The sequence below is a fragment of the Phascolarctos cinereus genome, unplaced genomic scaffold (assembly GCF_003287225.1).
Source record: "Phascolarctos cinereus isolate Bilbo 61053 unplaced genomic scaffold, phaCin_HiC Scaffold_2;HRSCAF=192, whole genome shotgun sequence".
NCBI lineage: Eukaryota > Metazoa > Chordata > Mammalia > Diprotodontia > Phascolarctidae > Phascolarctos > Phascolarctos cinereus.
The window spans coordinates 392,710,802-392,841,722 of NW_027555625.1; the positions used below are offsets into that span (position 1 = coordinate 392,710,802).

At 36.8% G+C, this 130,921-nt stretch overlaps 1 protein-coding gene across 1 annotated transcript; it reads right to left on the reverse strand.

Annotated features, from left to right (window-relative positions):
- Positions 1-1,517: 1,517 nt before the first annotated feature.
- Positions 1,518-91,470, reverse strand: RNF145 (ring finger protein 145). The gene is made up of 11 exons (XM_020992362.2): positions 91,143-91,470; positions 83,450-83,664; positions 53,300-53,408; positions 44,202-44,293; positions 40,647-40,882; positions 36,897-37,072; positions 25,594-25,734; positions 24,605-24,787; positions 9,767-9,914; positions 5,256-5,612; positions 1,518-3,144 (listed from the first exon to the last, which is right to left on the reverse strand). The coding sequence occupies exons 2-11, from the start codon at positions 83,631-83,633 to the stop codon at positions 2,707-2,709; spliced, it is 2,064 nt and encodes a 687-aa protein (XP_020848021.1). The 5' UTR covers positions 83,634-83,664; positions 91,143-91,470; the 3' UTR covers positions 1,518-2,706.
- Positions 91,471-130,921: the final 39,451 nt, after the last annotated feature.

Genomic DNA, 130,921 nt, shown 5'->3' on the forward strand with positions numbered 1-130,921 from the left:
TCAGGCACTTTGTTAAGACTGTAGCTGAAATTAACTGACTCACAAAAATTCTATTTTCTTTTTAAAAGTTTTTTTGTTTATAATAGATACACCAACTGTTCACAGCTTAAGAAGTCCCCTTTTCTATCACACAAAGCCAAAATAATTCGCAACTATCAGTTAAATTCACAATCTGACTTACCTCTCCTTTGTAGAACATCATCTTTCCTGTCTTAAACAGGTATTAAAAATAAAAGTGTATCATTTAAAAGGAAATACATAGTCCCTGCTAGAGCATGACCGTTCTGGAGCAGAGCACAAGCCAATGAGCAGAGCTAATACAAGTTAAAAGAACGTACAGGAGCTTCATGTAGCAAGGGTTTTAAAATCATATACACTCATGCTAAGAAAATAAAACCCTACATGTGATTTAGATGAGCAGGGCCTGAATTTCATGTGTTGAAAAGTAACAGAATCGTGAGGTTAACTTTCATCTGTCTCAGATAAAAAATTTACGCTAAATCGCTTAGTTATAAAATTGATTATTTACTTCAAATACTTTTGAAATGCTATGATTTCATCAATGAAGACATCCCCTCCACCAATGTAGATCAAAACCTCCACACCTCCATGAGCTGATGTAGTCAAAAAACTTAATCATAGCCTGATTATGCTGATGAACTCCTCTGACAGAAGCTTACAGAGTCCTTAGATAACAGCCATACAATCAAGCTTTGGACATCTGAAAGACTTGGCAACTCAGCACGACTTGACAAAGCTTACACTCTCCTACCACAACCTTCAAGAATTAGGGTCATCATCTATGCCCTGCTGAGGCAGAGGTAAAACTTAGTGGAATCCTATGACTCACCACCAAGTAGTTAGTCAGGAATAAAGAAGGCAACATGGTTTTGAAGCTAAGGGTGTCAGGGCAGCTAGGTGGCACAGCGGATAGAGTGCTAGCCCTGGATTCAGGAGGACCTGAGTTCAAATCTGGCCTCAGACACATAACACTTATTAGCTGACTGACCCTGGGCAAGTCACTTAACCCCACTGCCTAGCCAAAAAAAAAAAAAAGGTAAGTGTGTCTAGAATGATTTGCTATTTTAACTTAAGATAAAATGAATAATCTCTAAAGAAAAGCACTGTGTAGATGCAGAAAATCAGACAGTTTGTTAAGAGTATACATTATTAGCCAGTAAACATCAACCATGCCTAATTTTCTAAGTCTAAAAGTATTGTATTAGTTAATAATGCCTCTATCCCAACATATTACAAAGTAACACTAAGATTTAAAAGGCTCAAATCATGACACAGGAATGCTCCTTTCTGGTTAATCCCAAACAAGCAAAACACTGAGATACAGGGAGAAAGGTTAGGTGAATTTTGAAGGTGATCATTACGATGAGTCAACATACAAATATTTGGAAGCAAGGGAAAGAAATAAAATCTAACCACTTTATTTCTGAGAACCAGAGAAGTTTTGAAAAACCTAACTCAATAAAATGCTTTGCAGCAATAATCACATGAGCAAAACATAAAGTCTTCAAATTTAAATTTATTAAGACATTCAGCTATGTCTGTCAGTCTACATCCAAATTTGCTACTAAAAATAAAATAATGTCACATCTCACATTAGGAATTCCAACTCTGAAAAACACTTTTTTGAGCCAAGCCTATTGTATAAATAAATGACTAATTTCTTTTCATATCAAAATTCACATAAAAAATCGCCAACCCACCCCCCCAGTTCTACCAGAAGCCATGATGAATGTAAAAATTTAAATATGACACAACCTTGTCAAAGAAAAGGTGCAAAGTCGATCAACAGCTCTAAAAGTGGCATTTGCGGCATTTGATCATACAATTAATTATGTACTCATTCCCAAAGTGCAAATATTGCCAGAATTTAACACTGTTTTGATTTCAGTTGCAAGAATTAAACATTACACAGGATTGAAAAGTACACATAGGGCCTTTATCTGTTCCCTAAAGCTCATCCCACTTTGAGCCCCTAAACTATGGAGGACTCCAAAGTGTTCATTAGTGCTTTAGTTTACTTCACACAGGCAACACAGTATACAGTATATTAACAAAAGTTTCATATACATCAAAATATTAATGACTCCATCATAAAGTTCAAGAGTCACAGATTACATGAATGCAAATTGCAATGCCCACATGCCCACCCCGCCCCCACAAACGCCTAAAGCACATAAGATGTATTAGCGTGCTTCAATTTTTCAATACAATCAACGCTTTTTACATCTTTGATTTTGCTTCGGTGCTATACAAAATTCAATAATCACCTGACTGAGTTCCATTTAACTGAGAAAAAAAAGGGGACAGGAAGAAGGGCAAATAACTCTCTGATACTCTGGGAAAAGATTAATCTTTCCCATATAAAGTAAAATGTCCATTCAGCTTCTTCTCATGCTGTCTTTATGATTTTATTTTCCTTTCCTTAGCCCTCAGAAAATACTCAAATTTCTATCTGATTTATCCTCTCAAATTCAGTTTCTCAAGTAGCTGAGGTTGATTTTCCTTGGCAAACTCCTACAAAATATCAGCATGAGACATATAGATACTTCATGCTTATTATAGATTGCCAAAACTCTCTCTCAATGCCTAGGGTTTGCAAAAGTAGGCGGTCTCTACTGAGAAAAGATTATCTTGGATTCCTGGAATGTCTCTGTTTGCTGTATAACCATCACATGTTCCTAAAATCTAGACATGACTTGTGTCTTGAATTAAATCTTCTTCTAAGACTCCAGGTTGTTCTTCTGTCTTCATATCTTCTTGGTTGACCACAATAGAGCACATCTCAACATGGGGGTTTGGAAGATGTGCCTGGGTTTCAAAAGTCCCTTCCTGGTGACCTATCACTCTGGTCACTTGCTCATCACTGTCTCTAGGGTCTTCTTTCAAACCAGCCCCTCCAGGGTGCTCTTGAACTGATGGGTCAGTCCCTTCTTGAACCACAATATTTTGCTCTGTTCCAGGGTTTGGCGGTGGAGCTGGTTCTGGTCCTAATCCTGGAGGATGGGAGGAATTCTTAAGGTGGCAGTGGCACAGAGGGCAAGTCTCTTGAACATACAACCATTTCTTAAGGCAACCCGCATGGAAGAAATGGCTGCATGGCGTTATCACGGCAGACTTCATGTCCTAAATGAGAAGGAAAGGAGAGGTCAGATAATTGCCCACAGTTTAAAAGTCTTTAGTGCTACTTCAAAGTTTCTTTGATCCCAACTTTCCCTTTCCATATCATTAAAATGAATTAGAATGTGAAGTACCAGGGCTTGGGATAGGACACTTAGGTAAGTAATCTTTTCACCACCAGAGGGCCCTCCACACCAATAAAAGAGCTGCATAGAATAATTTTAAATATATACACACACAGAAACAAAAATGAATGGAACAAAAATATTTTTAAAAGCTTTCTAAAATGAATTGTCTTAGCCTACAACGGAATGGCTAAATACTTTCTGTAGCATCACATCAACAAAATTACACTTTTAAAAATCAGAAATTTCAAAAATATCTCCATACCTCCATTACAGTACTGACGACAGACTTAAAATGATGGATTTTTCTCCATGGGGATAAAATCATCTATAAGGAATTTGCTTATAACTACAATCATAACAATACAATATTAGGAGAAAAAGTGGTGGATTTGTGGGATTTCATGAGGACTATATTATGCCATGTAATCGTTTTCAAGGCTCTGTCTCCACACAAAGCCATTTACTCTAGATTAATTAGTTTGGAAGAAAGTATTAAAGATATGAAATGAAAACCTGTGACAATCTATGTTGTTAAGTAGTTGCCAATTGGTCTTTTTTTGTAAATATAAGAGAAATAATAATAAATATTTTTTAGAAGTGCCAGAACTACTCCAAGCAATCCTCTATACCAAGAGCTGGTAACACCTGGGAGTTAACTTGCAAGCAGAGAGTCATACAATGAAAGCAGCAAATAGGAAGCTTAAGCTTTTTTTGTGTTATCAGCAGTTGATTTGAGTCTCTCAACAAAAGAAATATTAAAATGACAAGCAAGGAAAGGGGAAAACTAAACAGTTCTAATGAAATGTCAAGAACTTCTAGGGAGGACTTCTGAAGCCAAAGGACCACTTCTATTTAACACGTATTTTCCTAAATATGTGCAGAAGGGAATAATGTTTGTTGTATGATATTGCAACTTATTTCCTGTAACTAAGAAAGTTAAAAGTAGAGCTACTTATATTAAAATCTCTGATATATAACTTTTTGTACATTCCTTACCACCTTCTCCCCAACCGTAACTAGTAACACACAAGACATTTTGAAAAATACAATTTTAGAAACATATTCAAGTTCTAGGAGGCATGTTGTTTCTATCTATCATAATAAAAAACTGAATGCCCAACATACCTTAATTATATTTAAAAACAACTTTGGTGGAAAAAAAGCATATGCCATGCATTCCTGTTTCTACCTCCTCCCCTTTATGCTACTAGCAGCCTAGAAAGAGCAAAATAATTTAGAATATAAGCTGTTCTCAACCGGTGACCTCAACTATTGTCCCTAGTGCAATGTTATGTGTGTATACAGCACTCTGCTGTATGTGTGGCTAAGCTGTAAGCCCATTTTCCACTGCAAAGCTGATTTCAACATTAACTTTAATTTATCTACAGCAGGAGCCAGCAACTTACAGCACATATGCCAAAGATGGCAAACAAGCCAATTTTCACTGGCATGCAAGTTGACTGCTAGCATCATGCGCTTCCCGGAAGGGAGAAAAGTTAGGAAAAAACTTGTGAGAGTCACCAACTATCCACTAGGAGGATCAGCAGTTGGCATGTTCTCATCCGCCTCCCTCTTGTGAAATTACATATCTCCTCACCCCCCCCAGCACGCCAGAAGGAAAGGGGGGTCAGAACCTTGGCAAACACCATTTTTCCAAAGTTCCCAATCCCTGATCTATAGTATATGCACTCATGAGTGAATATAATATACATCTGACCTGTTTTTCCTTCATTTGTGGGTGCACGACAAGTATCGAAAACAATAACAACAACGTATTAGTATCACAGTGGCCAAATACTAAACTTTTAAATATTTTTAAAAAGACAAAGTATTTCCTAAAAGTTGTTTAAGGTGCTTAAAGTCATTTAGTTGCTCAGGAGATATTCATTTCTTCTTGGGAATTTAAATTAAATGGATTTTAATAAAAACCCAAAGAGTAAGTATACTACATTTCCCCAACCACTTAGATTTTTATGTTATGCTGGGTACCTGATAACAGATGGCACAAATATCATTGTGTTTCTCTAGCTGCTCTTTTGTAGCAATGGGCAACGATTTTATTTTATTCACAGCATCCCTGCGGAGAAGAAAGCTCTTCCACCCCAGCTGGGCCCGAAGCCACACATTGTAGTAGGAATGAATAAAGATGATCATGGAGCCCATCACAGTCCATTCTCCAAAGATGGTCTCTGAAACACCATATGCTACAACACAGAGTGCCACAAGAAATTCCAGCAGACGGTAAGTGCCGTTCACATAGTAGATGACATCATCCATGTTATCCACTGGCTCTTTTCTGAATTCTTCAACCATAAATAAGACATAAATAAAAAGTGTACCCAGAACCTGAAAGCACAAAATTTAAAGGCTGAAATATTTTGTTCACAAAATACAAAAAAGAAGCAACAATCATTCTTACTGTTTGTAAGGTTGCCACATTTCATCTTTGACAGGGAAAGCTAGATTACTTAAAATGAATGCTGCTCTTGATGTTAAATTATACATATTAAAATTATACAAGGAAAAATGTGTAGCTTACTAACATCTGAAACTTAATAGTGTATTATCATTTTCTCAACTGTCTTTTTGTTTCTTACTAAATACAAAGGCTTTTTGGATAGTTAGGAAAATAGTAAGATAACAGGAAAAATTGGCAGGCAAAAATTCAAACAAAAGTTTAAATTTCCACAGACCTTCAAGACAAGAAAAATAACTCCAAATCCTCTAAAGGAAGTCTTTTCAATTAATTTGAGTGATATGGGGGTTGTATCAATTAATCAACCAATTAGTATTTACTGAGTTAGTCTAATGTGTGTCTAGTATAGTAAAGAACACAGTCACAGAAAAAGGTGTGAGGGGCCAGCTACCAAAAAAACTTACTAATCCACAGCTGGGATAACAAGAAAAACAATAACACTATTAGACAACATAATGAAACATTAAAGTGCCACATTTTGCCAGAAAAACTTCAAGTAGAGCATTCTGAGATGAAGAGCAAGGAAGGCTAAATCATGAGCTTGTGATAATAGTGAAAGCCGGAAGTATGGATGAGCTCTTTAAAGTAGAGTGTAGAGAGATTACTACACAAGGACTAAACCTCAGGGAAAACACACAGGGTAGGAATGACAAAGAATCCAGTGAAAAAGATGGAGAAGTAATGTTCACAGGGTTGAGAGAAGAACCAGGTTAATGTAGTATTTACAGAAGCCCAGGGAGAAGAGAGTAGTCAATGGAATTAAAACATCACAGAGGTAAAGGAGAATGAAATGAAATAAAAGAACATTTGTTTCAACAAGAAAATAGTCACTAGTAGTAACCTTTGAGACAGGTGTTTCAGTGGAGTATTAGGGATGTAAAATCAGAGCACATATTTATCAATTTTTAAGGTTAATTTACTGTCTTAGAATGATGACTCAATCTAACCATTTTAGAAAGTAACTTGGAATTATACAAGGAAATTTACAAGGGGGAGCAGCTAGCTGGCGCAGTGGATAGAGCACCGGCCCTGGATTCAGGAGGACCTGAGTTCAAATCCGGCCTCAGACACATAACACTTACTAGCTGTGTGACCCTGGGCAAGTCACTTAACCCCATTGCCTAAAATAACAAAAAAAAAGAAAAGAAAAAAAGAAAATTTACAAGGTTACTCATAATTTCTGATCCAATAAGATACTTTTTTAAAAAAGTAAATGTCTGTCTTTTAAACACATTCAAAGTAAAAAGTTAGAGACTACCCATCCAGTTATTGGAGAATGGCTAAACCAATAAAGAATGACCAATGTAAAAACTGAAATAAGGGAAGACTGGTATAAAGTGATGTAGTTAAGAAAGCAAATGTAAAAGAATAATACAACACAATGACTACAGCCACGTAAGTGAAGACAATATTAAACAGCAATAATATCTTGGCCAAATACAATGGATAATTGCTGATACTAACTTAAAGGACAAACCCTTCTCATTCCTTATAACAAACAGTAAATTACTATGGAATACTTGTTATATCTACTACCACTGTTTTATGCTTCTTTTCCTGTTTTCAGGAACTATACTGTGGTTTGTGTGTTTATTTAGACTTATCTCCTATGACAAAACAAAATTTGACACAAAAGATTATAAGCAGTTTTGGAAGGAATGGGTGGTAAGGAAAAGAAAAAAGGTTGTAGGAAGAGACCATTTGTCTGAAATGTTTAACAATGAAAGACATTTGATGATACATTTCATATACATAAATATTACAGTGTACTAGAAATTGTCTTTCAATAAATATGGATCTCTGTGCCACAAGAAGGCTACTAAAAAAGTATAGTAAAACAATTACTAAACTACAACCTCAGAAGCTTAAAAGGTAGTGTTCTTTAAAAATAAAAATTATTAACAATCATAAACTTTATTACATCAAGTAAAATAAATACATACAAAAAGGCAAATAGCAGTTTCTCATTATCTAGATTTTTTTTAAAAAATCTATGGCAAATTCGAGAGCCAACATCTTATAATACAAGGCAATAATAAGGGTTCTTAAGTTTTTGACAGATTAATGTGGTCCTCTGCATTTATAACTCATTCATATTAGACTGACTTTAAAAGATAAATAATCATGAAAATTCTTATATGCAAAAAAAAATGATGAATTGTTAAAATGGCAAAATTATGTGGCCATTTGAGACAACAAAATACCAGGTAAAAACATTACGGTAAGCATCTACTTATGAAAAACAAAATCCATGAAGCTGTTGGAGCTTAGGGAAAGGTTCAAAGAACAACAATTTGGCTGATGTATATGCAAAGTATATGCAAAGGAACAAAATCTTAGTAGGGTAGTAAATCTTAAGCCTGCAGCAATGGAAACTGTTAACCAAAAAAAAAAAAAGCACAGGTCCATGAGACATGCATTGCAATTGGATTTATTACAAGAGAAATGAACATGTATGTAGATCTCCAAGTGCAAGAAGTTCCAAATAGAAGCTTGCATATTTATGACACTGCAACAAAGGGAGGAGGAGGGACAGAAATTTCCTCTGAAATGGGAGTGGCTCGGGAGGAGCAAAAGAGCAGTAGGGGTAAGAAAGGACTAATCCCCCTCTCCTCACAAGAAAGGGAAGACAAAGGGGAATGGCAAGAGTAGTATTCTTTTCCCTTGGGAACTGCTAGACCACGAAGTTAGAATGTTCTGCTTATCTACAAGGGTAGTCCCAGTTACACAAGCAGTTTCGCAGTCTAGTATAGAATGACTGGTGCCTGTCTTGACTCCCAAGGACACACAGGGAGTCCAGTTTGGAGTGCAAACAATATATTATGTCAGTTCAAGCAGGACTTGACACATTTAGGGTCTCTTGCATACTCTGGGTCCAGCCTGGAAAATATGGCAACTAAAGAAGACAAATTCAGGGGGCTCCTTAATAAAAAAGACCTTTCTACAAGCAGTTTTTGGACTCTTTTTTTTTTAAGTAACTTAGGTCATTTCTAACCACTTAAAATTCAAATTCCAATCATCTTTTCTTCTATTCTTATAGATTCTGTGTTGGGAAGGGGAAGACATAATTAGGAAGGAAACCGAACTGTTAGAACATTAAAAAAAAAAAGTTTATGATTTTTTTTTGAAAGTCACTAGAGTGTTACACTATCTTCTTGACAAAGATATGGAAAAAATCTTAGAAGTGAAATTGGAGATGAAGATCTTGCATTCTGCTTCCTCTCTGCCAAGCCAAACTAATCTTTGAGCATGCAGGTTATCTTATTTTAGCCTCTCCATGGCATTATTGATTCCCACATATATGGGACTGATCTCTTCCCCTAGTTCTTCAATGATAGCTAGAAATTCTGCATATGTGCTTTGGGATACCTGGCTACTGCTCCCTGTACCAAGTGTAACCTAGAGATGGAAGTCAATAATCACTTATCGACCACAAGTATTGGATAAATGCCACCATATTGGCAGAAGGAAAGCAGAAGCTCCCAGTGGCATTTAGGGGAGCTCCCGGCACATAAGTGTTCAAACTGAGCTTCAAAGCTGTCTTAAAAGGTTGCATTTAATAAAATATATTAATGTGTTTATCAGCCTAGAAGCACAAAATGCTTAAAAACTGACAATGTTTCTAATTACAAATGTCTTTTTGCAATGTTATATTTGTTGCTGCTATCCTGAAAAAAATTAATTCAAAAACACTGAAAACATCACTTTTTCCAAGGGTATCTATTTCTCAAGTCATTTTACATGGTAGCTCTGTATCATGCCATTTAGAAAAACAGAAATGGGAGTACAGGAGGAAAGTAAGGGGGAGAGTAGAGATACTCAGGAAGAATACAATGGCACTAGAACCAGAACACTAACATCATATATCCCAATTATCGTAATCAAATGACTAAAATGCAAAAGAATAGTAACTTACATGACAATTATAACATCTACAATAATAAACTCAAAGGAGACTCATTCCTTCATCTTAAAAGAGAAAAAAATCAAGCACAATGTTACATGACTCTATTCTCGGGCTTACCTGAAGAGAAGTGAGGATGCTACTGGAGATAATGATAAGAAGCCAAAAATCCATGTGGAAAAATTGGCATATCATGTAAGCCATATAAGCAGGGAACACTAGTAAAAATAAACAAAGGCTGACAGCACGGAAGTGTTTCCATAAGCTCCTACAGAAAAATAAACATGCATTTTTTTTGGTAAGACACCTGCCATCTCGTATTTCACAACTTACCAACAGAAACTATAATGTAATATAACGTTTGCATAGTACTTGTCCCTCTGACTTTCTTGTTTCTATTGCTGTAATGGCCGGTATTTCAGAGTCCTCTTTTTTTATTCTTTTCCCTCTCACCGAATGCTCTCCATTTTCTACTTGTACTATCTCGCCTTATGGTTTATTCCCTTTCCCACTGCCGATGCTGAGAATGGGCTTTTGTCTCTTTAAACCTAGATTATTGTAACGCTCTCCTAATTGGTAACGTTTGTGTCTATAATGTCCTCCCTCAGATACTTTTCATCATATCAAATCTCTTACTTGGTCACGCCTCCCCCACAATAGTTTAGTGGATCCCTATTTGCCTTTAACATGCCACAGGCAACGCATCTAAGCCACATTTCCCATCTTCCCGTTCTCCTCAATGTTAAATCGCTATTTTGGCCAGTGTAGTCTCTTTACCAGACATGATGTACATGCTCCTCCTTCCTAAAATGTGCTCTTTGCTGCACATCCAGATGTTTGAAAATCTAACCAAGTCCCACACCCTTGAAAATCAAGCCCATAGTAATCTCTATGTGTAACTCACCTGATACTTATATGCACTGTACTACATTATTTACCATGTCTTATCTTGCTAACTATGGCGTATATTCCTTAGCTTCAGGGAATGACACAATCACAAATTTCAGGTTGGAAGCGACCTGAGAGGTCACTGAATTCATATTCATTCTTTGTACTTTAAACATGAGGAAGGAAGACTACGAATTTAACTGACATATCCATGATAACAAAGCTAGTTAATATCAGGCTTTCCTAACTCCAACCCCAACACTCTATCCACTGTACCATCTTTGTATTGTACATGATACAGCATATCACATCAACTGAAGTGTCCTGAGGAAGAGAAGGAAGTTCTGCCCTTTATCACGAAAAGTGGAAAGGAGGTATGTAATTAGACGATTAAACAGAGCCTTGATTATGATTCAATTTCTGTTTGAGGATCCCAGGCCAAGTTTTTGTTTCCATTAGGATTTGATAGTAAGCACTAATTACCAATCAAGGCAAGTCAGCTTTGTATCATAAAAAAACAAAACAACACGGAGTATTGCCAGTATAATTAATAGCAGTTAAAGTACAACAGCTACCAACAAAGGACTTAGGATCTTTCTTCTTACAAGTACAGGGTTTGGGAAGAAGAAGGGGAAGGAACTGTTTAGGGATTTGCATAAAATATAAATAACTATTTCTGCCAGTACCAAATAACAGCTATATTAAACAAGATGATATTCATTCCTAGAGAATATAACGTGAAATTCAATTAAATTTAATGAATATTTATTATGTGCCAGCTACATGAATGGCCTTGAGTTAGACACTCTGGACACAAAAACGAAGAAAAGGATCTCTCTGATTAAGTGGCTAGCATTCTTGGGCAGGGAGGGAGAAGGTGCAATAATATAAACACACATAAGCAAATGTAAAGTACATTAAAAAGTATCAGTAATTTCAAGAGGGAAACAAAATTAACACTGGGGGACACAGTCAGCAACAGAAAAGGTGGAACTTGTGCAATGTCCTGAATCAAGCTAAGGATTTTAAAGAGCCAGAAGAGATGAAGGCATATATTTCAGATATGGAGGGTAGCCTGTACAAAGACAGGGTCAGGAGACAAATTGTCAAGGTCAAGGAACAGTCCAGGTGGACTCAAACAGAGGTCTCATAAAGTATAATAATAAGAAAAAAAGATTGAAAAGGCTCTTGACAGATTGTGGTAGGCTTTAAAGCTAGGCTGAGGCTCCTATTTACCTTCACCTTAGAGGTAAAAGGGAACCACTGAAGACTTTGTGCCCTAAGCTAACCATATTCAACTTGTATTGCAGGAAGATTATTTTGGTAGCTGTATGGAGGCTGGACTGGACAGGGGAAAGACTAGAAGCAGGAAGATCAATTAGGAGGATACTGTAATAGTCCAGAGAAGAATAATGAGGGCTTAGACTAGAGATCATGTGGGAAAATGGGAATTTTTCCATGGCAAGTCATTTTCTGTAGGTACAATTGACAGTACTCGGGAGTTAACTACATACTGGAAGTGAGGGAGAAGGAAGTCATGGTTGACTGTATGGTTGTGAACCCGGGTGACTGGAAGGATGATGTTGTCTTCAAGAGAAATGGTGAAGTCTAGAGAAGGGAAGGGTTTAGAGGAAAACAGGAGTAGTTCTATTTTGGAAATCTTGAGTTTAAGATGTAGATAGTCATCAGGATATGCAGGTAAAGATGTCCACTGGGCAGCTGATAATGCAGAAGTGAAGTTCAGGAGAAACATAGTGTGGATTTGAAAATCTCTTCCTTGAGATAATTACTAAACTCCTCAGAACCAATAAGAGAGAAGAGAGCAGGGCCAGCAAGGCTGAGGTTAGTGCCTTAAAGAATGACCACACTTAATGAAAGGAGGAGGATCTCAATCTATCCAAGGAAACTAAGACAGAATGGTCAGGCAGGAAGGAGAACTAAGTGTCAAAGAAGACAAGGGAGGAAAAAAAGTCTCCAGAAAGCAGGGTATTCAACATTACTGAAAGCTGTAGGGAGGGCTTATTAAAATAAGAACTATGAAAAGGCCACTGGATTTAGCAGCTAAGAACTTTTGTAAGGCTGAAGAGAGTAATTTCAGTAGATTTATGGATAAAAAGTCATATTGCAAAAGACTGGAAAGTAAACAGGAGATGAAGAGATGGAGTTTAGATGACCTTTACTAAGAGTCTGGCTGTGAAAAAGAGAAGAGATACAGATAAGATGAAAGTTTAACTAGAGGCCTGGGCCAGGTAAAGGTTCTTTAAGAATGGGGATAAGAAGCTCTATTTATTCAGGTTATTGGAGAAAAGGAAGTTTTTCTTAAAAGAATGCAAAGAACTTCAAGTAAGAAATGAATAAAAAGGACCTGAAGAGCTTTAGGGGAATCCTAACTTTTGTTAAAAGATTAGTCAGTTGGAGAATGTCACATTAAAAAAAGTAAAGAAAGGACTACTGAACTTTTAGAGTTAAGTAATACATATGAACTTTTTTCTGTAGAGGGCAGGTGAACACTCTCAAGAACAAGGAACTTCTTGAGCTACAAAGAAGAATGCAATGAATTCATAGGTGTCATAGGAAAGAGGCCACTAAGGAATGACCAAGAAAGAGGAAAGACATACTGCAGATTCATTGCTGAAGGGGACAGAATTCGCTATTCATCAACATGAAACAAACAACAGAGAGGTCGACTATCTTCCCAAAGGATGTACCTGGGAATGTGACAAAGAGGCCTACCTATAAGATTTGTCTAACCAAAGGACTTCCCTCTGATGATTTATATGAGGACAAATAGCACAATAAGGAACCTAGAAAACACTGTTAAGAAATTTGAATTTCAGAGCAAAAGACGTAAAACATTAGGGTATAAGTGGCATTTTTCACCACTTCAGCCAAAGGAAGGGCTTTAGAAGAAAAGAGATTTTCTAAGTGCTTAGGCTGGGTAAAAGGACAGTACTGAAATCAGGATTTGGATTTCCAGACCACAGCTAAAAATAAAGGTACAATACAACTCATAATCAGGATGAAGCATAGCAAGGGCTGACGATAATCTATTTATCTGGAATCTTATCAATCTTTACATTGAAAAGGAAGTGGAGGAGGAAAAGAAAATTTTCTCTTCCCCTCCCCTCATGTATCTATATCCCTGAAGCTAAATAATAGAATAATTACATGTAGAAATTCACAAGAAGCAAAAATCTAAGAAAAGAGCCATTTATAAAACCTATGGCATCATAGCTACACACAAATGCACAAAGTAAACAATAATGGGATATATGACTGGAGTGTAGCTCTGAAAGGGTATAACTTATTTATGTCAAGTCAACAGGCATTTATTAAGCACTCATTATGTGCCCACCACTTAATGCTTAACAAATGCTTGGTTTTTCTTTTCTTGTATATTGTTCAGAAAAAATCCAGAAGGGATCAAAAGAATAATTATCAAGGAAGCAGCAGATACCTAAAGCAAAGGCTAGAAGGTGGAGAAAACAGCAATGCTTTAGGTAAGTTTAAGAGCCTCATTAATCACTGTGTTTCAAAAGGAATACTTCTAGATAAAACAAAACAAATGCATCTCTTTCAATATAGCTTCTCCTTCTCTAGCATATGGCCCTGCATGGGCTATGGATGAGGGAGTCCCCTAGTCACAGAAGACATGTACTTGGCTAACTAGAAGGACTTGTCTGTGCTGAGTCTTTTAAGGATTATGGTCCCCAACCCTCAATTTCGTGACATGGTTTTGTTCCACTCTTTGGAATTAGTCATTGCTGCATACAATTGTATCGAACCTTTATAAAGATCACTGAATCCACACTACCCCATACCCAGACAAGACATCAGTGAATGGATCTTACAAAGAGAAAGAGTTAGCTTGAGATAAGAAGAAATTTCTCATCATTACAGCTGTGCAAAAGAGGAGTGTACAACTTGGAATGGTAATGAATTCCCCCTAACTCAATGTTTTCAACTGAGGCAATGGTCACCATAATGGTTTCTTTTTTTAGGTAAGACTGAATTAGATAGCCTCTCAGGCCACCTCCAAATCTAAGATCTTATGATTCTGTAATATATATCAAATAAAATTTGTAAACCTAATTGTTTATAATTTCTAAAATAAGTTTTATTGATGCCTCTTGTTTGTACACCTTACTCATTTCTGGATATATCCAACACAACTCTCAGAACTGAACCCTTCTAACAACAACAACAACAAAAATCAGTCAATCTACAAGCATTTATTAAGCACTTGCTATGTCAAGGACTGTGCTAAGTGCTAGGGACACAAAGAAAAAGTACAGATAGTCTCCACAGTCAAGTAGCTCACATTTTTTATGGATGACACATTTATAATTCAGAACATACAAGATAAAACACAGAATAGATGGAAGATAACCTTATAAAAAATGGCACTAGAAGCTGGAGAGATCAGAAATGGACTCCTAGAGGAGACAGCACCTTAACTGAGTCTTACAGGAAGCCAGGGATTCTAAGAATCAGAGAGGTTGGGAATGAAAACATTCAAGGCATAGGAAAGCGGGCAATGCAAAGTCAAGGAGAAGGAAGATGAAATGTTTTGTTTGGGGAAAATGCAAGCAGCCCAGTACTGGCTGCATCATATAGTACACAGAGTCAGTAGAGTATAAAAAGACTGGAAAAGTAGAAAAGGCCGGATTGTAAAGAACTTTAAATGCCAAACAAAAGATTTTATATCTGACTCTGGAAATAAAAGAGAACCACTGGAGTTTACTGAGTTAAGGAAGGGACATTCAGACTCAAGCTTTAGGAAAATACTTTGGCAGCTGGACCTGGAGTAAGGAGAGATTTAAGCCAGGGAGATCAATTAGATAGTTACTGTAATAATCCAAGTGAGGGTATGAACTAGGGTAATGGCTCTGTTATGCAAAAGATTTTAAAAATAAAGTAATTACAAAATTTGACAACTGCATGGCTATGTGTTCTCAGCAAGAGAATTGAGGATGTCACCAAACTTGTAAACCTAGGTGACTGGAAGGATGGTAGTGACCTCAATAATAACTTGAATTTGAAAAAGGAAGAGTTTGAGAGCAAAATGATAAGTTTTAGACATTTTGAGCTTAAGATGAATCCAGGAATGATAGTCTGAAATAACCAACAGGCAACTAGTGATGCAAGACCAGAACTCAGGAGAGAGACTAAGTAGATTTGGGAATCATCAGAGAGATACTTGAAACAATAAAAGTCAATGAGCTCACCAAGTGAGAGAGGATAAAGAGAAAAGATAAGAAGGCCCAGGACGAAGCACCAGAGTATACTACAGTCAGTGGACATGACATAAAGATCCAGCTAAAGAGACTGAGGAGCATTAATGAACCAGGAACCAGGAACCAGAAACCAGAAACCAGGAGACAGCAGAGTCAACAAAACTGACTTGTGAAGGGTTTAGAAAAGTGTTAACAACTAGATGGGGGTACTGATTGTAGATGGCTTTTTCAAGGAATTTGGTTGAGAAGGGGATAAGATATTGGACAGCTGGTGGGAATAGTAGGATCTAGTATAGATTTTTAAGGATGGGAGAGATCTGTGTGTGTGTGTGTTTGTAGCAGGGACGCATTAAGTAGGTAAAGAGAGGAGAGAAAAGGATGGTTGGGAGAGGTGATAAGAATGATGTGGGCAATTTGTAGAACACAGGAGTGGATGGGATCAAGGGTATATATAGAGCAGTTGTGCCCAACTCAAAAAGAAATAGATCCCTGCAGACTACACATAATGACTTAGAAAACCAGAAATTGTTGTACTGTATTTTTATTATTTTGCTAGACATTTCCCAATTACATTTTAAATCCAGTTCTCTGGAGCCAAATATGGACACCTCAGAAGGAATACCTTTGTTAGGGACTGAAACAAAGGAGTTGGCAGGGATGGATGAGGTCGGTCAGAGGTATCTGAGATGAAGAAATGAGGAGTAAAGAAGTTCTCAGAGAATGGCCTCAATTTGTTCCTTGAAGTATGGAGCAAGTTACTTAGCAGAGAGGGTGAGGGAAGAGAGTGTCATAGGAAGTTTGAGGATAGAAAAGTTTAAATAGCTGCTGTGTTGAGTAGAACGAGGAATTAATTAGGGAGTAAACTTCTTTATGTGATCATAATCATAATGTGAAAATGTGTTCCTTTTGCTCAGCTACGCCAATTCCTCTACATGTACCCTTGGTCCTATCCTGTGCTCTCCAACAAATTGCACACACCACTATTTTTTCTCTTTTCTCTCTCCCTCTACCCACTATTTTCCTCTTGTCCCACCTCTTACCCTCCCACCCTCTTCTCCCCTGTTTTTTGTTTCTTCTTCTCTCTTTGCGTCTAGGCTATTTAACTGCTCTATAACAACATGAGCAAAATTGAGGCCATTCTCCAAAAGCTCCTTCTCCTCTCCTCATCTCACATAACTCAGATACCTTTTGCTACTCTCTCTTCTTCCACCCAACTCACAGGAAGAGGCAGCCCTTCTCCTTGCAGAGCAAACCCTTCTATATGCACAAGGGACCCCATTCCATCCCGTCTTCTCCAGGAGACTGCCTCCTCTATCATCCTGCTCTCTCACTACTCAACATCTCCCTGTAAGCTGCTTCCCTACTGCCTACAAACATGCCCATATCTCCTCAATCTTCAAAACAAAATCCTTACTTGATCCATTGATTCCTTCCAACTATCCTGGAACATCTCTCCTCCCTTTTATGACAAAACTCCTTGAAAATGCTAACTATAATTAGTATTTTGCTTCCAACTCACCTTCTTCTTTACTCTCAGCAGTCTGATTTCCTGCTCTCTCCAAAGTTACCAATGTTACCTTAATTTTATTTTTAAGGGCAACTGGGGTTAAGTGACTTGCCCAGGGTCACACAGCTAGTAAGAGTTAAGTGTTTGATTTGAACTCAGGTCCTCCTGACTTCAGGGCCAGTGCTCTACCCACTGTACCACCTAGCTGCCTCCCCCCAATGTTATCTTAATTGCCTTTTCTCAATCCTCATGCTTCTTGACTTCTCTTCAGCCTTTGACACTGTCAATCACCCTCTTCTTGATACTTTATTCTTTTTTAGGCTTTTGCAACATTGGTCTCTCCTGGTTTTCCTCCTACCTGTATGACTGCTCCTTCTCAGTTTCCTTAATTGGATCTTCATCCAAGTCATGTCCACCAAATATGATTGCTCCTCCCCACTCAAAGCTCTATCCTGGGTCCTCTTCTCTTTTTCTTCTATACCATTTTGCTTAGTGGTCTCCTTAGCTCCCATGAACTCAAATTGCTACTAATTTCTACTAATTCTAATGATTCTCAAATCTACTTATCCAGCCATAACATCTCTTGACTTTAAGTCTCTCACCTCCAACTGCCTATCAGACATCCTGAAATAGATGTCTCATAGACATTTCAAACAACATGTCCAAAACTGAATTCATTATCTTTTCCCGAAAACCCTGACCTCTTCCAAGCTTCCCAATTACTGTTTTTTTTAATTTTTATTAGTTTATTTTGATTTATCAAGAATCACTTCCATATGCTTTTGAGTTGAAAATTTTTCTCCCCCTTCCTCCCCACCACCCTCCCCAAGATGGCACACAATCTGATACAGGCTATACATTTACATTCCTATTAAACATATTTTCACATTAGTGAAGTTGTAAGTAAAAATTAAAACCAATGGGAGGAACCATCAGAAAGAGGAAACACAACTCAACAGAAGAGAAAAAAAAATGATAGCGATTCAGCTTCCATAGTTCTTTCTTTGGATGTGGACAGCATTTTCCATCACGAGGCCTCTGGAGATGTCTTAGATCCTTGTAATGCTGAGAAGGGTTAAGTTTATCAATATTAGTCATCGAACAATGTGGCTGTTATTGTGTATAAAGTTCTCTTGGTTCTGCTCACCGGACTCAGCATCAGACCATACAAATCTTTCCAGGTTTTTCTGAAGTCAACCTGTTCATCATTTCTTATAGCACAGTAGTATTCCATTATATTCATATACCACAACCTGCTCAGCCATTCCCCAGTTGATGGGCATCCTCTTAACTTCCAATTCTTTGCCACCACAAAAAGAGCTGCCATGAATATTTTTGTACATGTGGGTCCTTTTCCCATTTGTATGATCTCTTTGGGATATAGCCCTAGAAGTGCTATTGCTGGGTCAAAGGATATGCACTTTTTTATAGCCCTACGGGCACAGTTCCAAATTGTTCTCCAAAATTGTTGGATCATTTCATAACTCCACCAACAATGCATTAGTGTTCCAATTTTCCCGCATCTTCTCCAACATTTATCATTTTCCTGTTTTGTCATGTTGGCCAATCTGGTAGATGTGGTACCTCAGAGTTGTTTTGATTTGCATTTCTCTAATCAATAATGAGTTAGAGCATTTTTTCATATGACTATAGATGGCTTTAATTTCTTCATCTGAGAACTGTCTGTTCATATCCTTTGACCATTTATCAACTGGTGAATGGCTTGTATTCTTATAAATTTGTCTTAATTCTCTATATATTTTAGAAATGAGGCCCTTATCAGAGAGACTGGTTGTAAAAATTCTTTCCCAATTTTCTACCTTCCCTCTAATCTTAGTTGCATTGGCTTTGTGCAAAAACTTTTCAATTTAATGTAATCAAAATTATCCATTTTGCTTTTCATAATGTTCTCTATCTCCTGTTTGATTATGAATTCTTCTGTTCTCCATAGATCTGAGAGGTAAACTATTCCTTGTTCTCCCACTTTGCTTATGGTATCAGCCTTTATATCTAAGTCATGAACCCATTCTGACTTTATTTTTGGTATACAGTGTGAGATTTGGGTCTATGCCTAGTTTCTGCCATACTCTTTTCCAGTTTTCCCAGCAGTTTTTTTCAGAGAGTGGGTTCTTATCCCAGAAGCTGGGGTCTTTGGGTTTATCAAATAATAGATTACTATAGTCATTGACTACTGTGTCTTGCATATTTAACCGATTCCACTGACCCACCACTTTATTTCTTAGCCAGTACCAAGAAGTTTTGATGATTGCTGCTTTATAATACAATGTGAGATCTGGAATTGCTAGGCCACCTTCCCCTGCATTTTTTTTCATTAATTCCTTTGACATTCTGGACCTTTTGTTCTCCCAAATGAATCTTGTTATTTTTTTTTCTAACTCTATAAAATAATTTTTTGGTAGTTTGATTGGTATGGCACTGAATAAATAAATTAGCTTAGGTAGGACTGTCATTTTTCTTATATTAGCTTGGCCTACCCATGAGCAACTGATGTTTTTCCAATTATTTAGATCTGATTATATTTGTGTGAAAAGTGTTTTGTAATTGTGTTCACAGATTTCCTGGGTTTGTTTCGGTAGGTAGACTTCTAAATATTTTATAATGTCTACAGTAAGTTTAAATGGAATTTCTCTTTCTATCTCTTGCTTCTGGGCTTTATTGGTAATATATAGAAATGCTGATGATTTATGTGGGTTTATTTTATAGCCTGCAACTTTGCTAAAGTTGTTTATTGTTTCAAGTAGTTTTTTACTTGATTCTCTAAGTATATCATCATGTCATCTGCAAAGAGTGATAGCTTTGTTTCTTCTTTGCCTATTCTAATACCTTCAATTTCTTTTTCTTCTCTTATTGCTAAACCTAACGTTTCCAGTACAATATTGAATAACGGTGGTGATCCCAATTACTGTTGAGGGCACCACCATCCGCCCAGTCACCCAGGCTCACAATGTAGGTGTCATCCTCAACTTCTCGTTCTCCTTCATTGCAAATATCCAATCAGTTGCCAAGTCCCTATTGCTATAAGATAGATATACAACCCCTTTTCTTCTCTAACACTGAAACCACCCTGGCGCAGACCCTCATTACTTTACTCCTGAGCTCCTGAAACAGCCCACTGGTTGGTCTCTCTGCCTCAAACCTTCCCTCATTCCAATCCAACCTCTACTAAGCTGTCAAAGTTATCTTCCCTAAGGACAGGTCTGACTATGTCACCTTATACTCAAACAACTCCACTGCCTCTCTATCACCTCCAGGATCAAATATAAAATTGTCTGACTTTTAAAGGCCTTTCTAGTTTTTGTACACCTTACACATCCCTTTGTACTCTATAATCCATTGACACTGGCATCCTTGATGTCCCTCACACATGATACACGATCTCTAAACTCCATACATTTTCACAAGTTGTACCCCGATAATTGGAATTCTCTCCCTCCTCTTTATCTTATGGATTTGCTGACTTCTTTCAAATCCCAGCTAAAATCAGACCTTCTGCAAGAAGCATTTCCCAATCCCCCTTAATGCTAATGTGTTCCTTTTCAGACTATCACAAATTTATCCTATGTCAATCTTATTTGTACAGTTGTTTTCATGTTGTCTCTTTCATTAGACAGTAAGTTCCTTGATAAGAAAGACTTTTGTTTTGACCATTCTTTGTATCCCCACAACTTAGTACAATGTCTGGCACATAGCAAAGTGCTTAATAAATGCTTATTGATTTCCCTACTGTGGGCCCAGTTGGCATTAGCTAGTATAATTTGTAGTGGACCAGTCAGCAGAGTTTTATGATTTCCTATAGTTCTTTTCAATAGCAAGTGAGTAAGAACAAAAGAAGAGGATAGTGGGAGTGACCTAGGGTTGGAGTTTGGCAAGGTGTGATTGGTAGTAAGGCAAATGAACAAGGGAATTTAAGAGAAGAGGAAAGAGTAGGGTTTAACTCATTCACAAAGAGTTCCTGCCTGGGAAGAGAGAAGAGTATAGCCTGAGCAGAGAAGGGACGGAGGGATTATAGATCACAATAAACATAAAGAGTAGGTTTAGAAGGCAGTGGAAGAAATGGAAAGATAAAAGATTATAATCAGATGACAGAAATTCAGAGTTTTGGAAACTGGAAACAGAACACTTGTGGGTGAAAGCAAGATGAAGGGAATGACCATCCCTGTGTGTGGATGAGATAAAATGGAGGAGAAGGTAATGGGAATTGAGTAGAATAAGGAACTAGGAGGCTAAAGTATTACATAAAGAATAAATCATACTTCCTTTTATAAAAACTTTCTTGTGTATAACGCCATACTCTTTTTTCCCCTGAGAAGCAATGGATACACATCTGACAACACATACAATATTGTGCCTTCATAATCTCTGCCAAGGGAAGAACTTCATTATTTTTCCATTCGTGGGACAATTATCATTATTTTACTGGTATTTTTCAAAGTACTTCTCATCTATTTAATTAGGTTATTTACATAATATTCTTATTTAGATGTAGAAGCTGAGGCAGCCAGGAGATTAAGTGACCTAAGAAAGTTAGTGATGAAGATAAGAATAGAAAATCTAGATGTCCAAATTAACCTCTCCAGGTTCTTTCCCATTAGAATCAAGCAAGGTACAGAGGTCTTTTGACCATTAGAAAAGATGAAAATAGTATGGCATTATGGACAATAAAGTGTAGGGTTAAAAGGTAATTTTTTTGTCTTTATGTTACATTCTAATATATGGTGGATGCTATTTAACACAAATTAAGACTACTTTCTTATCTGTCAATCCAGGATTGTCTGAGTTTTAATTGCTCTCTGGATAAATACATAAAGTTCATCAGTTCTAAGAACAGAATATTAAAAAACTTTTGCTATGCACTAGAATAGGGTGAGTGTGAATTTTTAAGGTTTTCAAGAAAGTAATACCATGATTTTATATGTGGGGTCTTACCAACTAAAAAGATTTATTTAAAAAAAAAACAAAATTTTATTTCTTTTTGGGAGCAATTTAAGGAATTATGGTGGCCACAAATCTAATCATTCAAAATTAAGTTGCTGTTAACTTTAAACTGGATTCCTTACACAATATCCAAACTAAAGAAATACAAAATGGTAGCACACTGTACTAAGAGGTGGCCTCAGAGTCCAGAAGACTTAGGTTCAAGTTCTGCTTGGATAGGTACTGGCTATGTAACTTTGGGCTAGTCACATCCAATCTCAATGTTCCATGCAACCTTCTTAGACTATAAATTACAAAGCAGGTACTGATCTGCACAGATAAGAATTTCTTCATTGTCAGTTTTCTACAGCAATGAAATTATAAGTCTAGAGACTAGACCAAAAGAATAACAAAATAAAAAAATTTAATGTTTATAAAGTACTTGTAAAATTGTATTAAAAGGTCACGGCTACAATAAGAACCTAAAGTAATCTCAGATCACTTATCAAGTCACAAACATTTACTGGCTACAATAAGTAACTAAATTAATCTGACCCGAGCAGTGTTAAATGCCTTAAAATACTAGAGAACTAATGCCAAAGTACCTACTACAAAAAAAAAAAAGAGCAAAAACAAAACAAACAAAAAAAACCCTTATCTAGCTGAGACAAGACAAAGGAACATGCATTAATTAAACCGGAGGTTCTGATAACTACAATTAACAAAGATTAGAGCTAAGCATTTTGTTAATTGTTTATTTCTCTTGGTTTTTTGGCTTCTTTCTAACCACAGAGGATACAAAGAAACAACTATTAAGACTGAAGCTCTGTTACAGGATTCAAACATAATCAAACAATTTTTAAGAACAGCAGTTCCATATCAGTATTTATTTACTTTGGCCTTATCTTAAAACGTGAAGACTAAAAATTGGAAAGCTTTTGAACTTCTTCTCCTTGTTCCAAATCTAATAGATACATGTTATGAAAATATGTAACAAACTGAAGAAGTGAACTACAGACATAAAAAAGGTTTCGGCCAACTGTCAAAGAATCTAGATGCTAAAGTTGAAGTTCTCTCCAAGACTATATTATATTGACAACAAACCAGGAACAGGATTCTCTTTAAGGTAAATACTTTTTAAAAGCAATTATATTTTAATGGAAAATGCATGATTTAAATATTTCTTCATAACATTACGTACAAGGGGAAGAGTACGGACTTTCCTGATTTTTGGCTGTAAGTACACAAAAAACTGACATATGTCACAGCTCTCAGAGTTCCTAAGTGGCTACTTCCCTTCATACCTTACCTCCTAATCATCAGCCCTCAAAATCAAAACTCAAAAAGCTATGTTTGTGATAATCAAAATATCTGAAATTGACTCAAGGATGAGCGTACTGCTAAGTAGTTATTTGGGGATTATTTAAAAAAAAAAACAAACTTGTCCTTCCAAATAATGCCTTCTACAGTTTCTTTCCTTTATAATGCAATGATAAATTCCTATAATTCTATAGCCAATGGCTATATAAACCCTCCCAAAAATATATATTTAAATAAAGGTTATAGGAAGACTTCATTTTAAGCTATCCTTCCTTGAACTGCTCTGTAGCAATTTTCTATTATTACTACATGAACCCAACTAATTTTTTGCTGAATTAAACAATAATTTAGTAAAAAAAAATTTTTTTGTTGTTGTTGCTGTTTTTGTGCTCTAAAATCTCTATAACAAAGACAGGCAGGGAAGGGGCCTATCTCCTCATTTAATTTCATCTGCTCTTCAATAGAAGTGCCAAGTACCCAAGATTACAAGCAAAATATATAGCTTGAATAACCTTTAACCCACAACTACTTAAAATGGCAAAAAATACCACTATCCCCAATCTATCTTTCCTAGTATTTGCCTCTTTTTGTCTGTCCATCTCCTCTCTCATTTCACAAATTCTCATCCTCTCTTCTGATCTTGTTTCTCTCTTACATGGTAAAAATGGAGAACCATATTTTTTATTTGTATTTTATTTACTGACTGCTTTATTTCCTGTTCTTCATTTTAGTATATAAGTATAATGTTTTATATATTCCTTTAAATTAAATTGCTTTTTATTTATGTGACTTTTGATAATTATTATTACTGATTTTTTTGGATAGGTCAGTGGTCCTAAGCTACTTTTAAAAGGGCTATTTAAAAAAAGCAGAAGAGGGGGAAAAACGAGCAACATAAGAAAGCCACAAAAGATAGAGAAATATAAAATATGTCCTACCTTTTATTTTTCAACCTTTTTTAAAAGAAAACATCAATTTTTATCTCTGAGTGTTCCCTAAGTAATAAGACTAAATTTACACTAAAACAAACAAACAGTTTTAAAACAAAACCTTTTCAAGGTTATTTCTTACTTGTCTCTTGATGCTCCCAGCGCCAAAACAATGGGATCTGCGATTTCTAACATAGACTGAAGGATAGAAGCTACCACAATGAAAAGTATAATACTAAGCAGGAATGCCCGATGAACAACTTGCAGTTCTATCAGACCGGTCTGCACCGCCAGAATTAAGAGTGTAACTCCCTCTGTCATCCCCCTGTATTGTTTATTTGGGAGAGAATAAAAATAAAAACAAACAGAATTTTAGTTTATTTCCATTAAGTGGAGAAATACTAAACAGCTATTTAGATAACATGCTAGTGAATACAGATATGTCAATAAATTCCAACTAGTTAGACTTAAAATTAAACTACAAATATATTAGTTTGCTACTTCTTTTTGCAAAGAGGACAAAAACACTATACTGTTTAGCACTCCAATTTTACTCCATCAATAAAATAAAATAAAATTTATTAGTTTAAAAATCAGTCCAGTGTTCTGTCTGATCTTCTTTGTGTTATATTACATACATGTGCCTGTATTTTGCACAACTCTATCTGAATATAAAATACAAAGTTAGGTAAGAAAACCTATTATATCACTTGTGAGGATGGAGAGAAATAAGACATCAATATCTCCTCTATATAGATAGATATAAATACAGATATATCCATCCTCCCAAGCGAGACAGAAGGTTTTCACAAGTAAGCCTCAACTCACATAGTATCCAATGGTATCAAAGCAATTTGCTAAGATTTAAGGCATTTGGGTTCTTATGGTCCCATGGTAATAAATATTGTTATTTCAGGAAAATTGTGATTTCTTAATACTTTTTGCTATATGTAAAAACATTTTTAAAAGTCAATCTTTTTCCCTTCTAAATTCCATCAAAAATTTCTAATAAACTAAACAGAGCCATAATTTTTAAATTTAATAATCATTTCTAAGAGCTTAAATGTCTAAGCTATAAGATATTTGTTTCTAAATACACGCTTTCATTTTCTCTAAGAGTACTAAACTCACCGATTCATAGCAGGATCATTCATGAAGGCCCGATAACCCTGCAAGTAAAACTTGCAGAGCGTCAAAACACCCAAGGCAACAAAAGAGACTGTGAATACCAAACCCAAAAGTGAGTATGGAGTACTACAGCATTCAGCAATACTGGAAGAAAGAAGAAGATAAAAAGTTTAAGAAATATAAATACTTCAGTCATATTGAAAGTACTGGATCTGAAATGACCCTCTAAACAAGCTACTTTGTGCTAAAATGGTCCAAATCAAAACACTGTGTAAGATGAACTTGTCACTTTGGTATTTAATTCACCCTCCAATTATCCAAATTTTTATCTAGCCAAGATATTGGCATACGCCCAGTATATGTGTGAGTATCTACACAAGAGGGATAAACTTTAATGACATAAAGAATGATCTAATTTAATTTTGCACAGATAATATACTTAACATAGAATTCCCACTTGGTTGAAAATTTCTTTACATGGACTAATATGGATTAGACTAGAAAATATCTAGTTTCCTGTTGGGACTCAAAATATGTCTATATTATATTGGATTTTACTTTACATTATAACATATCTTATTTAATATATCTTATTCTGTTGGTGCTTGATAAGAAACACTATCCTGGGGAAGGGTTCATTTATTATTTTAGGTACAAGACCAACTTATAAATAATTTGGAGTTTTATCAAAACATTAAAGAATAAACATTGTCTATCAAGATAAGCTTTTTGAAGTGAGCCCAAACTTGAATCAGTAACGCAAATGTAAGCATTTCTGTTTTTCAGAAGAAAAGCCTTTTAAAACTTTCAGAAGATCAATATTACTTGACTTTCTGTTCATGGATGCTGATGTTGCTAAGCGTGATCTAATTGTTTCTGGATGAACTAATGATTGGAATAGCTTGAGGAAAAAACTAGTTAGTTTATTTATAAAATTTCTTGTAAGAAAAAAGAATTGTGATGAAGCATACTGAAATTCTTGCTGACTACATACAAAAAATATACATTGTAGCTTTAAGAACCAAAAAACGGAACTGGAGGAATTAATAAAGTTTCTTTGTTCCCTCTCCTTAACAAAATACATTTTCCCCTTTATGCAGTCACTTCTTTTACAGAAAACATGCTTTTAAAAAAAATCACAGAACACTGTTAAAACCTGTAATTTTAACTTTTATGTTTTGGTATATGGAAAGTAAAAAATGAAGAACTTAAGTATTAACAAAAAACATGATGACTTTCTTGGTCTGAGATGTGAAATAATGACTTAATGAACATAGAAGGATAACTTCTCTAGATGGAATGGGCTTTGAGTCAGGAAACCTGGGTTTGAACACCAGCTCTGAGGATTAACGAAGTCTGGATTAGATTACTTCCTCTCTCTCTGGGCCTCCATTTTCTCATCTGTGAAATGGGACTAATATTCCTACTTAACCTATGTGGCAAAAAGAAAAATACTTTACAAAAGTAAGCTATTATTATTTTCAAAGTTTCCTTTCCTAGTAGATGTAAGCTTTTTGAGGGTGGGGGTTAGCTATTGTTTGTCTTCATATCCCTAGCACCTAGCACAGTACATACAGTAGGCACTTAATAAATAAGGAGTATGTTGTTAATGGAGAAAGCTCAGGCCTTGGCATCAGGAAGGCCAAAGAATCCTGTCTACAGCCACTTTCTGGGTGCGTGACTGAGCAAGCCAATTAACATCTCTATGCTTTCGATTTCTCTATGACTTAGATTTTTAAAATTGGGATAACAAATACAACTCCCTTTTTGTCAGCATCAGATGAGCACAATATGTAAAGAGCTTTGCAAGCTTTAAAGCTATAGAAATGTCAGCTATAACTGTTTGCTCAACTGAATTGAAATACCCAGTTCTCTGAATGATTGTTCAGTTCAATGGAGAATACGTTATTCTCTCTCAAATACCCTAACCAGTCAGTTCCTCAACCTACTCTCCTCCCATGAGCAGCTTCTCCTCTACCCCACCTCAACCACACACAAAGACCCTCAATCTTACTATCACCCACAAACGTACCACCTCCATATTCAAGAATTCTGAAATCCCCTATCCAACCATGCCTTTCACCTCTCTCTGCCTTCCCTTACAGAATCATCACCATGAAACCCAATCCCTTGATCCCTCAATTCCTTCCCAGGCCATCTCCTCAGCACTAGCCACTCTCTACTCTTGTACCTATCCAGACTCTTTAGTGAACAAATTCAATTCTACATTGTGCTCCTCTCTTGAATCCATAGCCCTATTATAAAATCATCAATTATGCCCAACCAAGCCCCACCATTCATCACCTTCATATCTACATATGTGCTACTGAATAAGGGTGGAGAAAATCACGCCATTGTTCTCACTGGATCCACTACAAATTTATGTTACATAACCTCGACTGGCCCTCATTGCTGCTAGACAATCCTACTATACCACCCTAATCAACTCACTATCCCACTCTTCAGAGAGGCTCTTCCAAACCTTTTTAACTCTCCTAAGGCCTCCATGGCTCTCCCTCTCTCCACTCTCTTAGCTGACAATCTTGTCTTATATTTTAGAGAAAAACTGAGGCCATTTGCCATGAACTCCTTCTTCTCCCCTCTTCTTTATCTCCCATCACTCAGATGCCTTCCTCCCCTTTCTCCTCCTTCATCTCTCTTTTACATGAAGTGGGTTTACTCCTCTACCCTCATCATCTCATGCCCAGATCATTACAATAGCCTGCTGCTAGGTCTACCTGAGTCTCTCCTCACTCCAATCTTTCCTCCATTTATCCATTAAAGTGATTTTCCTAAAACGAAGGTCTGATCATGTTACTACCACCACCCCCACTCAATGAACTCCAGTGCCTTCCTATTGCCTCCAAGAGCAAATACAAAACACTCTGTATGGCATTCAAAGCCCTTGATAATCTAGCCCCCTTCTGCCTTTCCAGTCTTTTTGTACCTTACTCCCCGACGTGTACTCTTTGATCCAGTAACACTGACCTCCTGGCTGTTCCACAAACAAGATGATTCATTTCTCAGTTCTGGGCATTTTCTCTGGTTGTCCCCCATGCCTGGAACACTCTCCCTCTTCTGCTCCAACTACCGACTTCCCTGGCTTCCTTTTAAGTCCCAACTAAAATCCTGCCTTCTACAGGAAGCCTTATCTAGCTATTTTTTTTTCTGTTCAATTTTTATTTTTTTTACTTTTTTCTCTTTATTTTTTGGATTAGATTTTAAGTTTTGGTCTCCCTCCCTCCCTCCCCACCCTGCACTTAAAGAAGGCCACCATTTGATTTAGATTTATAAATATATGTAAAACCATACTATGCATACTTCTACTTATCAGTTCTTTCTGTGGAGGTATATAGCATGTTTTCCTTTATAGTTGATATGAGTACTTACAATACTCAGAATAACCTGGCTGTTCACAATCACTCTTTGAATAATATGGCTATTACTGTATACAACAAGTTCTCTTGGTTCTGTTCTCTTCACTTATCATTATTGCATGCAAATTTTCCCATGTTTTTCTAAAATCAACCAGCTCATCACTTCTTACAGTACAGTAGTATCCCACCTAACAAGTCTTAATTCCAAAGCTTTCTCTTTTAACTATTTCCTACTTGTCCTGAATATAGCTATTTTGTACATATTTGTTTACATGTTGTCTCTTCCCCATTTGGCTGTAAGCAGATATTGATGGCACAGACTATCTTTTGCCTCTTTTTGTATCCCTAGCACTTAACACAGTGCCTGGCACACAGTAGCATGTAATGTTTATTGAATTAGATAGCAATCTAGAGTAGTCTTCTTTATTGCTAAATAACTAAATGATTTTTTTGTGGGAGGTAGTGTATATACCAAACACCAAATTATATAAGGGAAAAAATGAAATTGATTGTCTTAGGAGATGGGAAATGACTGATTACCAAAATAGTTATGTATGTAGAATCAGACCTCAGAGTTGGTAGACCAATAATCAAAATAGAAAATTAGAAGAAAAATGAGAAGACATGACATACAATTAGAACAACTCCATCTCAGCTTACTTATACAAACTACTGACAACAAAAATGCGGAAAGAAGATGAATGACATGGATTGTTCTATTTCCTACAAACAGCGATCTCAGATGAGGCAACTACCCTAATGAAATGTCCAAGTGAGACTAGACATAGCCTCCAATAGAAAACATTGCCAAGCAGAGACATATTAACAGCCAAAGATAATATAAGATCGTTTGTAAAGCATTACAGAAGAGGGTGGTGACAACAAAAATGATAAAAAAGAAAGACTACATGTACACCAAAACATTTATAGCAGCACTTTTTGTAGCAAAGAACTAAAACAAATATCCATAGAGTATAGAATGGTTAAATTTTGCTAAATTAATATAATGGCATGTTATTATTGCCACCTCTACAAAACCCTTCATAAGATTAATCTACACACATACTGGGAGCATTCTTGACAGAAATATGAGAATGAAACTGGCAAATCCTCACAAGTGATATTCTGCTGCAAACCACAACTTAGAAGACACAAATAACTGAAAGATGAAGAGAATAAAAGGATTATTATTTTGTTGAAGCTTATTATTAGTTACTATATGTTTATTTGTTGACAAAAAAGTATTTGATTAAGAACAAAATGCAAACTTAAAAGCACTACTCCAATAGGATGTCTCTTATTCAAATATTAACATGCAGAACTTTTTGAATTTTGATCAATGTGCTTTGAGTGTTAACATATCAAGTAAAACATGAAAAGGGAGATGTATCCTTCCCAAAAATGTTTGCAATTGAAAGGAAAAATGTCAAGCACAGAGTCCAAATTGCAGAGGGATTACCTATAAACGGTAATTTTACATACACTCCTGTTTCTGTATAACAGTGCAATTTCAAGTGCTAAGATAATAGTTTCCTAAATTAGATTCACAACTATTCAAAAAATTATACAATTAATATAGGAAAAACAAGTAGATCATAGATTTAGAGTTGGAAAAAATCTTAGAGGTCAAATAGTCCAATCCTTTTGCTTTACAAATAAGGAGGCTGAGGCTCAAAAGAGGTTAAGCACATTGCTGAAGGTCACACATAATAAGTGAGAGAGTTAGTGCTCAAATCCAGTTCCTTTGACTCTGAATACAAGAATATTTATATGGAGCAGCTAGGGGGCACAATGTATAAAGCACCAGCCCTGGAATCAAGAGAACTTTAGTTCAAATCTGGCCTCAGACATATAACACTCACTCTCTGTGTGACTCTGGGCAAATCATTTAACCCCAACTGCCTCACAAAAAAATAATAAAAATAAAAAGAATTTTTATAAGATAAAGTCATATATGCTTATTGTCTACACTATGACCACTGAACTGGTCCATTAGAACATTTATGTATAGAAGACATACTGCAGATGGACAATAAGGATAGCTCCAAAATGAAAAATGAGATGGGTAGGTTGGAATGAATCTGGGAAACTGTGCCCTATTTTTAACTTCAGGCTTCTCCCTGAAATAAAGTTCCATCTTTTTAATTGTAATAATCTTCCAACAGCAGAGTGGAATAGTAGATAGTGCTTGCTTGACTCTTGAGTCAGGAAGGTGAGGGTTCAACTAGTAAAGTAATTTATATAGTGACAATAACGTTAAAGAGAAAAACAACTTTGAAACATTCACTGTCTCCAGGCAATTCTCTAGGACCACAAGTTGCAAAGCAGGTACAGATCTGCAATGGCACAGTAAAGTTTCTCATCAAGAGTTGCTTACACCAATGACATCAGTGTCCAAAATCCAAAATTTCTAATCATGATTAGAATCATGAACACTACAAAACTTCCAAATAATCAAAACTGCAGGTGATATACAGTGTGTATAAAAAAGCTATAACATATAACCAATGATACACAAGAATTAGTGTAAAAGATACAACTAAATAGATACATAACTAGAAAAGCTGCTGGGCCAGTCACAGAGTGAGACTGAGGCATCTGGTAATTTTCAGAGATTTGTTGGATGATCCATAGATCCATGAGGAAGATCTTCTGTAGAAGAGATTTATAGAAGTATCAGGGACAGGAGTCATAAAGGACGAGAAGATAATGGATAGGTTGCAATCTGCATCATTAGAAACAGTACTCATATCATTAAGATCATGGATCCATTGAAGTAAACACAAAGTCTTTCTACTTGATAAAAAACATAACTTTAAGTACATAATGAGAGATAGAAGACCCAAAAAGTTGTTTTAAAAAAGGAAAGAAAAAAGTTCTGTAGGTTTAAGTGGTTAGAATCCTCAATTCTAGTCAGTAATTCAAGTGTGATATGGCACCAAAGTAGCTATTGTGATCTTAGGCTGTATAAAAAAGGCAATGAAAAAGTGTTTAGAATGATAGAGTTTCCTCTGCATTATTGCCCTGGTCACGCCATATTTGAAATACTATAATCAAGAAACATATCTTAAGATGAACACTGAAAAACTAGAAATCTTTGTGACAACAGCAATTAGGTAGCAAGAGGACTGATCACACTATATACAATCTACCAAGGAATTGTTAATGTTAAGCCTGCAGAAGAGGGGAATACTACAAGGGGAAGTATGACAGTTGTCTTCAATTATTTAAAGAACTACCATGTGAAAGAAGAATTCGCACTCTTCTACTTGGCCACAAAAGCAGGAACAACAGACCACAAAGGCAGCATGGTAGAGTTCACAGAAAGCTGGCCTGCAAGTCACAAGGTCCTAGGCCAAAGTTCCAGCTCCAACACATATTGGCTGTGTGAACCTGAGCAGGTCACTTAACCTCTCAGTGCTCAAGAAAAAGCTAAGTCTATAAAAGCTGTAGAGAAGATACTGGCCTATACTAGTAGAGGGAGCTTCCTTGCCTGGGAGTTCTCCATGCCAATGAAATTACAGGTCTAGCCCCTATCATTATGATATAGAAGAGGGATCAGACTTGTTCCACTTGGTCCCAGAGGGTAGAATTTGGAGCAACAGGTAAGTTACACAGGTGACAGATTTTGGCTTAATGCAAGGAAAAATTTCTCAGTAATTAGGGCTAACCAAAAGTGAGAGACGCTACCTTCAGACATACGGAGTTCCTTACAGGTCTCCACTGACTGACAGATATATCCACATACAAAGGTGAGATGAGCACTTGTAAAGACTGTATAAAGGGAAATCTTACTCAGGTATGGATTAGTCTACATGTCTTCTGTGGTTCTGCTCAACTCAGAAATTCTGTGATTTAAGCACTAAAGATTCTCATTTCCTACTTAGATCATTAGCCTTACAATCAAACCATACATTAAAGTTTGACTGGTGAAGTAAAAATTGAAGTTGCCAAAGATAAACATTTTTTTCAAAAGCAAAATGGTGTTATTATTAAAGCTTAAGGGGCATTATTTTTTTTTCAATACTTCCAAAAATTTGTGATTTTACCCACTGCTGTAAACTGCAAAATCTCTATACCTTGAGATCCTATGACTTAAACTTTTCATCACCTGGTGGTCAATCTTCTGCAAAAAGTTTCACAAAATTAGACTGGTCTTTGGATGTCAGGCAAATATTTCACTAGTGTCTTTATGCTAAGCCTTTTTAGGTAAGACTTTCCAGAATTTGTCTTCTTCTCCCATCGCTTCAGAGGATCAAAGGTTGCCTCCATTCACAGAAGAGGAATCAGCACCGAACTTGAAGAGAAGTTCAATCAGCTATTAAATTTGTTTATCTTGATAGTCTGTTCACTGCACGTATATGAAATCTAGTTATCAAAAAGCCAAAACTGTTGCTTTTGTTCAGAAAACAAAACTTCACAAGATCATTGAAGTGTTATTCAATGAAAATTACTTTACCATGACATGGTACCATAAGCATTTCAACTATTCCCATAATTCTAGCATTGATGGACTTCTTCAAACATATCATAGTCGTTTGCTTGTTTTAAATAATTTTTTATTTATTTCTTTTGTATTTGTATTACTCCCCCCACCCCTCCCAGAGTGCCATCCCTTAAAAGAAAGGAGGGAAAAAGTTCACATTGGAAAAAATGTAACATTATATGCCCTTCTACACCCATACTCTCCCATCTCTACAGAGAAAGGGTACCTGGAAAGTAGGTGTCTTTTCATATCTCTTCTTTAGAGCTAACTATCATACATAGTCTTCTAACCCTACTTTTGGGTTCTCTTATTTTGTTCAAAGAAGGGAAATTTACTTTTTAAGGTCCCTTTTAAGGATAACTTCTCCATATTTAAATAAGAATACATTCTGGAATGTTTTACTTTTTCCTATTTCATATGAATGAAAACAGATTTGAAATTTATGATATTCAATCAATCAACAAGCATTTAAAAAGCAACTACTAATCACTTAACCGTGTTTGCCTCAGTTTCCTCATCTGTAAGGTGAAGAAGGAAATGGAAAACCACTCCAGTATCTCTGCCAAGAAAACCCCATATATGGTCACAAAGAGTAAGACATGAATGAAACGACTAAACAACAAAACAAAAATTCTAATGGGGAACACAAGAAATACAGAAATATATACAGAATAACTACCAAGAGAACAAATGCAAACAGACAGAAAGTTGTTAGATACAAGGTATTTTGGGAAAGAAAGCACTAGCAGTTAGGGGAAATCAACAAAGGATTATTCTGAAAAGTGATGCATGAACTAAGCCTTGAAGGAAGAAAAAGAATTTACAAGGTGGCAGTGAGAACAGAACATGTTTTAGGCTACAAGGGTAGTGAATGCCAAGAAAAAAGTGGGAGGTAGAGGATCCTATATGAGGAGAGAGAGAAGGCCAGTTTGTCGGGATCGCAAAATACTAGAGAATGAAGCTGGAAAAACAGGCTGGGGCCAGTTTGTGAAAAGCTTTAAAAGTTAAACAAAGAAGTTTACATTTTATCCTTAAGGCAATAAGGAGCCACTGAAATTGATTCACTAGAAAAGAGACTTTGGCAGCAAAATATAGGCTGGCTTTAAGCAGAAAGGAAATGGAGTGGAAGGTATCTATACCTTCTTATCTATTTTTTAAAAAGCCATCTATAGTCATATGAAAAAATGCTCTAAATCACTACTGATTAGAGAAATGCAAACCAAAACAACTCTGAGGTACCACATCACACCTATTAGATTGGCTAACATGACAAAACAGGAAAATGATAAATGCTGGAGAAGATGTAGGAAACTTGGAACACTAATGCGTGTTGCTGGAATTGTGAAATGAATCAACCATTTTGGAGAGCAATTTAGAACTATGCCAAAAGGGCTATAAGAATGTGCATACCCTTTGACCCAACAAAAGCACTTCTAGGGCTGTACCCCAAAGAGATCATACAAATGGGAAAAGGACCCACATATGCAAAAATATTGATAGCAGCTCTTTCTGTGGTGGCAAAGAATTGGAAATTGTGGGGATGCCCATCAACTGGGGAATGGCTAAACAAGTTGTGGTATATGAATGCAATGGAATACTATCATGCTATAAAAAATGATGAGCAAGTGGACTTCAGAAAAACCTGGAAAGACTTGTATGGTCTGATGCTGAGTGAAGTGAGCAGAACCAGGAAAACAACGTACACAGTAACAGCCACACTGTGTGATGACTAACTTTGACAGACTTAGCTCTTCTCAGCAACGCAAGGATCTAAAACATCTCCAAACGTCTCCTGATGGAAAACGCTATCTATATCCAAAGAAAAAACCATGGAGTTTGAATGCAGATCGAAGCACACTATTTGCTCTTTTTCTTTTCTGTATTGCTTTGTTTCTTCTTTATTGTGGCTCCTCCTGTTGGTTCTAATTCTTCTTTACAACATGATGTGAAAATATGTGTAATAGGAATAAATATGTGTAATGTGAAAATATGCAGAACCTATATCAGAAAATATAAAGACAATTTAAAACTCAAAAGTTTATGGAAGTGATTGTTGAAAACGAAAAATAAATTAAAAAAAAAAGGTTGTTGGATTAATCTAAATAAGAGGTGATGAGGACCTAATAGCTGTGTGTGTGTCTCTGTCTATGTGTGTCTGGTGCACGCAAACACTTACTCTATACCAAGCACTGTGTTAAGTGTTAGGGACACAAAAGCAAGCAATATAGTTCCTGCCTCAAAGAGTTTACATCCTAATCTGGGAAGACTCGCCATATAAACAGGGATTGGGAAAAGGACTAGTGAGTATGCACCTAGCAGCAGTGTTTGGAAATGACCAGCAAGTACAGCAGTGACCTGGTTCCAGGGCAAGATAAGGCAAAAACTCACCTATCAGAACCCCAAGGTCCTAGGGTCAGAGCCCAAGTTCTGCTAGTTGGGGAATAAAGAGAACGGCCAGAATGCAGACTGGCCAGGAGAAAGAGAAATGGTTGGATGGGAGAGACCTGGGTTCAAGTCCCACTTCTGACACATATAGGCTAAGTGATCCTGGACTACTCAATGCTCTAGACAATTCTCTAAGACTTTTAAGTTGAAGATAAGTTGCTGAACTGCATTGGTGGAAGGAGCTTCTGCACCTGGGATCTCCCTATACCAGTGAAATCAAAAGTCTAGTTCCTATCTCTTCTGAAACTTAGCCATAAGTTATACTACAATATGTATTTTTGTGTCTGTCATAGTAACACAGTGGGCACTCAGATATATGATGAATAAAAGTCATTTACTTTCTAAGCATTAATTGGAATTACAACTGGTCTTTATTATAAATTACAAATTACAATTTGTTCATCTGCACACACTTGGATCCTCACCTGTCTATTAAATTGATTACGGGCCAAAGGAAAAAACAAATGCCTGCTAGATTCTGGATATCTTTATGTTGGGAGTTCACAGCCCAGCATACAAGATATAAAGTAAAACTAAGTAAGAAGTAACTGGTTTGGGGAAAGAAAACAAGTGACATTTAGGAAAAAAATTTTCCCAAACCAAATTTTACAAATAATGTTTGACATTTCTTTGGATCAAATATTTAATAGATATATGCATTATTTCATTAACCATGAGATAAGCCAATTTGGTTTTCCCAACTAAGAAAAAAATTTGTTTTTCTTAAATTAGTTCAATCTGAATAATAAACACATGTTAAAATCTGCTAAAATTATCCCAGTATGAAAATCATATTAAACTTGTTTCTATAATGTATTCAGTGTACTACAGAGCCTAGCACAACTCACCTGTTATACCAGGTCTAGGCATAAAATGTAAAAGCCAAATACTAATGCAACTCTATTATATGAAACACATGCTAGAATGAAGAATAACATCAAAGTTCACCATCCTACAAACATTCCTATGGGAAATGGTATCATGTTTCTGCTAATTACCTTGTCAAAAAAAGGAAAAGAAGCCTCTCCCGTGATGCAGGCTGATCTCGTGTGCTGAAATAAGAGTAAATCTGAAGAGCAAATAAGACAAGCCAGAAGACCATGAAAAGAACGGGGACAACCAGCTGATTCCATAAGGACATTCCCAAAGCCAAAAGGCCATATACTTCCACTACCTAAATACAGAAATAACACAAGTCCAATTAATTTGTGAAATCATTTCATATTCAGACAAAATAACAATTATAGCAATTATGGAATTACATTTCAAGAGAGAAGATTCTAAAGAAACTTATTTTGATTCAGAGAAAAATAAGCATAGTTTTTCTCTCATTGAAAGACTGCTTTAACATTTAATTCTCTAATAAAAATTAAAGGAACTCAACAATTATAAAATATCAGATTTCTCAGTTTTACAACAACTACTACTACCTCACATACTGGCACAATCTAACTTATAACCAAAAACAATATTTTAATAAACAAAAAATGACTTTTCTGATCAGCTATAAAGATACTATGATAATATTTTAATTTTAATAAATATCTATACATAAAGACACTTTAGAACTTCCTTTGATCTCCTTTATCACCTAACAGTGCTTAATAAATTTAATTTGTTTTTTGTTTCACAATAGTAGATTACAGGGTTTAAAAAATAGATTGCAGGCCATTATAAAAATAATATGGCTTCAAAAATAATATTATTCATTTTGTAAAAGCTGGTACTGATCTATAAACAATTTTTAGACATCAACTTGTAATTAAATTATAGAATCTTAAACTCATTTCAAAAGCTGGATATGGGTTAAAATATAAAATAAGCTATTCAATTCACAATAGTTCATAGAAAACATCACATATCTTTTATTGCTAGTTTATTCAAGCCAAGTATTTTCAAAGAAATTTCCACTTAACTACTCTGGGTTTCAGTTTCCTCCTTTGCACAATAAAAATTTTACACTACCTGATTTCTAAGAGTTCTTCAAACTCTAAAAGCCTATGACTCTATTCCTAACATTATCTTACCCTTCTTATCAAAATAAGATCACTCAAAAATTATACGATTTCAATTTTTCTTCTATCCAACTTTTCAGGATATAATTATCATAATCTCATATTTAAATCAATTTATTTCTAACCATTGTTTTAATATCACTCACATTGTGGTGGTGCAATGCATCCAATAAGGAACCAAAAAGAAAGTTAATTCAACATTTGAAAATGGAGATTTAGTCTATGGTTTTCAAGTATGCAACGAAATGGAATAATTTTACCAACGCAAATCCTAAGAAAAAATGTGTTATCTCAAACCAATTAAGTATTATTGTCTTTGATTACAGTAAATTACAGAACAAAACATATTAATAATATAATCTTTTCTGGTGAGATAAATTGTATCCACAATTTATAAGAATTTAAAATAAAGTACTGTTCATGAAGAAATGTTACACTGAATCAGCTTTTGTGATTGCAAAATCACAAATTCCATTTTCCATGTTGAAGTATTTCAAAACCACTAATTTTCTTGGTTTCTAGGATAAGCTATTGCTGATAATTATGATGACAAGGGAACTGAATCTCACAAGGCTATATATGGAATAAATGAAATTTGTTCAGAGCTATAAATGAAATTTACTAGTGTGCAGATCCTACAAAGCTCGTAGCAATTACTCTAACTAAAATGAAGTGTCCAACAAGTCAATGTTACTCTCAAAGTATAAACTATATTTGATGGATATAATCTAAATGGGAATCATGACTACTATGATATACCAAAAAAATAACAGAGTACAAACAGGCCTAGATTCCTGGGGACTATTTAAGGAAGAGGCCTAGAATAGATACTTCACCATTTCCCATCTGACTACTCACCTGGACTTCATCATTGTCTCTAGAAACTCATCTTACTTGCAAGATCACATCAACTCAAATTCTTATCTCCTTAGTACCCTATCCCCTTGGGTCTTTCCTACCTTCTAAGTGGAAAGGGTAGAGAGTGGACATCAGAGAGCTCCTCTCAGAATCTCTATTTAAGGAGTGCGGCCCAAGGTAGATACTTTATTATTTCCCACTTGGTATCAGGACTTCATCATGCCCCCAAGCTGGGTATGCCCCTCCTCCCATTCCTGCTCTTCAGCTTCTTGTTATGTGCTTGTCATCCCCCACTGGACTGTGAGCTCTCTGAGGGTGGGGACTGCCTCTTGCCTTTATTTGTATTCCTAGAACTTAGCTTAGTGTTTGGCACAGTGAGTGCTTAATAAATGTTTATTGACTAAATAGTAAAAGATTCTCTAGTCCACAATTGTTCAGCAAATCTGATTCCTCCAAGCCCTCTGCTCTCTAGCACTATCTGTCTACCTTCATCCTATGAGTCAAGCCACAGGAGGTTTTGTACTTCATAACGTGTTCTCCAGAAAAGGTACCACATGAGGGAGGATTATTTCTTCTTAATCCACATCAGGGCTCTAGGAAGCCTCAGTCTCTCAGAGACATGATTTTAAACCATAAGCGTAAGGGGCTGTGACCCAGGTTGAGCGCAGAAGGAAAAGACATGATATAGTACATGTTTCTGCAGCTGTCAGGGAAGGATCTGCATACCATAAATTCTGAACAATGTAAATAAAGAGGGCTTCCTGTATCTTTATGTAGTGGTTACACATGCACATACATACACACCTACACAAAATCAATAAATAATACATAATAACCACATAGGCCACTTTTTAGCATTCTACTTTGTACTCGTGACAGTTTTGAGATGGTAAAATTGAGATATAACTAATGTTGTTGGCTAGGTTAATTTCTTAAATACTTAATTTACTATATTTCTGAGATGCTGATACATATTTAGCATTTTCAAAAACACGATTTTAAAATATCAGCTAGATGGTCAACCTCTCTAATTTCTATTATTTGTGACTTAAATATAATCTGTTTGGGATCAAAACACTAAAGGGAGGCACTCTAATACATAATGGGAATTATATTACATTAACAAAAATATTAGCTGCAAGGATCTAAGACATCTCCAAAGGTCTCATGATGGAAAATGCTATCCACATGCAAAGAAAGAACTATGGAGTTTGAATGCAGATTGAAGCATGCTATTTGCTATTTTTTTCCTTCTGTTTTGTTCTGTTTCCTCTTTCTGGTGGTCCCTCCTATTGGTCTAGTTCTTCCTTACAACATCACTAATGTGAAAATATGTTTAATAGGAATGTATATGTATAGCCTGTATCAGATTACGTCCCATCTTTGGGTGGGAGAGAGGGCAGGAGGGGGAGAAAAATTTAAAAATCAAAAGCTTATGGAAGTGATTGTTTATAAATAAAAATAAATTGATAAAAAAATTTATAAAAAGAATATACATTAGCAAAAGTTTGACTCAAATTAAGAGACTAAGTAAAACAATTAAAATGTAGCCTTGGTTTTCACCTATCAATTATCAATTCAAATAAATTACCATGACAGAGAAATTTATCCATGGTCATTTTACTTTTAGTAGAATAACCAAAGTTGAGGAAAACAATCGGGCTTTGTCCATCAAGTACCAACACTTTACACAAATCCCCACCAGCATTCTAACTAAGCTTTAAATCATTACCATAATTACACCAAGTAACGTTATCACTAAGATAGATCTGGCTCAAAAAATTTATGAAATGATGATAAATGGTAAATTAAATGCCAAGTGTATTTTGTGCTTAGGTAGTATTTCAACCAAGTATTACTCAATGTGTTCCTCACCTGGACCAATTCCCTGTATGCAGATTTAGCAAGATTATATGGGACCAAAAGGTTGGATGCAAGAAAATAGAGAACTTCTAGTCCAGTAAAAATCATTGCAAACTTGTTAATGACAACAATAGTCTCCAGTGGAACCAGGCAGAGTCGTGCTAGGAGAGGAAGCATGTGAGCGGAAAAGAGCCATATCTGTTTAGTTTTCATCACACACGAGCACAACGTACACACCACCAACTGACCTAAAGGGGAAAAAAAAGACGCTAAAATTAGTATCATTTAATAAAAGTGAGCTCAAAGAACATCCTCAACCTGATACTCTACCAAGAGAATGCCTTAATAATAACGTCTAGAGTAATCAATGCTTTTTGCATTCACTCTCTAGGATTATATTCATGGGCTTCAAATGTCAATCTTTTTTGACAGTAATTCTATCTTCACTTTATCTATGAATCTTGTATCCATCTGTCCTCTGTGAGTTCTTTTTTAAGTACAATTAATTTCCATTGATTTTCATAACATTCCAAGCTGAAGTCAAGGCCACAGCTAATTCAATATTATAATGCCACTGTTAGTTTATTTTTATAACTCTGATTTCAGATATACTCAATATTTTACAGGTAAAATGGCAGAGTTCACATTTTATGGGTGAAATTGTAGAGTTAAGAGATAAAGCATACTCAAGATTATCCAATAAAAGTGAGCTAGGAAAAAATTCATATGTCCAAATTTTAAGTCAGAGTTATAGTATTATTAGATTGTGCTGCCTCCCCAAATGCCTCAAGTCATGAAGGTTAAGTTTACATTCTAGTAGAATTTTAAGTTTCTTGAAGGCAAAGATTGTTTTCTTTTAATATCCCCAGAATCTACATACCTTACAATAATACATACTAAGCACTTAATACATGCTGAATTTATATAACTTTAAAAAAACATTATGGATGATTTTAATTTAGTTTAAAAAAAATTTTTTTTAATTCTAGTCTATTTCATAATGCCATGGAAATTATCCGGGTTCTTAAAGATTATAGAAGGGTGGACTAAGTGTCTTTATCAAGTCGAAAAAGCCTCAAGGCCATGGTTAGTAATTCTATGTCTGTTGTCTACAGATGAGCCTACCTAAATTCATAAGGCTTGCTAGAAAATTAGCGGCCACTAAGGTGAGTTTTTGGCCACACCAGCTCTGGAGGATCAACCAAAAAATTATAGAGGGTTGAAATCTACATTAGTGGAGGAAGTGCTCATACGAAAAAAATCACAGCTCCTCAAAGTACTGAAGCATTTTTCTACAAATATTGATTTTTTTTATCCCAATATGAGAATATAAAAGAAACTTCATCTGGTTTTGCTTTTAACATTTTTACACAGGAGCCAGATAAACATTTTTTTAAATCCAGTTATTCTGAAAAAAGTATGTGGCCTTATGTGTGTAATGAGCTTGTTCTAGGTTTTTATGATCAATAATCAAATTAACATTCTGATCTTTCTGAGAAAATGCTAAATAGAAGCATTCCTAGAAACTAAAGGAAATGAAGTGCTACAAAAATACACTTTAGGACTAAGACCCAGTCATTTGCACCCCAAGTATCTATTACTTTTATGCACTTAAAATAATGGACTACCTGTTGTACATTTGAGCTTCCCTGTACAGCATGATGTAAACTTCCTGCAAGCAGAGAAAATTCCCATAAGTCTATACCAGCATCATGCGGTGATGAGACTCAGGGTTACTGGTTTTAATTGTCTTCTTTCATTGATAAGCATGACTCACATATTATACTCTTTTGGAGAAGTATAATTTGTTATGTAGGAAAAGACAGGGGCTACAATACTAATGGAATTTCTCGCCCCAGCTCTAAGAGAACAGCTTTTTATTTTCTGATGTATGTATACACTCAAACTGATTGTTCTAAACACTGAACAAAAATTACATAACATTATTAGCTTTCAATTTTAGACCACCACCTATTAAAATCATGTCCAAGAACCTTATAATACTATTTAATATTTTTAAATTAGTTAATGTACTAGGTGTATGACCCTTGGCAAGTCACTTAACCCCAACTGCCTCACCAAAAACAAACAAAAAAATTTTAAAAAATAAAATTAGTTAATGTTTCCTTAAAGTTTACATCAGTTACAGGGGAAGACAGTCACTTTTTTAAAATGAGGGTGAAACAACTTTGTAGGTATTTCAAAAGGCATGGACTTTTCCACCCACACTGCTCTATTTTGTTAATAAGCATTTACTAAACACATCTATATGCAGACCACTGAAGTAATCAATATATAAAATTCAGAGTAATGTTATTAACTTCTTTGGATTATGCTAAATTAAAATCTTAACATATTAGACATACTAGGACTTATTTTTGTAAAACATTTCCATGAGTTTGAAGAATTTATAAGAACTAACTCAGTGTTTTAAAAGTTTATGATAATTATCTATATCAGTCTGAAGCAAAGTGATTGCAAATATAGACAGACTTAAACCTACAGTTACAATTCAGTCCACTAAGGTAAATTGCTTTATTTAAAAATTAATCTTCCCCCTCCATTCTCACCAGCAAGACATGCAGAAAAAATGCTTTGGTATATTTTATAAAAATACATATTTTGTATATAAAATAGCTTACATACTTTATACAAAACTATAGTTTTAGCTTATAATTTTAAATATATAAATAAAATGAAGACTTTTCCAAGCACAGTGATGATAGGCAATAATAGTGACATCATATTTGTACAGTACTCATTACAAAGGGCTTTTTTTACATACTGTTTCATTTGATCCTCACAACAGCTATGTAAAGAAGTTAGAGAGGTCTTATAATCCTCAATTTTACAAATGAGGAAACAGAAATTCACAGAAGTAACTTCTGTAGTCACAGGAGCAGCTGGTTTAATTATGCCAGTGCTACTTTATTCTAGCACTTTGTATTACACCACGCTGTGATCTCCTGACAATCTTTAAGTAAAAACTAACTTATATAGAGCTTTAAAGAATACAAAGAGCATTATTTCATATGAGACTCACAAAAGCTCTATGAGGTAGTTACTATAAGTATTAAGTTAAATAACTTGCTCACAGTCACACAGCGTCACAGGGAAAATCTGAATACAGGTCTTCCTGACTCCAAATCTGGCACTCTACCTACTCCAACATGCTGTCTCCTCCCTCCTAACCATTAGCGTGGCACAGAGGTGGGGGAACCTGCAGGCCTTGAGGCCACATGTAGCCCTCTAGGTCCTTAAATGCAGCCCTCTGACTTCATCCAAACTTCACAGAACAAATCCCCTTAAACTTGCACTCAGTCAAAAGGCCACACCCAAAGACCTAAAAGGCCACATGTGACCTCACCGCAGGTTCCATACCCCTGACCTAGCACATCTCACCTAGAAATATAAAGAAACCTTAAAAATATAAAAGCTAACATAGCTCATTAAAATCAAGAGCCCATCTTCAAGAAAGAAAAGATGCCTAATACACATTTTTAATGTTCATTCCTCCCTAATAAGTTCTTATCCATCATCTTACCTGTTTTTGCTAATTACACTTACCTATTAGGGCTGTGGTGAAACGATTCATGGACAATGGCTCTAAGTACATTGGTCCTTCATAGGCTGACTCCAGTTCACTTCTAACATAATCCCTAAAATGTCCAAATAATAAAATTTCATTTTTATGTACATTCCAAGAACAGGATTGAAGTGAAGAAGGGAAGGGAAATTGACAGGGATAAAACTCCACTTCACAGCTTAGACAGACAATTTCCCTACAAACTTAGATTATGCTAGTGAAATTCTTTTTCCCTATTAGAAAGAACATTCCAAGCTCATATTGGCATGATCAGCCACAGTCAAACACACTGTAACTTGACTCTAACACAGTGATGTCATTTTGGTCCTCTTCAAGAACAAAGCACAACAACCAATTAACCAATTAATACGACTGCACAAGAATGCATTTTTTGGAAATGACGTTTCCTTCCTGCATTCTCCCATACCTACCACCCACATAATATACTGGAGCTTAATTTTACTGTTTCAGGGAGCAGAAGCAAAAAGAGAGGGAGTTATCTTGCAGGTAGTTCACAATGTTTCAGTAGATATTTTATTTCCCCCTCACAGATCTTATACAATAAAATGTCACTAAAGCAACTCATCTTCTTATACTGCTATTTGGATTACTGATAATGATGATGATGATGATGATAATGACAATAAGCCTTCCCTTCCTACTCTCTTCTCAGTGCCCTAGCCCCCACCCCAAAAAAGCTATTTCTCTCAGTCTTCCTTTGTTTCTGTCTCTCTTCCATTCTTTATTATTTACATATCAAAGTAACCATACAAATCAAGTCTGCATATAACAAGAAAACACTTGTTTGACCAAAAACTGGTTGGTTTGTTTTCAGAGTATTTTTGCAGATTTAAAGAATTCTGATCAAGGAAATCAACAAAATTCCAAATGGTGAAGTACACTACCGTGACAGAGAGGTGACTGACTCAAAATGCTGAATGAGACATACATTTTTGGCCACAGCCAGTATGGTCATCTGTTTTATTTGATTATATGTATTTGTTGCAAGGGTTTTGTTTTCCTTTTTTTTCCAATAGGGGAGAAAGACAGAGAGGAAAAGGGATAGGGATTCCTCACTACTGAAAAAGAAAATAAAAGGAAAGACCAAAAGGAAACACAGATAAGCAGGACAGCTTTGAAAATTACATGTTGAATGTACTGCATACTTTAAAAGAAAAATAGATTTTACATAACAGAAGATTCACAATTTCATATGCAATTATCTCCTCTTCAATAACATATATGGAAAAATTCATTTGGTATTTAAGTTCAGAATTTTAAAAAATTAAAGAATATTCAGCCCACTTTAATACAAAAGTAGTTATAAATCATAGGATCAGTTCAGAACTGAAAATTATATTTAAATATGCATGTTTTATTTACTTTTAATACAAAAAATCTAGTTCATTTAATTTCGTACCTTATAGGTTAGACAAATTTAAAAAGCAGTAAAATCTTTGGACATCAAATTAAGAAGATGAGATTTTAATAATTTTTCCTTCCAAAAAACAATCTGTTGTATCCAAGCTTACTTTGGGGGGAAAATATCTCTTCTACTTCCTATCAGTTATTAGATAGCCTTCCTACTCCTAGGTACTCTAGGGCAGATGTATCAAACTCAAATAGAAAGTAAGTACTACTGCACACATAAGGATCCCTACCACCAACCAACACACTGACTTAGTTCTGTTATATTTTTATTTATTGTTAAATGTTTCCCAGTTGGGAGTATACTGTGTAGTGGAATACATGTGCCTCACAGGATGCAGTTTGACACCACTGCTCTCTAGAGCAGTACTACTACTACTACTACTACTACTACTACTACTACTACTACTACTACTACTACTACTACTACTACTACACCAGTCCTAGAGAGCTTGGCATCAAACTCAAATAGAAAAGAGGCTAGCAGGCCTCATATAGCTTAGAAAACCACAAATTAACATTACCAATATATGAAGGCAGGTAGGTGGCTCAACAGATAGAGCAGTGGGCCAACCTAAGTTCAAATCCAGCCTCCAACACTCACTAGCTATGTGACCCTGGGCAAGTCACTTTTAACCTCTGTTTTCCTTTACTGACTGGAGAAGGAAATGGCAAACCACTCCAGCATCTTTGCCAAGAAAACCCCACACAGAAAAGGACCTATCTGTACAAAAATATTTATAGTAGCTCTTTTTGCGGTGGAAAAGAATTGGAAATTGAGGAGATAATCCATCAATTGGGGAATGGCTGAACAAGGTGTGGTATATGGTTGTAATGAAATACTAATTGTGCTGTAAGAAATAACAAGCAGGATGATTTCAGAAAAACCTGGTATGACTTAACATGAACTGAAAATGAAGTGAGCAGAACCAGGAGAAAATGTACACACTAACAGCAACATTGTACGGATGATCAACTGTGAATGACTTAGCTGTTGTCAGCAGTACAATGATCCAAGACAATTCCAAAGCATTCATGATGAAAAATGCCATATATCTCCAGAGAAAGAACTGATGAAGTCTGAATGCAGAATGAAGCATACTGTTTTTCACTTGATTTTTTTTCATGGATTTTTTTTGGGGGTGTCTCTGTTTTCTTTCACAACATGACTAATATGGAAATGTTTTACATGATTGCACATGTATAACCTATCAAATTCTTTGCCTTCTCAATGAGAGGGAATGGGAGGGAGGGAGAGAATTTGGAACTCAAAATTTTTTTTAAATGAGTATTAATTGTTTTTACATGTAACTGGGGGGAAAATAAAATATTCTTTTAAAAAAAGAGGAAGGCTTGAAAAAAAGAAAAGAAAGAAAGAAAACCCAATACAGGGTCACAAACAGTTGGACCCCTCTGTTCTTGGGCTCTTAGGCAGAGCAATCTTCGACACTCCTTAATACATTCATATAGTATGTACACTTTCAATTCATTTACTTCCTATAGGAAATGAAATGATACTCATTTCAGCATAATAAAACAAAGACTGGGCCCTGGGATCATTTGCTGGCTTGTTGTCAAAAAAGAAAAAAAAAATTTTTTTTTTAGTGGAAAGCAGTTTTGGAGATCTTGCTTTTTCAAATACTCTAAAAGATCTATGATTGCATTGGTATGGGGTTAATCTCTTCACCAATACAGATCAATCCTCCTTGATCATCTTCCTGAGTTTCTGTGTCTCCCTCTTATTATATTATTATCTTCTCCCTCCATATCATCACATTTGGTGATCTCATCAGTTCCCATGGATTCCCACATCAACAACAGCATTTTGGACATCTTAAACTGGATGTCCACTAATGAATTCACCTTTTCCCTCAAACCCTCCCCCTTCCTCTTGAAAACACCAATATTCTCCAAGTCACCCACCCATGCAACCTAAGTGTTTCTCCCACACCTGGATTACTGCAATAGCCTGCTAACCAGTTTCCATACCTGGAGTCTCTCCCCATGCCAAGCTACCCTCTACTCAGTTACCAAAGTGATGTTCCTAAAAATTCAGATCTGAATGTTAATCCCCTACTCAATAAACTCCAGTGGTTGTTTATTATCTCCAGAATCAAATATAAAATCCTATCTGGATTTTAAAGTCCTTCAAAACCTGATCCCTTCCTACCGTTCCAGTTTTTTTATACTTGACTCTCTTCTTCACTCTCTATGATTCAGCAACACTAGTCTCCTTGCTGTGCTTCTCATAGGACACACTATATCTCCATTCCTTGATTATCTTCTACTTATACTCTAAATTAATCATAACTGTTCACAGTTATTTACACACTGTCTTCCCCATTTGAATGTGAGCTTCCTGAGATCAGGCGCTATGTCTCTGCCTTTCTTTATATCCCCAGTATTTAACACAGTACATGGCACACAATAAGCACGTAATAAATGCTTGGTGACTGACCTGAAGTCGTTCTATTTTTTCTGACAGAGCTTGTACACCATTGGCAAAACCTTGAAGAACACAAAGCCACTTTTGTGCCATGATGAGCATCAGAGAAACACGTTAGTGGAAGTTAGGGACATGAAAAGTAACAAATCCAACAACAATTATGCCCAGGGGATGTAATGTAATTTTTTTCTATTCATTTATCCATTTAGTCAACAAACATTTATTAATTGCCTACAATTTTATCTGCTACAATGATGACCATTTCTGATGCTTAAATATAACAAAAATAGTCTATGGTCACTTGCAATCACTAAAAAAAATGAAAGCTCTTAAAGTTGCAAATGGAATGAAACAATTCTATATATATAATTTACACAGATAATCCATTTGGCTTTATCTTCTGTAATTAGGTTTTCATCACAATACACAAACACAAATGTAAAATATAACTAATGTTTTATTTACTTTTTATAAAATCTTGATAAGTGCTCCTGTGAATAAGTTTACAAAAATCAATATTCATTTCATTAAGACAGCAACTAGTGAACTTATTTTTCTTTCTGGAGATCCTAAATATTCAATAAAAAGGGGGAAAGAGGACTGAAAAAAAGATGAGGTCCTTAACTAAAGACTTAATTCCTATGTCTTATTTCAGTCAAATAGATACTAACAGTACTCCTTTCTTAATTAACCCCTATTGTCCTGCCACCATGGACAAAACAGAGCACAATAAAAACAACAGAGGCTTGTTTTACTGAAGCTATGTTTTTATAGCATAACCTAAAGGACTGTTTGAAATAATTTAAGCTAAGAATAAGAGAATCTGGGGCTGTAATTCTTCAATTCTATTTTTCATAAAGTTTAGTCTTTTTAAGAAGCAAGAACTGATGAGATGTTCCAAGAACACATTACAAACTTTTAATTCAGAAGCCTTGTATAATGACATTTATTATTAGAGGAAAATAACTTACATCCTACTCAACTGAATAACAAACAATAGCTTTTTCCTCCCAAATCTCCTCATTTGGGCAATCTGGAGAAAGCAAGCAGTGCTGAGCACTAACAACAACAACCAAAAACAAACGAACAAACAAAAAAAAAGCAACCTTTTTTACAACCTAGTCACCTAGTCACAAGTATCCATGACAGCTCATTCTCTCTTCTGATTTTAAGCTGTTCCCGAATGTGTTAGATGTACTGAAACTGTTTTCTTCAAAATAATCTGCAAGAGAGAGAAATGACTAAAGGAGGACAATGTGATATGGTGAAAAGAGAGAGTACTGGATTTGGAGTCAGAGGATCTAAGTTCAAATTCCACCTCTGTGATTTACTACCCTTGTGATACCGGGCAAGCAAATGAACCTCTCTGGTCCTCAATTTCTTCATCTACAAAATGAGAGGTTTAGAATGAATGACTCCTAAATTTTCTTCCAACTCTAAATATAAGTTCTATAATGTCATATGATTTTATAATAAATATCCTTACTTTCTTTCAAAGCTCTGCTCAAGTGCCACCTCCTACAAAGGACCTCGCTTAATTCCTCTGTTACCAGTGATTCCAAGACTGTTCTGTACATTCTTAGTATATATACTCTGTATTTATTTATGTATATATGAATGTTTGTCAGAATGTAAAATTCTTGAGTGCTATTACTTGGGGATTTTACGTTGTTGTTTTTTGTCTTTGGCTCTACAGTATATAAGTACAGGGCTTATCAGCACGTAGTTGGTACTTATAAATGCTTGCTGATTGTTACTAATGCTTGCCCAAAAATTTATTGGTTTTGCTTCTACACACACTTTGTGTTTATCTGTTTGCACAATTTCCTCCCCCAACAGAATGTCTGAATGCTGTTCCCCAACCACCACCACCCCCCCCAATTCTGAGGGAAAGAAAGGTTTTTTTATCTTTCTTTTTATTCCTGGTACCTACCACAGGACAAGGGCTTTCTTATCTATTTGGCACTAAATGCGTATAGACTAATGATCTTATACCAAATGCCACAATAAGCTCAAAATGCTTATGTAATCTGAATTTAAAAGCTCACATCACAAAAAATTAGAAGAGAACAAGATCAGATATTTTTATAGTATAAAAAAAGAGAATTTTATCCAAACAAGGGAGATCACAGAAGATAAAAATAGAAAATACCTATTTCATGAAATTGAAAAGCCTTTGCACACACACACAAAAAATAAATAAATGCAGCTCTGGTAAGAAGGAAAGTCATGGATTAGGGAAAAAATATTTGCATCAAAATTTTCTGATAAAACTCTCACACCCAAGATACAAAGGGAATTCAATATACTAAAACCAAGAGCCATGTCATCAATGAATGTGGTCAAAGGATGTAAACCAACCTTTCTCAAAAGAACTTCAAACTATTAACAACAATATGACAGACTGCTCTAAATCACGAATAAGAGAAATGCAAATTAAAAACTATGCTAGGTTTTACCTCACACATTGAAAATCAGTCAAGATGATGAAAAGATGAGAATAGGCAATACTGGAGGGGTTACAAGATAGGCACATTAGTAATACATTGTTAGTGTAACTAGCCCCAATTCTGGAAAGCAATTGGGAATTACACCAAAAAAGAAACCTGAATAAAATATCCACACTCTTTGACACACTGATCTCAGTGCCACACAAATCCCAGAAAGAGATATTCACAGTAGCACTTTTTTGCAGCAGCAACGAACAGGACACCAAGTACATACTCACTGATTAGATGGATAAATACATTCTAAAAGGAAGCATGACCTTAATATTAAAGATCTCATTTTTAAAAAGAGATAGACGCAGATCATACACCTCTTACATCTCTGGGTAGGAGATTTATTTGTAGCCAAACAAGGAATAGAGGCATTTACAAAAAGTAAACAGTAACTCTGATGACGTGAAACTGAAAAACTTCTCCACAGACAGAATTAATACACTTAGGATAAGAGGGGAAGCAGTTAAATGAGAGGAAAAGTTTTTATATTAAATATGTGCCTGGTACATAGTAAGCACTATATAAATAAATGTTAGTGCTTATTATAATAAAAATAAATATCAAAATAAGGATAATTTCGTCTAAATGTTGAGGTCGGGAGAATTCCTTGTAATTGAGGAACTAGAAGAGACTGACATAGAGGCACTGACCAAGGCTTTTTCAAGGATTTAGCCTTTTTTCAAGGATTCAAGGAGAGGTGAGATATAGGATGATAGCTAAGGGGAGTGAAGTGAAGGTTTTTTAAAGAACAGGGAAATAAATGTGATGTACCAACAAAAGGCATCATAAGAATGTTTAGTTTTTTGTTTTTTTTAAAGAAAAAAGAACAAATGGGGTCAAAGCTCTTGTATTTCTTACAATGAATCCTAACTCTTGGGGGCAGCTTGGTGGAGTACCAGCGTAGAGACAGGAGGACCTGAGTTCAAATCTGGCCCCAGACATTTACTAGCTGTGTGACTCTGGGCAAGTCACTTAACCCCAACTACCTCGCCAAAAAAAAAAATCAGCTCTTGTAGAGGTAGATGCCAAGTATAAATTATTGTATTTTTCAAAGACCAAATGATTCATCCGTAATATTTTACAGATATATTATAATAAAATGGTACATCTTATTTGAAGCATATTTTTGCTTAAAATAAAAATAAACCTTTGCCCCTCTCTAATAAGAAAAGGGGTCTTTTTAAACATCAGAAAAATAAACCCATAGAGCAAAGTGCTGAAACTTCAAATAAAAAATGACTGTCAAAAAATATTTATTTTCCTCTAGTACTACCTTTCTCTCAGTTTCTCATCCTCCAAAAGCATAATGTTTGCCCTCTCTGGAAAAGTATGAATAATACATAACTATGTTACGTAAATGTTGTGGCTGTCATGGTTTCAATCATCACTAAAATTCTATTTTTACATGAAGGCTAAACGTCTGGAGGAAAAGGCTGCATTATTGTTTTTGCTAAAGTGATTTTAACACATTTACTACTTCACTGGATCTCAAAGGCTGTCCATTTAAAGAGCTGAGTTCTTTACAGAGCACAAACTCTGAGAGGTTCTATAACAGGTTTCAAGTACAGTTCCAAAGACAGGCTTTTCAGAGGGCCAGTCTAGTTCTAAGAGGTTTATTACAATAGGCTGGCCACCTAAGTGATGAGTTCTCTGGCCACTAAGACCCATGAAACATTTTAGCATAAAAACGGTCTTTAACTTAATAAAACAGAACACTTATCTTTATTGACAGGCAACTACTCCTTGCTCTAAGTTCAAATAGATATTCTTCCTAGATTTGCCGATATTTTGTGTACTATAAAAAATTCTATTAAATTATGAAACAATAGTATCCTGATCAAGTGGAATATATTAAGCAATCATTCCACATGGTCATGCGCATATAGACTGCTATAGCTTTCAAGGTGATTTCCATTAATGACTACCTGCAAGTCCATCACTACCAATTATATTCCTATCCTATTCCTATCCTGATAAAGAAAAATAGGAAAATAAGAGTTCTTTTAAGTCTTTATACGTAACATGTCTATGTAACGCTCTTCATCAAAAGAGGAAAAAATTCTCCAATATTTCTATAAGCATTAGAACATTACCTGTTTCATACAAGTAAACTTATTCTACCTAATTTTATTAAGATGGTTGGAGGGCCATAAATCTAAAGATAGAATAGACAGAATTAATCCAACCTACTCATTTGACAAATAAGGAAGTAGAGGTCCAGCAAGGTTAAATGATTCATTCAGGGTCTCAAAGGTTGCAAGGATCAGAGGTGAGATTTGAACTCTGGTTTCAATTCCTGAGTTAGTGCTCTTTCTACTTACTACCATACTGCCTCCTTGTAAAGTAGTAATTATATTTTACCATAAAGTAGGAACAAAATTTAAGTATAATTGTAATTACTGTAATTATTAACCCTGCACAGGGCTTTTCATTTAGAAAGTAATTCTCCTCTTTCTCTCTCTCTCTCTCTCTCTCTCTCTCTCTCTCTCTCTCACACACACACACACACACACACACACACACACACACACACACACACTTTTTTACACATTCCCCCAAAAGCATTTATTTTTTCCAACAAACCAATTGTTGAGTTCCAACACAAATGAAATCATAGTTCTGGATCCCCACAAAGTATTTTATTTCTAAAAATAAACTTTAAAAATTCAAGCTATATATATCAAAAACAAAACTGCATTCTTACCTGGAGATCTGATGGCCAGCATAAAGCAATAATGCAGTAAGAAAGTATAGGTAAAGCTGAACCAGATGCTGTCTAGGTAAGGTAAGGAGCACAACACTCAAGATATAACCTGTAGGAGAAATAAAAATAAAAGCTCAAGCAAAATGTAATATTAATCCACTCAGTTTAATTTAACATTATTTTAAAGTAACTAAGTCTTCTTAAAGCGTTAAAATCAAAACTCCTTGTTTTCTTAAGTCATTGGTAATGTTTCTATCAAGGGGGAAAAAGTATATGGCCATTCTATCACTGTGTTATTTACATAACTATGTATCATTTCCCAATTGATTAATGGTTGAAGAACAGGAACAGCAATTTTCAAAGGAAGAGATCCATACTATCAACAAGCATACGAAAAAACGTTCCAAACTGCTAAAAATTAAAGAAATGCAAATTAAAGCAACTTTAAGCAATTAAAGCAATCTCACACCCACTAGATCGGCAAAGCTGACCAAAAAAAGGAAAATAACACTTTTTCGAGGGGCTGAAGGAAAACAGGCACATTAATAATGTTCTTGGTGGAATTGTCAACTACTCTAGTCATTCTGTAAAGTAACTTGAAATTATGCCTCCAAAGCTACTAAACTGCACATACCCTTTGACCCAGCAATATCCCTAACCAGGCCTATACCTATCCCAAAGAGATCAAAGAAAGAGAAAAGGCTAAATACGTTATATTTTAAACTTAAAAAAGAAACTGTCACTTGATCTTTCTATCCCTGCTAACTACTATCCTATTTCTATCCTGCTCTTTGTAGCTAAACTCCTCAAAAAGGTCTATAATAGGTGCCTCTACTTTCTCTTCTCTCACTCTCTTCTTAACTTTACAATCTTGCTTCCCACCTTATGATTCTACTCTCTCTCTTTCTCTCAAGTAACTAATGATCTCTTACTTGCCAAATCCAAAAGGCCTTTTCTCAATCCTTATTCTCCTTGACCTCTTGGCAGACTTGACCACTGTCCTACCTCTTTGACCACTCCTCTGTTTCCTTTGCTGGATCCCCCTCCAGATCACAACTTTTCACCATAGGTGTGTCTCTCAGGGCTCTAACCTGGACAGGCTTCTCTTCTTCTATACTACTTCACTTGATGATCTCATCAGCTCCCACGGATTTAATTACCATCTTTATGATGATGATTCCCAGATCTACCTCTCCTGCCCCAATCTGTCTGCTGATTTCCAATCTCATACCTTCAACAGACTTTCAGATAGCTCCAATTGGATATCCAGTAGACATCTTAAACTCCACATATCCAAAACTGAACTCACTAGCTTTTCCCCTTAACTGCCCCGCCTCCTATTACTGCGGAGGAGAACACCATCCTCCTACTGACTGCTGGCCTGTAACTTTTGACTGAATCCAAACTTCACAGAATAAATCCTTTGGATTCAACCAACAGGGCCACACTTAAGGACCTCAACGCCACAGGTTCCCCACTCTAGTCCCCCAGGCTCACAACCTAGGTGTCATCTTTTGACTCCTCACTAGCCTCACCTCCCATGTCCAATCTGCTGCTGACTGGATTCCACCTTTGCAACATCTCTTAACTCATTCTCTCTCCTGACACTGCCACCACTCTGGTGCAGGTCCTCATCCTCTCATGCCTAAATTATTGCAATAGCCTGTTGGTGGGTCTGCCTTCTTCAAGTCTCTCCCTGCTCCAATCTATCCTGTATTCAGTCACTAAAATGATCTTTCTTAAGCATAGGTTTCTTGACATGCCAAATGAGATATCCCAAAGGCATCTCAAACTCAACATATCTAAAACAGAACTCATTATCTTTCTCCCAAAATGCATTGTTCCTTCAAACTTCACCATATCTGTCAAGGCCAAATCAGCCTTCTAGCCACCCAGGTTGTTACCTCAGTTTCATTCCTGACTCTTCGTTCTCATCCACCCCACATATACACTCAGTTGCCAGATCTCACTGTTTAATTTAACCCCACACAGTAGTGTGGGGATAAACCATAGGCTTCTCTTCATTCACATAACCACCATCCTAATTCTGGCTTTCAATGCATCACTACCAGCCTTGAGCACGAGACTCCTAATTTCTCAGATTCTAGTATCTTCACACTCCAATCCACACTACACACAACAGCCAAAGTGATTTTCAAAAAGTACAAATCTGATCATACCACTCTCACACTATAAATTCTATTGGCCTATAACTTCCTGGAGGAAATACAAACTCTTCTGCTTTATATTTAAAGCTTGTCATAATCTGGCCTCAAACTCCCTTCTCAGCGTTATTACACAATGTTCTCCTTCATAACATCTCCAGTCCATCCAAACTGGCCTTCTTATTTCTTTAATCCTCATACATAACACTAACCTTCTGACTTCCAGTCTTTGCAGAGACTGCCCACACCCACGACTGAAATGCATGCCCTCCTCAATCTCTTCTTAAAATCTCTAATTTCCTTTAACACACAGCTGAAGTGCCATCATTGGCATGAAGTGTTTCCTGAGCCCCACACCTGCTAATGCCTTCACCCCAAGATTATTTCACATATATTTCATACATATTGTATGTGTGGTCTCTTCTGTTAGAATTTAAGTTTAATCATTTAACAAGCATTTTTTAAGTGTTTACTAGTAATAATAAAAGCTAATATTTATATAGTACTTACTATGTGATACTGTGCTAAACATTTTATAATTATCATCTCATTTGATAATATTTTATTTAATCCTTACAACCCTGGGAGGTAGGTGTTATTATAATTCCCATTTTACAAATGAAGAAACTGAGGCAAATGGGTTAACTGACTTGCCCAGGGTCACACAGCTAGTAAGCATCTGAGGCCAAATTTGATCTTAAGTCTCCAGATTCCAGATCCAAAGCTCTATCCACTGTACCACCTAGCTGCCAGGCTATGCTTCAGGAACTGTGCTAAGCACAAAGAAAGGCAAAAACATATTCCCCATTATCGGTGCTATGGTCAAAGACATTCATTACCATATTCATTATCCATCAAAGATACAAAGGAAGGCAAAAAAGAGTCCTGGCTCTTTGCTCCCTGCTGGGGGTAGGAGTGGAAAGTGAACAACTAAGCTCCTCCCCCTAAATTGTCTCCGTTAAGGAACTACTCACCTATTTTCATAGTTTCAAATATTTTTCTAAGATAACAGACAAAATCTATACTCATACTAACTCATATGCTCCCTCACCATGGATGTTCCCCAAAGTTCTGTCCTAGGCCCTCTTTTCTTCTCCCTCTACAACTTTCTCTTGGTAACATCATAATCTCTATACCAATGAGTCCCAGACCAATATACTCAGACCCAGTCTCTTCCCCTGAGCTTCAGTCCCATACCACTAATTATGTATTAGACACTTCAAACTGGAGGTCCCAGAGACATCCTAAACTCAACATGTCCAAAACATAATTCATTATCTTTCTCCCTCAATCCTTTCCTTCTCTCCCAACCCTCTCTATTCCTCCCATCCCATGTATCCAACTGCCAAATCTTGCTGTTTTTACTTTCCCAACATGTTTATCATCTGACTACTTTTCTCCACTCACACTGCTACCACCTCAGTTATCTCCCACCTATACTATTTTAAGTGCTTCCTCACTGGTCTCTTTGCTTCAAGTCTCTCACAAAAATGCAAATTTCTTTAAGTAAAGATCTGACCACGTTACTCTCCTACTCGGTCAACACCTACTGTCTCTAGTATAAGATATAAATGCCTCTGTTTAGTTTTTAAAGCCATACACAACCTGGCACCAATCCATCTTTCCAGCATCACTGGACATTATGCCTCTTCCTTCACTCTAAGATCCAGCCAAACCAGCCTCTCTGTTCCTCACATGACACTCCATTTTGAGGCTCCATGTCTCTGCACTGGTTGCTCCACATGCCTATAATGCACTCCCTTCTTACCTCCACCTCGGTCTTTAAAATGCAGCTTAAGCACTATCTTCTTCATGAAGCTTTTTGTGATTTTACCAACTGTAGTGTCTTCCCTCCCAAACTATTCCACATTTAACTACTTTGTATATATTTGGTTCTATTCATTTTATATTTATGCTATATATATTTTTATATGTACTTGTTTTGGGGATTTCACTTTTTGTGCCTGTATAAGTACAAAGTACCTAGTGCATTAATCTTAGGACATCTTTGGATTTCACCTAATGTTATATGTTTTATTCTATTAACAGATGCTGTTGAAAACTAGTTGTTTTATTAATAAAACTTACTTGGGGATTTGGGAGGGTAGAGTATTGAAGAATGCTACACAGGAAGTATAATACAAAGTAGAAGTAATGGGAGCAAAGGAAAGACCCAGACAAAGTGAGCTAGAAATGTATGAAGAGTGAGAGAATGTTTTCACAGTTTAGAGGATCAGGGAAGCCTTCATGGAAAAATGGTACATAGATAGGTTGAGCCTTGAAAGAAGATTATTGTTCAGGCATTTTTCAGTAGTGTCCAACTCTTTATGATGCCATTTGGGTTTTTTGTTTTGTGCTTTTTTTTTCTGGCAATGATACTAGAGTGGTGTGCCACTTCTTTCTTCAGCTCATTTTACCGATGAGAAACTGAAGAGTTCAATGACTTGCTCAGGGTCACACAGCTAGTAAGTATCTGAAGCCAGATTTGAACTCAGTATCCACCCAACTACCCATCCCTGTTCACTGCTGGAATCCTTCAGGCTGCAAACTTCCAAGCATAACAATTCTAGAACAGGGTCATCACTTGACAATTCCTGGCATCTCACTGCTTGCAACTTGAGATATGGGAAAACAGATACATCTGACTTACCATTCCCTAAAAAGAAAAAAGAAAAAAAAACCCACACCACTTTCTCTGAGTCACTAAGCTACTCTAATACGGAGATAACAAAGGACTTACTCATTCCATCCATCACCTTGAAGGCATGCAGAAGAAAGACTGGTGTAAGATGGGTATGCCCAAAGTCAGCCTTAAGCCTTTGGCATACTGTAAGCCCTTAATAAATATTTTTTCATCTATTCTCACAGGATCATCTCTATACTCTCTTCCTCCTCCTGTCAATCACTGCATATGCCTGGCAACTGAGACTTGGTTATAAAATTCTCCCTCAAGCAACTGAGATCCAATGGTATACTTTACCTAGAATCCTACCTTTCCCTAATGTACACTACGATATCACTCAAGTAAAGTCTAAGGGTTTTCTCATGTGAGTTGAAAAGCACTGGTAATGAAGGCCTATTACTTTTACCATTACAGACCTTTCTGGAAGTCTCCAAGTCCCAAAACTACTTCAATAAATGAGAAAGGGAGGGGCAGCTTGGTGCTAGAGAGAGCACCGGTCCCAGAGTTAGGAGGACTTGAATTCAAAGCCGGCCTCAGACACTTGACACTAGCTGTGTGACCCTAGGCAAGTCACTTAACTCCATATGCCTTACCAAAGAAAAAATTAAATAAATGAGAGAGGGGTGGCAAGGTCAGACTCATAATTTAGTCACATAATTTTGACAGCTATATTTGCAGGATTGGAATAAAGAGCAAAGATAAATCAGGAGGCTACTAGAGTAAAACAGACAAATAATTATAAGGGGCTTACGTAAGACCACAAGATCATAGATCTAAATCTGGAAAGGACCTTAGAGGTGATTTAGTACAACTCTCTCTTTTTATGATGGCCCAGAAAAGTTAATTGATTTACATAAGGTCACACTGGTGACCCTGAGAGTTGGGATGATTTTTCCATGGTACCATGATATCCCATACAATAACAAAATGAGCAGTCATTAACAAGTATTTCTTAAACATTTATTATATACACCAGGCATGCGTGCTAGGTAAGTTCTGGGGATACAAAGAAAGGAAAATCACTGTCCTTGCCCTCACGCAGTTCACATTCTAATGGCAAAGACAACATGTAAATAACCAGATATAAAAAGATACATACTTAGTACATAGAAACTGCTCTGGCATTTGCCCTGAAGGAGAAACAGGAGGCAGCAAATGCCAGGCAGATCAAAACACCTCAACCACCTTCTTTAACCTTAGTAGAAACAGCTCAGAACCCTGAGTCCAAGGGCCCTGAGGATGGCACAGCCTAGTTCACACAGTCAAAGAAAGGAATCAAACATACTTGCTACCATCCATTAACTTGCCAGATGTCACTGACAGGCTGGTTAAGCCCAAAAGCTAATGAACAGCAGCAACCACCAGACCACCACCCCTACTTCCAGCCTGACCACACAACCAAAGTCTAGGGGAAAATCTCATGCATCCTGGAATTTCACCTGCAGGTACTACCGCTCCCATCTCAACAGCCATGGTTACTGAATACTTAGCAAAGAAAGTTATTACCAAAGTCCTTGGCATTATCAAACAGTTCAATATCAGAAATTAATATGATTTTATTCATGGAAATGACATTATAGAATCTGTCTCTACCACAGGGAATTTTTATCTGACTTGAAGCTGTAATCACCTACATATGAGTCTTCCCCTGTTAGAACAGGAACTCCTTGAGAGTAGGAACTATATTTTTTATTTGAATTCTGAATATTTAGCACAGTGATCTTCACAGCATAATCACTTAATAAATGCTTTGTCACTCATTCATTCATAAAAGGTATCTCAAGACACATGAAGAGTAGATGGAAGACATAAGAAGGACTGAGAAAGGCCTTGTGAAGATGATGGGATTTGAGCTGACTCTTAAAGGAAGTCAGAGAAGCTAATAAGATGAAGTGAGAAAGAAGAATATTTCTAGCCATGGTTAATAGCCAATGCAGAAGAATGGAATCTGAAGATGGAATGTTCTATGGGAGGAACAGTGTGTGGAAGGCTACAAGAAGACCAAAAAGGTAGGAAGTAGGTTATGAAGGACTTTAAATGCAAACAGAAGAATTCACAGCTGTTCCTGGAACCATCGAAGTTTACTAAGTAAAGGATAATATGGTCAGATATGCACTTTTGGAAAATCACTTTAGCAGCTGAATGGGAAATGCATTGGAGTGGAGGGAGACTTGAGACAGGGAAACCAACCAGAAGGCTATCGTGACAGTTCAAGAGTGAAGTAATGAGGGCATGCACCAGGATGGTGGCAGTATGAATGGTGAAAAGGGACATATACAGAGATATGGAGATAGAAACAAGATTGACAACAGAACAAAAAGAGGAAAGCTCTATGTTTAATGCTATACTGATCAAAATACAGTAGGCTACCTCTGAGGATAAGGTAGATTAAATTCATATGAGAGAGCAGCCATGATTGTAAAGGGAAATAATGAGGGGGGGAAAAGGAGGAAGAGTGATTGACTTGCCCAGACAAATCTGGAATTATACTATAAAACCAATCATCAAACCTATTTGGTAGAAAGGAAGAAAATAAAAATTTATTAAGCAGTTACTATGTGCCAGGCAGTGTACTAAGTTCTATACAAACATCTCATTTGGTCTTCACAACAACCCTGTTAGGGTAGGGCTATTATTATTCCCATTTTACAGATGAGGAAACTGAGGCAGAAAGCATTTAAGTGACTTGGCCCAGGGTCATACAACTAATAAATGTCTGAGGCTGGGTTTGGAGTCATTTCACGAAAACAGGAATGCAGTTCCTTTAAATCCCAACGAAAATCCCACCCTCTACAGGAAACCTTCCCCAACCCCTCTCAATTCCAGTGGCTTCCCTCTGTTAACTATTTCCTATTTATCCTGTATATAGAATGCTTTATATATATATATTTGCTTGCATGGTGTCAGTCCTCCCCCGTTAGACTGTAAGCGCCATGAAGGCAGGAGCTATCTTTTGCCTCTTTTTGTATCCCCAGAGCTTAGCAAAGTACCTGGCACGTAGTGGGCATTTAATAAATGTTTACTAAATTTAATTTAATTGATTAAATTAAATTTAATTAGTTAATTAATCTCATACTCAATAAACTTAAAGAGCACAAATCACTGAGGACGAAGTTCATTATTCAACAAAAACTGCTTGGAAAATTACAAAATCCAATCAACATAAAATTATTAAGCTCCTGCTAAGTGACAGGCACTGAGGGTATAAAAACAAAAATGAAATGGCCCCTGCCCTCAGAAAGCTTATATTCAATTGGAAAAATAATGTGTATATCGAATATATACAAAATAAATACAAAGTAATTTTAAAAGGAAAGGAAATAGAAACTAAGGAAATCAGGAAAGGCTTCATGTAGAAGGTGGTACTTAAAACTGAAGAAGGAGAGGGGAAGAGAGGGAGACGGAGGTAGGGAAGGGAGATGGCAGGGGGGGAGGGGGGGGGGAGGAGTGCTCTAGGAGGAGCTTTAGGTAAGCCCAAGTTAGGTGATATGCTATGGATAATGATTTGGCCATACTCATGGCCAGATGAGTAAACGGATAAATGAAAGACAGCATTGTCCCAAAATTCAAGTAAAGACAGAATATCCTAGAAGACAGTCAACAGCATTAAATGCTTCAGAGAAGTTAAGGGTGAGGATTGAGAAATATGGGAATAGACAAGACTCTTGTAGCATACAATTCAATAAATTCAAAACATTTTAATGACCTACGTATTAAATCATAACAAAAATTACAAGGATGGAAAACTCTTTTGCAACAGTAGATAGGGAAAATTCTTAGACAAATGTGATCATTTAAAAATAAAACGGCTTAATACAAGTAAAAGCAAGGTATGTAGAATAAGGAAAGAGAGATACGAAAAAATTGTTTCACTGAACATTTCTGGCTAAGGTCTGACACCCACATTTTATTGACACATTTAAGAGATTCTTAAAAGCCAATTTGCAATCTTCAATAGGGTCAAAGGACGGGAACAGACCATTCTCAAAAGAAGTAGTAGAAACTATCCACAATGATCTGAAAAAGTGTTCAAAATCATCATAATCCCAGAAATAAGACATATAACAACTATGAGATAAAATATGATGAGCAGAAAGAGTAACTTCTAACCCCTGACTGCTACTTTCATGTCCTTGAATAAATACTTCATCTCGTTGGGCCTCAGTTTCCTAATATATAAAAGGAAGATTAGATAATCCTTGAGGCAATTCTAATTCTATGATTCTATGACTTTATACCCATGAAACTGATCAAGACAGAAAAAGATGATAAAATTCAAAAACAGGTAAGGCTATGGAATAACTGGCTTGCTCACAAATAATGCTAATAGAACTGTGAATTTGTTCAATTTCTTTTGAAAGTACTGAATTACCCAATAAAATTTACAAAAACATTCATACATTTTTTATCCCATAGTCGCATCAGAATTTATCACCCAAGAATGATCCTAACAGAAGGAAAAAAAAATATGCCAATATAAAAATATCCCTATCATTTATGGGGCTGAATTAATGATGGTATAAAAAATAACAAAATATTGAGCCCTAAGAAATTATGAAGATGAAGAATTCAAAGACACATACAGGAAAACAAAATGATGAAGAGCAAACAAATCAGAAATAAAAGAAAAATACACACTGACTAAAAAATGAAAACAAAATAGACAATATTAAACAGTAGCAAAATCAATGTTAAATATACATTGTTAAAATTACTATACACATCTTTTGTTTCTTTTATTCCAATACTCCAATAACTTCAAAAATACACTTATTCTCTCCTAAGATGCAGATTTCAATTAATCCATGGCTTTGACCAACCCAAATGTCTAGTCTGTGATGTTTTTTAAAATTAGCTACAGAAGTCCACATCAATGTGTTAGTGCTTTTCTCAAATTCTTAAACTGCACGGACACTTTTTATAGATCACCTTTCCTACTCTTTCCACTCAATCACCTCCAACACTTAAGAGTAGGTGTTAATCTTTTTCCTGTCACGGATCCTTTCAGCAGTGTGGTAAAACCTACAGATATTCTCAAAATAATGACTGGTTTTCTTTTTTTAATTCATAATTGAAAGAAATGCTAAATTTCAGGTAGTGCTTAATGAGAATAAAGATGTACCTTTTTTCTCCCATCCAAGTTCAAGAATTCCCTGAAATCTATTCATAGGCCCCAGGTTAAGAATCCCTGCTCTAATGCTTTCCCTCTAAGATTAAGTGCCTTTTACAATGAATCTATCTCATATGTACATTGTTATTTGCATACTGTCATCACTTTGGAACATGAACTCCTTGAAAGCAAAGACTCATTTTTGTCTTCTTTTATATCACCAACACTTAACACAGCACCTGCCACACAGTAAACGCTTAATAAGCGCTTTTACATTCATTTATTCATTCCCATGCTAATAACACTTTCCAGTTCATGAAGCATTCTCTTTAACAGCAACCTAGAGGGGTAAATGAGGCAAATGTTATAATCTGCATTTAACTATAAGGAAACTGAGGCCAAAAGTGATTTAGTGGTGACTTGCCCAAGATCACACAACAAGTATGTGGGTGAATCCAGCATTTAAACCTAAGATTTCCTGAGTTCAACGTTCTTTCTAATCCATCATGCTTCCTTCTTCCTATAGAGAATAACACATGATCCTCGTCCTCAATCCTAGTCTCTATCCATCTTGGGAAATAAAATGTACATAAATTCATGAGAAGTTAAATAACAAAACAAGTCATATCACACGGCGGTGAGAGACAGCTCAGACAAAATACATGATACAGATAATGACCTACAGGAATATAGCAGAAGGGAAGATATTTTTGGCAACAATATTCAAGAAAGCTTAAGTAAAATTAAAAACTAAGGAAAGTAAACATAGCACAGACCTAAAATAATAATATGCACAGTATTTCCAAATTACATTTATATATCTTTCCTTTGAAACAAGAGAATTAACCAAAATAAATATGAACTAGCCCTCAATCTCCGAAATCAAAAAACGTGGTATTCTAAGGACTGACTCATTTTAAGCATGAAAAAGTCACCACTATAATGCAAAAATAAAAAAAATCATTAGAATAGGGGTCCTTAACCATTTTTTGTCACGGACCCCATTTGAAAGTCTAGTGAAATCTACAGACCCACTGTCAGAATAATGTTTTTAAATGCATAAAATATATATAATTTCAAAATGTATATAATAGAATACATATAATTTCAAACCAGTCACATTGAAACAGTTACCAAAATTTTTCTTAAAGCAATTTACAGACACCTGGATTAATTCCTGCATTAGTCAGGTATTAATTGCCTGAAGAATCAAATTAGTGACATATTCTTTTCTAAATCCAAATAACTATGATAAGCAAACTCAACCCAATATGTATATTATATTTACTGCCTTGCCATCTTGTTGTTCACTTGTTTAGTGACTCTTTGTGACCCCGTGGATGACAGTCCTTGGAGTTTTCTTGGCAAAGACATTGGAGTGGTTTCCCATTTCCAGTGGATTAAAGCAAACAGAGGCTAAGTTACTTGCCCACAGTCCCACAACTAGTAAATATCTGAGACGATTTTTGAACTCAGGCCTTCCTGACGCCAGGCCCAGTGCTCTATCCACAGAACCACCCTTCTGCCTCCAAAACATCAGCCCCTACTTCAAGCCAGAATCAAACCAATGATCTAAGGATTCCAAGAGATGCACAATCTACAGTCCTCTGCTCTACCAACTGAGCTAATGATGGCCATACTTGCTTAACAATCCTCAAACAACAGTAACTGAAAGAAAAAAACTAGTACTAGAATTTCAAATAATCAGTGGCATGATTTCGCAACCTGTGCAAAAAAATTCTGTTCTGGCACCTTATTTTGGTATGGAGGTGATCTTGAATTTTCAAAAATTAAAAGCCAGCAGAGCAAATCTCTCTACAATCCTAGGAAGCTATAAAGACCTTAAATAGGTCCAGTGACAAACTATATACATCTATCTGTCACCCAAGTACAACCTATACTTGGGAAGGTTCATCTCCAAAAACCTCTGGGTAATTTGTTTTTTCAGTCACCGCAACACTCAAAGACCAGAAGATCACAATCTGTCAGTGGAAGTAGTAACTGGACCAATGACACCAATAACACCATCCGTAGCTAAACAGAAATACGAGGAGTAGGCAATTTACAACATGGTTATGTCCCAAAAATTTCATACTTGGCCTGTTAATTTAGAATTCAAGATATAATTTCCCATAGGTACAATGTTATAAATAAATGACTCTTAGGTTCCCAGGCTAGCTCACAAACACTTCTTTAAAATGTAAGGAAGAGTACTGGTTAAGAAATAAAGTTGTGGATCAGTGGAATGGATTGGTACCCATTACATTACATTAAACGACCACAGTAATCTAGTGTATGATAAACCCAAAGATCCAAGCTTTTGGAACAAAAACTCATTATTCGACAAAAACTGCTGGGAAAACTGGAAAACAGTATGGCAGAAACTAGGTACAGACCAACATCTCATACCACATACCAAGAGAAGATCAAAATGGGTACATAATTTACACATAACAGTGACACCATAAGCAAATCAGAAGAGCATAGGATAGTTTGTCAGATCTATGGATAAGGGAAGAATTTAGAACCAAAGAAAACACAGAGAGCACTACAAAATGTAAAAGATAATTTTGATTATATAAAATTAAAAAGTTTTTAGCATAAACAAAACCAAAATTATAAGGAAAGCAGAAAACTGGGGGAGAAATTTTTGTAATAAGTATCTCTGATAAAAGCCCCATTTCTCAAATACATAGAGAAGTGACTCAAATTTATAAAAATACAAGTCATTCCCCAATTGATATATCGTCAAAGAATATGAACAGGCAGTTTTTAAACAAAGAAATCAAAGCTATCTATAATCATATGAGAAAATGCTCTCAATCATTACTGATTAGAGAAATGCAAATTAATAACTCTGAGGTATCACCTCACCTATCAGATTAGCTAATATGACGAAAAAGGGCAAGGATAAATGTTGGAGAGGATTTAGGAAAAATGGACACTAATTCACTGTTGGTGGAGTAGCGAAGTGATACAACCACTCTGGAAAGCAATTTGGAACTATGCCCAAAGAGCTACAAATTGTACACATGCACAAGAAATACTGGGTACCAATCTATTCCACTGATTCACAACTTTATTTCTTCGCCAATACTCTTCCTTACATTTTAAAGAAGTGTTTGTGAGCTAGCCTGGGAACCTAAGAGTCATTTATTTATAATATTGTACCTATGGGAAATTATATCTTGTACAAACTGATTCACCAATACCACTGCTAGGTCTATATCTCAAAGTCATGGGGGGAAAAAAAGGGAAAAGAAACTATTTGTACAAAAATATTTATAGCAGCTCTTTCTGTGGTGGCAAAGAATTGGAAATCAAGAGGATATCCGTCAATTGGGGAACTGCTAAACAAGCTGTGGTATATGATTATGATGTAATATTATTGTGCCATAAGAAATGATAGGCAGGATTATTTCAGAAAAACCTGGAAAGACTTACATGAACTAATACAAAGGAAAGTAAGAAGAACCAGTAAAACATTGTACACAGGTACGGTAATACTGATCCAAGACAATCCCAAAGGACTACTGATTGAAACATGCCATTCACCTCCAGCTAAAGAACTGATACTGTCTGTATACAGACTAAAGCATACTTATTTTTCACTTTCTTTTTTTTTTTTTAATTTGAGTCTTCTCGTACAAAATTGCCAATATGGAAATGTTTTAAGTGATTGGACATGTATAAACTATATTGGATTGATTACTATCTCAGGGAGAGGGGAGGGGAAGGAAAGGTTAAAATTGGAACTTAAAACGTTTTTTAAAATGTTCAACTGTTTTGACATGTACTTGGTGAAAAAATATATTATGTATATTTTTTTAATGTAAGGAAGGGGACAAGCCAGGTGGCTCAGTGGATAGAGGACTGGCCCTGGAGTTAGGAGAACCTGAGTTCAAAATCAGCCTGACACTTACTACCTGTGTGACCCTGGGCAAGTCACTTAATCCTGAATGCCCCCACCCCAAAATAAAATGTAATAAAGCTAAACCATAGAATCAACACAATTTACAAACCCTGAGCCTCAAGTAGGTCAGCTCCCTAAGGTAGAACCTTCAAGACAACATGCTCTGTTTATGGGGGTTACAGAGGTAAAGTCATTCCAGAACCACATTTGAGAGAGGGCTCCAGCAGCAGTAGTACAAGAGGTAGCAACTATTGACATGTAAAGGTTGTTCATGTAGAAAGTATCTGTAAGTAAATTATCTAGCAATCAACAAGCATTTAAGAAGAGTATGCTACACGCCAGACACTGTGCGTTAAGCCACTAGATTACAAATAAAAATAATGCAACAATCTGTACTTACTCCTATATGCCCATCAATTAGGAAATGGCTGAACAAGTTGTGGTATATGAATGTAATGGAACACTATTGTGCTATTAGAAATGATAAGCAAGTGGACTTTATTTTGTTTAATTTGCTTATTTTTATTTATCAACAATCACTTCTATAAGCTTCTGAGTTTTAAATTTTTCTTTCCCTCTCTCCCACCTCCCTCCCCAAGATGGCATGCAATCTGACATAGGCTATTCATATGCATTCTTATTAAACATATTTTCACATTAGTGATGTTGTAAGTAAGAATTAGAACCAATAGGAGGAACCACCAGAAAGAGGAAACAAAACATAACAGAAGAAAAAAAAAGAGGAAATAGCATGCTTCAATCTGCATTCAAACTCCATAGCTCTTTCTTTAGATATGGATAGCATTTTCCAACATGAGGCCTTGGGAGATGTCTTAGATCCTTACATTGCTGAACAGGGTTAAGTCTATCAATATTAGTGATCACACAACACGGCTGTTACTGTGTACAACGTTCTCCTGGTTCTGCTCACTTCACTTAGCATCAGACCATACAAGTCGTTCCAGGTTTTTCTGAAGTCTACTTGCTCAACATTTCTTCTAGCACAATAGTATTCCATTACATTCATATACCACAACTTGTTCAGCCATTCCCCAATTGATGGGCATCCTCTCACTTTCCAATTCTTTGCCACCACAAAAAGAGCTGCTATGAATATTTTTGTATATGTGGGTCCTTTTGCCATTTGTATGATCTCTCTGGGATATAGCCCTAGAAGTGCTATTGCCGGGTCAAAGGGTATACACATTCTCACAGCCCTTTGGGCACAGTTCCAAATTGCTCTCCAAAATGACTGAATCATTTTACAACTCCACCAACAATGTATTAGTGTTCCAATTTTCCCACATCTTCTCCAATATTTAGCATTTTCCTGTTTTGTCATATTGGCCAATCTGATAGGTATGATGTGGTACCTCAGAGCTGTTTTGATTTGCATTTCTCTAATTGATAGTGATTTATAGTGTTTTTTCATATGACTATGGATGGCTTTAATTTCTCCATCTGAGAACTGCCTGTTCATATCCTTTGACCATTTATCAATTGGGGAATGACTTGTATTCTTATAGATTTGACTTAATTCTCTATATATTTTAGAAATGAGGCCCTTGAGAGACAATGGTTGTAAAAATTCTTTCCTAATTTTCTACTTTTCTTCTAATCTTGGATGCACTGGCTTTGTTTGTGCAAAAACTTCTCAATTTAATGTAATCAAAGTTACCCATTTTGCATTTCGTAATGTTCTTTATCTCCTGTTTGGTCATGAATTCTTCTGTTCTCCATAAATCTGATAGGTAAACTATTCTGTGCTCTCTCAGTTGAGCAAGAGGACTTTCAAAAAACCTGGAAAGACTTGTATGAGCTGATGCGGAATGAAGTGATCAGAACCAGGAGAACTTGGTACACAGTAACAGCCACGTTGTGCAATGGCTAACTTTGATAGACTTAGCTCTTCTCAGCAATGCAAGGATCTAAGACATCTCCAAAAGTCCCATGATGGAAAATGTATACCCAAAGAAAGAACTATGGAGTTTGAATGTAGATTGAAGCATACTATTTGCTTTTTTTTCTTCTGTTTTGTTTTATTTCTTCTTTCTTATGGTTCCTCCTATTGGTTCTAATTCTTCTTTACAACATGATTAATGTGAAAATATGTTTAATAGTAATGTATATGTAGAGCCTATATCAGATTGCATATTGTGTTGGGGAGAGAGGTGAGGAGGGAGGAGAAAATTTAAAACTCAAAAGCTTATGGAAGTGATTGTTGAAAACTAAAAATTAATTAATTTTTAAAAAAGAATAAATGAAAGAGAAGGGATGACAGAGGCAGCATCTACTGGAAGAGATGGGATAGAATGGGATTACTAGAATAAGTAAAGCAGTCAGCTTTAGTAAGGAGTACAGCTGCTTCATCATGTGAAACTGGGGTAAAGGAGCAAATGGTGGCCGAAGACCCTTGAATGACATGAGATGAAGGAGGAGAGAGAAGAGGGGGCTCAGAGTGAATAGTGAGGACTGTCCAGCAGCGGTGTGGACGCAGTCGAGTTGGTGTAACATAAATCTGCAGTGAACACAATCATGACAGTTGTGTGATTTTCTCCAACTTCATTCAGCAAGACGTGCAGGGGCAAAGGCAGAGAATGGTGGGAGTGATCCAAAGTTGAAATCTGGCTGGAAGTGATACGGATATGACAAGGGGGACAGGGATAGGAGGCAGTGTAGAAACGAACTGGTTCATCAACAGGCCAAGATAAGAAGACAAGAGGCAGTTAGTACAGAGAAAATGGCATGGGAGAGAAACAAGGGGTCAAGGAATTGGAGGTCAAGGTGCAGAGAGTAGGGTTTTATAAGGGAAGGCACAGGGAGAAGTGAAAAGCCAACAAATTAAGGTCAGATATGGGGATTTCAGAATTCCTGAACACAGAGGTGGTGCATTTGTGGGTAATGGCAAGATCAAGAATATGACCACCTCTGTGTATGGCTGAAGTCAGGTAGAAGAGTAGCCTGTGGGCATTGAATAGGTTGAAGAACTGAATGGTTTAGGATGTTTGAGGGCAAATAATATGTATGTTGAAGTTCCCTAGTATGAGGGCAGAAATTAGGCAGAAGCAAATTCCAAAATTACCAGCTCAAAGAGAAAATACTGCAAGCAGCCAGAAAGAAACAATTTCTGTCCTATTAGCCAATCTAACAGATATGAGGCAATCAATACCTCAGAACTGTTTCAATTTACATTTCTTCAATCAATAGTGAATTAGAGCATTTTTTCATATGACTATGGACAGCTTTGATTACTTCATCTGAAAACTGATCATACTTTTGATCATTTATCAATTGAGGAATAGCTCTTATTTTTATAAATTTGACTCAGTTATCAGTATGCTGAGAAATGAGGCCTTTATCAGAAAAACTTGTTTCAAAAATTTTTTTCACAGTTACTATTGCTAAATGTTATTTCCCTCCATCCTATCCCCTCCCCCTTGTTTATTCTATTCTCTCTCCCTTCACCCTGTCCCTCCTCAAAAGTGTTTTGCATCTGACTACCCCCTCCCTCAATCTGCCCTCCATTTTTTACACACACCTTTTCTCTTATTCCCTTCCCCTCCTACTTTCCTGTAGGGTTGGATAGATTTCTATACCCAAATGAGTGTGTGCGTTACTCCCTCTTTGAGCCAATTCCGATGAGAGTAAGGTTCACCCACCCCCCTTCACTTCCCCCATCTTCCCCTCCACTGTAAAAGCTTTTTCTTGCCTCTTTTATGTGAGATAATTTACCCCATTCTACCTCTTCCTTTCTCATTCTCCCAGTACACTCCTCTCTCTCACCCCTTAATTTTATTTTTTAGATTTTATCCCTTCATATTCAACTCACACCTGTGCCCTCTGTCTATACATACTCCTTCTAACTACCCTAATAATGAGACAGGTTTTATGAGTTACAAATATCATCTTCCCATGTAAGAATGTAAACAGTTTAACCTTATTATGATTTCTCTTTCCTATTTACCTTTTTATATTTCTCTTGAGTCTTATATTTGAAAGTTGATTTTTCTATTCAGCTCTGGTCTCTTCATCAAGAATGTTTGAAAGCCCACTATCTCACTGAATGTCCATTTTCCCCCCTAACTGATTATACTCTTTGCCAAGAAAAACCCAAATGGAGTCACAGGGTCAGACATGACTGAAAAAACTCATCACCACAATACAAGAATACCAGTAAAATAAACAATATAATAAATCAAATGCAAAACCAAAAAATATCACACACATCATTAGAAGTAAAAATGTTTTTCACAAAATAATTTAAAGCAGCAATAAAAGGCTCTACTATTATTACGGTAATTATTCAAAATCACATATTATTATTATATACAATGGAGAAAAACTAGAAAACTTTCCACTAAAAGCAGTTGCAAAAATGAAAGTCCATAGTCTCTTAGCACACATTTAATGGTCTCAGAAATACTGGCAATACCAACAGGATATGAAGAGTCAAGGAAGTCAAGGAACATAAACAAAAAAACTTTCCATTTAAAGACCCAAGTCTTAAAATGCAGCAATAAACTTAAGTGAAGTAATAGGACATAAGATTCCTAGTAAAATTCTAGAGTGGGACATTAAAGAAATAATTAATGAACATCTACAAAAGAAATAGTAATTATAAAGAGCCAGCACGGCTTCATTAAGAACAGGTCATGCCAGAAAAACCTTATTTCCTTCTTGGATAGGATCAACAGAATGCTATACAGTTTACCTAGATTTTGACAAAGTTTTAACAAATGATTTGATAAACTATTTCATAAATAAGCTTAGGTAATAACGCAACGATACTGATTAGGTACTTGTCAGGAAAAAGAAACCATTAATTGTTGAATGTCAATTTGGTATCTGGTCTCCAGTGAAGTGCCCCGTGGGTTTGTGCTTGGCCCTATGACATTTAATATTTTTATACAATACTTATTAAATTTATAAATCACAAAGCTAGGAGGCACAGTTTACACACAGAATGACAAAATCAGAATCCAAAATGGTCTTAACAGACTAGAGCATTTGAGCTAAATCCAACAAAAGAAATTCAATAAAGATAAATGTGTAATCTTACATTTGGGTTCAAAAACTCAACTTCAGAAGTATAGGATGTGGGAAGCAAGGTTAGAGAGCTACTTGTCTGAACAAGTTGCAGGGATTTTAATGAACTACAAACTTGACATGAGTCAGCAGCATGATACAGTAACCAAAAAACACTAATGTCATTTATGGCTATTTGAGAGAATCATGGCTTCTGGGAACAAGGAGGTGATACTCTACTGTATTCTACCCTAATCAATGCGTATATGGAAATATCTTCACTCTGGTCAGCATAGTTCAGAAAGGCCAAAAACACCTCTGCATTCAGAGGACAGCAACCAGGACGTTTAAGGGACTTTGGTATCAGGCTCACAACATAGGAGCCATTCTGGACTGCTCACTATCTCTCAACCCATATATCTTATCTGCTGTCAAGGCCCATTTTACTTTTCCTATTGCCTCCAAGAGCATATACAAAATGCTCTGTTTGGCATTCAAAGTCCTTCATAACCTAACCCCCTCCTAACTTGCAAGTCTCCTTACATCTTACTTCTGGCACATACCCTTCAATACACTAACCTGCTGGATGTTTCACAAACAAGATACTCCATCTTGAGGCTCCTGGCATTTTCTCCAGCTGTCCCCCATTCCTTGGAACACTCTCCTTCTTCCATTCTGACTATTAACCTTCTTGGCTTCCTTTAAGTCCCAACTAAAATCCTACCTTCTAGAAGATGCCTTCCCTAACTCCTCTTAATTACAGTCCTTTCCCTCTTTTAATTATTTCCTAATAATACTATATATAGCTTGCTTTGTATATATTTGTTTGCCTGTTGCCTCCCGCATTAGATTGTAAGTTCCTTGTGGGCAAGGACTGTCTTTTGCCTCTTTTTGTATCTCCAGCACTTAGCATAGTGCCTGGCACATACGTAGGCACTTAATAAATGTTTATTGACTTGAATAAGGAACGGTTGAAGAAACAAGGGATGTTTAACCTGTAGGAAAAAGAAACATGATGTGCCTTCAGGTACTTCAACTGAAGGGCTGGCATATGAAAGAAGAATTAGTCTTTTTTATCTCTGGCCCCAAAAAGCAGAACCAAGAGAAAAGGGCAGAAGTTGCAAAGAGGCCAATTTAGGTTTCGTATCAGGAGAAAACTCCTAACTATTAGAATTGTCCAAGAGTAAAATGACCAACTTAGTAGGTAGGTAGTACATTCCAATCAGTCCCTTTCATGGATTCCTTTCATGCATGGGATGAACTAGATGGCATCTGAGATCCCTAAAAACTATAAAATATTATGATTCTATGAATATAAAACCACAAAAATCAACTGCATTTCTATATGGCATCACCAAGAATTAAGGGAAACATCATAAAATACTCTTTACCATAACAGCAAAATGGACTTAAAAGTCAGGCATTAACTTATCAAGATATATGAGACAACTATATAAAGACAACTTCAAAATTATTTTTTACATAAATAAATAAATAATCGATAAGCTACTGACTCCAAGTCCAGTGCCCTTATTCACTATACTGTCTCTCACATGACACTCCATTTCTACTCTCCACGCCTTTACACTGGCCATTCTACATGCTTGGAATGCACTCCCCTTCTTACCTCCACCTTGGAGAATCCCTCTCTTCCTTAAGATGCAACTTAATCAAACTAAGACCTGTTACAACCTTAGCTTAAAAAGGCCGTCTCCCACCACATCCAAGGGCCGTCTCTAGTCATCCTATCTATATCTTGCCACTGGACCCAGATGGCTCTGGACAAGAAAGTGAGGCTGGTAACTTTGCTCAGCCCTCTCTCACTTAAATTCAATTCACTTGCATGTCGTGACATCACGTCCCTGAAGTCACATCAAGAACAGAGAATGAACATAAGTACCATCTTCTGCAATGAAACCTTTCCTGATTCCCTCAACTGCTAGTGCCTTCCTTCCCAAAATACCTTCTATTTAATTCTTTGTACATATTTATATTCACTTAAGTTTATGCTGTATGTATATTTTATATGTATTTATTGTCTCCTCCATTAGAAAGTAAGCTCATTAACATAGGTATAGCTTAATTCTTTTTATTTGGATCCCCAGCAACTAATACAGTGCCTGGCACTTAAATATCTGTTGATTAATAATTTTAAAACAATTTTAACCTCAAATTCTCCTTCTTTTCCTCTACATAGAATATTACTTATTCACCTAGTTTTCTCATCTTATTATTAAACAGCAATATTTTCAAAATAATATCAATCTGGTATATTTTAATACTTAAAACAGTAACAAAAATATAGATTTATGCTGAACTACCTTTCAATAACGCTTTTTTTTCCCCTTTTGGAATTTTCCTATTACATGCAATCTTATGGCTAATCTACAAAATCACTACATCAGTACCTACATCTGCAGATGTACACAGGCAGCTAGGTAAAGCAGTGGAATGAGCAGTGGGCCTGGAGTCTAGAAGACCTGAATTCAGATATGACCTTAAATACCTTCCAGCTGTTTGACCCTGGGCAAATACTTAACCTGTCCACCTTAGTTTCCTCAATTGTAAAAGGAAGATAATGGTACCTAACAGGGTTCCTGTGAAGACTGAATGAGATCACATTTGTAAAGCACTTGGCAATAGTGCCTATCACATACTAGGTGCTTAATTAATGCTTGTTCCTTTTCCTTCTCACCTCTTCCCACCTCCACAACAAGCTGAACTAGAAATGAATAGTAACTGAGATGACCAAATTTGGAAAAACGTACAGCACTTTCTATGACCCTAAGCTGTTCTCTGCCACAAAATTGCTTTTTTTTAACAGTCTTTTTTCCCTTATTCCACCTCAGATCTTGATCTGTCAAGTCTTGGCCTTGTATTACTACCACTATTTGTGGCTTTCACTCCTACTCAGATGATGCTAACTGAAGCTGGAGAAAATTAGGAAGTCGTTCTGACTGGATCCATTATAAATTTGTTACATAATTCTCAACTGAGCCCTCAAGGTGGCAAGGCACTACACTAGTCACAACAGCTTTTCCAAACCTTTTCTTCCCTTCTCAACTATCCCATAGCTCCCTCTCTTCCCACCAGTTCAGCTGAGAAATTTGCCCCACTATTTCACTGAAAAACCTGAGGCCATTCAACGAGAGTTCCTTCTTACCTCTCATTACTCAGATGCCTTATACAACCATCTCCTCCTTCACCTGTCTGAAATGAAAAGGTGTCCCTCCTCCTTGCTACAGCAAACCCTTCTACATGCACAAGTAATCCCATTCAAACCTGTCTTCTCCAGAAAACTGCCCCCTTTACCATCACCATTCTCTCATTTATCTTCAATCTCTCCCTGTCTACTGGTTGCTTCCCTGCTGTGTATAAATATGTCCAGGTCTCTCTCATCCTCAAAAGTCTTTCATTTGATCCATCCCCACAAGCAATCATCCCATCTTTCCTCTTTTGTGGCAAAACTCCTTGAGAAAGCTATCTGCAAACAGTGAAATATTACCATTTCTTTTCTTCTTTCTTCTTAACTCTAATCTGGCTTCCCAACCTCATCGTGCTCTCATCATTCTCCAATGATATTTTAATTGCTTAATCTAATAGCCTCTTGTGAATCCTCATCCTTCCTGACTCCTATGCAGCCTCTGACACACTGTTGATCACGCTCTCCTTGCTAGTCTCTTTTCCCTGTTTCCAGGACACTACTCTATCCTGGTGTTCCTCCAAACTGTTGCTCCTTTTCAGTCTCCTCTGCTGGATCTACAGCCAGGTCAAACTTCTGAACAACAGATATCCCCAGAATTCTATCCTGGGCCTTCCTCTTTTCCCTCTCTGTACTATTTCATTTTGTGATCTCATCATCTTCCATGAAATCAATCATCTTCTCTAGGCTGATGATTCTCAGATCTACTCCTCTAGTCCTAACTTTTCTCCTAAGCTCCAATCTCACATATGCAACTACCAAATCCCAAACAGAAATCCCAAACAGAATGTCTCAAAAACATCTTAAATTCAACATTTCCAAAACTGAGCTCATTATCTTTCCTCAAAAACCTTCACCCCTTTTCACTTTCTGTTACTGTCAAAGACACCATCATTCCTCCCAGTCACCCAGGCTCACAATCAAAGTTTCATCTTTGATTCCACATTTCATCAACCTCTATCTACAATGTGCTGCCACGGCCTGTCAGTTTAACTTTTCTAACATCTCTCATATGCCCCCTTTTCTCCTCTGACACTGCTACCACCCCGGAGCAGGCCCTTAACGCCTCATACCTGGACATATTTGCTTGTGGGTCTGCCTGTCTCAGATTTCCCTAATCCAGCGCACTCTCCACTCAACTGTCAAAGTAGTCTTCTGAAAATACAGGTTTAACCAAGTCTAGTCAAGTCACCCCCCCCAAAAAAAAAATTCAACAACTCTCTGTTACCTACAGGATCCAATTTAAACTCCTGTTTAGCTTTTCAAGCCCTTCATACCCTGGCCCCCCTCCTACCATTTCAGTCTTCCTATATTTTACTCTAATCCATAACACTGACCTCCTTGCTGTTTCTTGCACAAGACACTCCATTTACCAGTTCCAGGCATTCTCGCCAGCTCTCCTCCATACCTATAATTGTGCCCCTCTCCATCTAAGCCTCCTGGCTTCCTTCAAGTCTCAACTAAAACATCACCTTCTGTTGTTCCTGATCCCCCTTACAGCTACTGCTCCCCCTCTGTAGATTGTCTCCAACTAACCCTATATATATCATTTGTACATGGTTGTTTGCATGCTGTCTCCCTCATTATACAGTGAGCTCCTTAAACTACGCAGTCACTGAGCAAGCATTTATTAAGCACCCAATGTGCCAAGCACTGTGCTAAGTGCTAGAATATCTTTTTGCTTTTCTTTGGATCCCCAACACTTAGCAAAGTGCCTGGCACTTAGTAAGCACTTTATTAATGCTTGTTGACTGACTGACCAATACTGTCCCAGTGACACTAAGTGGCTACAAATCATGGAACACTATCTCAAAACAATAAAAACTGCAGCTTCCCCCAAGAGCATCAGAAAGTCACATGGTTTTAAGAAGGCATACCACTCATCATGACTTGCACCAAAGAAGTGACATAAAAGAAGTCATTAAAAATGTACAGATGTTCTAGACTGGCCAGACTCAGAACAATCCTCTGATGATTTCGCCTTGATACTGGAACAAAATAAGACACTTATAGGTCATTCAATAGTTAACCAAAAAAGATTTACTTATTCATGGAAGGAGGATATTCAACAAGAATCAATAATAGTGATATTTCCCTCGGCTAACTACACTAAGCAAAGCTTCTTTGCCTTTCTTGCCCATAATAATCCACCAGCCAAACATCAGGGAGCCAGTGGATCTCTTCATGGCCACTTTCTACTCTGGGAACCAGGAAGTGGATGTCAACAGCCTGAAACTTTAGGGTCTTGTACCAATCAAGATTTGAGGATGATTTAAACGCGTTTTAAGAAAAACTACCCATACTTACATGGGGAAAGTGGTCAAGATATTGTACTCCTAACACAAGGGATGAACAGAAAAGAATATAGGCTGACTACAACCTGACTGAAGAATAACAGCTGAACAGCTCAAGTATTGTACCAGTGTCCACAAGATAGTAAAAAACCAAAGGAAGGCCTCCAAAACACTGGACAGATAATATGTGGAAAATATACAGAAAGCTATGTACAAGAATTGCAAAGGATAAGAAAGTTCTATACATGTTTCAACCATGAAACATTGGAGGGAGTACTAACATTGACAAAATCACATATACATCAAAGTAAAGTGTTTTAAAAATTTCAAAGCACTACGGTTATTACTATAATAAAGTCCCAAAACAACAAATAAGCATCACAGAGTGCCACTATCCAACTCCATAACAAAGTAGGTTGGAGTACTTTATTTAACTGATGCCCACTGTTAGCTTTCTCTTAAAAAGGCAATATGCATTCAATGTAACAAATGTCCCTCAATGTATGAGTGACAAGCATACATCATACCATATACTTTTAACCAAGATTTCTTGGATTTTACAAGATCATTAATACATTATCATCAAATCCAAGCTTATAACCCTGAGGTCCCACAATTAAATCATTCAGCCATACCACCAGTTATAACTATGAAACTGCTCTCTGAAATCCTGTTTTGTCTATCATCAATTTTTTGCAGAACCATTTAATAAAGTTAGACAGGACATACCTATTGGCACATCTCTGGAAAATCTACATGGAAAAATTCTCCATGTCAAATCCCATTTTTCTTCCAGTTTTTAAATTATATATGTTCCTATAAACACTATGAAAAAAACTGGAATTAGTTTCTACTTCTTTCTTGCTTTTAACAATTTGAAGCAATCCAACCTAACTGCTTGCTTTGGTCTCCTGATCAGCAGGCTGCTACATGAAGAAATAAGAGTCAAAGCTGCTAAGTTAGGCAACAGAGCCCCAAGTAGCCCCCCAGATTGTACTTCTAGCACCATAATTTTAGAATCTTGGAATTAGATGGGACCTTGAATGTCATTAATTTGAAGCTCTCACCCAATGGAGGAATCTTTTCTGTAACATCCCTATCAGATCCCTTAAAATTTCTAATGATCAAAAACTGGCTCCATCACAAAAAAAGCACATTCCATTTTTGGATAATTCTACTTCATAAAAAGTTCTTATTTAACACGAATTTTAGCGTACTTCCCTGTAACTTCAATTCTATGGCCCCAATCCTCATCCCCTGAGCTATGAAGGACCAATCAATCTAAAGTATCAACCAGGTATCAGATCTTCAAATATTAAGACAGCTTTCATGTTTCCCCCTAAATATTTTTATCAGCAAGCTAATCACTTCCATCATTCTTCATAGAACATGGCTATTGAACTCTTATTATCCAGGCTGCTCATCCTTCAACCACATTCAAATTTACAAACATCTGCCTTAAAATATGGCACCTAGAACTGAACATAAAACTGAGAGAAAAAGTATTTATCAAGCATTTACCACATGTAAAATGCTGGGGATACAAACAGAAAAGCCAGACAGTCCCTTCTCTCAAGGATTTTCACATTCTAATAGGAAAAAACAACACACATGGAAAATTCCAGCTACCAATCAGATAAAATAAAAAATCCCAATAGGCCTTAATGTGCAGCAGCAAAGCCAATGGTAATGCATCTTTTTAAATGTCATTTCCACTAATAATGCCACGTTGGTTTCTGACGTTGAACCATCTGATAGTGCCAAGGACTTTGGTAGCAAGTACTTTCTTTTTGAAGTTCCCGATACCTTTAGCTTGCTGAAAAAGAAGACACTGCAGTACCTTTAAGAAGAAGTTGTCAGGTTGTACCTCCACAAGGCTTGCTTTCCAGGACTACGGCAGCTTCAGGGACCAGGACAGAAGCAGGCCTGGTCTCAGGGGTACTGCTATTCCTTGAGCTCTAAGTCTTACCAGCCTATCAGTAGCATGAATATGGTATGATGAATGTGCTGTGACTATTATCTCACTTGATCTGGACAATATACTTCCATAAATTTAACCTGAGACTATATTAGTTTGAGGTAGACTAGTTGAAATGTTGCTTCATGTAAGGGGGAAGGTATCTAGGTCTTAAAAAATGAAATGTTTAGTCTGATCCTTTTATCCTGTAACTGATTATATAAGACCCTAATGTAATTATTGTTTATTGATATTTTCAAAGCATTTGATTCAGTAAAGCAAAATACTGCCTTAGAAGTTCTTGCCCAAATGGGTGCTTGCCATGAATTTGCTCATATCATAAAAGCTTCCTTGATAGATGCAACAACAGGGAAATTTTTTTTCAATGGTCCTCTGATTATTTACATCAAGTGAGGCAGAAGACAGAAACGAAATCACTAAAATTACATGCTGCTGTAGCAGAGTCTAAATCAGAGAGGATTCCCTATAAATGGTGAGGTCCTCCAGTCTGAGAAGTATGCAGAGCTCTCCTAAATGATATCCATAATCATTCAAAAGAATTCAACCTAACTATGCACAAAGGAAAAAACAAATGGCTAGAAAACATGTATTGTCTAAACTATCAAATATTTAAGTCCTGGTTTGACATTTCTCCCCATTAAATGTAATTTTTTCTTTGTCTCAATCTCTTTTCTCCCTTCATTCCAACTTCCTTCCAACTCTTCAGGAGGTTAAAAAAAAGTACCCTATTATGCCCAGTAATAACCTTACCACTCTCCTGGAAACTAGAACCTTTACCTTACCAAAGATTTGCTCCTTAGTAAGAACTGAAGGGATGTCCCAAAAGGCCCAAAAAAACAGCAAAAACAAAAAAAAAAAAAAACTTTTAATACAGAACTGAGGAAGCATCTAAGGCAAATACAAACTGCTTCATTTATTTCCTCATATAAAAACTATTTAGCTGTGAAATTCCATATGTTGTTATTCAGTTGTGTCTGACTCATGATGACCGCATGGACCATAGCATGCCAATATTGTCCATGGGGTTTTCTCAGCAAAGAAATTGGAGTGGTTTGCCATTTCCTTCTCCTGTGGATTAAGGCAAACAGAGTTAAATAACTTGCCCAAGGTCACATAGCTACTAAGTACCTGAGGCCACATCTGAACTCAGGTCTTTCTGACTCTAGGTCCAGCACTCTGTCCATTGAGCCACCTACCCGCCTCCAAAGCAAACAGAGATTAAGTGACTTGCCTCGGGTCTCACAGGTAATATAGTTTCTGAGGCTGGATTTGAACTCGAGTCTTCCTGATTTCAGGCTCAGTGTTCCATTCACTGAACCATCTAGTTGCCCTAAATGCCCTAAAATTCCATATACTGGGTCACTATAACTAAAAAGGGGGGAAAAAAATCTATGTAGTATTTAGATATAGTAGTTTAAAAAAAACTCTACTAAAAAAAAAAACACCTGTTCAAGCTGATAGTATCTATTTTGTGCAATCACTACAGAAGACTACATAACAATAGAACTGACTGTACTAAAGAAGCCTTGGTTCAGTTCCCAGTACTAACAAACCAGGATGTGAATTTCTGCTGCACTACAAACCATAAATTTCTAAAATTAATTAAAAGTTCCACATGCAAAGCAAAAGACAGGACGGGACAATCATTAACTGGTTCTGAACTAAAACTTGGTAAACTCATCTGAAAAACTATAATGTAAAGTGAACACTAATCAAACCAAAATCTGAAGTATACAACTGTTTACACACAATGGGCTAGGATTTTGGTTTTGGTTTTTGTTTTTTAACAAAAAGTCTGCTAGAAGATGGGTCAGAATTAGAAGTTTAGAACACAGGACATCAGAAATCACCCAGCCGAATGCCCTCATTTTGTGAATGAGGGAAGAGATTAAGAGAAGTAAAATGATTTTGTCCAAAGTTACCTGGACAGTTCACAGTAGAACTGGAATAAAAGTCACATCTGCTCACTGCCATTCTAGTACCTTTTCTGCAATACCATAATGCCTGCCATTAGTGACTTAAGTGAAACACACAGTTTATAGTACCAAGTATAGTAACCAGAATGTTTAGCTCACAGTTCAAGAACTATGGAAACTCCATCGTTAGTTGAAGATAAAACTGTAAAGGAAGAATTCGACCCATTCCCCCTTTACCATTTTGTTCATGTTCAAGCCATTTTAAAGGTTGAAATACTGTAGGTGTCAAACATTCCATAGTTCTAAAATAATACACAATAAACAAGCTGATTATAAGTGAGTGTAACATTAGCAGTGGGACAGGTGACAAAAGTCAGAAGAGATACTCATAACATAGTTCCCTAACTCCTTTATCGCTAAAGTACCTATAATTGGCAGTATTTTCTTGGTGTGTTAATTCATGTCTGCCCTCAATGGAACTTACAATCTAAGGAAAAAATTCAAAATGCATGCTTAATAAATTACAGATAAACTCAAAGATGATGCAATAAAACCCTTGCCATAACAATGAAATAATTTCTTAGTGGGTCAGTAATATCATATTATTATATGAAAGACTACATATCATCACTGAGCTAAGTATGAAGGCCAGCCTGGCAGAGGCAAATAAAAGGAAATCTGAAATAGTTTAATGAGCAGAGTATTATTCTCACCAGAGGCAATTAGTTGAGTCCAATCCCTGTACAATTCTGTTCTCTCCACTTAAAAAATACAACCCAAGCCACAGAACTCCATATTATATAGATCTAGTTATATAATTTTTCTCTCCCTTAAAAAAGCACAATTTTATTAAGAAAGGGGATTAGATGTTCTATAGCAGGTATCAAACTTGAAGCCTAGGGCTTCAACACTCCTGATTAAGGAAGGGGAGGGCCTAATTAAAATGTAAGTGGGAAATGATTAGCAAAATAAATAAAAATACAATACAACATAGGTAATGTTAAGTTGTGGTTTTCTAAGTCAATATGCTGCCTGCAAGGATCCATTTCTATTTGAGTTTGTCATCCCTGCTCTACAGAAACTCATTACTAATGCTGAAAAACATTCAAATTCATGTTCCACTGAAAGTAGGTATGAATAACCATCTTTATATGTAAAGGACAATGCATTCATACTATCATTACTTATGAGCTATGTATAAGTTAAAGATCATTCACCATTCCAAGTTATTATTTGACCCCAATTCCAATATTCTCTGAGTACAATGTACAATACTATTTCTCATCTTAAGATTTCTTTAACTTCTTCTAATTACTTTTACTACCATTATCACTTCATAACAATTGAGGGTCCAGAACTGGGTTGAGTTGGGGTTTTTCCCCTCCTCATTTTTATCATGGTATTATCACATAATACCACCATCACATTTATTTGAAGGGAATGTTTTCTTTCGAATTAATGTGGGTATTTTTGTTCTGTATTTTAGGGGCCTCTGAAGTATACAAATGGGAAAATATATTTTAGGCAAAAAAAAAAAAAGAAAATCCTTCATTTTTAATGACAATCAGATCAATTACCAAGAGGAAATAAGGTATATTAATGGAAAATACTGTCTTCAATTTACCTAAACCCTGCTAAACATATGTAATTTATTCTCCCATTTCCAGTTTAATTCCCCCTAAAATAAAAATACACAATTCATCTGTATTAAACAAAACAGGCAGATTACATTACTAAAAGCATTCTTCTATGACTACACCAGCCACATCAACGTGACCAAATCATGTCAACAATTTATGCACATTCAAAAAGACACTAAAGAATCCATTTAAAGGCTAAAAAAAATAAAGAAGAAAACACTTACCCACGTAATGCATATTAAGAGCCAAATACTTATACTGGAAGAGAGGGTTATTATTGAGGCTACTTCTTTGGATCTGCTGGAAAAAAGAACTGACATCCCATCTGTACAAGACATCCAAAAGCATGATGCTTGGGACCCTCAGGGCCACATTTAACACTGCCTCCAATTTCTCTCTTGCAGCCATATTTTTCTTTTTCAGTAGAGTCAGGACAAACCTAAAATTCATAAAAGATAACACACACAAAAAAATCAGTCAGTATAACTTTAAGATGTGGAGTTATATATATATATAGTCCCATAATGAATATCATACCTGTTTATTTTTTTAAAAAATCATTTTTAGAGATTCACAATATAAGCTAGCTTCTATTGTGACTTTTCTCTCAACATGTTCTATTCTGACTAAATTTGTGATTCAAAACTGTTTAAAAGTCCATTGGTTCTAAATCTAACTTGTAATAAAAAATGCAATAAATGGCACGCTCTCAATTTTAATTTGACATAAAAATGTTTTCCTGTATAATCATTTCTGATTCATTTGGATATTGAAAAAGTTGCTAATTCAAAAGTTATTTTAATGCACAAAAATTAAGCTGCTCAATAAAGGGCTATCATAAGAGTTATTTTTTTGTTTAGCTCTTCCAACAGCTCCTTCTACAACCAATTTTCAAAGTCTAACTTATGGCTATAGAATTCATAAATTAAAAAAACCCAAAAAGTAATGCTCTTTACAATGCTGTTTCCTGGGGCAGCCAGCTGTAGCAGTGGATAGAGCTCCGGCCCTGGATTCAGGAGGACCTGAGTTCAAATTCGGCCTCAGACACATAACACGTACTAGCTGTGTGACCCTGGGCAAGTCACTTAACCCTATTGCCTAAAATAACAACAATAACCCAAAAAAAAACCCAATGTTGTTTCCTTGCGCTATTAAATTTTTTTTAGTTTTATATCTGTTTTTTATTTAAATCTCTCAAGCCTCTGCAATCAGAATGGTAAAATAACATTCCTGTCAAATAATTTTCTTCTATGCAGACACGCTAATGGCACAAGGTAAGTCAGATGTATGTCTTCAAGCTCTCATAACATATAATCCTACCTCTGTTTCTTTTGTGTAGGAGGGGGAAGAGTGAAAAAAGTTAAAGTTATAAAAGGTGTGAAGAGTTGCAGAAAAATGAATGGCTATTTGTAGAGAGGAAATAATGAAAATGTAAATGAGAACAGATGAGAACTTTTTTTTTTTAGGCAATTGAGGTTAAGTGACTTGCCCAGGGTCACACAACTAATAAGTGCCAAATGTTTGCTCTGAGGCCAGATCCGAACTCACGACTTCAGGGCCTGTGCTCTATCCACTGTGCCACAAGCAAGACTGTTTTTAAAAGAAACAATATATAGCTTTAAATGGAAGAAATATTTCAAATGTTCCAACCTCCTGCAACTTCACTGAAGGAATTAGAGAAAGGGAAAGGAGGGTGAAGAAAGGAAGAAATGGCTAATATAAACAAAGAGGCAATTTTTAAAACTAAGATAAGTTAGGACCTGTCAACTCTAGTAGTACGTCTTTGATATTTTGGGGGAGAATGTTGAACACATTTGTAGCTTTGGAAATAACTCCAGAGTTTACAGAGCAAATGGAAACATTTCTGAGGAAAATTATAGAGCAACAGATTGCAAATGCTATGGTAAATATTTGTCAGTAATTCCAACACATGGCCTAATTTTCAAAATTTACTCAATTTAAACAGAACTAAAGTTGGTATACAATTAATGAAACTTTCTTTGCTGGTTATATTATACTGTGTCCAGGGATGCAGAACTATTAATTACTATAGATTCATACCAATAATGCAATACTAAATATTGCTGTTCTAATTATTTTAAAAGTATATGAAGGTTCCTTAATGAATTACCAGCCCTCCTTTCCCATGCCCCAATAAGGTGTAAATGACACGCTAATAGCAATGAAGCAAAGTCAAATAGTTGTGATTCAAACCAGAAGAAAATAAAAACTAAAGCAGTCCCTAAATAATCCTTAATTCATCTTTCTGGCACCCATAAGGACTTCAATTGGATTTCTCAAAATTGCTAGTGGTAGACTTTACCTGCTATACGATATTTCTACATATATGCAGATGTCAAAGCTATCTATGATACCTAAAAACAGATGAAGAAAAAAGTCCTTACTCCAGTAGCCAGCCAAAATGGAAACTGAATAAGCACGCACCATGAGATTTAATTTCAGAGTGCAATAGATTTTCTTATTAACATATGAAGTCAGAGTGAAAATCACTATTTATAGAAGCATAAACATATAATGCTATTTCCAGATATTTTTGTATTAAAATTGAAAATTTGAGGTTTTTTCCATATTCTAGAATATCTTATAATTTTTTTTAAAGGATCAGAAATAGATGACAATTAGTGCTGCTTGAAGGTTATCAATGGCCTGCCTATGTTTATTTCAGTGTCATCTCCAATTTGCTAAGGGAATCACAGAATCACAGAACTAGAGTTAGAAGGCACTTGGGAGTCCATCCAGTCCAACTCCGTTATTTTACAGATGAGGAATTTGAGGCCCAAGGAGATCAAGTGGCTTACCCAAGATCACTCAGGTAGTTAATGAGCCGAGGTGGGATTTAAACTCAGGTTCTTCTGACTTCAGAGCCTATGCTCTTAATCCTGTACGGAGCCGGTCTTTGTCTATTTTCAGCATTTTATCATATCACCTACTCATTTTAGTTAGCTCACTTTGGCTTTAACACTTTAATCATATAAGGTATTGTTATTAGTTAATGTCATAGCATAATTAAATACAAAAATTTTTTTGTTTCATTGCAATTATTATCTATCGAGGAAAAAACTCAGAAATCAAGAATCTGATGTTCATGAAATAATGAAGTCTTCCCTCTCTCAACCATACAGAAGATTACCCTTACTACAGAAGGTCAACTCAGAATGTTGACCTTTTATTATTATCATCATTACTACTATCACTACCTATATTATGTAGAACAAGCAAACTATCAGTCTTCAAAATTACAGATTTTGTCAAAATTACTGACAAAACAAGAAAGCAATGTCCAGAAGAGAAAATAAGACTAATTGTACACTGATGATGTAAATGTCATAAATACATGAAGCATGATATTGGATAGAGCACTGGATGACCATTTTATAATACACCTATCACACAGTAAACGTCCCCTGGTCTCTGAGAGGGTTGTCTGAAAGTTTCATGAACAAGAGTGTGGAAAAAGGCAACTACATCCACACAAAGGCAAGTAAAAAATTACCCACAAAGTACTACAAAAAGAGAAATAAAAAATAATTTATTCAGAACCCTACCAAATTTTAATGTCCAATTTCTTTTCCCACTTACTTCACAAATGCTTACTGATTCTACCAAAGTTCCAGCCATGCTGACTCCAAATTCTGTGCAACTTGGTTTGCTGTTTGAGGCATGCACAATTGTAAATTATAGCATTTACTCTTTCTACGGGGGACGACTCAGCTTTCAAAAGGTAGTTTGTTTTTAAGTACTTTGCCTAAAATTAGAATATGCTTCCACAAGATGCCATGATTATACTTTAGTAGTCCAAAAAATCCATATTTTCCACACGTCACATAATTGTAGGATGAAGATCTAAAGTTACAAAAAACCTCAGAGGTCATCTATTTCAACCTCATCATCATAAAAATGAGGAAACTGAAGTCCAGGGTTGTTAATCAACTAGTTTAGGTGAAAGGATAATTACCATTCCCCTTCTGACTTTCCAGACTTGGACCTATGCCAAAGCTACATTCTCACACTGGAGCTTTCCTAACTGTCTAGAGCTTCTTTACCCTGAGACATCCAATCCTGTAGCCTTCCATCCTGTAACGTCCCTCTACCACAGCAGTCCAATTCTCCCTTCTCCCACTGATGAGTTACTGCTGAGATCTCCATTTTGAGGAAGGGCCTAGGACAGCCAACCTTCATTCCCCACAGGGTTGTACTTTTGACTCTCTCCTCTTCCCAGTCTACAGCCTTACTTTCCCCCACTTTTAGCTCCCTTTTGCATGTTTTCTTCCCCCATTAAAATATAAGCTCCTGGAAGGCATGTACTTTCTTTTTTTACTTGTACTTCAATCTTTACCCCTTAGTACAGAGTCTGGCATATAAGTGCTTAAAAAAAGCTAGATATCTGTTGCCTACCTATATAGCAGGCTTTTAAAATTGATTCTTTTTTTCTTTTAATAATATTCTTCATTCAAATAGCTAGGCATAAACACTAAAGAACAAATCAATCCTAAAGAATATTATTTTTAAAAATCTAGGGTACTTTCCCTACTAACCCTCATGAATAAATACTTTATCTAGCTCTTTATTTTTACATTTAAAGCCCTCTAAAATCTGGCTACCTATGTAGACTTATTTCATATTATTCTTCTCTAGGTACTCAATGTTCCAACTAAACTAGTTTATTTACTGTTCCCTGAACTTAGCATTCCATCTCTAGCTTTCCTGCTTTTACCCTAGCATTCTCCACCCCTCTAATTCAGTTCCCCTCAGCCTCTCCCAATCTTAAGCTTTCTTGAAAGGTTCTGCTTAGGTGCTACCTCAGAAGTAAATCTCTTACAGATCTCCCCTGATCCTTAGTGTTTTCTTCTCAAATCATCTTGTATTTTCTTATCAATTTGTGTTGCTACTTCCAGTAGAATAAGGACAGAGTTTCCTCTTTACTTTTGTTCTTGTACCCCCAAGGCCTAGCACAAAAGCTTGAGAACAACAGGAAAAAATTAAAGAATTGTTGAACTGAACTGTATATGTTTGTTAATGATAAGCTATCCTAATCAAATATTGTATAGTATATTCATATCACCAAGTTATATATATTCTAAGCCTACAGCTAAAAACAAGTTTTAAATGATTCTGGGGTTTTCGAAACAAACCAAAATCAACTTTATATTTAAGTGATCACTAAGGTTGGAGAACCTAAGTCCTCCAATCAAAATCTCCCAGATCATAAGTGAGTACTATTTTTCCTTCCTGAGTAAAATGTTATCAATATCTTTTTTTTTTCTGAAATAGGCTTTAAACCTAAGTTATCTTTTATCTATAATGAGTGCAAGAAATGCTAATGAGTATAATTTAACTCACTGAGAAGTACCTTAAAACTTTCTAAAAACAAAACATTAAAATATTTCTGAAATGAGCAAGAGGGCTACAAACCAAAGCAAATTTTAAAAAATAAAATAAAAAGAATATAGGGACCAGTAAAACAAAGTCAAAAGCACAGATCCCTGCCCCATCAAACTTAAGGAGACTTTTTTTAGATCTCTTGGAATTTCCTCTTTAAAATGAAAAACAAAACCCTATGAATGTACTCTTCTAAAATGTGTATCTTCCGCAAGAAATATTAAACAATTCTGTGATCCAAATAGAGATATTTTACATTATTAAACAGCCAAAGAATCAAGATTTTTTTTAAATCTCAAAATATACAACAAACAAGAATAGGATTCCTAAACTACTTTAAATGCGTTTCACATACTTCTAGTAAATGAGGCAGTCATTACTGCTTACAAATACTTCGACTGCTTCCACAAAAGCACAAATAATTTAGCACAACCTAACAACAACTAACATTTCTCAGGTACAAATCATGATGTCATACAGTTCCAAAGGAAGGGGAGGTGAGGGGAAATAAGTATTTATATAAGCAGCTATTATGTGCCAAGCCCTATGCTAAGCACTTTACAAATATTATCTCGTTTGATTTGAGAAACGAGATGAGAGACTTGGGAACAGACTGTATTTTCTTGACCAGATATTTATTTGGAAATGTCAAATCTTTTTGTTCAATAAAATTTAGGTTTTATTAAATCTTTAACCTGTTTAATTAAAAGTTATAACTTCAATACTCATTTTTTGCTATGTAAAAAAACTTGCAAGGAGAAAACACAAGTGAGACAACAGATAACATGACTGTAAATTATAGTCATAAAGAACTTGTCTTTCCAAGTCTACACCTTTGTAGTAACAGTAACTGAATTGTTGTTACAAAGTCAATTGTTTTCATCTATTATCTCCTCTTCATGTCTTTTCCCCATCCAATCATAAGAAGTCCACCTACCTATAAAGTAAATCCCTTAAGAAGCAGTTTTTATTCTTCTGTTCATTTGTCAAAACATTTTACACTTTAAAGCCTAAGGATTCAAATCAGAGGAAAATTTTTTTCTTTTTTTAAAATTTTCCTTTTTTTTTTTTAACCAAAGGCTGTTAAGTCAACTTGGCGGCAAATCTAAAGAAGCCAGAACAGGCTCACATCTTGCATAAACTTCTGCACGTGCTTTAAATATAGCTGGTCTGCCTCACTCCTAGGAGCTTGCTAACTTAGGAAGTACCTGAAACACATCAGCTACTAGAAATTCTATCGCTTTTCATAATCTCTTCCAAAATGATTTTTAAAAATGATTCTACTTCTCTCTGAGCTGTAGGATTTTTTTTTTAACTCTAGGAGATACACAGGAAATACAAATATTGCTGTCTGCCATAGAGCCATCAGCCTGGGTCACGACTGTAGCGCCAAGAGCTCATCTTCTGGGTTTGAGTCAAGATTCACTTTTGACACCAAACTCCGTACGGTATCATAAAAACAGAGAGATGCACACACAATCCCCTCCTTCCCTTTCAAACCAAACTAGTTTCCTGTTTACAACCAGTTGCAAAACTATACCAACCATTAATCTTTGATGCCACAACATTGCAAAGCCCCCTTCCTCTTCCCACACCTCCCTCTAGGCTTGCTGATCTCAGATGCGTTTGAACTCCAGTAACCCCTAGCAAAGCTAGAGCTGCAAAGGAGGCGGCGCAGTCGCCTCGGGGCTGGGGGATTACGCACGGTAAACCCGGGCCAGGAGAGGAAGCACTGGGACCCCACCTCCCATCGCCCACCGTAGAGCCTCCCCAACCGCACACCCCAAACTCTCCTTTGTCCAGCTGCAGTAAAGGGTTTTGGGGGGGGCTCTGACTAAAAAACTCAGCTGTGTCCTCCCCACCTCCATCGTCCTCCTCCCCTCTCTGGAGAAGGGTATCTTTCCTGACGGGAAGGCGAGAGGCCCTTGGTGGGAAAGGCACGGAGCAGAAAGGGAATCGAGTAAGGATCGGTTGGAGTGGGTTGGGGGGGCAGCGAAGAGTGGGTTTTAAAAGAAAAAAGGACTAGAAAAAAGATACCCCCATGCCGGATGCAAGGAGCTCGGGAGGGGAGAGTGCCAGGAGGGCTGCGAAGCGGCCAAGTCCCCATCAGAAAGCCCCCCTCGCCTGACCCTCTCCCCCTCCCCAAATCCCAACCCTCAGAGGGAGATGGGAGGGGGCGGCGCGGGGGTCAGGGCCGCTGATGGCCGGAGGAGGCCTGAGGCCGGAGGCAGAGCCGTGCGGAGCTGGAGGCGGTTTGGAAAGGGATGCGGGATGGAGGAAGCTGGACCCCGAGCCGGGCCGGGGACGTGGGGGCAGGAGGGAGATGGAGACTGGGAGGGAGGGGAGAGAGACGAGACGGGGGGAGGGGAGAAGATCCTAAAGAAAGTGATGAGGGGGGAGGGGGGCGAAGGAGGGCCCCGGGCGAGGGGGGGGAAGAGACAGCAGGGATTTCCGAGGGGAGGCAGGGGAGGAAGGGGGATGGGCAGCAGGATGGGCGGGTGGCGGGGCTTCAGTCACCTCAGGGCCGCAGCCTCGGGGGGAGGGGGCGGCAGCGGCGACGCCGCCCGGCGGGGCTCTCGGGCTCCCTCCCCGGGTCTCGGTCGGTCAGTGTCTGAGGAGGCGGCGGCGGCGGCGGGTCCAGGCTCGGTTCAAAGAGGCGGCTCCTCGCCCGGCCTCGGCTGTTCCCTCTTGGGCCGCGGCATGAGCCCGGTGGTCACCATCCTCCGCTGCCGCGGGTGCCTCTGACCCCGCACTCCCGAGCCCGGCCCATCAGCAGGCGGCCGCGGCCATAGCCGGTGCCTCCGGCGCGTCGGCTCCTCCGCTCACTCGCTCCCTCCCGTTTTTTCCCCCCCTCCCCCTACCCCTACCCCTCCCCCTCAGGGCTCTGCGGCGGCGGCTCCCGCCTCCTTCCCTCCTTCCTGCCTCCGACTGCGCCTGCGCACTGGCAAGTCCGGCCCCCGACGAGCCCCTCCCCCACTCCCCTCTCCTCCCGGGAGTCCTCGTCCCCCCGCCCGAGTTCCTTCTCCCTTCCCCCCCCTCCACCGCTGGGCACAGCTGGCTACTGTGCTCCCACCCACGGTGTTCCTACAGGTCCGTGAACAACCCCGTGATAACAAGCCCGGATGCGTAACGCATTTATGGAGTTGTGAAGCCCACAACAATGACACGTGGACACAATTCGCCACTCCCCCCTTTCTCCTCCCCCGCGCCCCCCGCCCCGCACCCACATCGCTGGGACTGGCGCACATTGACATGGGCTCGCCTACGTTCCTGGACCCGACACATACCGCGTACACACACTCATGCAAAAAAGCAGCGACTTGAGCTACGTGAAAGGTCTATTAGGAGAGTACCTTTGATTTTCTGCCTTTGTCGCGGTTCATTAATTTCTGAGGGGAACAGGATCACGGGATTCTTTGAGGAGAAAAAAAAAACCAACGACTTGATTTGTTTGCAATTCATCGATCACTCATTCTTGCCATGAACTCAACACTTATTCCTCCGAGAATCTGGCTTTAGTTCAAATGGAATGGTAACGCCTGGATGGTGTCTTTAAGGTTCTTTCTACAATTTAGCCTGAAACAAACTGAGGTTTAGGTATTAATTGATAATGATGATGGTGATGCTAGTGCTAAAAGTTTTTTACTGACCCCATTTTTCTGCTAGCAAAGAAAAGGTTTCAGTGTTGTTCACAGAACTTCAGAGTTGGAAAATACTGTTTTAATTGTTTTTTATCTTTGGTTAATCCCTAGAGAGATGAAAGAAAGAAAAAGAAAGGAAGGAAGGAAGAAGGACAACAAAAAATAAAATTAAAAAAAACCTTTTCTCTGCCTTTGAGATAGGTAGGTTTTATGAAATTTCTACTTTTATCCAGTATGGGTGTGATAGCCTACATATTATTCAAAGAAGTCAATAAAGTGAATTTCAAAAATCTTTAGATGTCATGTCAGAAACATGACCCATTTGATATTTCAGAAATTATGAGTGGTGTGGTATAGATTCAAACCCAGTAAAAAAGGTATATGCGTAAAACTCCTAGTGTTGAAACTCCCTCAGCTGACAAGGGGAATTTGGAGAATTGCTTGGAAAACTAAGTACTTACCCCAAGTCACATAAATAGTATTTGTCAGAGACAGATGGTGAACCCAGGTCTTCCTGACTGGGAGCTAGCCCTTCTCTCCACTTGGAACACTCTGCCTTAATAAATAGGATCATAAATCCAGAGCTGAAAGGGACTTTGGCTGTTATTTAGTCCAACCCCCTCATTTTACACATAAGGAAACAATCCAAAAGGTTAAATAATTTTCCCAGGAACACATAGGTCAAAGTCAAGATTCAAACTCAGGGCCTGGGACTCTTAAGTTCATGTCTATGAAGAATCTAAATTTGCCTTGCTTATTGATTCTCCTGTATTTGAAGAGGACTAGGACTTTTGGGGTGCTGGGACCCCAAGATCGCAGTACCTGCTGAATGAATTCAACTCAAATCTTCTTCAGCCAGAGGAAAAGTTTATTAGTGATAAATCAAATTGACCAGGTGACGCCTGTAAGGAGGAGCGGGCATGAGAGCGTCTCAGCCTTGTGGGCCTGAGATTCTCAGCATCTGAATGAGGGCCAAGGCGGATCTTAAATACTAAAGTAACTTTGGGTGGCCAGAGAAGGGGGTTGGGTAAAGGGTCTAGGTAAGAATTCTAATTGGGGAGGTCTGAGAGATTGAATAGACAATGGGAATAGCTAATGGAGGGAACAGGGAGGCAGAAGTTTGAAAGCCATCTGCACAAAATCAAGGTGGGGCTAGGACTTTCAAAAGGAGATAAGGAGAGTCAGTAAGGAACAGTTTGAGACCAGAGAAGGCCTTTCTGGGGCCTATAGACAAAAGGGAGCCAGATTCTTTTAGGGCGCATCTGAATAAGATTAAAAGGTAAGGCTAAGGCTTTCAAAGGGAGATGAGGGTCTGGGGCCTGTGAGTCAGATTCCCTTTGGGGAAAAGGGCGAAGATCTTGGCTTGGGCCCCACCCCCATCATCTGGGTGATTTAAATTTCAGGGAATTTCTGAAGTTATAAGTGAGACATAGTGTGCATTGATTGACTTGTTTTAGGAGTTTGAAGCTATTTTGTTAAAATTTCAGATCTTCAACTTCTCTTTTTTAAAATAGCTATCCCATAGTCGCCAATATTCCATTACTCCAGTAGAGCCATTTAACTAGTCTAGTTAAAATTACTGCCTCAAACACTTACTAGTTGTGTGACCCTGGGTAAGCTACTTACCTTTGCTTAGTTTCCTCATCTGTCTCCCTCACCTCCCATATTCAATCGGTTGTCCAGTCCTGTTGATACTTTACTTAACATCTCTCATATACGCACCATTCTCTTCTCTGACAAAGCCACATCCCTGGAACAGGCCTTCATCACCTCACACATTGGCTGATGCAATAACCGGCTAGTTGGTCTCTCTGCCCTAGTCTTTCCCCACAACAGCCAGTCCTCCATTCAGCTCTTAAAGTGACCTTCCTAAAGGGCAAGTCTGACTGTGCCATCTCCCGACTCAAATAACTCCAGTAGCTCCTGAACACCTCCAGGATCAAATGCAAAATCTTGTATTTGGCATTCAGAGCCCTTCATCATACACACACACACACACTCACTCTCTCTCTCTCCCTCCCTCCCTCTCTCTCTCTCTCTGTCTCTCTCCCCTCTCCCTCTCTCTTTCTTTCTCTCTCTCTCTCTCTCTCTCTCTCCCTCTCTCTCTCTCTCTCTGTCTCTCTCTCCCTCTCTCTCTCTGTCTCTCTCTGTCTCTCTCTCTCCCTCTCTCTCTCTGTCTCTGTCTCTCTCTGTCTCTCTCTCTCTCTCCCTCTCTCTCTGTCTCTCTCTCCCTCTCTCTCTCTGTCTCTCTCTCTCTCTTTCCCTCCCTCCCTCTCTCTCTCTCTCTGTCTCTCTCTCCCTCTCCCTCTCTCTTTCTTTCTCTCTCTCTTTCTCTCTGTCTCTCTCTCCCTCTCTCTCTCTCTCTCTGTCTCTCTCTCTCTCTGTCTCTCTCTGTCTCTCTCTCTCCCTCTCTCTCTCTCTGTCTCTCTCTGTCTCTCCTCTCTCTCTCTCTCTCTCTCTCTCTCTCTCTCTCTCTCTCCCTCTCTCTCTGTCTCTCTCTCTGTCTCTGTCTCTCTCTGTCTCTGTCTCTCTCTCTCTCTCTCTCTCTCTCTCTCTCTCTCTCTCTCTTCCAGTCTTCTATACCTTGCATCTCTGTGATCTAGTGACACTAGCTTCCTTGCTGTTCCTCCAACAAGATAGTTCATCTCCCAGTTCCTGGCTTTCTCTTTTTCTATTAAAAATAGAAAATCCCTAATTTTCTGTTGCTGACCCCTCTCTCCTAGTCCCCGCCTCTCCCCTTCCTTGGCTCCTCTCATATGTCAGCTACAATCCCTCCTTCCCCAAGAAGCCTTTTCAGCCCCCTCCTTAATGCTGGTGCCTCCACTTTGTTGATTACCTCCAATTTATCTTGTATGTGTCTTGTTTGTACATAGCTGTTTGCACGCTGTCTCCCCCCCTTAGACAGTTGGAAAAAAGAAACTGCCTTTTGCCCTTCGTTGTATTCCCAGGGCTTAGCACAGTGCCTGAAACTTAGACAATTAATAAAGGTTTATTGACTAGACTAAAATAAGGGTAGCAATAGCACATATCTCTGAGGGTTGTCCTGAGGATCAAATGGGGTGATCTTTGTCACGGGCTTTGCAAACCTTCAGGTACCACATAAATGCTATTATTATTATGTCCATTTCCAGGTTTCAGTTTTCTCATCTGTAAAATGGGCTGGGGGGTGGGTGGGGGGAGGTTGGTCTAGAAGGCTTCTAAATCTTATGACCAGTAATGTCCCAGTCTGGTAGGCAGTCTATCGAGCCATATGTCCACCTGAGTAGAAATGTCTAGTGGCAGATAGGCTCCGCCAGAAACAAGCAGCAAGATGAAAAGCGTGATCCTTTTGGGCGCACTCTTTTATAACGACGTTAGTACTCCGCTAAGAAAATGAAGTGGCACCGAAGTCAACTATAAAAGACACATGATCTATATTGCTCTGTATTCCAGTTGGATTTATTCTTTCCTACTAAACCAGACAGGCAGTTTTATAAAATATTGCTGAAATACTATTGTTGAACATCTTTCTAAATGCATAAGGGGTTAACTCCCACCTCATAGAAAGTACTTCATAAATTGTAGACTTTTTTTAGGAAAAAAAAAATACATCAGAGCCCTGTAATTCCCACCATCATAAAACTGCAGTTGTAAAACATGAAAAGGTCATGTGCCTTTTTCACCTTTCGTTTTCATAGCTGCTTTTGTTTTCATAAGTTTAAAATGCTGAAGTTCAAAACAGCAAGCAAGGAAAATTACCCTGCAGTGTGTAATGAAAGGGTTACTACTATTACTTGCTGCCAGTCCAGTTATTCAAAGACTCCTTATCTTCAGGAGGAGATAACCAACTCAAACTATTAAAAAAAAAACAGAAAAAATGATGAAAAACAAAAACTGGATGGGAGAGGGGGTATATATAGAACTCGGCATGAAAGAGTACAATCTTAATTTCTCAGATATTTTGATGACTGCTATACCCACTGACCGATATGTTATAAAGGGAAGCATGAAGAAGAAAATTTTCTTCGTTGCTGATTCCTCAATAAAGTTCTAGGAAGTGAAAGAAAACTAAGACATTTCTCTAAAATAAAATACCCCAAGGTGCTATATGGAGAGAAGAGAAAGGTTAAAGGGCAGATGCTTTCAGGCGTCAAAGCTTATCACCCCACACACTAAATGGCTGTAAAATCAAGCTGTAAATTGCAGCAATGTTTAGAGAAAGTGTATTTGTTTCAGCAAATCAAGCCTTATTCAGAAAGGCCAGTCACTGCTTTCCATACAAAACTGACTATTGCGAATGGCATGATCACAGAGAAATAGTCCTTTGTAGCAAATTCTGTCTGAGATAATTGACCTTTAGTTTATTATGCACTGTCATTTGGCTCTGGCAGCATTTCATATAACAGACTTCTCGTGGTACATCATATAATGGAGTCAGATTGTTGAGAGAACTTGGATATGTGACCTTGAGGATTTGGGGAAAAGGCCAATTTTTCTTCATTTAGCAAATATTTACTGAGTACCTACTATATGCAAAGCATTGCCCTAATCAATCCAATTCTAACACAGTAATGAGATTTGTCAGAGGCAGCCTGGCATAAGAGATAGAAGGCTGGCCTTGGAGACCAGAAGAACTAGCTTCATGTTGTACAACAGGCACATGTTATCAGTGTGACCATGAACAAGTCACTTAACACTTAACAACTCTATAAAACTAGAAATTACAGAGAAGGGTCTGGTCTATATTGATAGAGTGTTTCCTCTTTAACTCATAGATTTAGAATAACAAAGGACAGCAGAGGTCAAATGAGGAAACAGGCCAGGTAAGTTAAGTCATTTGCCCATGGTCACGCAGACCATGAAAGCAACAGAGATAAAATTTGAACTTGTGTTCTGATTCTAAATCCAACTATCTTTCCACTGTACCAGGTTGCCTCTCTTCATTGAAAGTTTTCTTTTCAAGTGAGATTATAGGTCTGGACAAAAAAAATTTTTTTCATATAGATTTTAAACCTGCAAGAGACCTGAGAGCTCATCTCCGACCCTTCATTCTGCTAGTGAGGAAACAGATATCCCAGTAGTTCAAGTGATTCGTCCAATAATCACACAGCTACTAAGTAGCAAAGCCAGGACCTCAACCTAAGTTCCCTGACTCTAAATTCAATATCCTTTGCATTGTTCAATGTACTTCTATTTATTTTTGGACAATACCCCTGAATGTTTTATTTTGAAATTCTTCAGGTTATTGTCTGGGTTTTTTGAGAATAAAAACTTGGATGAAAAATAACTAGCATCTATATAGTGCTTTACATGTTATTTCATGTGGTTCTGCCCCTATTGCAAACACTAACTTTAACACATAATTTAACTTAATTTCAGTTCTATGAGTTGAATTAATTTTATGAATCAAATGAAATTAAATGAATTCAGCTTATTAATTCAAATCTTTGAAGCCCTTTCTGTGTATCAGACCTATTATATAGGCACTGTGTGTACAATCCAAACTATAGTTTTATTTCTGTGATGTACTGTGTGGGATGCCACTCAAATTAAAGAACACACAGAGATATCCAAGGAGAAACAGAAAGTTAATTTATTATTATTATTATATGAAACCTCGAGATTTGGGTGTCCCTCCACCAGAATACTCTGATGAAAGGAGACACAGACAGAAGCAAAGGACAAGATTATATACCCTAATGGGCAAATGCCCCCTCCCACCAACTGTCCACTATTTGGCTCACATTCTCAATGTCCCATAGAAACTGAAAACAAAACAATGAACACAATATACATATCTATATTTCTTAGTTTGCTGAAGTAATACCAAAGAAGCAATTAAAGATGTGCAGTCAAGCCAGACACTGTACTGTATAGCCAGGTCACCATGACCGAAATATAGCAACAGTTGCATCAGCAAAATACAGGGGGGGGCTTCTTCAGGAGTTTCAGGCTTGGCAAACTTTAACTACTTAACAATGTCATGGGGGGGTACTTGGGGTTGAATTCCCATAAATCAGGTGATTTCTAGTAAATTGAAACTTAGGCCTGTCGGGCTGATATGCCTGCCTTGAGTCTAATACAATTTCTATTTATTCTTCTAAGAAGTTCTCAGGGGACCCTCATTCCACTCAGCCTTATCCCAAATCTGAATTACACTGAGGAGTCTTCACTGGGACATCCCATTCATGTACCATTGACAATCTGTGTTCTACTCAAGATAAAGATTATGTAACAGCTTCCTAGTAATATTCAAAAATATCCTACTTTTGGAAATATATGTCAATCACATTTCCATTACTTTTTACCTGCACCAGAAAATAAAATCTTCTTTTTTAGAAAATTCTCTAATACAGAGGAATCAAACATGCGGTCCACAACACTCCTGAATGCAGCCTGAACCATATTAAAAGGTAGTTCCTATCTGATTTGAATATGTTGACATATGAATAATAATATAAAGTCACATGTGGACCATTAGTTATCTTTATGGTTTAGTGACCCTCATTTCTTCTGTTTGACACCACTGCACTAATGGATTTCCTTTTTCCTACCCTATCCTGTTCCTTAAAATTTTCATGGAGATACACTAAAAATGATTAATATCTGAGCCTATCATCTGTGTATATTAAACCACACAGCACAGCATCATATACAGAGTAAGTTTTCTATCTATTAAGTCTGTCTCCCAAGTTGGAAACCAGCAGCATGTACTTTTACTTGTGAAAATACATTTTTCTTTTTTAATTCTGTTAACTGAATGGTTGAGAAGTGTTGGAACAAATTATAAGAGAAGCTAGGTATGTCACAAGAAACTGTTCAGTTTTGAAAATGTATGCCCTAAGACTTTTTTGGTGTGAAGAATACACATAATTGACAAAACAGGCCTGTCCATATGCATGGTAGAACACAAAAAGAGGGTTATACATAATACTGAACTCTCTATTATGCACAACTAACTTTTCTTTTAAATATGGTACATACCATAATAAATTCAACATAAAACTTATAAAACTGCACTGTTGATCTGAGAGTCATTCTGGCCTTTCCATTTTCCTCTTCATATTTGCTTTTTGGTTTTTTAATGCTTCAGTGACCTTCTTTTCCTGTTTTCTTTTCTTCTCTTTTTACATTGTTCTTCTTTGTTCCCTATCTTTATCCTTCCCTCCCCTTTGAAACTCAAATTGAAAAAAAACACAGAAAAAAAACTTCTAACAAATATAAGTAATCAAGCAAAACAAATCCCCCTATCAGCTGTGTCTGAACATAATGGAATTTTTCTTAAGCAGCAGCAGCCTTACTCTTGCTCAATTTCAAGCCCTCTTTCAATATCTCAATGCAGTTCCTCAATCCTGCACTACATTGAAAACTTTGATACTTTTTTGCCATGGACAACAAAAACCAAAGATGGTCAGCTGTGCCAAAGTGAGTTTTTCACGTCTGACTTCATATAACTGAACTGCAACCTGTTTTTATACATTGCCAAACCAGGAATACATGTGCCCCCACAAAGTCTTGGGAAGGCATGTAAGGAAGAAGGGAGAAACGGAACTCAAGAGGTTTTCCCATTTAAAAATAAAGGGGATCGATAATCTTTCCAATTTCCTTCTCTAAAATTTAGGAAGTCATTAATTCAAGGTCGTTGCAGTAATGAGGAGAGGTTGCTCAAGCAGATGTGATACTGTGTCCAGAATCAAAGTTTTTATGGCCTTCTCTCTTTTCTATAATGTATCAGTTTTCATTGTTACCAAACCTCAATAATAAAACAGTGGAACAATGAGTAACATTTCAGGCACCTTCTCAGTCAGATCTCTTTGAAATCTTTTCATGATGCTATAAAAACAAGACAAATAGACATGGGCCCCTGTTTTCAGAAAAGTGTTTTAAAAAGCAGTCTTAATTATTCTCTTAATAGAACAGAACTCAACCCTGAATCAGGCAATCATGAATATTTATTGGATACCTACACTATACAGGTTTTCCCATAGGAAACAAAAGACAAAAAAGATACTTTCCGTCATCTTATTAGAATAAATATATCTAAAACAACTGAAGACCATGTTTGTTAAAAAAAAATCAACAAATACAAAATAATGTAGAATGATATAGAGAAAAGAAGGCCTAGGAATTCTAGACCTACCTGTGTGACCAAGCAGCTACATAACCTTACTTTCCTCTCTGGGCCTCTATTTTAGTAAATAATCCCACGAGTTCCTTCCAGTATTAAAAGTACCACGATACTACTATAATTTTTTACTATAGTACAAAATTATGTAGTGCCCAGAGTACACTACATATTATATATGCATATATACACATATGTATATGTGTTTATGTTTTACGTATACATATGTATGTGTATGTATATACACATATAAACACACACATATACTATATACACATGTATGTGTGTGTATGTATAACTATAAATTGAAGAACGATGGATGATCTATATCGGTAGAAGGAACTTCTACCCTTCCCCTTCTACCTTGGCCACCTATCCAGGGCCAGAGACCATCCTGAAAACTTTTCCCTGGGTTAAATTTAGAACGAGTCTTGGGATAGAGTTGACCTAATTGGTGACTGCAGAATGAGTATATAAAACTTGCCTCACTCTTTTAAAACCACAAAGGCTTCAGGACTCCATTCATCTATGCTTTGATCACCAAGTAGAACTATGGACTTGTCTTTTACTCCACCTGTTCCTCACACCCGTCCTTCTGTTTCTTGCTCTAGAAATGCCAATCAAATCAACATTACCATTGCTTCTATAAAAGGCGTGACAATCTACTGCCTTATGATCCTTTCTGTAGGTTGTAGGCACTCCTTTCCTTGGTCACCTGGGTTTCCCAGTGCCTTCATACCCATTCATGTCAGTCCTATCCTACTCTATCCTATCTTTGCATGGTGCTCTTTGGAACTTCATTCTCTTCTTCACAAACTGCCCCTGATGTTAAACATGTACCATTACTTGGAGGAACTAGTTTGTATTTTTTCTTCTTCCGTTGTTTCATTCATGACTGACTCTTTGTGGCTCTGAAGAGGTCCAGGACTTTTGGGGTGCTGCAAACCCAGAATCTATAGAAGCTGTAGGTATGTTGGATGTTTCTGGGTGGAAAACTTAACTAGCAGTCCACTGCAGTAATCCAGAAGGAATTTAATTGATGCAGATCTCAACCAGATTAATGAGTTTGGAAATGATGGCAATGACAGATAATAAAGGAAAAAATCTGAGAGATTGAATATAAGGGCAAAGGAAAGACCAGAACTAACCATAATTGTATCCTGTTTTCTCCCCAGGATGAAGAAATCTTTTTAAAAGCATATTACCTTATTAGGACACTAATGTATTGTTGGTAGAGTTGTGAACTCATCCAACCATTCTGGAGAGCAATCTGGAACTATGCCCAAAAGACTAGAGAGCTGTGTATGCCCCTTGACCCAGCAATACCACTACTAGGTGTGTATCCCAAAGAGATCAAAGAAAAAGGGAAAGGACCTATTTACACAAAAATATTTATAGCGGCTCTTTTTATAGTGGCAAAGAATTGGAAAACGCAGGGATGCCTATCAATTAGGGAATGGCTGAACATGATATGGTATGTGATTGTGATGGAATGCTATTGTGATATAAGAAATGATGGGTAGGATGGTTTCAGAAAAACCTGAGAAGATTAATATAAAATCATGCAAAGTGAAGTGAGCAAAACCAGAATACTGTACACAGGAATAGCAATATTGTGAGCATAATCAACTGTGAAAGACTTAACTACTCTGATCAAGACAATGATCCAAGACAATTCCAAAGGACCCATGATGAAAAATGCTATTCATTTCCAGAGAGAGAACTGATGAACTCTGAATACAGCTTGAAGTATAGTTTATTTTTAATTTTCTTTATTTTTATTGTTTAATTTGGTTTGTGTTTTCTTTTGCGACAGGGCTAATATGGAAATGTGTTTTGAATGAACTCTCATGTATAATCAAAATCAAATTGCTTGCCTTCTCAAGGAAGGGGGAGGGGCTAGAGGGAGAAAATTTGGAACTCAAAATTTTTTTTAAATGATTGTTGAATTTTTTTGCATGTAATTGTAAAATATTTAATGAAAGAAATAAAATTATTTTTAAAAATGAAATTATATATCTACCTATATCTAACATATATGTCTAATATCTATCTGTATCTATTATCTATCTATATGCAAGTTAGAGCTTCCAAGAGGCAGAGGTAGGAGAGAGTACATTTAGAGACCATCTCTTCAATGCCATGGAAATGAGATGTGGAAAGACTTCAAAGGAAGTAGCTAGCAGGCCAGTTTAACTGGAATGGAAGGTGCATGGAGGTAGTAATATTAAATGAAACCTGAAAGATAAATGGGAGCCAAATTGGGGAAAGCTTTGAATGCCAGGCTAGGAATTTTGTAATTAATCCTAATAGCAATAGGAAAACATTCAGTATTTTTGAGGAGATGACATAGTCACACCTGTGTTTTATAGTTACCAATTTGGCAATTGTAGGGGGGACAGATTATACAGGAGAAAGACTTGGATCAGAAATATCGATCAGGAGGCTATTGCAAATTTAGATGAAGGTTGATGAGATGTTAACTAAGGTAACTAAGGTGAGTAAACAGAAGAGGTTTCATGTAAGAGATGTCACAGAGAGAGAAACAATGAAATCTGGTAATTGTTTAACTGGAGAAGGTAGGAGAGAAGTAAAAATCAAGTATGACTCCAAGGACGAGAAGATGTTTTTATTCTATACACTACATGTTTACTTACTGCTTCAGAACTAAAATTTCTTCACCTTCCACTTTAATTTTGCTGTTGTTGTTCAGTAGTTCAGTCTTGTCCAATTCTTTACTCCCCTGTCGATCACAGCACACCACGTTCTTCTGTCCTCCACTATCTCCTGAAGTCTGTCCAAGCTCATATTCATTGCTTCTAAAACTGTTCATGGGATTTTCTTGGCAAGGATACTGGAATGGTTTGCCATTTCCTTCTCTAGTGGATCACCTTTTGTCAGAATTCTGCACTACGACCTATGTATCTTGAGTAACCCTGCATGGCCTAGCGTAGCTCATGCTTTCATCTGCTTTGAAACCTGATTGCATTAGCACAAGTAAACCTCCTTGCTAACTCATAGCGCAATCCTGCTATGATTAAGTTAAAGGAAATTGATCATTTTGTACCCAATCTACCCACGTACTTAGTTATGGTGGTCCTCAAATGAAAGACCTATGGTCTGTCACTAGGTTTGTACTGAAAACATCTCCAGCATGGCAATACCTACCAAAGCTTGCATTCCTCTGGCATCTTCTGTCAACAAGTGTTTATTTTATTTTATTTTGTTAATTTATTTTTATTTGTTAACAATTACTTCCATAAGCTTTTGAGTTTTAAATTTTTCTCCTCCTACCTCCCCACCTCCCTCCCCAAAATGGCATACAATCTGACATAGGCTATACATATACATTCTTATTAAACACATTTTCACATTAGTGATGTTGTAAGGAAGAATTAGAACTAATAGGAGGAACTGCCAGAAAGAGGAAACAAAACACAACAGAAGAAAAAAAAGAGTAAATAGTATACTTCGATCTGCATTCAAACTCCATAGTTCTTTCTTTGGATGTGGAGAGCATTTTCCATCATGAGGCCTTTGGAGATATCTTAGACTCTTGTATTGCTGAAAAGGGTTAAGTCTATTAATATTAGTGATCACACAACATGGCTGTTACTGTGTACAGCATTCTCCTGGTTCTGCTCACTTCCCTCAGCATCAGACCACACAAGTTTTTCCAGATTTCTCTGAAGTCTGCCTGCTCATCATTTCTTCTGGCACAATAGTATTCCATTACATTCATATACCACAACTTGTTCAGCCATTCCCCAATTGATGGGCATCCTCTCAATTTCCAATTCTTTGCCACCACAAAAAGAGCTGCTATAAATATTTTTGTACATGTGTGTCCTTTTCCCATTTGTATGATCCCTTTGAGATACAGCCCTACTGTAAGCAAACTGGGAGAGCAAAGAATAGTTTACCTATCAGATTTAAGGAGAACAGAAGAATCCAAGACCAAATAGGAGATAGAGAATATTATGAAATGCAAAATGGATCATTTTGATTACATTAAATTGAAAAGTTTTTGCACAAACAAAGCAAATGCAACCAAGATTAGAAGGAAAGTAGAGAATTGGGAAAGAACTTTAACAAGCAGTGTCTACGATAAGGGCCTCATTTCTAAAATATGTGGAGAATTCAGTCAAATTTATAAGAATACAAGTCATTTCCCAATTGATAAATGGTCAAAGGATATGAAAAGGCAGTTCTCAGATGAAGAAATTGAAGTCATCTATAGTTATATGAAAAAATGTTCTAAATCACAGTAGATTAGAGAAATGCAAATCTAAATAATTCTGAAGTACCACATCAAACCTATCAGATTGGCCAACATGACAAAACAGGAAAATGATAAATGTTGGAGAAGATGTGGGAAAATTGGAACACTAATGCATTGTTGGTGAAGTTGTAAAATGATCTAACCAGGGGCAGCTAGATGGCACAGCAGATAGAGCATTGGCCCTGAAGTCAGGAGGACCTGAGTTGAAATGTGGCCTCAGACCAAACACTTGACACTTACTAGTTGTGTGACCCTGGGCAAGTCATTGAACCCCAATTGCCTTAAAAAAGAAAAAAAAAGTTTCAAAAATTAAAAAATGATCCAACAATTTTGGAGAGCAATTTGGAACTATGCCCAAAGGGCTATAAAAATGTGCATACCCTTTGACCCAGCAACAAGGGTTTATTAAGCACTTGTTATGCGCTAAGCCCTGAGGATACAAAGAAAGGCAAAAACATCATTCTACCCTCAAGGAAATTATATTCTAAGAGGAAAAAAACATGTAATTAACTATGTACATATGAGCTGTATACAGATATATGTACATATAAGACATGTACATGTCTTGTGTGTACCTTACACATCTTATGACATATCTTGTATGTACATGTGTATTTTGCATGTATATCTCTCTAGACAAATCTTGCATGACTGTGAACCTGAGTGCCTGGAAGGATGGTGACATTACAGGGACCAGGTTCACCTTCATGCTACCAACAGAAGAAGATTTTAGTGCTATCCATACTTGGGACACTGTGTGTTTAATAATATGCTTGAAACATCTTCAATAAATAAATAAATAAATAAATAAATAAATGAAATAGTTTTTTATTCTAGCTACACTAGCTACCAGAAGCCATAAGGCAAGCAAATTACACAGACACAATAAGAAGTCTTTGCCTAAAAAGTGTTCTAATATGCCTGCCACAGTAGAAAATCAAATAATTAACTTTTAAACCTTTTGCTCCCTGGCTATTTGACTAATTTGACTATTAGGCTATGCTGCCTCACCAAAAAATATATATATTATTGCTAACTATTATTTTAAAATAATCCTCTGAATAGAGTACCCGAATATTTCTGGAGGAAGCAGGTCTTTTGAATCATCAGGCATTTTGCAAGAGCCTGAGATGGCATAAATCATATTTACATACATAGGGATGAATCATCCTTTCCACTGATAATCCTATCTCCTATAAACACACCAAAGTACAGTGCTCACTGACTAAAAGAATAACAGCAGAAGTCATAAGAAAAGGAATATTGTGATGGAGACTTTTCTTTAAAGTATAAATGTGGTTGTTTCTGTGTGTGTTTCCTTCCTTCCTTCCTTCCCCTTCTTCCTTCATAGCTTCTCTTTGAGGGCACAGGTTGCATCCATTTTTGTGATCTTCATAATGTGTAGCACATTGTGCTTGCTTAATAAATATACAGGGATGATAATAAATAATTATAGTAAGGACATGAGAAACTGGAACTGTGTATTTACAGACTGATCTAAAAAGGGTCCTGTAGCATGATAATCAATCACCCAGGAATGAAAACTGAAAAAAAAAAAAATGAAAGGAAAAGAGTCCCTTATCTATGTCTTTCTGGTTGCCAAAAAAAAAAAAGATTAAAATAGAGGCAAAAAAAGTGAAAAGGGGTATCAGACTTGAACACTTGAATATGGAATCTATTTCTTAAAAGTTCAAAATACCAGGATTTACAAGCCCTAACAGGAGAAAATAATCTTTTATCCAACAACTACTCTTCCTATGTGAAAGGGTGGGGAAGAGAAGGGGAAGGAAATAGGGACATGGATTAAGTTTTGTATAGTTAGAAACCAGCCAATGTCAGGCCCTTTACTTTTGTCTTTTCAACTGTTTGGCTCTGTTCTGTGTCAATGCTAATGATAATCTACATGTGTCAGTACAATATAAGCTTCTTGGGTGGAGAGCAGGTACTGTTTTGTTTCTTTTTTGTATCTTCAGTACCTAGTACAGATATGACGTCTAGCAACAAATAATTTATAAATGTTTGTTGAATTGACAAAATTCAGGCAATTTGCATTTGGTCAGCAAAATAATCTTTTGCTTCACAAAATGGCATTGAGTACTAATAACAGTTACTTATTGAAAATGTAAAGTCCTATTGAGAAAGCATCTGATCAAAAGTGTTGTTTGTCATATCTTGGTACATAGTATATACTGTGTTAAATTCTTTAAGGTGTTATTTTTTAATTGAAAATTAATTTTCTTCAGTCTCAACGTGTTCTTGGAATATCTGCCTGACTCTTTTTCTAATACTCTTTAAAAACAACAACAGAAAAAAACCCCTTTATTTGGACTTTCACATATCTAATTTAAGGCAATGGCTCTTCTCCAACCATTGCTGCCCTAATTCAGCAGAATCCACAATTATGGAGAAGCTTTTCAAAATTTTAATGAGATACTCCCATGTAAGCAATTCTTTAGAACTCAACACAGCTTTTGTTTCTGAGAAAATTCTTCCTGATTGAGAGTTTGAAATTCAGCTATTATTTAATTCAGTCAAACCACGAGGTAAAAATGGTAATGGAATTCAGAATTCTGAACTATAATAAGGTAGAACTTTAAAAGGCTCTTGAAATATTTGACAAGTAAAGCAGGAACACTTAAAACACATAGGACAGGAAACAAAATTGTGAAATGTTGTATCTGTAATCTGCTTTAAAGTAATATGCTTTTTTTTACATCTAAATTTTATTTTATTTTTTCTCAATTACATGAACAAAAATTTTTAACATTCATTTTTTAAAATTTTGAGTTCCATATTCTCTCCCTCTCTCCCCACCTTCCTCCTTGCAATTTGATATGAATTATATGTGTGTAGTCATGAAAAACATTTCCATATTAGCCATGTTACAAAAGAAAACACAGATCAAAAAAAAAAGCCAAGAAAAATAAAGTTAAAAAAAAGAATGTTTCAATTTGCATTCAGACTCCATTATTTCTCTGTAGACAAATAACAATCTGCTGAAAAAGCTAAGATACACAGCTGATCATCGTACAATATTGCTGTTTCTGTGTACAATGTTATCTCGGTTCTAGTCATTTCACTTCGTATCAGATCATGTAAATCTTCCTGGATTTTTCTGAAACCATCCTGCTTGTCATTTCTTGTTGCACAATAGTATTCCACCACAACCATATGCCACAACTTGTTTGCATTTTCTAGTTCTTTGACATTACAAAAAGAGCCGCTATAGATATTTTTGTATAAATAGGTCCTTTTCCCTTTTCTTTGATCTCTTTGGGATACAGACCTAGTAGTGGTATTGCTGGGTCAAAGGATACACAGTTTTATAGTCCTTTGGGCTTGGTTCCAAATTATTCTCCAGCATGGTTGGACTAGTTCACAACCCCACCAATAGTGTATTAGTATCTCAATTTTGCTACATCCCCTCTAGCATTTGTCATTTTCTTTTTCTGTCATGTTAGCCAATCTGATAAGTGTAAGGTAATATTTCACAGTTGTTTTAATTTTCTTTTTTCTAATAAGTAGTGATTTAGAGCATTTTTTCATGTGACTATTGATAACTTTGATTTATTCTTTTGAAAACTGCCTGTTTATCTCTTTTGACCATTGATCAATTGCAGAATTGTTCTTATTTTTATAAATTCAACTCAGTTCCCTATATGTATATATGAGAAATTAATTCTTTTAAAGAGAAACTTGCTAGAAAAAAAATTTGTTGCAATGTCCTGTTTTCCTTCTAATTTTGGCTGCATTACTTTTGTTTTTGAAAAATCTTTTTGATTTCATGTAATCAAAATTATCTATTTTAACTTCCTGTAATCTCCTCTATCTCTTCTTTGACCATAAACTCTTCCCTTATCCACAGATCTGATGATAGGTACATTTTCCCACACTCTTCTAATTTACTTATGATATCACCCTTTATGTCTAAATTATTTATCCATTTTGACCTTCTCTTGACCTTCTCAGTGTGAGATGTTGGTCTATGCCCAGTTTCTACCAAACTGCTTTCCAATTTTTAGCAATTTTTGTCAAATGCTGAGTTCTTACCCCAAAAGCTTAGATCTTTGGGTTTGTAAAAAATTAGGTTACTATGGTCATTTACTACTGTGTATTATATAACCTATTCCCTTCCACTGATCCACCACTATTTCTTAGCCAGTACCAGATTATTTTGACAATTACTGCTTTACAATTAGTTTGAAATCTGGAATTGCTAGGCCACCTCTCTTACCATTTTTCATTGATTCCCTTAATATTCTTTGGTTTTTGTTCTTTCAGATGAATTTTGTTAATATTTTTCCTAGCTCTATAAAATAATTTTTGGTTGTTTGGTACAGCACTGAACAAATAAATTAACTTAGATAGGACAGTCATTTTTATTATATTGGCTAGGCCTACCTATCAGCAATTGATATTTTTTCATTTGTTTAGATATGACTTTATTTGTGTGAAAAGTGTTTTGTAATTATGTTTCCTGGGTTTGTCTTGCTGGGCAGATTCCCAAGTAGTTTATATTATCTACAGATATTTTAAATGGCATTTCTCTATCTCTTCCTGATGTGTTTTGTTGGTAATATATAGAGATGCTGGTGATTTCATGTGGGTTTATTTTATATACTGCAACTTTGCTGAAGTTGTTAACTGTTACAACTGTTTTTTTAGTTGGTTCTCCTGAATTCTCTAAGTATACCATCATATTATCTGCAAAGAGTGATAGTTTTGTTTCCTCATTGCCTATTTTTATTCCTTTAATTTTTTTCCTTGCTTTATTGCTATAGCTAATATTTCCAGTACAACATTGAATAATATGATGATAATGGGCATCCTTTCTTCCCTCCTGATTTTGTTGGAAAGAATTCAAGTTTATTCTCATTACAAATAATGCTTGCTGTTAGTTTTAGATAGATACTACTTAACATTTTAAGAAAGGCTCTATTGAATCCTATGCTTTCTAGTGTTTTTATTTGGAATGGGTGCTGCATTTTGTCAAAGACTATTTCCCTATCTATTGATCACTCTATTGATATGATCACATAATTTTTGTCATTGTTATTGATATAGTCAATTATGTTGATAGTTTCTCTAATATTGAACTAGCCCTGCATTCCTGGTATAAATCCCATCGGGTCATAGTATATGATTTTTGTTATGTATTGCCATACTGTCCTTGCTGGTATTTTATTTTAAATTTTTGCATCAATATTCATTAAGGAAATTCATCTTTAGTTTTCTTTTTCTGTTTTTGCTCTCTCTGGCTTAGACACAAAACCATATTTGTGTTATAAAAGGAATTTGGTAGGATTCCTTTACCTATTTTTTTGAATAGTTTACATAGTATTGGGATTCATTGTTCCTTAAATGTTTGGCAGAATTCAATTGTGAATCCATCTGGCACTGGGAATTTTTTCTTAAGGAGTCTGTTGATGACTTGTTCAATTTCTTTTTCTAAGATAGGGTTATTTAAATATTCTATTTCCTCTTCTGTTAACTGGTCAAGTTATATTATTGTAAACATTTATCCATTTTACTTAGATTGTCAGTTTTACTGGCATATAATTTGGCAAAATAACTCTTAATAATTGCTTTAATTTCATTTTCATTGGGGATGCAGTAACCCTTTTATTTTTGGCACTAGTAATTTGGTTTTTTTTCTTTCTTTTTTTAAATCAAATTAACCAGTAGTTTATCTATATTGCTGGTTTTCCCCCATAAAACTAGCCCCTAGTTTTGTTTATTAGTTCAGTTTTTTTTATTTTCAATTTTATTAATCTCTCCTTTGAGTTTCAATATTTCAATTTTTGTTTTTAGAGATTTTTTTAGTTTATTCTTTTTCTATAATTTTTAAGTTGCATGCCTAATTTTTTGATTTGTTCTTTCTCTCTTTTACTGACATATGCTTTTAGAGGTATGAATTTTCTCCCAAATACTGCTTTGGCTGTTTCCCACAAGTTTTGAAATATTTTCTCATTGTTGTCATTCTCTTTAATGAAATTATTGATTGTTTCTATGATTTGTTCTTTAACTCCTCATTCTTAAGGATTAGATTATTTAGTTTCCAATCAGTTTTCAATCTATGTTTCCATGGTCCTTTGTTAAATGTAAATTTTCTTGTTGTACAACCTAAAAAGGGTACAAGTAATACTTCTGCTTTTCTGCATTTGATTGTGAGGTTTTTGTGTCCTGATACATGGCTAACTTCTGTGACAGTGCCATATATAGCTGAGAAAAAAGATACTTCTTTCTTTGCCCATTCATTTTCTCCAGAAGTCTGTCATATCTGATTTTTCTATGATTCTATTCATCTCCTTGACTTATTTATTTTATTTATTACCTATTTATTTTATGATGAGATTTATCTAGCTCTGAGAGTGGAAAGTTGAGGTCCTCCATTAGTATAGTTTTATTGTTTATTTCTTCAGATAATTCATTTAACTTTTCCTTTAAGAATTTGTATGCTATGTCATTTGATGCACATATGTTGATATGCACATAGTATTGATATTACTTCATTGTTTATGTTTCCTTTTAGCAGGATGTAATTTCCTTGCTTATCCCTTTTTGTTGGTTCTATTTTTGCTTTTATTTTATCTAGATAATGATTGCTACCCCCCACTTTGTTTTTTTTGCTTCTCTTGAAGCATAATAGATTCTGCTTTAGCTGTTTATTTTAGTTTTGTGTGTTTGTTTCAAGTGTGTTTCTTGTAAACAACATATTTTCAGATTCTGGTATCTAATCTATTCTGCTATCTGCTTCCATTTTAAGGTGAGTTTATCTCATTCACATTTACAGTTATGATTACTATATATTTCCCTTCTTCCTATTGTCTTCTATTTCTTCCTCCCTCTCTCTCTCTCTTTTTTTTTTATCCTGTTCCTCCTCTAATGTCTCTTTTGCTTCTGGCCACTGCTTTCTTTTATCTGCCCTTCCTTTTATCACACTCCTCCCCTTTCTTTTATCACCTTCCCTTTCTCTGTCCCTATTAGGTAAGGTGGATTTCTGTTACCAATTGAGTAGGGGTGTGTTTCTGTCTCAAGTGTATCTCTTGTAAACAATGTATTGTTGGATTCTGGTTTCTAATTCATTATGCTATGTGTTTCCACTTTTATGGGTGAGTTCATCCCATTCACATTCACAGTGATGATTACTAACTGTGTATTTCCCTCATTCCCATTATCTTTCTCTGTGTGTGTGTGTGTGTGTGTCCTTTTTCAAAAGTTTATTTTGCTTCTAAACACTCCTTTAATCTGCACTCCCTTTTATTATCCCCTCCCTTTCTCTTGTCCCCTTCCCCTTCTATTTCCCTATTGGGTAAATTATATTTCTATACACAACTGAATGTATAAATATATTCTTCCTTTTTTGAGCCAATTCTGATGAGAGTGAGGTTCAAGCATTGCCTGCCACCACTCCCCAATTTTCCTCTTCATTTTAAAAACTCTTCACTGTGTGTCTCTTTTACGTGAGAAAATTTTTCACATTCTATTTCTCTTACCCTTTCTTCCAGTGCAGTCCTCTTTCTCACTCCTTTATTTTTTATGGAGAACATTCCAATGTAATCAACTCACACCCATGCCTTCTGTCTATGTTAACTCCTTTTAACTGCCCTAATAATGATAGAGTTCTTAGGAGTTACAATTACTATCTTTCCATATAGGAATGTAAACAGTTTGACCTTATTGAATCCTTTATGATTACTCTTTCATGTTTACCTTTTTTAATGCTTCTCTTGAGTCTTCTGTTCGAATGTTAAATTTTCTATTCAGCTCTGGTTTTTTCATCAAGAATACTTGAAAGCCTTCTATTTTATTAAACATCCATTTTTTCTCCTGAAGGATTCAATACTTCTAGCTCCTTTGCTTTCCAGAATATCATATTCCTGCCCTCCAGTCCTTTAATGTGGAAGCTATTAAATTTTGTGTGATCTTGACTGTGGCTCTATGATATTTGAATTCTTTTTTTCTGGCTGCTTAAAGTATTTTCTCCTAGCTTGAAGTATTTTTCTCTTTGACCTAGGAGCTCTGGAATTTGGCTGTATTATTCCTGGGAGTTGTCATTTTGGGATCTCTTTTGTGGTGATTAGTAGATTTTTTCAATTTCTATTTTACTCTTTCATTCAGGGATATTTGGCCAATGTTTCTTGATAATTTCTTGAAATAAGATGTTGTACTAATCTGCCAAGATGGCAGAATAAAGCCAGGGACTCCCCTAAGCTCTCCCCTAAATCCTTCTAAATACCTTTAAAAATGACTCTAAATAAATTCTAGAGCAGGAGAACTCACAAAAAGATGGAGTGAAACAAATTTCGAGCCCAAGACAACTTGGATGGTTGGCAGGAAAGGTCCGTTGCACCAGGATGAGAGAGGAGGCCAGTCCAAAGCAGGCTGCTCCAGAGCAGCCCAGGCCCCAGCAAACCAGCAACAGGCCTTGGAAGTAAATGAATCAGCAGCCGCAGTGGATGACACAGTTGGTAAAGGGGTCAAACAAGTGGTCAGAAAGAGATTACAGGAGCTCTTTTGTTAATACTGACAGAGGACTCTGTTGCTTTGCCCATACTCAGATCTGGGTCGCAATCCTGGGTGGCAGTCTCCGGACAAGGAGGAGTACTAACACAGCAGAGCTTGTGGCCACAATAGAGAGGCATCCCTCCTACAGTTCCAGAGCAGAAAAGAGTGCCTGTGGTCACTCACAGACAAGAGCACAGGCCAGGAAAATAATAAACACCTCTCCTTAGATCATAGCACCTTAGAAAAACTGAAAACTTACAGGTCGCTAGAAGTATCTCTGGAAACTGCTGCACAAAACCCCTGAAGCTTGGGACAGTGCTCCCTCTAACCTGGAAGCAGAGCTGTACTTTAACAAAAAGTTAAAAGTCAACTCATAGGTTGGGAAAATGAGCAATCAATGGAAAAAAAAACTCTGAGATTGAAAGTTACTGTGGTGACAAGGAAGATCAAAACACACATTCAGTAGAAAACAACAAAGTCAAAGCACCTACATCCAAAGCCTCCAAGAAAAATATGAATTGGGCTCAGGCCACCTAAGAGTGCAAAAAGGATTTTGAAAATTAAGTAAGAGAGGTAGAGGAAAAATTGGGAAGAGAAATGAGAGTGATGCAAGAAAATCATGAAAAAGAGTCAGCAGCTTAGTAAAGGAGACACAAAAAAATACTGAAGAAAATTACACCTTAAAACAGACTAGGCTAAATAGCAAAAGAGGTCCAAAAAGCCAATGAGGAGAAGAATGCCTTAAAGAGCAGAATTGGCCAAATGAGAAAGGAGGTCCAAAAGCTCACTAACGAAAATAATTCCTTAAAAATTAGAGTGGAGCAAATGGAACAAATTATGAGAAACCAAGAAACAATAAAAGAAAACCAAAAGAATGAAAAATAGAAGACAATGTGAAATAAGCCATTGGAAAAATAACTGACCTGGAAAATAGATCCAGAAGAGATAATTTAAAAATTATTGGACTTCCTGAAAACTATGAATAAAAAAAAAAGAGTCTAGGTATGATCTTTCAAGAAATCATCAAGGAAAACTACCCTGATATCCTAGAAAAAGAGGGTAAATTGAAATTGAAAGAATCCACTGATCACATCCTGAAAGAGATCCCAAAATGAAGTAAGATGTCTAGGCTCTTTCTTTGATCATGGCTTTCGGGTAATCTAATAATTCTTAAGTTATCTCTTCTTGATCTATTTTCTCTCTCTCTCTCTCTCTCTCTTCTCTCTCTCTCTCTCTCTCTCTCTCTCTCTCTCTTTTCCTTTTAGGCAATTGGGGTTAAGTGACTTGCCCAGGGTTACACAGCTAGTAAGTGTCAAGTGTTTGGTCTGAAGCCAGATTTGAACTCAGGTCCTCCTGACTTAAGGGCTGTTGCTCTATCCACTGCACCACCTAGCTGCCCCCTCCTTGATCTATTTTCCATGTCAGTTCTTTTTCCCACGAGATATTTTATATTTTCTTCTATTTTTTCATTCTTTTGATTTTGTTTTATTGTTTCTTGATGTCTCATAAAGTCATTGGCATTCTTTTGCCCAGTTCTAATTTTTAAGGAATCATTTTCTTTAGTGAGCTTTTTAGCCTCTTTTTCCATTTGGACAATTTCATTCTTTTTTTTTTTTTGAGGCCATTGGTGTTAAATGACTTGCCCAGTCACACAGCTAGTAAGTGTTATTTGTCTAAGGTGGGATTTGAACTCAGGTCCTCCTGATTCCAAGGCTGGTGCTTTATCCACTGTGACACCTAGCTGCCCCTGGTCAATTTCATTCTTTAAGGTGCTATTTTCTTCAGCATTCATTGTGCTTCTTTTACCAAGCTATTACTTGTCTTTTCATAATTTTCTTTCTTTGCTTTCATTTTTTTACCTAAGTTTTCCTCTACCACTGTTATTTAATTTTGAAAATGATTTTTTTAATCTCTTCCAGGAATTCTTGATGGGCTTGTGTCTAATTTAGATGGTTTTTTTTATTTGAGACTTTGCTTGTGGCTATTTTGACTTCATTGTCTTCTGAGTTTGTGTCTTGATCTTCCCTGTCACCATAATAGCTTTTTATAGCCAGGTTCTTTTTCTATTGTTTGCTCATTTTTCCACTCTATTTTTTTTATAGTGAGGCAATCAGGGTTAAGTGACTTGCCCAAGGTCACACAGCTAGTTCATGTCAAGTGTTTGATCTGAGGCCAAGTTTGAACTCAGGTCCTCCTGACTTCAGGGCTGGTGCTCTATTCACTGTGCCACCTAGCTGCCTCTCCACTCTATTTCTTGATTTGGAACTTTCTGTTAATGTTGGGCCATGTTCCCTGCTGTGCTAGTGGTGGGGGAGGCTCTGTCATAATCTTCAAGCTTTGTTTTAAACTGCTGTTTTCAGAGCTAGTTCTTGGGGTTTTGAAATGTTTCCAAGGTGGTGTGATCTGGGGAGAGGTATAGTCTCTGCTCTTTTGGTCAGCACTCCGGTTCTTATCCGCCAAGGGGCGCTGATCCCTTCAAATTGCAATTGACACTGCTCTCCAGGGCCCCTTTTCCCTAGAGGTTGGAAGTGATACTGCCCCTCAGCGTTTTCACTCCCTCTTGACCAAAAGCGCTCCTCTCTGCCCTTGAATTAATACCCAGAAGTGGGTATAGGCAAGAAAGTTGCCTAACAGTGTCTGGTCTTGCATGCAGGGCCAGCATGGCACTGTACCCTGTACCCTGTAATGCCTTTCTGACCAGCTGTCAAATTCCTTTACCATTTCCTAAAGCTGCTGCTGCTTCTGTCTCCACCATCTAGTTCCATTGCTGACATTTCACTATGTGGGCTCTGGGCGAGCCTCCTTCCCTGTGTCACAGATCACTCTTTCCCACCTCCTATGTTATCTTGGGCTGGAAGAATGTCTCACTCTGACCTTTTGTTGTCTGTGCTGCTCCAGAATTCAGTTTGAGGCATTATTTTAAAGGGGGATGTTGGGAGAGATTGGCTTTCTCTACTCTATCGTCTTGGCTTCACCCCCCAGAAGTCTCTAGCTCCTTTCAAGACACACCTTAGACTTATATGGTCTGATGCTGAGGGAAGTGAGCAGAACCAAGAGGACTTTGTACACAATAACAGCCACGTTATGCAATGACTAAGATTGTTAAACTGAACCCTTCTCAGCATTACAAGGATCTAAGACATCTCCAGAGGCCTCAGGATGGAAAATGCTGTCCACATCCAAAGAAAGAACTATGGAAGTCAAATTGCTATCACTTATTTTTACCTTCTGTTGAGTTTTTGTTTCATCTTTCTGATGGTTCCTCCTATTGGTTTTAATTTTTACTTACAACTTCACTAATGTGAAAATATGTTAATGGTATGCAAATGTAAAGTCTATATCAGATTGTGCGCCATCTTGGGAGGGTGGGGGGGAGGAAGGGGGAGAAAAATTTTCAACTCAAAAGCATATGGAAGTGATTGTTGATAAATCAAAATAAATTAATTTAAAAAAAGATACATCTTAGGTGTTACCTTCTACATGAGATATATTCTGAATTCCCCAATTAATTCTTCTTACTCTCTTCAAATTACTTTGTATTACTTTGTATATACTTTATTGTTCTGAGTAAATATTGTGTACCCTCAGGGAAAATAAATATTATGTTAAATAGTGATATATATGTTATATATATGTATATATATATATATATATATATATATATATAATGTTATATAGTGCTTTAAGATTTGCAAAGCACATTATGTATATTGAGCTTCATAACAACCCAGTGAGGTAAGTTCTACAGCTATTATCTTCATTTTTCAGATGAAGAAATCAAAGTTCAAAGAGTCTGTAACTTGTTCAGGTTCACATAATCATTTGGTAAGTACCTATATTGACAAAGGCACAAACCTCACCTTTTACCATGATGGTAAAAAAACATCTCTAAAACTGAGGCACGGGTGCTGGACCCAAGATTCCTGATATTTTTAAAAAGTATTATTTATTTAATTTTTAATTTATGGGATAAAGCAAGCATTTCCCTAACGTCATATAATTTAAAAAAAAGATTGCACATGAAACTGCAAATCTGTTACATACAACTTGCTATTACACTTAAATATATAATACAGTTGTCACATAAATTTCTTTTTTCTTTTTTCCTTCTTTTTCCTCCTCCCCACCCCCGCCCTAGAGATGACTACCATTTTACACAAATGTGTGTGTATGTGTGTGTATGTAAAATCATTCTGTACATACTTCTATTTATAAGTTCTTTCTCTGGATGCAGATAGTGTCTTTCTTCCTATGTCCTTTATAGGAAATTCGGGTATTTATAATAGTAAAAATGACTTATTCGCTCAAAGTCATTCTTAAAACAATGTTGGTAGTATTGTATACAATGTTCTCTTGGTTTGCTTATTTCACTCTTCATTATTTCATGCAAGTCTTTCCACGATTTTCTAAGATAATTGAGCTCATCATTTTTTATAGCACAGTAGTATTCCATTACAATCATATACCACAACTTGTTCAGCCCTTCTCCAATTGATGGGCATTCCTGCAATTTCTAGTTCTTTGACACCACAAAGAGAGCTGCTACAAACATTTTTAAATGTATAGGTTCTTCAGGGAAGACATGGTACACAGTATTGTTAACATTGTATGATGATCAGCTATGAATGACTCAGCTCTTCTCAGCAACACAGATCCAAGACAAGTACAAAGGACTCAGGAAAATGCTCTCCTCATCCAGATAAAGAACTGATGGACTCTCTCAAGATCGAAGCATATTTTTTTCACTTACTTCATTCTTTCTTGTGTTTTCCCCCCTTTTGATCTGTTTCTTCTTCCACAATTGTGACTAATATAGAAATATTTTGCATGATAGTGCATGTATAAACTATAGCAAACTGCCTACCATTTTCAGAAGAGGTGAGGGAAGGGAGGGAGGAAGAAAAATTTGAAACTCAAAATCTTGTAAAAATGAATGCTAAAAATGTTCTTGACATGAAACTGGGGAAAAAAACTGTCTAAAACATAGAGGTTCTTTTCCTTTTTCCCTAATCATGTTTGGAAATAGACCTAGTAGCAGTATTGCTGGGTCAAAGGGTACAGGCAGTTTAATAACTCTTTGGGCATAATTCCAGATTGCTCTCCAAAATGGTTGGATCAGTTCACAATTCCACCAATAATGAATTTTTTTTGTTTTCCCCTTCAATCATTTTAGCCAATCTGGCAGGTGTAAAATGATATCTCAAGGTTGTTTTAATTTGCATTTTTCTAATAAAAATGATTTAGCACATTTTTTCATATTTCTATAAATTATTTTGATTTCTTCATTGGAAAACTGCCTGTTTATTACCTTTGACCATTTATCAGTGGAGAATAGCTTGTATTATTATAGACTTGGCAAAGTTTATATATATATATATATATATATATATATATATATATATATATATATATATACATATATATATACATATACACACATATATATATGTGTGTATGTATAAGATATAAATCCTTTATCTGAGAAACTGTCTATAAAAATGTTTCCCCAGTTTTCTGCTTTCCTTCTGATCTTGGCTACATTTGTTTTATTAGGAGTCATAGTATTACCCCTGGGCTATGGCTCATGGATCTAAGGAACACTATAAAAAAGGAATTCCCTGTCATTGAGTCATAAATTTTAGCCCCTCAGCCCTTGCTCTCTCCAATGAAGGCAGCAAGTCTTGCCTCTGAAACAGCTGCTGAGGTCCTAGTCCTACCTGGGCAATGATTTATATAGGTCTGGTGGAGGTGGGGGGAAAGAGCTCCTAATTACTGGGACATAGGTTTCAATTCTCAGTGTTTGCTCTCTCTCTGGTGAAAGAAAGAGATCTTTTCTGCAAAGGTGCAACTGCCAAGGGTCCTAGTCCCAGCCCTGGTCAGCAACTCATGGACCTAAAATGAAAGGGCTTCCATACTGCTGGTGCATGAGCTTCAGTGATCCAGCCTATACTACCATGTCTGTGGAGGTTCAGCTACCAAGAAAAGTAGTCTCAGCCTTGGTCAACAGCTCATAAGCTAAAGTGGAAGGTACTAGTGATCCAGACTCATCCTGCTATTCATCTGAGAGGTTTGATTGGATTCTGACAGGAATGGCCAACTCCAATAGTCATTCCTACAGTACATTGACACTTGCCACTACCAGAGGTCAATGGTGGATGTAAGGAAGGTCTAGAGGCCAGCAGCACATGCTGTAAAATTTATAGGAAGGAATAAAGAAGGGGAGAGAGGAAGAATATTGGTGGGGAGTAACTTAGAGAATTAATTAATACCTGTGGGAAGGAAAAGCTGATCCCTAGGCAACAGCCAAAGGTGGGAGATAAGCATGTTGTCAAAGGACTGACAGTGATTGCTCCACTGACTAGGGATTTTGAATCTCTTGAAACCATGCTAGCCATCATACCCTGAAGACCTACTGTGTAGATGTGTTTCCAGATAGAGGTGAGAGGGGCCAAGGCCGGAGAAGTTAAGTGCCACAGTGTTCTTGCTGTATTTGAACAAAGTAAACCTCCTTTGTTCAATGACTCACGAGTGCCTCTTTTCATTCCCGTATCAAACCTGAACCTGAACCAAGAGGACATTGGGGTTAGAGCCATGTTTATAACATTTGGGGTTGTCTTGGCAAGTTGGGAAGAGAGTTGATGGCCTGGAGGCTAATATCATGGTTAAACTGGGGAAAGAGCTCTGCAAATATTGAAAAAGAGAGCATCTGATCAGATGGAGGGACATTGCTTGGCTCTACTGCCAGGGCCCTCCTCATATAGTATGGCGAGTCTTTTCTGTGGGAGCAGTAGGTTCCCTCTCAGGCCAACTGATTAGCTCAGAGAGTACTGGACCAGGCTGCCCCAAAGGGGTGGGGGACCTCTGGGAGCAATGGCAAAGAAAGCACCAGGACTAGCACACAGAAGCTGGATTGCCGATGTAGTCAAACAGAAAGAAAACTAGGCCAGAGAATTCAGCAGCTAAAGACACAGCTCTTGGCTTCCAAGGACCATGCAAGGAAAGTAGGGGGAAGACTAATGGAGCTGGGGATTGTGCAAATGAAGAGATTTCTCCTCACAGGAATGAGGCCCAAGAGGCTCCATCCAGCAACCCATCCTACTGAGGTCTCGGACCCAAATGTCCCTGAATCTTCCAGAGATACAAGCCAGGAGATTAGAGAAGAGCAGATTTGGACAGAAAATTGAGACAGATAAGCACTAAGCTTATCCTTTCACTGCTCCCAAGAGGAGGGGACAGCTAGGTGGTGCAGTGGATAGAGCACTAGGCCTGGAATCAGGAAGACTCATCATGAGTTCAAATCCTGCCTCTGACACTTTAACACAGACCCTGGGCAAGTCACTTAACCCTGTTTGCCTTCTAACCCTGTTAGCATTTATAAATAAATCTAAGCACTATCTTGAAAGAAGAAAATTGATAAGGAATAATCTAGGCAGCTAGGTGATGGAGTGGCAGTAGCATGCAGACCCCAGAGTCAGAAGGAGCTGGGTTCAAAGCCTCGGACACTTACTAGCTTGTGAGACCCTGGGCAAGTCACTTAATCCAGTTTGCCTCAATTCCTCATCTGTAAAATGAGCTGCATTAAGGAAATGGCAAACTACTCCATTAATCTTTGCCAAGAAAACCTCAAATGGGGGTCACAAAGAGTTGAACGTGACTGAAATGACTCCACAACCCTAGCGTAGTACCACAGGGATCTGTGTTTGGTTCTGTTATTAGGGGCAGCTAGGTGGTGCAGTGGAGAGAGCACGGGGCCTTTAGTCAGGAAGACTCATTTTCATGAGTTCAAATCTGGCCTCAGACACTTACTCAGCTGTGTGACCCTGGTTAGGTCACTTCATCCTGTTGGCTTCTGTTTCCTCATCTATAAAATGAACTTGAGAAGAAAATGGCAAATCACCCCAGTATCCCTGATGGATACTGGGTCACAAAGAGTTTAATACAACTGAAAAACAACTGACCAAAGAGTGGGCAACCCTTCCTACTCCTTAGCTGAGGTGGATACAGGAGAAATTCAAACAGAACTCCTGAGGAGTACCTGGAGCCATGGCTCCTGAGGGTGCTAGATGATGAAGTCAAGGCTGAAAGGCTATTTGTCTGGGGGGAACTCTCCAAGGACTTTTACAAGGCCAACTAAATTTGTTACAGCTCTGGAAGCAGAGGGGGTATGCTTTTTAGGTGGCTGATAATGAAGAGTTATGCATACCTAGCCTTGTAAAGATGAATTCTCCTCATAGCTAGCTCAAAGTTGGGGATCTTCAAGGGAGGGATTGAAGTTCCTAAAGGAAATGAGTTTAACTGATTGGATTTATGTGCTCCTCCAAGGTCTTCTACACCCTATACCCAGTTAATCTCTGGATCAATTAGATCATGCCTTTTGGGTGGAGCTCCGCCTGAATGGCTTCAGACTTAAGCTCTGGGTTTCCCTTACCACACAATAATAAAGGTGTGAGCTGATCAATTACTGAAATTTGAGCAAGATGTTTGGACAGTAGTACTGCTGTCATTACAAATAGGCACTCCGGAAATGGGGTGGGGGGGGGAAGGAGTCACAGAACCCATCTGTCACCCTGCTAGGTGGGCAGAGGGAAATGATACTATTCTCATGAAGGAGTTTTAGGTGTGACTCCTGAAACATGGGGTTGATAAGAAAGCAATTGATGACCAGTCCATTAGGGTGCTGGTAAAACTATACTGGGAAATTAAGCATCAGTGTATTAGGGGCCCTTCAAGCCCACTCAAACTTGAGGTATCCTCCAAAACCCCTGCCCCATCTGGATCATTCATGGGAGGTTGTAGAGGGCAGACTTTGGAGGGAAACGGTGCTATGGGTTCAGCACTTGTTCCAAGCCTTTCAATCAATCAAAAAAGATCTATTAAGCATCTACTATGTGTCAGGCATTGTGCTAAGTGCTAAGGGGTACAAAAAGAGACTGAAAACAGTTCTTTCCTTCAAGGAGCTTACAGTCTAATGGGGGAGATAACATGCAAATAAATATATGCAAAGGAAGCTATGAGCAGGACAGGGCACAGTCTGAAATAAGCTACTGACACTTGCTTGTCCGAAATCTACAAAGCAAGCTCAGAGACTTATTGCACCCTAGGTTTTCAAAACCCCACATTACATGATCACCCAGATAGCTTGTATCAGAAGCAGGATTTCAATCCAGGTCTTTCTTAATTCTAGGTCTGAAGATCTAGCCACTGTACCCACTGCTTTTTTGGATTCAGTTTCCTCAACCGTAAAATGAGGTCAGACTAAAAGACCTTCGAGGTCCTCGTGGATTCTAAATCTTACAGTAATCCTGTACTCTTCAGCTACATTACTAACAGAAGACTCCATGTTTCAAGAGCAAAGTCCATTTTAGAAATGCTGGCATCTTGCAGCTCTTTTGTTCTTGCAACTGATACATTTTGCACACAGCCATTATGGGAAACAATGTAGCTCTACAAGAAAAACAATTACAGAGGCAAAGAGAAGTTCTAAACTTGTGAAACCACCTATTCTTTCTTCAAGAATGCAAAACTGTCTTTTTTGTTTGTTTGTTTGCTTTTGGAAAGGAAGGCTAGGCATTAGGAACTAGTAAAACTTGGCCTAACTTTCTGATTCTCCTTCTTTGTAAAAGTTTAGGATTGAGGCTTCTCACAGTGAAAAAAGTCTACCTCATTGTGATTCTTTCATTATAAATAGTTCTAGCTTTTTGCCAGTTCTGTCAGTGTGTCTTCAGTGGGCATTCAGAATCATGCTCTGACATATCACAGCCAAAGGAAGAGGACTTTCAAGGAAAACACTTCTTTTGAGTTGCTGTAGACAGATGACATTGAAAAAGCACAGTGTGCTGAAGACACAGACACAAGGGCCTGTATAGGCAAGCAGCGACCTTCCCTATAAAATGGAATTTCTTGAGCCAAAGTCTTTTTTATATTTTACTCTTTTAGCATTTTAATCAGACAGAAAAAGACTATACTTAGAGGAATTAGTGCCTATTTAGGCAGAATTTTCAGGAAGTCCTCTGGCTGGCATGGGGTCAAGGAAAGTGATAGGTATCTGCTACCTTTAAACAATTAACATAAATGTCTTCATTAAAAATGTCTCAATGAAAGATTTTCATGATAGATTGCCAACTTTTTAACCTTGAAATTGCGTTATATATGGTATAGCCCTATTAACCAAAATCAGGGTTGAATGATACATTTCTCACCAATGGTTGGTTTCTGTTCAGAGATTAAAACACACACACACACACACACACACCCCAACCCCAAAACAACAGTGTATAAGGCAGTTGACAGTAATGAGGCCATGACTGTGATTTGCTTAAAGATCCTTCAACAAGATTTCTTCTTTCAGTAACCATGCCACACATGGCAGCTTTCTTTACAAACACAAAGGATCTTCATAAGAAGATCTTTATGATATATCTTCATAATCTAATTTCCCTATGTTCATTCCTGTTATTAGGTTGAGTAAGAGCTATGTGTTCTTATTTAGTTGCAGGTATGTATTTTTATTTATTATTTACTTATTTTTTGCAGAGCAGCTGGGGTTAAGTGACTTGCCCAGAGTCACACAGTTGGTATCGAGTGATCAAGTGTCTGAGGTCGTTTTGAACTCAGGGCTTCCTGACTCCAGAACCAGGGCTCTATCCACTGCGCCACCTAGCTGCCCCTTGCAGGTATATATTTTTAAGAGATTTTAAAATGATTGGCAGTTGTATTAATGTTAGAAAGTTTGTGTTAAATGAATTAGCATAGGAACCTAGTACTCCAGAGTTTTACAGTAAGCTGCTTTAAACTAATTTTCTTTCCCCCCCGATGTCTTATGAAAACTGATCAGAATGAAAATAGTATTCTTAGGGTCCTTTTTTGCACAAATCCTTAGGTATTTTGGGTTCCCTGACTTCCAGGCATTTATTCTTACTCCTGCTGCTGAGAAAATATATCTTTAAAATCAGGCAGCCCCAGGATGAGATCCCTTGAGTCTTAGGCAGGAAGTATATACCATGTAGAGAGCGTAATGGTCAACCTTTGAGATCTCCCTGGCTAAGCACATTTTGAATAAAGCAAGTAATTAAACTTCTGTTCAGCCTCTGAACTTTAAATACCCCATTAAAGACAAATAAACAAACAAAAACCCGCTTCCCTTATGCTTTCTACAAATTAAATGTGATGGTAATAAACAGTTTCAGGATGTTTGGAGAGCAGTTGTATAATGAATGGGAATGTACTAGAAGGAACTGACACTCTCCCCCTAATCCTCTTTTTCTCTCTTCTCCCTGCCTACCCAATAACATTATGTTAAGGGACTCCAAGACTCCATAGAGGAGCTGTTTCTATATGAGAGTGCTGGAGAGGGGATCAAGCACAGACCTAGAGGTAGTAACAGGGCAGATAGGAGTTGGTGTATGGCAGACACTGATGCACGTAATCCAGTAGAAAGGCCTGCTCTGAAATGATGGGCTGCATCCATGTAGCACCCCAGAGACAAATAGCACTGGCACCAGGTGGGCATGCTGAACTGCCAGTGGAGTACTGAAGGAGACAAAAGGATCTAAGGGATCATGGAGAGAGTTTCTATCAGTTGTAGACAACTTACTAGGTGGCATTGTGGATAGAGTGCTAGGCCTAGAGTCAGACAGACTTATCTTCCTGAGTTCAAATCTGGCCTCAAATATTTCTTGGGCAAGTCACTTAGCCCTGTTTGCTTCAGTTCCTCATCTGAAAAATGAGCTGGAGAAGGAAGCGGCAAACCACTCCAATATCTTTGCCAAGAAAACCCCAAATACCACCATGAAGAGTTGAAAATGACTCAGTAACAACACCTGAGTTTCCTCACAGGGAAACAAAAACCCATCTGTAAGGTGAAGGGTTTAGAGTAGATAATGACTAAGGACACTTTCAGTTCTAGAATGTCTTTATTGTATGAGAGCCATAAAGGAATATCCTCAAAGAAGGATGCTAGTGGGGCAAGTAAAAATTCCAAAAGACAAAGCTTTGGGTAATAAAAATTAACTTATTAATTAGGCTAGTCAATAATCAATAAATTGATGATCCATGGCTTCTCTTGGTAACCAAAGACTGAGACTTGGATCATCTTGAATACCTCGTTTTCCTGACAGCACATTATTGGGCCCTCCCCTGACCAAAAAAAGGCAACTGTAATTAGTAGACACTTAATGAAGAAGTGGGATAAGAGCTCTTGCCCCCTACATTATTGAGGGAAGGAAGTCAGCTGAGAAAGGAGGCTTGGTAATGACTTTTGAGCATCCTCTAGCAATCTGGGCACGCTGATCAGGTTCTCTCTGGTTTTATTTCTCCTTCATGAGTCCGGTCACCCCAAACCCTGATGAAGGGACCAAAGACATACGAATCTCTATTGGTAGCATCAACCAGCTCAATCTGGCCTATTTTTACAGAATAAACAAAAGACAGAGTCCCATTTGGGTGGGCCCCAACCCAAACTAATTAACATCAGGTGATTTGGGAGCTAGGTGCAGATTATTTTCCTCAGCTAACATGGGAGAGGTCTCTTTTGAGATAGGCTAAGAGGTGGGGAGAAATTTAAACCAAAAAAGGAATATTGCAGATAAAGATTAAAAATCAAATGATACAGCATTAAATTAATTTTCCTCACTAGTGAGGGATAGCTACTGAACAAAAGAGGAGCTATGCATCACTCTGATCTCAATGTAACAAAGGATATAATCCAGTTGTTAATGTTAAAATTGGAGATATAACAATGCAATCAAGTTTAGAGAGATCAAAAGGACTAAGAAATTATTAATAGGGAAATTTAATTTCATACAAAATATAAAATATTTAACATGTTAGACCAATGAGTCAAATTGAAATTACTATGGAATCACCTTGTATGGGCAGTTGCGTGTGGTTTCAACTCCTGGGAATAGGATCCCTTCCAGGATTAGCTCATCATTTTTAATCTCACCACCCTGCAACTAACTCAAGACTTGAATAGCACCTCCCCCAGGAGGACTGGAAAGTACAGTACTAAACTCCTCCCAAAATCTGCCTACCTAGTGATTCTGGGTCTGCCTCAGTTTCCTCTTCTGTAAAATGGGGATGATAATTGCACCTGCCTCCCGAGTTTTTGTGAAGATAAAATGAGATAATATTTTAAAAATGCTACATAAAGGCTAGCTATTGTTTAAAATTCATTCAAATTGTAAAACTAGAAACCACATGAAGATAGTAGTTTCAGCAATCCACTACTACATATCCAGGGAGAAATATATAGAGGTCACATTAGCAGATAACACTCCCCCCCCACACACACAAAAGAGAACAGAATGTAATTTTTCCATGTAGGTAAAGAGCTATGGTTTAAATATACAGTTTAACAGAACTTTACAGTCTGGAACATGGACATTTAGTGTGCCAAGAAAAACTACCTATGATTACATTTCACCTGCTGAAACCCTTCTTTCCAGCTCAGGTTCAAGTTCCTTCTTTCTCTTTTAACCCCAGCTTAAAATTTCTCTACTTTGGATTTTTCCTTTGTCTTCATCACAATCTACCTTGTCTTAGTCTATTTGTGTATGGAATAAAAGTTTTGGATCCTTATGTATAAAGCTAGGTAAGAATAGTTAAAAAGTTTCCCTCTCCCCATGCAGCAGGAGGGGTGATTAGGTATTCTTTGCAGGTAGAGATCAACTTCATATTTGACAATGGTCCCATAGAAATGACAGTTCTAGAATAAAAATTCACATCAGTTGAGTTAACTGCATAGAGGACCATCCAGGTCCTGCAAGTGTCTTTAGAATGCTCATTGGTGATTCAGCAAATCCTCTTTGGAATTACAGAATCGTATCATTTAAGTATGTAACATTTCATAAACCCACAGAACTTTTGAGTCAGAAATGACTTTTGAGATCATTAAATCTAGCCAATGGTCACACTGTGAAAAGCTTAGTGACTTTGAAAAGGAACTGGATTCAGTCATTTCCCAATGGAAAAATGGACAAAGGATATGAAGAGTCAATTTTCAAAAGAAGAAATCAAAGCTATTTATAGTCATAGGGAAAAAAAAGCTCTAAATCACTACTGTAGAGAAATGCAAATTAAAACAACTCTGAGATCCACTTTGCACTAATTAGATTGGCTACCATAACATTATAAAGGAAAATGACAAATGCTGAAGGGGATGTGGAAAAACAGTAACACTAACGCACTGTTTGGTGATATGTTCTGGACAACAATTTGGAACTGTGCCCAAAGGGCTTACCCTTTGACCCAGCAATAGCACTACTATGTGTATATCACAAAGAGAGCAAAGAAAAGGGAAAAGGGCTTAGTTGTATAAAAATATTTATAGCAGGGGTAGCTAGGTGGCGCAGTGGATAGAGCACCGACCCCTGGATTCGGGAGGACCTGAGTTCAAATTCAGCTCAGACACATAACACACACTAGCTGTGTGACACTCTGGGCAAGTGATTAACCCCAATGGCCTCGCCAAATATACACAGATGAATATATATATTCATATGTACAGCAGCTCTTTTTTGTGGTGGCAAAGAATTGGAAATTGAGGGAATGCACAGCATCTGGAAAATAGCTGAACAAGGTGTGGCATATGATTGTGATAGAATATTATTGTGCCAAATGAAATGATAAGGGAGATAGTTTCAGAAAAACCTGAAAAGATTTATATAACCTGATGCAAAGTGAAGTGAGCAGAACCAGAACATTACACACAGTAACAGCAATATTGTAATGATGATCAACTGTGAAAGACAGCTACTCTAATCAATGCAATGATCCAAGAAAATTTCAAAGGACTCATGATGAAAAATGCAATCCACCTCCAGAGAAAGGACTGATGAACTCAGTATGTACTGAAGCATACTCTCTCTCACTTTGTTTTCTTGCTTTTTATTTTTTGCAACAGGGCTAATATGGAAATAAATTTTGCATTATTTCACATATATAACTGATACCATATTATTTACCTTCTCAATGGGTGGGGAAGAGCAGGAGGGAGGGAGAGAATTGGGAACTCAAAATTTAAAAAAAGTAAGAAGAAGAGAGAACCTAGATTCAAAGCCAAGTCCAATTATTTTCTAGTTCTGGGTTGGTCACTTCACTTCTCTGTAAAGTGAAGGATTAGGTTAGAATTGAGGTATCAGGTCCCAGCCCCACAGGGCAATAACATTCCAGAGTGCAGTCTGGACCAAATTAAAATATAGTTGGGAAATGTTTAACAAAATAAATTAATACAGGACAACATAGGTAATGTTGATTTGTGCTTTTCTAAGTTAAGCAGCTTCTATTTGAGTTTTACACCACTGGATTAGATGGTCTTTAATATCCTTTGCAGCTCTAAATCCACGAATCCTAATTTTATACATGAGATGGTTAAAGCCAAGACAGGTAAAGTTATTTGAGCAAGATTAAGGCTCAGTTTGTGGAAGAACTAGGATTAGAACCCAGAGATCTTGATTTCTTCTGCAATGCTCTTTGAGCTAATGCTACTGTTGTAATAACAATAGCTAACCTTTATATAGCATTTTAAGGTTTTGTAAAATATTTTATATAATATATACATATATGTCTATATGTTTATAAACATAGACATCTATTTATATAAAACATGAATTTATAAATATAAATATATTGTTTATAGAAAATTTATATAATATAGCATATACTAGACTATATGATACATATAATGTATAAATATACAAAACCATGTATTTTATAAATATATGTATAATTTACATGATACATAAATATGGCATTTTAATGCAAATATTAATTCATATGTAACATGTTATGAATAATATATTTTATGCTTAAATTTATTTCTATTCTTATTTCTTAAATTTATTTTTATTAAAACATATTTATGTTTCTATTTATATGTTTATATACTAAACAAACATATTTATATAAAATATTTTACATACAAACAATATATACATATAAGTATAGTTCACATATTATAGAATAAAAAAATATTATTTATATATGTTTGTATATATTTCCATATAGTATATTGTTTGGGTGTGAGTGTATAGTTTCATTTGTTCTTCACAACAGCCTTTTGAAGTGGTTGCTGTTTTTATATGGGGAAACTCAGGATGATAAAATTAAATGACTTGCCCAGCATCTTACAATTATAAGTGTCTGAGGTTGGATTTGAACTCAGGTCTTCCTGACTCCAATAAAATCCAGTGCTCTAACCATTATATCACCAAGCTACCCATAAAGAAAGTCTGTGAAAATTTGAAATGCAGCTAGTAAAATGACTGTAGCCTCTATTATAGACAGTAAACTACTAATCAAAGACATGCCTTGTCATGTAGCAAGCTTAAACTGTTTTTACAATACTTATTACCACTGAAGCATTGTACATTTACCATTCTACTATTCATTTACTAGTCATTTTGGAAGAGGGAACCCCTGTAAATGATGAAATCTAGCTGTTATCTTGCTGCCTCTTCTATTATCCATTGCCTAGTCATAATGGAAGAAGGAATATCTGTAGATAGTGAAATCCTTGAAGTGCTCCTGTTGGCAGATAACATCAAACTGATTGCTTCAACATGCTATAGGGCCTCTTCAGTGAGACATGTGACCACTGAAAAAAGAAAGAGACCTGACAGTCCATACAAGAACTTAATTCAATTTGATAAACATTATTGAATACTTACTATGTGTTAAGTGCTTTATGCCTACACAAATGACCCACCATGTGAAGGAAGAACGCCTACTATCCAGAATACAACAGATAGTTTGGTGGGAACTTCATTAAGTTCATCAATATGTAGGTCTTTGATGGGCATTATAGATAATGATGATATCAATAATTAATAGCATTAACAACTAACTTAGCTAGTGTTTGTATAGTTCTTTGAGACTTTACATACGTTATCTCATGGGCAATGATATGGATCCAGAATTTAACAGAAAAAAAGAGATACTCTCAGAAACAGAAACCCACCTTTTTTTTATATGCACTTTTTTGGGGAGGGGGGCTAGGCAATGGGTTTAAGTGACTTGCCCAGGGTCACACAGCTAGTGAGTGTTATGTGTCCAAGGCCAGATTTGCACTCAGGTCCTCCTGACTGCAGGGACAGTTCTCTATCCACTGCGCTACCTAGCTGCCCCTGAAACCCATCTTTTTAACATTAGCTTTTCTACCACATCTCCACCTCCTAGAATCCTGATTTCCTTCCTTCCTTCCTTCCTTCCTTCCTTCCTTCCTTCCTTCCTTCCTTCCTTCCTTCCTGCATGAGGCCTTTCCTGATTCTCCCATCTACTACTATCTTTCCCTCTAGAGTCATATTGTATCTGATTTGTATGTGTTTTATATATCCCTATATGTATACGTGTTGTCTTTTCTGTTAGAATGTAAGCTTCTTGAGGGCTGGGGCAATTTAGCTTTTGGCTTTTTATCTTCAATACTTAGCACAGTGCCTGGCATTTTTTTAATATTAATTTCTTTTTAGTTTTCAACAGTCACTTCCATATGCTTTTGAGTTTTAAATATTTTTCCCCCTCTCTCCCCACTCCCTCCCCAAGACGGCACACAATCTGATATAGGCTATACATATACGTTCCTATTAAACATATTTTCACACTAGTGATATTGTAAGTAAGAATTAGAACCAATAGGAGGAATCACAAGAGAGAGAAAACAAAACAAAACAGAAGAAAAAAATAGTAAATAGTATGCTTCGATCTGCATTCAAACTCCATAGTTCTTTCTTTGGATGTGTTTAGCATTTTCCATCGCGAGGCCTTT

What these genes read in the sequence shown, in the direction of transcription:
- RNF145 (XM_020992362.2), bottom strand. Translation starts at nt 83,633, where the DNA reads ATGGCTGCAAGAGAGAAATTGGAGGCAGTGTTAAATGTGGCCCTGAGG. An exon ending in GCTGGCCATCAGATCTCCAG is followed by an intron (nt 44,294 to 53,299) that starts GTAAGAATGCAG and finishes TGGACATTTTAG; the next exon opens with GGATTATGTTAGAAGTGAAC. An exon ending in CATACAGGGAATTGGTCCAG is followed by an intron (nt 37,073 to 40,646) that starts GTGAGGAACACA and finishes TTCTGTATTTAG; the next exon opens with GTAGTGGAAGTATATGGCCT.